Source organism: Bufo gargarizans, chromosome 1 (genome assembly GCF_014858855.1).
Source record: "Bufo gargarizans isolate SCDJY-AF-19 chromosome 1, ASM1485885v1, whole genome shotgun sequence".
Classification (NCBI taxonomy): Eukaryota; Metazoa; Chordata; class Amphibia; order Anura; family Bufonidae; genus Bufo; species Bufo gargarizans.
Window position 1 is genome coordinate 139,310,245 of NC_058080.1, and position 144,179 is coordinate 139,454,423.

Sequence of the window (144,179 nt, forward strand, 5' to 3'; positions counted from 1 at the left end):
TTTGTGTGTTATTAGTTTAAGCAGACTGTGATTGTCTATTGTTTTGACTTAGATGAAGACCAGATCACATTTTATGACCAATTTGTACAGAAATCCATATAATTCCAAAGGGTTCACATACTTTTTCTTGCAACTGTAGCTCCCCCTATAGCTTCTCTTCTCTGTGGTGCTGTGTTTCTTTTTCCTTTTAATTACAGTGTAGAAATCAGAGACAGGATTGTGTGGAGACACAGGTCTAGAGGAGGGCACAAAAATTTCTGCTGCACTGAAAGTTACTAAGAGCACAGTGGCCTCCATGCCATCCAGGGGCATCGGCCTTGTGAACTTCATGCTGCTCTGTGGACCCAATGGACTTCACACGGCCAGTGCCCGTGCATTGCGGACCCACTGTTTGCGGTCTGCAATACGGGCACAACGGCCATAAAGTGGAGGGAATGAGCCGTTAGTTTGGAATGACCAGGACTTTTCCTAGAGCTGGGTGCACCTCCAAACTAAGTAATCAGGAGAAAAAGGCTTTGGTAACCATGGTCACACTGGCTGAGCTCCAAAGATCCTGTGTGCAGAAGGGAGAAACTTCCAGAAGGTCAACCATCACGGCAGCACTCCACCAATCTGGGCTTTATGGCAGAGGAGCCATAAAGAAGCCTCTCCTCAGTAAAAGACACATGAAATTTAGCAAAAAAAGCACCTAAAGGACTCTAAGATTGTGGGAAACAAGATTCTCTGGTCTGATGAAACCAAGATTAAACGTTTTGTCCTCAATTCTAATCATCATGTTTAGAGGAAACCAGGCACTGCTCATCACATGGCCAATACCATCATACCATCCCTACAGTGAAGCATGGTGGTGGCAGTCATAATGTGGGAGTGTTTTTCAGTGGCTGGGGCAGGAATACTGGTCAGCATGGAAGAAAAGCTGAAGGGAGCAAAGTAAAGAGATATCCGTAATAAAAACATGATCCAGAGTGCTCTGGACCTCAGACTGGGACAAAAGTCTACTTTACTACAAGACAATAACCCTAAGCACAAAGCCAAAACAACACAGGAGTGGCTTAGGGACATCTCTGTGAATGTCCTTTAGTGACCCAGCCAGAGCCCTGACTTGAAGCCAATTGAACATATCTGGAGAGACCTGAAAATGGTCGTGACTCCTTCGGGTTGTTGTGTCATCCGCAGCTGGAGGCATTTTGCTGTTTGCCTCAGGTGCGGTTGCCGCGGACAACAGTTATGTGTGCGGTTCCCTTGGAGTTGTGTGCGCGTTTGTATGCACTTTGGTATGTCTATGTGCACTCTGTGTTTTGTGTGGTGTGCACTTACATCTTCCCCTCACTGTGGCTGTCCGTGGCAACGTTTGGCTATTGGTGTACATGTGGTGGCAGTGTTCCGGCCTTCGGGCTGACTCCCAGGACACGGTTGCCACCCATGTCGTTGCCTGCGAGTAACAGCCACAGTGTGTTCGTTGTTTGGACACTTCCCCTTTAAGTTGTGTTTTCCCTTCCCTGGTGCTGGAAGGGTTAACTCCCTTCCCAGTGTGTGTGTCACTGGGTGTGTCCGACTGTGGGGTGTGGCTTCTTGGCCTATAAAGCCTCACTGTTAGCACAGGTCTGAGGGTTGCTTCAGCCATGCTTAGCTGGAGCAGCCTCCTGTGTTTTCTACCTGCCAGTGAGAGCCACCCCTGTGGTTATAAAGATATTGTCACATTATGTTTATGTCTTGTTGTGTGTGATGTTGTATGTGATGTTCTGTTGGGACCTTCCTTTGTGATTTGGTGCAGCTTACGGTTCTGGATTCCTGTGTGCACAGGGATCCAGTCAGCAAGGCTGTGGCAGGTTGGTGGAACTACTAAGTTCGCCTGCCATACCCGTAAGTCTGTTTGTGTTCCCCTTTTCCCAGCAGCTTGGCCATTGAGACTCCTGCTCCTCCATGCCTAGGAGGAGTAGGTCGTCTTACCCTGACTCCTAGCCCAGGGACCGGACGGAGGGTGAGTTAGGGATCCGAGGTTCCTGAGAATGGGTCCTCCTACCTTAAAGGTCGGCCCATGCAGCTAGGAGTTAGGATCAGGTTAGGGACGCGTTAGGAGGTGACCTGCTCCCTAATCCTGTTTTCCTGGCCGAGCAGCCTAACATCATCGGGCATCGCACAGCTGAGGGTTTTCCCCATCCTCAGCCGTGACAATGGCTGTCCACCGACGATCCCCATCCAACCCAACAGAGCTTGAAAGGATCTGCAAAGAAGAATGGTAGAAAATCTCCAAATCCAGGTGTGCAGAATCTCACCCTAGATGACTGGAGGTTGTAATCACTTCCAAAGATACTTCAACTTTTCAATGAATTAGCAAAGATTTCCAACATTCTGTTTTCACTCTGTCATTTTGGGGTATTGAGTGCAGTATGATGGGGAAAACTGGAATTTATTTTAGTTTAGCACAAGGCTGTAACATAAAAACATGTAAAAGGTGAAAGGGTCTGAAGACTTTCCGAACGCACTGTATTCTTTGCAAAACATATAAAGATTTGCCTGGAGTTGTGCCACATACAGTGTGACCTATTTTCCTTGATCAGTTCTAGTTCTTCTCTCCATTGTGTTTGTGTCATTTGCTGTCCTCTCCCCCTTGCTCTGTTATGTTCCTGTGTACATTTCACATGTACGTGCCCACGAAGAGATTAAAGAGGACCTGTCACCACTCCTGACAGGCCTGTTTTAATAGCTTCATGCATTCCCCATGTGATAACAATTCTGTAGCATCTATTCTTATGTCTCTATGTTGTGCCCTTCCTTTATTATTTGCACTATAAGTTATGAATGAATTGCTATAAGCCTTCAGTAAGGGTACGGGGGGGGGGGGGGGGTACCTGCACAGTCTAATTGGATAGAGTTAGACTGTACAGGTACACACCCCCAACTGGTAACACCCCTTGTACCATTACTGCAGACTGCTAGCAATTCATTAATATCTTCTAGTAGAAATAATAAAGGAATGACACAACATACAGACATAAGAATAGATGTTCCAGAATTGTTAGTACATGGTGGATGTATGTAGCTGTTTCAACAGACATGTCAGAAGTTGTGAAAGGTCCTCTTTAACATGCACTCTCTTTTAGAAAACAACATGTATCCTTCATGTTGTGGTCATGGGTTACCATTGACCCTGTTGCAGTAGCCATTCTACCTAGTTGAACTGTTATCCGTACCACTCAGGGCCAAAAAGATTCGGTTTGTAAGGACTGACGACCTTACATGTCTGTATGACATGTGAGAGGCTACTTAGCGCAGGGTCAGGTGGTGTGCAAGACTGCCTTAGCATCCAGCAACATTTCATTGATGGATGGTTGCAAGATGGGGGGCTCTGTATGGCACAAACAACAAAGGAAAAAGTTTAGGATATTTTGTCAATGTTGTCCACCAATACTGTGCCTGCTACCCACCAATAATATCCCTGCTGCACCTCGATAAAGTGTCTACTGTCCCCAACAGAGTTTCATGGATATTCATGTCTACACATTCGCACACGCATTGGCAGCAAACTCTCCGGAGCAGAGTCATAGCTTTCATGATGGTTTGGGCCAGATGGAAAAACAGGACAAGATGTTGATTGTGATCATTGCTCATTGCAAGAGATGTCATAGGGCCCCAGAGCAAAACTTGGTTAGGGCCCCCAGTGAGATTTTTGATGAATGTACAAGTTTTGTATAGAGGAGTTTCTTAATAAAAGAAAAACATTGTTTTCTGCTTCATTGACTTTACCCGACTCTTATGTGGACCAGGTGCTTCACAAATATGCCACTAAACCTGAACCCTTATATTTCTTAGTGTATTTAAATCAGACAACTGACATAAATACATTGATACATCTCCTCCATACTGCTCTAAATCTACTGCTTCCCCTCACACAATATATGATAAAACTGGCTGCTTTCAGCCACCACTAGGGGGCAGTTCAGTGCCATTGAATTCAATAGCAGCGGTAAAATCTCGCTACACTTAGCTCACCCTAGCGGCAGTAGCGGGAAAATTAAGTGGATTTATATCAGGAAACAGGAGATAGTGTTCAGTGCGTGATTGCAGTATTTTTGGCAAGGCAAAGTATTTGGAGTAGGGATTATGGTACATGGCACAGAAAATCTGTGCCCCGAGCATCTTGAGCAGTGCCCCTCTTGTTGTCCCTAGTTATCAGAAGTTTAAAGGCATAGCCACAGTGTTCGGTAAAGGTTTTCTGTATGATTCCCAGGATCAAGCAGGCTGCATGTCTCAGTACATAGTAAGGCCAGTGGGCCACCCAAGTCCTCCTCACAGCCGCTGGCCAGGTAGATAACAATCTGAGGCTCTCATTATTAATTAATGCCAGGAGTATCAGGTACTCATACACCTGGCCAATATCCGCAGGTGCCCTCCTGAATTCAACTGTATCTCTGGTGATAGGGAAGTATTTTATGCTGTACTGTGGTATTGGGTTTTGCTGGGGTGATATTTTATGGTGTACTATGGTATTTCTTGTCCTACCTACTTTGGTTGTCCCTGCCTACTTATGGCTTGTGTTGGCCCTGCCTACTTATATTGCTCCGCATTCTGTCAATTTGGACTCGCCTACAACTTGGAGCCACTTTTTTTTTTTTTTTTTAGGGCCACTTTAATTTCCCAGTCCGCCCCTGTTGGTACCTTAGGTAGGCCCTAGGGGTTACAAGAAACAGGTCAGGGGTTACACAAGAGTGCCCTGGCATCCAGCAGTATTGTATTGCTGGTTGTTAGAGCACTGATGTGGGGCTGCTCCACATTTCATTGTAGTTCTGCCCTTAGGACGTTGGTGCACTTTAATACTGCCGATGGCTCACTACCCCACTGCATTCACCCTTACTGGCTACATGCCACAAGATCTGAAGCCTATGAGAGGATGGTGGAGGAACCCTATCACAGATGGGGGCATGAAACAACATAGAAGGTCATTATTATTACTACTGGGAGAACTATGGTAGGCTTTATTACTGCTGGGAGCACTATAGGAGGGAATTATTTCTACTGGGGGAGGAGGGGGGAACATTTTTATTGCTATGGGCACTATGGGGACATTTTTACAACTGGGAGCACTATTACTTTGTATGTGAGAATGCCAAGGTCCGATTTACTTCACTCACTCAATCTTGCGAGCCCCTCCACACAGGCCACAAGTTAAGCATAAATCACGCCCCAACACAACCTTCTAGGTACCACAAAACACACTGCCACCACCTACTGCATTCAAATGAATAATTTAATTAGGGGACAATAGGAACACTGACAATGTCACACTCACAAGCAGGTGCACAACAACACAACCGTACTTATTCTCAAACTGAGCTTTGGTTTGTTTTTGGCACAAGGCAGACCATTTAAGTTTTAGACTTTAACCCGTAGAGGACCCGCGCCATACATGTACAGCGCTGGTGCATGTGACTGCACCCGTCCGATCAGCAGCACGGAGCTGGCAGTCACTGACAGCCGGACCCCTACTGCATACGCCAACATCGGTGAAAACACAGATGTCGGCGTATTAACCCCTTGTATGCCGCGGTCAAAGCTGACCGCGGCATGCAGAGGATTTGCAGAGGGTACGCGTGCCCTTCGCATCTCCATCAGGTGGCGAAGACCAGATGGCAGAGAAGTCAACCCTTCCATAGGCATCGGGGCTTGCCTTCTACGGAAGCCTGTGAGAACTAACCCCTTAGGCTGGGTCTCACAGGCAGGCTGTCAGCATAAAAGCTAACAGCCAAAGCATTACAATACAGGTTGTATTGTTATGCATTGCAGAGGGGATCAGACCCCAGAAGTTGAAGTCCCAGAGTGGGACAAAAAAAAAAGTTTAAAAATTGTGTTTTTCATAAAAAAAAATAAAGTTAAAAGTAAAAAAAAATTATTGTGCTAAAACAGCCATTTTTTTGTTCACTTTACATCACAAAAAGTGCAACATCAAGTGATCAAAAAGGCGTATGCACCCCAAAAATAGTACCAATCAAACTGTCACCTCATCCCGCAAAAAATGAGCAAAAAATAAAAATAAATATGGCTCTCAGAATATAGAGACACTAAGGGCTGTTTCACACAAGCGGATGCCGTGTGTGACATCCGCTGTGTGAATGACAGCCAAGACCCGATGCGGACTGCAGAAGCATGGAGCATTAACATGATTGATAATGCTCCGTGCCTCTCTGTGATCTCTTTACTACAAAATCACAGTGAGATAAAGTTGTCACTGTGATTTCGAAGTAACGCTATCACAGAGAGGCACGGAGCATTATCAATCATGTTAATGCTCCGTGCTTCTGCTGTCCGCATCGGGTCTTGGCTGTCATTCTCTCAGCGGATGTCACGCACGGCATCCGCTCGTGTGAAACAGCCCTAAAACCATGATTTTAGTTTTGTTTAAAAAAAATTTGTTGTGTAAAACTTAAACAAAAAAAAGTATACATATTAGGTATCGCCGCGCCGTAATGACCTGCTGTATAAAAATAACACATTACCTAACCCCTCAGGTGAACACAGTAAAAAAAATTAATAAAAACTGTGTCAAGTCATTTTTTGTCACCTTACATCACAAAAAGTGTAATACAAAGCAATTAAAAAATCATAAGCACTCTAAAATAGTACCAATCAAACCGTCATCTCATTCCGCAAAACATGAGACCCTACATAAGACAGTCGCCCAAAAAAAAAAAAAACTATGGCTATGGAAACACAAAAAATATCATTTAAAAAAAATGCTTTATTATGTAAAACTGAAACAAACAACCCCAAAAAGTTGTCATATTTGGTATTGTCGCATCCGTAACAACCTGCTCTATAAAAATAGCACATGATCTAACTAGTGATGAGCGGCAGGTGCCATATTCGATTTCGACGAAATTTGTAAATATTCAATAGAATATTCGTTTTATATTAGTCAAAATCGAATATTCGTCATTATTCTAGTTATCGCGATTAATATGCGATTTAAATAATTGCGTATTGCGATTTTAACTTAAAGGCTATTATCCTATTGAAATAGCAATGCGATTAATTCAAGTTATAATAATCGATTTTCGATTTCATCTTAGCACTGCTATATTCCATATTCATTAATTCCAGCCTAATATGGAATAAAGCAGGTCCAAGTTGAAATCGCAATTCGATTATTATAACTTGAATTAATCGAATTGCGATTTCAACTTGGACCTGGTATACTATGGTTGGCTTGGTAGAATTCGCGAATATGACAAATATATTCGTTATATTCCACAAAACGAAGATAACGAAATATTCTGCATCTTCGTTTTAGCTACCTATTCGTCAACTTCGCTAATTCTAGCAATCATATAGGAAAGTTTACTATAGAGACAGCTAAGTTTAATTCTCTATGCGATTATATTACTTTGCTTTTTTTTAAAATAAATAGAATAATTATAATACCTGCTAATTATTATAATTATTCTATTTATAAAAAAAAACCAAAGTAATATAATCGCATAGAGAATTAAACTTAGCTGTCTCTATAGTAAACTTTCCTATATGATTGTTAGAATTAGCGAAGTTGATGAATAGGTAGCTAAAACGAAGATGCAGAATACTTCGTTATCTTCGTTTTGTGGAATATAATGAATACATTCGCCATATTTGTTTTGTGGAATATGACGAATACATTCGTCATATTCGCTAATTCTACCAAGCCAACCATAGTAAACGAGGTCCAAGTTAAAATCGCAATGCGATTATTATAACTTGAATTAATCGAATTGCGATTTCAGCTTAGCGCTGCTATATTCCATATTAGGCTAGAATTAACGAATATGGAATATAGCAGTGTTAAGTTGAAATCGCAATTCGATTATTATAACTTGAAATAATCAAATTGCGATTTCAACATAATTCTCAAATCCGACAGTACATTCTAGTATATGGAGAGGTTCCCATGGTGATGGGGACGCTCCGTGAGCACGGAAGTCGGCAGAAGCGGCAACAGGCACTGACTGGAGCAGCCAGGAATCCAAAGGACAGTTAAGAACAACTTTAGGGAAGTGGGAAAGAAAAAAATATAACAATGAAAAAAAAAAAAAAGAATATTCGAAATATCGAATTTATAGCACTATATTCGAAATATTCGCGAATTAGCAAAGTGACGATATTCGCAAAAAAAAAAAAAACAATATTTGAATATTCGTGCTCAACACTAGATCTAACCTGTCAGAAAACTTGTAGAAAACTAAAACTAAAAACGGTGCCAAAACAGCTATTTTTTTGTTACCTCGCCTCACAAAAAGTGTAATATAGAGCAACCCAAAATCATATGTACCCTAAAATAGTACCAACAAAACTGCCACCTTATCCCGTAGTTTCCAAAATGGGGTCTTTTTTTTGGAGTTTCTACTCTAGGGGTGCATCAAATGTGACATGGCAACTTAAAATTATCCCAGTGAAATGTGCTCTCCAAAAACCACATGGCGCTCCTTTCCTTTTGCGCCCGTACAGCAGTTTACGATCACAAATGGGGTAATAAATATTTGTTAAAGTTTTGTTTGGCTGTTAACTCTTGATTTGTTAGCGGAATTTTTTTTATTAAAACGGAAAATTTCATCTACATTTTCCTTTACTTCTTGTGGAACACCTAAAAGGTTAACAAAGTTTTTAAAATCAGTTTTGAATACCTTGAGGGGTTTAGTTTCTAAAATGGAGCAATTTTTGGGTGGTTTCTTTTCTGTTAGCCCCACAGTGACTTCATAACTGAACTGGTCCTTTTAGAAATTTTCAGAAAAATTTCAAGATTTGCTTCTAAACTTATAAGCCTTCTAACATCCCCAAAAAATAAAATGACATTCACAAAATGATCCAAATATAAAGTAGACATATAGGGAATTTAAAGTAATAACTATTATATGAGGTATCACTGTCTGTTTTAAAAGCAGAGAAATTGAAATTTGGAAAGTAAATCTGTGACTTTAAAAAAAATTAAAATTATTGACTGAAATTTACCACTGTCATGAAGTACAATGTGTCACAAGAAAACAATCTCAGAATAGCTTGGACAAGTAAAAGTTATTACCACATAAAGTGACACATGTAAAATTTCCCAAAAACTGCCTTAAGGTCCTTAAGGTGAAATATGGCAGGGCCCTGAAAGGGTTAATATATAAAATATATAAAAATGTACAGTACTTAGTTACAAAACCCCCCCAAAGAAATGAACAGAAATACACATAGGTGCACAAAAGTTTTGAAATTAAAAAGGAGAAAAACAGAAAAGTCAATTCTTGACTGGGTATTACCATCTTTAAGGTTGAGTTCACATCAGCGTTCAGCCTTTCCATTCTCCTGCTCCATTATAGGAGCAGGAGAACAGAAAGGACGGATTTGGCACATAAGTGAGCCGAACGGAGTCTACAGACCCCATAGACTATAATGGGGCCCGTTAGGTTTCCGCTCAGAAGATGATTTTGGAGCGGAGACAAAAGTTGTGCACGCAGGACTTTTGTCTCCACTCCAAAATCATCTTCTGAGCGGAAACCTAACGGACCCCATTATAGTCTATAGAGGCACACCACACAAGCGAGGCCACTGCTCCATTCACTTCTATGGGGCTTATGGAAATAGCTGAACCAGCGCTCAGCTATTGTTAGCACTCCCTTAGGAATGAATGGAGGGGGCCGCACATGCTTGGGGGACTTTGTGGGCTCTGTTCTAAGTATAGGTGTGGGTCTAAGAGGTGGGACATGCACCTATCAGATGTTGGCAGATTGACTGGGTCACTTAAAGAAAGTGACCCAGCATTTTGCTAAGAGAATCAGTCACTTATTTATGTTGCCCTTAGTTAGGGCACCATAAAACTGGTGACAGGTTCCCTTTAACAATTGCTTGGTAAATCCTTTTGCTGGTGCCGGGGATAGGGAGAGAAAGCTGAACACAACCCTATTCGTTCACATCCCCAAATTGTGACAACTAGGGTTTTCACTGTCCCAGATTGTTATACCCCTCAGCAGAAGGGGTGGGCTGAGGGGAAACTATTTTTCATTTTGGCCAAGCCTGCAGATATAAAAGATTGTATCACCGGAATATTTGGATGGGTTGCGAAAATTTCATAACAATCACTATCACAGAATTACTGAATTCTCTTAAAACATAACTTTTACTAGCATTAATTTAGAAAATAGCCCCATAACAAAAATAGGCTTGTCGTCAATAGACCCCCAGGATTATATTCTGGGGGAGATACATTGACGACATTTTTATCTTGTGGGACGGTACCGGGGACTCTTTCTGAATTTGTGGCTTAACTTAATGTTAACATAATAGGTTTATGTTTTACTTATGAGATTGATAAAGACAATATTGCATTCCTGGATGTATGTATTACCAAGCATCAAGAGGAATTGCACACTAAAATCTACAGGAAACTTATGGCAACAAATAGCCTTTTACAATGGGACAGCCATCGCCCTCTGAGTTTAAAACGTGGCATCGCTAAAAGTCAGTACCTTCAGATCGAAGAAACTGCTCCTCCTCTGAGTCATTTTATACACAAGCCAGGGACTTACAACATAGATTTGAACAACGAGGATATCCCCCTGAAGTACTTAGAGACTCGTTCCATCATTCCACCAGAGTGGATAGACATTCCCTCTTAACTAACTTTACTCAGAGACAACGAGATAAAGACACAGAAAGAATCATTAGTGTTATTGGAACATTTGATTGTGAGAATAATAGAGTAAGGAATATCTTTAGAAGATATTGGGACATTCTCCTTACTGATTTGGATTTGCGTGATGTTCTATCCCCCTCACCTGCCATAACTTATAGAAGTGGTAGGTCATTGAAGGATAGGCTTGTACATAGCCATTATCAAGAAAGCAGAAAGTGCAAAACATGGCTTAATAAACCAATGGGTACTTATAAATGTGGAGGCGATTGCATCTGCTGCCCTTTCATTCTTAAGTCCAAAAATGTCTCCAGTGTAAGCACAGGTTTAACGTATGTAATGTGCGACTTTTCCAACTGTCATTTATCTGTGCACCTGTGCATGCCCACTTAAATATGTGGGAAAGACCAAACGTGAACTCAGAAGACGAGTAGGCGAACACCTGGGCGATGTTAGAAATCAGAGCGATAAACCCATTGTCTTAGAAGTACATAATGGTGACTTTAATACCTTGTAATTCCAGGTAATTGAGGTGATACGACAGTCACCAAGAAGTGGAGGTTGGGACAACAGAATCCTAAGCAAGGGGCCCAGTGGATATACCGCCTCAAAATGGTGCATCCATTTGGCCTTAATGAGCAAATTTAATTTAGTTGCTTTATTTAACCAGGCCGTAGTTGCAATTTTTTATGTTAATTTGATATATGAGATCATTATGTTTATTGTTAAGCCTGCACTCCTGCCAGGTATCGAACCAGGATTGGTTCCTACAGGCATTATCTTTTGCCTCCAGTGACTCTATTACCATGCCTCAGCCCCAATAGAGGTATTATTTGAGTGTCAGTATTGTTTAGGGCTCTTTCACACTTGCGTTCTTTTCTTCCGGCATAGAGTTCCATTGTCGGGGCTGTATGCCGGAAGAATCCTGATCAGTTTTATCCTAATGCATTCTGAATGGAGAGAAATCCGTTCAGGATGCATCAGGATGTCTTCAGTTCAGGACCGGAACGTTTTTTGGCTGGAGAAAATACCGCAGCATGCTGCGCTTTTTGCTCCGGCCAAAAATCCTGAACACTTGCCACAAGGCCGGATCCGGAATTAATGCCCATTAAAAGGCATTAATCCGGATCCGGTCTTAAGCTAAACGTCGTTTCGGCGCATTGCCGGATCCGACGTTTAGCTTTTTCTGAATGGTTACCATGGCTGCCGGGACGCTAAAGTCCTGGCAGCCATGGTAAAGTGTAGTGGGGAGCGGGGGAGCAGTATACTTACCGTCCGTGCGGCTCCCGGGGCGCTTCAGAGTGACGTCAGGGCGCCCCACGCGCATGGATGACGTGGTCACATGGCACGTCATCCATGTGCATGGGGCGCTCTGACGTCATTCTGGAGTGCCCCGGGAGCCGCACGGACTGTAAGTATACTGCTCCCCCGCTCCCCACTACTACTATGGCACCCAGGACTTTAATAGCGTCCTGGCTGCCATAGTAACACTGAACGCATTTTGAAGACGGATCCGTCTTCAAATGCTTTCAGTTCACTTGTGTTTTTCCGGATCCGGCGTGTAATTCCGGCAAATGGAGTACACGCCGGATCCGGACAACGCAAGTGTGAAAGAGCCCTTAGTTTGTTTTCAGATAGCTCACAACAGACAATATATTTATATTCCTATCTTAGCTTTTATTCACACTAAGTTCTGCTCCTTCTTAAAGATTGGATAGCTTCATACTACCTGTAATGTGTTCTGCTTATCGTAGATCACATGGGGACCACATTCACGTCACTTCCGGTTTCGGACGCACGTGTGCGTTCCACACAGCGGGTGTGCGTTCCAAATACCGGAAATGGCGCGATTAGGAAGCCAGCAGCACTTATTGCACTTATTGGCTCAGCAAGAGGGCGGACTCGCCTTTTGGCACCCATCGTGAGTTATTTAAGATCTGGTTTTTAGTCTAACAGTGTGATGTACTTTGTCTTGACACCAATACCGGACAATAATACTCTCCCCTTCACCAGATGTTTTGTTCCGCGCGGTGGGGAGATGCAGCGGTGGGGTGTGGGGAGCAGGAGCGACGCGGGGTAAGTATAACCTGTATGAGGTGCCTAGACATTTTGGGGGCATTATAGTTGTTGGATAACCCCTTAACTCATATATTGATATGCCAGATGAGAGCCAAGCTATGACTGTAGTAGGGGTGGGCGATATGGCCTAAAATCTATATTGCGATATAATTTTAAGCATGTGCGATATGCGATATATATCACGATATATTGTTTTCTATATTTGGGGGGGGGGGTTGAAACTTTTTTTTTTGCTTTTTATTTAATAACTATTAGCCCCCATAAGGGCTAGAACCCTTGTCATATTCACCCTAATAGAGCTCTATTAGGGTGAATAGGACTTTATACTCTCCCTGCTGCCCTGTGCTTTGTGCACAAAACAGCAGAGAGCTGACCATGGCAGCCAGCCTCTGATCCGTCCCCCAGCCTCTGATCCGCCTCCCAGCCTCATATGCCCCCAGCCTCTGATCCGCCCTCCAGCCTCTGATGTGCCCCCCCAGCCTCTGATCAGCCCCCCAGCCTCTGATGTGCCCCCCAGTCTCTGATCAGCCCCAGCCTCTCATGTGCCCCCCAGCCTCTCCCTCTTATCAGCCCCCTCTGGTAACTCAAACCCACCCCCCTTCCCTCCCCAGTATTAATTATTGGTGGAAGTGGTCACAGGGTCCCCCCCATCATTGGTGGCAGTGCGCCCCCCTCCCCAGTATTGATCATTGGTGGCAGGGGCCCCCTTCCCCCCCACATCATTGGTGGCAGCATCAGTTCCGATCGGAGTCCCAGCAGTGTAATGCTGGGGCTCCGATCGGTTACCATGGCAGCCAGGACGCTACTGAAGTCCTGACTGCCATGGTATGTCAGTGAGCAGCATTATACTCACGTGCGCCGTGGCCGCCGGGCGCTCCTTCTTCTGCTTATAGCATTAGCAATGCGCTGCACAGACAGAAGAAGGAGCGCCCGGCGGCCACGGCGCACGTGAGTATAATGCTGCTCATTGACATACCATGGCAGCCAGGACTTCAGTAGCGTCCTGGCTGCCATGGCAACCAATCGGAGCCCCAGCATTACACTGCTGGGACTCCGATCGGAACTGCCGCTCCGTGGTCATATCGCAGTCCGGCGATATAGGCGATATGCCGCCCACCCCTAGACTGGAGCCACCCAGTCTAAGGCTTTATGCATTATTTTCTATAGGCTTTTGGGATAATATACACTATAGGACTGGCCATCTATCACAGGGACATACTCCTAAATCACTCAACAGATATTTGCTACTACGTGCTCAAATTGGTAATTCAGGTTCCTACCTGATTCCTGGTATCACTACCCGCTGTCACATCTCACAGTCCTTACACGAGAGGCGAGCGGCGCCGATTGCTTCGGCGTCTCGCGTTGCACGTCTCAGGTTGATGACATCACACTATCGCGGGACCAAGCAAGCAAGGATAATACCTTGTAGGTGGCGTCCGTAGCTCTGTACTGGAGCGGTACTTGTAACTGATGATGTTCTTATTGGAGATGTTCTTATTGTTATCGCATGGCCATGCAATGTCTTTAGTAGAAATCCAGTAGGTTAGGTGGGCGCTTTTCTTCCTGTCACCAGGCGCGTTTCGGGGCGTCTACACCCCTTCCTCAGTGGTTAAAGTGTTTTTGAGCGGTCATATTTACAATTGGAAAATAACTGCAGAGAAATCTATTATGCTGCAGCATTAAACACATTTTGCCTGCAAGTATCAGAAGACTAAATATCACTCGGAGTGACTCGTTATAGGTACCCTCGGGACGCTTTCATTTGTGGTCTGCGGTACCTTAAGTATTAAAAAAGTGGTCTCTTCATTGTAAGTGTTCCATTGGCAGGAATTAGGTGTTTCCAGAGAGACACTTCGTAACACCAACCGTCTAAGGATTGTGACATCAAGGTTTTTATCCCTATCAGTATATATTTTTATGTATGGGTACCATAATTTTTATTCTATTTTAGTGTGGAATTTTATGTAATTGTTATTGTTTTATTGGACTTGGCAGGTCCGAATAAATATTACATTTATCCCCATATCCTATGGTCCACGTGTTGTGAGTGCTCACTCCCTTTTTATCTCCATTTTCTATACCATTTTGGGGTCGGGCACCCAAGTTGAGCTAGTAGCACCCGTCATAGCCACTAGGTGAGAGCCAACCACCTATCTATTTCTATTACTGTTTGTATGGTGCCAGTATTCTCAGGGGGCACTGTCTGTATGGTGCCAGTATTCTCAGGGGGCACTGTCTGTATGGTGCCAGTAATCTCAGGGCGCACTATCTGTATGGTGCCAGTATTCTCAGGGGGCACTGTTTCTGCAGTAAAATATTTGTGGGCACTACAGGACACAAGGGGCACAATATTGGAGGTAGCAGCAGGATGACAGTGAGAGAGCACCAGGATGGGTAGATTTTGTTGAGTAGGTGGGGGAGGGTCAGTGGTGTAACTAGAAGCCCCACAGCAAATTTTTGAATGGGCCCCCCCTCCACCAACTTCTTTGCAACCCCCAATCCTGTGGCTAGTGAAGACAGCTCTCTCAGACTAGGCCAGGCAGCAGCTCTGTATGTTTCTTACACGTATATATTGTCACTGTATATTACATCTGTTCTGCCAAGCAGTATTAGGGAAAATGATTACAGATCACGTCTGCCAGAGTTTGGTATTTCTGTAGCGATTAATGTGGTTATAGCACCATCTAGCGGTGTTAAATTGTATTACACTTTGTTTTTCTTGTTACAAAGACTACTGCATTGTGGGTAGTGCATTGCATTGTGGGTTATTGCAAGGCATCCTGGGAAAGAGAAATCTCCAGGACACAGTACAGAGCTGTCCTATGCATATCTCCTTCTCAAACTCCACCATCCTTGTAAAATCATATCTGGTGAGAGATCTACCTTTGTTTCAGGATGTTATGCAGCGCTGTTTAGTTAGTTGTAATTGTTACTCATGGAGTTACTTCTGTTAGCTAGACATGCAGTCTTATGTACAGGCAGCCATTTTACCATTTGCTTCAGTGTTAATGTAATGTTACAGTACATGCAATTCTATAATTCTATGTTTAATACTTATACATTCTATTTGTATTCTTATAGTTTTACCAGTCAAATACTCCTGTTTTACCAATAAACAAAGAACAGTCCTCCTATTTGGAAGTCAGAGATGGTTTATGCTGAATGTCAGACTGAACACTTTGTGAACATGTATGAAGACAGAACAGTAAAACAAATACTAGTCACCAGCGATAGTAGATCTGACTATAAGGAGCTGCCATTACACACGCGGTCCTGCATACAATATTTCAGCCGCTGCCATACAGTCACATGAAGTAAAAGTGCAGCCCCCAGCAAGTGCAGCACAATCCAGACCACGCTGAAGTCCGTTTCTACATAGAATGAGTCCGCACAGAGACATTAAGAAGCCAGCAAAAGGCACACAATGTCAGCGAGCCAGGCATCATCATTCAGGACCAGGTCACGAGCAAACTGCTCTAGCAAGTACTCAATAAAAGAAATAGCTTCTCTCGCTCGTGCAGAAGCTAAGGCTGCAAAAGTAAGGTCTTCCTTTGCTGCACAAGAGATCCTACTAAAGAAAGAGAGCATTAAAAGGAAAAAGAGAAAGCGTTACCGGAAGAAGAGACAGCATGCCTGCAAGCGTCACTGGAGAAACGCGCCGCAGAAAAAGAAACGGCAGCCGCAGTAACCAAAGCAGAGTTCCTAGAAGCCATGGAGTCCTCCAGATCTGAGAAACACAGCAAAGTACTTGGGCCAGACCTAGATCAACAAGATCGAACACAGCGTGTCTCACAATACATCCATCAGCATCCCAAGAGAGATGACGAATATGATCCAGTATATCAGCCAGCTTATACAGAGTGCCAAAGATCCTACATTGAACCGCAGTACCTCAAGCAGGATATGCGACAAAACAATGCTGACCACAACTACTGCCCTACAGAACAGAAGCTACAACCTTCGCTTCGACTTAAAGGGACAACCTTTGCGTCAGAACGGTATTATACAGACTACTCTAAGCCAGAATCCCCCAAAAGTTATAGTGATACACAACACACGCAGCATAACAACAACACACCGGGTAGTATTGGTGCTAATTATGCCGCCATGGACTTCGCTAAGTTCTTTGCTAAACAGGAGCTGGTTACCAAATGACATATAAAGTTCACCGATCGTCCCAAGAACTACAGGGCATGGCAAGCCTCCTTCCAGAACGCCATAAGGGACTTAGATCTTTCCTGTAGTGAGGAATTAGATCTCTTGGTAAAGTGGCTTGAAAGCAAGTCTACTGAACACGCCAAAAGAATCAGAGACATTAACATAAACTATCCTGGCAAAGGCCTAAAGATGGTGTGGGAAAGACTTGATGAGTGTTATGGGTCAATAGAAGCTATAGAAAATGCTTTATATAAGAGAATTGATAATTTTCCCAGAATAGTGGGTAGGGGTTACCAGAAGCTCAGGGAACTCAGCGACTTGTTAATAGAGGTACAGGTTGCTCAGGCAGAAGGAGATCTGCCAGGGTTAACATTCCTGGTCACCGCCAGAGGTCTCAATCCGATTGTCCAAAAACTCCCTTAAAATCTGGACCACGAAGTGGACCACGAAAGGTTCCCATTATAAACAGTTTCATAATGTACCATTCGCCTCCTTCGTAATGTTTGTAGGCTTTGTTACTCAACAGATGAGGATTAGAAATGATCCCAGTTTTGACTTTATATTGTCATGTTCCACTACCCCTGGTGTCAAACCTCATAAAACACTGGTGGCAGTCCACAAAACTAACGTTGCCTCCACAGGTTCTCCTTACAATCCGTTTAAGTCTTCTCAAGAAGAGAACAAACTCAGAGATCTTACCAAAGAATGCCCCCTGCACAAGAAACCACATCCTCTACTAAAATGCAGAGCCTTTAGGGAGAAGTCTTTAGAGGACTGCAAAGAATTCCTCAAAGAAAACAACATCTGTTTCAGGTGCTGCACTACAAAATCGCACTTCACCAAGAACTGTGTAGTCAGTGTGACATGCACAGAATGTGGTAGCACAGAACACAACACGGCTTTACACCCTGGACCACCCTCTCAGGTATCATCCCAGGCAGAGGAGCATGACAGAAAGCAGATAGACACTGACATAGATACCCAAGTAGTCACTTCTGTAAAGGACTTGCAGGAGGGAAGTCCTGCTCAAAAATCTGCCTTGTCAGAGTTTATCCAGGCGGTCACCGAGATAAGGCGATCAAGGTATATGCAATCTTAGATGATCAAAGCAACCGGTATTTAGCTAAATCCACCTTCTTCAACACCTTCAACATCTTAGGGCCCAGTTCTCCCTACTCCTTAAGGACATGTGCTGGTAGCGTTGAGACAGCGGGTAGGAAAGCAACTCGGTACAAGGTAGAGTCCATGGATGGTAAGACCTGGTTGTCCCTGCCAACCATACTGGAGTGCAATCACTTTCCTGACAACCAGTCTGAGATACCTACACCAGAGGTATCGGCATACCACCCCCACCTGAAGAGTATAGCTCACCTAATACCGGAACTGGATACAAAAGCTAATAGTCTTATTCCTTGAAAGAGACATACTACGGGTTCATAAGGCTAGAGGAAAGATTAATGGTCCCCAAAACGCTCCATACGCCCAGAGACTTGACTTAGGATGGAAAAAAGAATGGAGGGCCACAGCAGCGTCTCGCCAGAAAACTTCTTTATTCAGGAACACTCCTCACAACAAGGCATATAAAAAGTAGTTTGCAGCAACGTTTCGGCTAGGAGTAGCCTTTGTCAAGCATGTTAACAAGTTAAAATCACAGCCTATAAGTAGCACATGACAGGCCCACCCACACCGCTAAGCAGCCAATAAGATTAAAATTTATGTATAACACACCTGTGTATGAAATCAATGGGGACCGACATGCTGAAATAGATTGGCCAGCTGTAGCAAAACGTACCTATGTGAGGCCATCATATACAGAGCTCCTCCGTCCCTCCAGCGTCCCATGATCGGCAGTGCGCATGTCTACATACGTCATCGCATGCGCCACCACGCGGCGGCGCGCGTATGGCGTGCCCAAGTGAATCCGAATGCATAGTCCACGCCGGACAACTTACATCATCAGGCGGCGGCCGACTGACGTCACAAGGCCACTCCCACCTGGCGTTACGGATTGGAATATGCATGAGGACTCAAATGGGGCTGTACATGGAGGGCGATCGCACCACTGTAGCACATGAACAGTGTGCAAAAACGCTCGCCAAGGATAACAACAATACATGTTCATGTGCTACAGTGGTGCGATCGCCCTCCATGTACAGCCCCATTTGAGTCCTCATGCATATTCCAATCCGTAACGCCAGGTGGGAGTGGCCTTGTGACGTCAGTCGGCCGCCGCCTGATGATGTAAGTTGTCCGGCGTGGACTATGCATTCGGATTCACTTGGGCACGTCATACGCGCGCCGCCGCGTGGTGGCGCATGCGATGACGTATGTAGACATGCGCACTGCCGATCATGGGACGCTGGAGGGACGGAGGAGCTCTGTATATGATGGCCTCACATAGGTACGTTTTGCTACAGCTGGCCAATCTATTTCAGCATGTCGGTCCCCACTGATTTCATACACAGGTGTGTTATACATAAATTTGAATCTTATTGGCTGCTTAGCGGTGTGGGTGGGCCTGTCATGTGCTACTTATAGGCTGTGATTTTAACTTGTTAACATGCTTGACAAAGGCTACTCCTAGCCGAAACGTTGCTGCAAACTACTTTTTATATGCCTTGTTGTGAGGAGTGTTCCTGAATAAAGAAGTTTTCTGGCGAGACGCTGCTGTGGCCCTCCATTCTTTTTTACATGCCATTGGACCGCTTTGGATCTGCGTTCCCCTGCCCAGCTGCTGCGTATTCACCATTTCTGCTCTTCATAAGCCGTTTGTGTTGCTGCTCCTGAACCAATCTATTTTCTTGACTTAGGATGGGTCATCATAGGAGATGTCTGTCTAGGAGGAGCACACAAGCCGACCTCAGTCAACAGTATGCTCACCAACATACTTGAAAATGGACGTCCTTCCCTATTCCAGCCATGTCAGAGCAGTTTCCTGATAAAATAATTGCCACACAGAGCTCCTGTGCCTTGTCCTTTCACAGATCCCTCCTGTGAAGACCATGCCTGCGATGGTGAGGGAGATCCCTTAGGGTGCACAGTCTTCCACAGGACAAGAGAAGACAGCAGGGTCGCAATGTCAATAGAAGACAGGCTGTTCTTGGATATCATGGATAAAGGAATAGTAAAAGAAAAGTCAAAAAGCTGGGTCCCTCCTTTACCATTTAAACCCCGGAGACAACGGTTACTTAACAACAAAGAACTTGTCCACAGTTGATTTATCTAAAAAGTATAAGGATATTTTAATCCCGCACTTTGTGGATGGCCATCAGACCCTACTGGGAAGGTATTGAGGCTGCTATTAATGAAATCTGCACAATAACTCTGAAACTCTCAGCCCAGCTGATATTGCTGTGGTTACCTACTACAGGCTTTCGCCCGGGGAAAAACAACTTAGCCACACAGTTGCTCATGGCCGCAAAACTTTTGATTCCAGTGAAATGGAGATCAACCGACCCACCATCACTGGGGATGTGGCGCGAAAGGGTCCACCAGATGTGCCAAATGGAGGAATTGATAGGTTGGACATATCACAGCAGAGATAGATTCTTGCAGCTATGGCAACCTTGGTTGAAATATAGATCAGACCTCCTCAATACCCAGCAATGGGAATCAGAATGAGATTGGTGTTGACACATACCCAATATGTATGTTTATACCATAATATCATATAATATCATTGTTTTAGATAATAAGAACAGTCTGGCATCCATTACTGAAATGAGCGGTATACACTTGATACTTAGGAGTGACACAATGTTTGGGCCTTGTTTTTTCCCCCTCCCATTATTGACATGTAACTGCTGTTATATTGTGTTTATTTGCACTGTAAGACTGATCGCTTTCAGGGCCATTTAGCCCTAGATTAGCGGGGGTCACATCCTAGCTTGTATTGTTAGGCATTGCCTTTGATGCTTTTGAAATGTGAACGTGATGTGATACACGTTAAAATATGCTTGCACTATGCGACGATCTTTGCATGCTGATCAATAAAAAAGAGATTTCAAACAGTTGATTTATCTCCCTCAAACATAAACTTCAGAGGACACCAGAGACAAGAGAACATTTCTTTACCTTCATGGAAAGAATATTCCAGAACAACCATGCAGAAATGGCACCCGTGCTCCAAGACTCTGAGGAGTGTAGGTACTTACCCATTTTCTGCATTTATCATCCTAAAAAAAACAGGGTAGATAAAAGTAGTATTCGACTCAAGCGCCAGGTGCAAAGGTGTATCGCTAAACAATGTTTTACTGTCTGGTCCAGACCTCAACAACAGACTTCTAGAGGGATTTCTACTCTTCCGCAGAGATTTCGTAGCATATAACAGATGTTCCACTGCTTCCTCATCAAGGAAGAACACAGAAACTACTTGAGGTTCTTCTGGTACCGCAACAAGGACCCCAATGAAGAAATTGTAGAGTACCGAATGAGGCTACTTTCACACTTGCGCTTGATCGGATCCGTTCTGAACGGATCCGATCATATTAATGCAGACGGAGGCTCCGTTCAGTACGGATCCGTCTGCATTAATAACTTAGAAAAATTTCTAAGTCTGAAAGTAGCCTGAGCGGATCCGTTCAGACTTTCAATGTAAAGTCAATAGGGGAAGGATCCGCTTGATGATTGAGCCATATGGTGTCATCTTCAAGCGGATCCGTTCCCATTGACTTACATTGTAAGTCTGAACGGATCCGCTCGCCTCCGCACGGCCAGGCGGACAGCTGAACGCTGTCCGCCTGGCCGTGCGGAGGCGGGCGGAGCGGAGGCTGAACGCCGCCAGACTGATGCAGTCTGAGCGGATCCGCTCCATTCAGACTGCATCAGGGCTGGACGGAGGCGTTCGGGTCCGCTCGTGAGCTCCTTCAAACGGAGCTCACGAGCGGACCGACGAACGCAAGTGTAAAAGTAGCCTGAGATTGCACATCTTTGGAAATAATTTTTCCCCTGCAGTCGATATCTACGGTCTCAGACATACAGCCCGAGAGGGTGAAGCAAACTATGGGTCAGATGTCAGATCCTTTGTGGAAAAAGATTTCTACGTAGACGACAGCTTGAAATCCACACTCACAAACAAGACCGCAATCAGTTTCCTGAAAAGGACCCAAGAAATGCTCGCTCTATCTATTTTGAGGTTGCACAAAATTGCCTCCAACAGCCATGAGTTAATGGAGGCCTTCTCACCCCAAGACCATTCAAGTAATCTAAAAGACTTGGATCTTAGCACCGACTCCCTTCCTATGCAGCGGAGCCTTGGTTTGCTTTGGGATTTAAAGGCAGACACGTTCGCCTTCCAAATCAGCAAGGAAGAAAAGCCCTTCACACGTAGAGGAGTTCTGTCCACCATAAACAGCTTATATGATCCTCTGGGATTCACAGCGCCTGTTACTATCCAAGGCAAAATGATGTTAAGAGACATCACTACAGAGACGTCTGATTGGGATAACCCGCTTCCCGCGGAGAAAAGGGACCTGTGGACAGGTTGGAAGAAGTCTCTCGAAGCTTTGTCCAGCCTTCATGTGGCACAAACATATGCTTCCGTGCCATCTACTGAAGTCAAGATGCAAAGACTGTATATCTTCTGCAATGCTTCAGTCAAGGTGGTTGCAGCCGTAGCATACCTAAAGACCATTGATGTCAAAGAACAATGCCATATAGGGTTTGTCATGAGCCAGACCAAACTGGCGCCACTCCGCGAACACACAATACCCAGGCTGGAACTCTGTGCTGCTGTGCTGGCAGTGGAGTTGGCTGAACTTATAACAACAGGAATGAACCTGGAAATCTAGGAAGTCAAGTTTTACACAGACTGCAAGGTAGTCCTAGGATATATTTCCAACGAAACCAGACACTTTTACGTCTTTGTCAGCAATTGGGTGCTAAGGATCAGGAGATCCACTTGTCCTAAACAGTGGCACTACATGCCTATGCAGCATAATCCTGTGGACCACGCAACTAGATCCATCGCACCAAGCCACCTTAAGGAAACTACATGGTTTACCGGTCCTGCATTCCTGTACCGTTCAACGTCTTGCAGCATCGGATCCAACATATTTGAATTTGTAGACCCAGATGCCGATGAAGAAATCTGACCTGAATTATCTTTTCTACCTATGGTGACTTCTGACCACCAACTCAAATCCAATTGTTTCAACAGGTTCTCCACCTGGATGTTGTTTGTTCGTGCTATAGCCTGTCTAGTTCATATAGCTCAGTCTTACAAATCGACATTACCTGTGAGCCAGAAGCCCTGCAAAGTTCGGCATCACAGCAAATACGCCTTTACCGCTGCTAATCTGGAAAAGTCTAAAAACATAATTCACACTATACAACATGAATGTTATGCTAAGGAAATAGACCTCAGCAAAGGTCAAACAGTATCCAAGGATAGCGCTTTGAAGAAACTTGATCCCATCATTGACCAAAATGGGTTGATAAGAATAAGAGGCCGTCTTCAAGAAGCCAAAGTAGAATTTGTGGAGAAACATCCTGTAATAATTCCCGGACATCATCACATCACGACTCTGCTCGTGCGACATCACCACGTTCAAGTGAAACACCAGGGCGGATTTGTTTACCGAAGGGAATCTACAAGCTGCCGGACTATGGATAGTTGGAGCAAAGAGGTGCGTGAGCAAGCTGATCTTCATCTGCGTTACCTTTTGCAAACTTCATGGCATGTTCCAGAACCCAAAGATGGCCAGTCTCCCAACTGAGAGACTCAGTACAGATCCTCCTTTCACCAACGTTGGTCGGGATCTATTTGATCCTTGGTCAGTGGCTACACGGCACACTAGAGGTATTCATGCCAGTGCAAAGCGCTGGGCAGTCATGTTCACTTGTATGTCCAGCAGAGCCGTCCCTATAGAAGTAATCGAATCCATGGACACTTCAAGCTTCATAAACGCACTTTGACGGTTTATTGCCATTAGAGGCCCGTGAAGCATATTGGTTCAGACAGAGCCACGAATTTTGTTGGAGCAGTGAAAGAACTTCAAATTCCTTCCAACTTGGACATTGCCAACGTGGAAAGATACTTATATGAGCAAGGATGCACCTGGACCTTTAATCCGCCTCATTCTTCTCACATGGGCAGATTCTGGGAAAGGATGATAGGGATAGCAAGGAAAATCTTGGATTCAATCTTCTTGCAAGTAGGGAGTACGAGACTCACACATAAAAGTTTGACCACATTCTTGGCGGAAGACTCAGCCATCATGAATGCAAGACCGTTGACTACCCTTTCCAGTGACCCTGAAGATTTGACTTCCTCACTCTTTACATGTTACTCACACAGAAGACCAACACCCCGAAGTGGCAAACTAACAAGCCGAACATCAGACCTGGGGATGTCGTGCTCGTGAATGAGTGGAATAGAGTCCAGCCGGCACTCGCTATGTTACCTGCCGTTGCAACGGAAAGGAGCGTCACTCCACGTGAACCAGTGAAATATTCCAGCAAGCCGTCTATTGACAAAGGCTATATGCCGAAACACTTTATTATTAAACCATGAATTGAGTTATAAAATAATGAAGAATAATATTTTTGCAACATATTGGCGACTTGCTGAAATATTTCACTGGCATCAGAATGAGTGGTCAATGGGCCGCATCACCAACACATTCCCAAGCAAGGAAGGGAGCGTACGCAAAGCCGAATTCAAGATTTGGAAGTTTGCCAAATGTAAGCTATTCCTCAGGCCAATAACTGAGTTTGTTCTATTGTTTTCACCTGAGGGACCTAGTGGTGGAGTCTGTTGATGCCAGACAGGGAGTGTTCTGCCCAGAAGGGTTAGGGAAAATGATTACAGATCATGTCTGCCAGAGTTTGGTATTTCTGTAGTGATTAATGTGGTTATAGCACCATCTAGCGGTGTTAAATTGTATTACACTTTGTTTTTCTATAGTGCGATATAATTTTAAGCATGTGAGATATATCGCGATATATTGTTTTCTATATTTGGGGGGGCGTGTTTAAACTTTTTTTTTTGTTTTACTAACTTTTAACCCCCTTAGGGACTAGAACCCTTGTCCTATTCACCCTGATAGATCTCTATCAGGGTGAATAGGAGCTCACACTGTCCCTGCTGCTCTGTGCTTTGTGCACACAGCAGCATGGAGCTCACCATGGCAGCCAGGGCTTCAGTAGCGTCCTGGCTGCCATGGTAACCGATCAGAGCCCCGCGATTACACTGCTGGGGCTCCGATCGGAGGAGCAGGGGAGAGGGGATCCTGTGGCCACTGCCACCAATGATTAATAATGGGGGGGGGGCGCACTGCGCCACTAATGTTTTTAATACTGGGGTGGGGGGCGCACTGCGCCACCAATGATCAATACTGGGGGCTTGGGGGGATAAATTTCTCAATAATTTATATACAGGAGGCGGGAGCTGGCTGCAGAATCACATAGCCGGCTCCCGACCTCTATGAGTGGTAGCTGCGATCCGCGGCACCTGAGGGGTTAACTACCGCGGATCACAGCTATTGCTCATAGAGGTCGGGAGCCGGCTATGTGATTCTGCAGCCAGCTCCCGCCTCCTGTATATGAATTAATGAGATTTCTCTTCATTGGTGGCGCAGTGGCCATAGCCCCGCCCCTTCTCTTGTCCTCCTTCCCCTCATTGGCGGCAGCGGCAGCACAGGGGGAGGAGACACTGCTTCCTTCTCCCCTGTGCTGCAGAGGGAACGCGGAGAGCGCTGAGAGCAGCGCGATCTGTGTTCCCAATAAGTTATCAGAATATTGGCAAAATACATGCCGATACCGATAATGGTTAAAATACTGAATATCCGCTGATAATATAGGTAAAACCGATAATCGGTCGATCCCTACTAAGAAGGGATATTTTATACTTGCAAATTATGGGGGACACTGAGGGAATCTACTGAAGCATTTTATACTGGTACATTATGGGAGGCACTAGGAGGAAGGAGGGTGTGGAGCACTATGGGGGCATTTACTAGGGGCACTATATAGGGGTATTTTATACTGGCACATTATGGGGGCACTATAGGGACATTAGCTCAACTAAGGGCATTACAAGGGGGTATTTTTTGCACTGTCACATTATAAGGATAATTATTTCTACTGGGGGGGACATTATGGTGGGCTTTATTACTCCCCCATGGTATGACCCCCTAGTAGCAGCACCAGCCTCTCCCTGCTCTGCTATCCCTCTGCCCCTTCTCCAAATCCTTATTATGAAATCTTTCTCATTAGGATAAAACAAGTGTTGAAGTGGTGTCCGAGATCCCCAAGGGCCAAGCCAAGTTATTGTAAGTTTTCATGTGAAATGTGTTTGTTATACACATATAGCCTACACTGTGCCACACAATATACAGTATACCGCTACACTGTGTAGTCTGTTCTATAAGCACCATTGTTTTGTGGTGGCAGACAGAAAATAATCTGAAAGTGCCCCTCCCGAGACCAGGCTCTGGATCCGCCACTGCCTAGACATGCAGTCTTATGTACAGGCAGCCATTTTACCATGTGCTTCAATGGTAATGTAATGTTACAGTACATGCAATTCTATGCTTAATACTTATACATGCTATTTGTATTCTTATAGTTTTACCAATCAAATACTCCTGTTTTACCAATAAACAAGTCAGACTACAAAAAAACAGTCCTCTTATTTGGAAGACAGAGATGGTTTATGCTGAATGGCAGACTGCACACTCTGTGAACGTGTATGAAGACAGAACAATATCATTATATAATACTGTTGAGGGGACCCTGACAATAAAATATTTTAGTCCTTCTCCTGGCCGGGCACTTTCTGAGTTAGGGCCCCAAAGCATCCAGTTCCCCTATAGCTATGCCCCTGGAAAGGGTGAGGGAAAAGTGAGGAACCCAAGTTTGCTGTGTGGGAAACTCTGCAAAGAAGGAACCTGGCTGAAAGAAGTCATCATGGCGGTCTGGCCAAATGGAAAAGATAAGGAAAGAGCATGTCTACGGGTGCGTTGTCTGCATCTTTTGGGGCACTACTGAGTTGAATGGATCCGCATCTGATCCGTGGCTACGGCTGTGTGCATGAGCCTTTAATGTGACATGTCAGTTAACAGAAATATAAACCTGTTGGATCCCAGCGCACCCGTATTTACTATGATTAGTTGCAATTTTAGCAGCAGGACATTACAGCTTTATGTGGCATTGCCACATGTCGCCATGTAGACCTGGAATTACTGGTAAGATAGCTCAGAAACTGAAAATAAATGGTAAAAATAATAGTTACCTGCCATCAGGCTTCTCCAATGTATGTGACAAGCCCTACAATGAGCCTTCCTAGCCTCACATCAAACTCTCCCTACAAGCTCATGACGTCACGGGCAGGCAGCCCTCGGGACACAAACAATTGTGAGGTACATAAACGCCTGTCTACTTATGGGCGTGGTCTAGGAAACCGGTTGGGTATGACGTCATCAACTAGCCACCTCCCAAAACCAATAAAACCCGCCCCAAAGCACCCGCAACCTCCAGTCCCCGCCCACTGCCTTGCCGATCCAATCATTGAGATGCAGGGGTGGGACCTCAGGCGATTTCGTTCCAATCTGTGTTGTTGTGGGCGTGGTTGAGCACAGTGCGTGTGCCCTGAGAAGTGAGTGCGGGTCGAGTAGCTGAAACGGGGGGACCGGGCTTCTAGTGCCTGTCTGTCTGCGTCACACGAAAATGCACTCGGATGCTGTCAGTAAGTACAGGCCGCGGCGGACTCTGCTCCACCTGTTATCGCCCTGGAATGTGCCCGGAAAAGGCGGGGGCTGCTGTGGCTGAAGAGGGTCTGTGTACGTCATATGTCATGGAGGTGGCGCCCCCTAGCTGGGGCAATAGGGGCATTGTGCAAGACTAGCGGCTGCTGCGTAATAATAGCGGCCGCCATCATCGTCTGGCGCTCCATCCCCCTCTCCGAGACAGACCTCCTTCTCCCCCCACCCCTGTGGGATATAAAGCTCGGCCTGTCAGCCTTCGGGGTACACAGTGGCTGGAGGGGGAGGTAGTGTGTGCGAGGCTCAGTGCTGCCATCTAGTGGCAGGGCAGTGACGGCTTGGATTTCTCAGCTGGTCCATGTCTGCCTTTGTGCGTAGGCACCTCAGACATCAGTGGTAGTGTCAGGGTGCAGTTTTCTGACAGGTTATACACACAGGTAGCAGTGTTACTACCCTCCAGTGAACGCACATGCCAGTCTTGTAGCCATCCATTGGAGTAGGACTATCACTTGTGTCTCTGGACCCTGCCTGTGAGCGGTGTGTTGCATGCGGAGTAACGCGTCGGGGAGCGTGGTGGGCAGCGGTGTAACGCGTCGGGGAGCATGGCGGGCAGCGGTGTAACGCGTCGGGGAGCTTGGCGGGCAGCGGTGTAACGCGTCGGGGAGCTTGGCGGGCAGCGGTGTAACGCGTCGGGGAGCTTGGCGGGCAGCGTGTAACGCGTCGGGGAGCTTGGCGGGCAGCGGTGTAACGCGTCGGGGAGCTTGGCGGGCAACGGTGTAACGCGTCGGGGAGCTTGGCGGGCAGCGGTGTAACGCGTCGGGGAGCTTGGCGGGCAGCGGTGTAACGCGTCGGGGAGCTTGGCGGGCAGCGGTGTAACGCGTCGGGGAGCTTGGCGGGCAGCGGTGTAACGCGTCGGGAAGCGTGGCGGGCAGCGGTGTAGCGCGGCGGGCAGCAGTGTAGCGCGTCGGGGAGCGCGTCGGGCAGCGGTGTAACGCGTCGGGGAGCGTGGCGGGCAGCGGTGTAACGCGTCGGGGAGCGCGACGGGCAGCTGTGTAACGCGTCGGGGAGCGGAGTAACGCGTCGGGCAGCAGTATAAGGCGTCGGGAAACGCGTCGGGCAGGGGAGTAAAGCGTCGGGGAGCTTGGCGGGCAGCAGAGTGTCGGGGAGCGCGGCGGGAATCGTGGCGGGCAGCGGAGTAACGCGGCGGGAATCGCGGCGGGCAGCGGTGTAACGCGGCGGGAAGCGCAGCGGTGTAACGTGTCGGGGAGCGCGGCTGGCAGCGGTGTAACGCGGCGGGCAGTGGTGTAGCGTGTCGGGGAGCGCGGCGGGCAGCGGTGTAACGCGGCGGGCAGTGGTGTAGCGTGTCGGGGAGCGCGGCGGGCAGCGGTGTAGCGTGTCGGGGAGCGCGGCGGGCAGCGGTGTAGCGCGTCGGGCAGCAGTGTAATGCGTCGGGGAGCGTGGCGGGCAGCGGTGTAACGCGATGGGCAGCGGAGTAACGCGTCGGGCAGCGGAGTAACGCGTCGGGCAGCGGAGTAACGCAGCGGAGTAACGCGTCGGGGAGCGCGGCGGGCAGCGGAGTAACGCGTCGGGCAGCAGTATAAGGCGTCGGGAAACGCGTCGGGCAGGGGAGTAACGCGTCGGGCAGCGTGGCGGGCAGCGGAGTAACGTGTCGGGCAGGGGAGTAACGCGCCGGGAAGCGTGGCGGGCAGCGGAGTAACTCGGCGGGAAGCGTGGCGGGCAGCGGAGTAACTCGGCGGGAAGCGTGGCGGGCAGCGGAGTAACTCGGCGGGAAGCGTGGCGGGCAGCGGTATAGCTCAGCTAAAAGTTCAATTTTTCTAGAATATTTTTGCAGTTTTCAGGCATGTGACACATTTATACAGTAGCCACGGGATGAAGGTGCCAAGTGCTGTCTACTCAGAGCTGCCCGCTATGTGGCTTCATCTTTGGCCCTTCCGCCTGTATAGAATCCTATAGGGACACCCATGTATCTAATGACTGCCTATGGTGAACCGTCATGGTGGGGAGGGACATCTGAAGTGGTGTTAGACGTAAAAAAAAAAGCCCTGAATGTTCCTCGTTCTGTTTTTAACCCCTTCTACCCTGTTTTCCCCTTCCTGCCCAGGCTTATTTTTGCAAATCTGACGTCATTTTATGTAGTAATAACTATGCAATGGTTTTACTTATCTAACCAATTCTGAGATGGTTTTCTAGGTGACACCTTGTACTTCATGTTAGCGGTTAATTTGGGTGAATAATTTTTTTCCTTTTATTGATAAAAAAAAATTCCAAAATGTACAGAACATTTTTGGGGAAAAAACACATTTTCTAAATTAGAATCTCTCTACTTTTAAGACATTCCCCATACATCTACTTTATATTGGCATCATTTTAAATGTCCTTTTATTGTTTAGGACATTAGAAGGCTTAGAATATTAGAATTAGAAGCATTTTTTTTTTTCAAGAAAATTTCCAAAACCATTTTCTTGAGCACTAAGGCTACTTTCACACTTGCGGCAGAGGAATGCGGCAGGCAGACGGAACTGCCTGCTGGAATCCTCTGCCGCAAGAGTGAAAGCAAGAAATACCAAGAATAAACCAGGCACTCAAATATGGAGTAATTGGTCCAGCTATTTAATAAGGGAATAATTCCCACGATAGCAATAAAATATATCGATATAAAACAATATATAATATAAAATCACATAAATCAAACACCGTGTTGATAGCAGCAATATATGATTCACGTATTGTAGCAGCAATATAAGCGGCTTGAATCACGATCATGAAAAAAACCCGCAATACTTGTCAAAATTCAAGACACCGCAATTCTTATTTAAGTCTGAAAAAAAAACGCTGTTCCAATGGATAATATTCTTTCAAATAAAGTCCCATATGAAATGTAAAGTCTTCTAGCCCACTTTATCGACAAAGCGTGGGTAAATGTTGCCGGTCTTTAGTCGGTAGTCACAAAGACATAGTGCAATCGTACACCAAGGTGGCGTCCCACCTATTAATGCAACTATGTTAGTTTGTTTTTACCTGGCCGGTATATCCTTATCCTTTGTCTGGACCTGAAAGGATCCGCTGTGAACACGACGTCACCTGGATATCCGCTCACAAAACTCTGTGGCTACTTGTGCAGGGATTCCTCAGGTGTTCGTCGCTCTCAATCACAGCCGTTTGGTTCCAAAATCCAGGGGAACTACTGTCCCAGCATGCCGGTACAAGGTATTAACCATACGCGTTTCGGGTTGTCTGGATGACCCCTTCCTCAGTGGTAACCTTGAAGTGTTTCCCCACATCCTTTTATATGAGATGGTGGTAAAAATCAAAGTCCGGACAAGGATCTCAGAGAAACAGGTATAAGAGAAAAAAGATGTAGAGGGTTAATCACAAGACTTACTTGGATCTAAATCCAAGGAGTCTATATAATTAGTTGCAGGGCGCCAAAGGAGGTAAGAGTAGGATGAAGTAGGTCAAAGAGTGAAGTTAGGTATTTGATAGGCAGCCGGATGTGGTCAATGGTGTGAACAAGTTCAACACATACATAAAATCTTGAAGAAAAAAAAAAAGGGAGGCTGAAAAAACCACAATGTTCGGCGCCAGTCAAAAGGGAAAGGAGACAATACCTATATTTGTAAGGAATATATATTTTCTCAACACGTGCGAATCAGTGATAGAAAGTCGCACTGGAAGTCTAGAGGTATTAAGACCAGCTGGATCGTGGTCATAGCAGCAAGTGAGGTAGATAGTAGAATCGCACCCGGAATACTCTGATCCTGAGTGGATATCTAGTACATAAATTAGAAGGTGCAGGTATAAACTGGTACTACCAGGTTTTGGACCACTGGGGGCCTATACATATAAGTGAATAAAACAATATAATTAGTAAAATTTTATATACTTGGTAAAATCAATAATAGTATTTTCCACTCACTTCACAGGGAGGAAATTTTGAGGGATAAAGCTCAAGACACCCAAAAAAGTTTCCTCCCAATACTGGATCGCTTCAATGGTCTTAGGAAGAGGCAGCAGTTCCAGACTCGGTACTTCTCCTTTTATTTATAAAACAGCAGGAACAAAGAGCTCTATGCGTTTCGGGGCATAGAATAGGTCCCCTTCATCAGGAGCAGCATGTTATCACATAAAGCAAACAAACATTTTATACCTACAATATGGGGTCAAGCAGTATGGTGTCCTGAGTGATGTCACTTCCGGGTCAAACCAAACTTGGGTCATCAATTTAAAAACTCTTTCCGTGAGACAAGTAATGATATTGGGTGCCAACATATATTTCCTATACCTGGTTCTATGATCCCTATCCTCCAGGGTCGGTATATTACCTTAAATACCTTTTAGAATCGGCGGTCCGGGTGATGGAGTGTGCCGGGGAACTATTTCCGGTCCATGGAACGCATAGATATATATATATATATATATATATATATATATATATATATATATATATATATATATATATATATATATATATATATATATACATATATACATACACACACATATAGTACATGGAGAAATCAAATGGGTATGAGATTTAGACGTGTGTATATGTGTGTATATATATATATATATATATATATATATATATATATATATATACACACACACATGTCTCAAGACTAGGTGCTAAGTTTAAAAAAATATATAAAAAAATATATATAAAAAAATTAATATAAATATATATATATATATATATATATATATATATATATATTAAATAAACAATACTAAATGAAGTAATAAAAAGGACAAAATGAAAATAATAATCTAGTAAAATACATAGTAAAATAAATTTCTGCTATGTCTTTCCTACCGAATACAATGGAATATACATCATAAAAATTGTCATAAATAAGTATAAAAAGTTATATTCAAGGGTAATACTTCGTGGCTAGATTCAAGATTCAATGGTCAATAGTTGGTATACTCCAGGGTTTCATAAAGGCCAAAAGGGGACAATGTGTTCAGGCGATAAATCCAATACATCTCTTTCCGTGATAAACATTGATATGATTGGGGTACCCATTCGAGGGGTGTAACTTTTAGCAGTGTTGCGTCACTATTGTGGGACTCCTGAAAGTGCTTGGGAACACTATGTGTAAAGATCTGTCTTTTTATGTTCGAGCGGTGCTCGTTCATACATTCTCTTAGAGTTTGCGTTGTTCTTCCAACATAGAGGAGCTTGCAAGGGCATTCTAGTAGGTAAATGACAGATCTTGTCCCGCAGTTCATGTTATGTCTAAAGGTATAAGTGTCAGGAGTGCCTGGGATTAGGATATCTTTTAGCCCATGGGTTATCATCTGGCAACATTTGCACCTCTTTGTACCACATTTAAATACCCCTTTCGTAATGTCCCCATGGTTAGTTTTTTATTTTTTATAAAGTTCGGGCAGGACGGGGCCAGAATATTTTTAAGGGTGGGGGCCCTTCTGAACGTGAGGATTGGAGTGGCAGATAGGATATCCTTCAAAATGGGGTCTTTTAGGAGAATATTCCAGTGTTTGTTTATTATTTTTTTGATTTCTGTATGTTTATTGTTGTATTGGGTAATGAGATTGAATTGTGGTACTTTACTTGGAATCGACATGGTTTTCTTAGGTAACAAAGCTTCAGTTTGGCTCGGTTTGAGTGTTCTTTTCACAGAGTCCTGGACTAGGGATCTGGGATAGCCTTTCTCTTTAAAACGGGTCTGAAGGATAGAGAGTTGTTCACGAGGACCCAAGTTTGGTTTGACCCGGAAGTGACATCACTCAGGACACCATACTGCTTGACCCCATATTGTAGGTATAAAATGTTTGTTTGCTTTATGTGATAACATGCTGCTCCTGATGAATGGGACCTATTCTATGCCCCGAAACGCGTAGAGCTCTTTGTTCCTGCTGTTTTATAAATAAAAGGAATTTGCAAGAAGTACCGAGTTTGGAACTGCTGCCTCTTCATAAGACCATTGAAGCGATCCAGGATTGGGAGGAAACTTTTTTTGGGTGTCTTGAGCTTTATCCCTCAAAATTTCCTCCCTGTGAAGTGAGTGGAAAATACTATTATTGATTTTACCAAGTATATAAAATTTTACTAATTATATTGTTTTATTCACTTATATGTATAGGCCCCCAGGGGTCCAAAACCTGGTAGTACCAGTTTATACCTGCACCTTCTAATTTATGTACTAGATATCCACTCAGGATCCGAGTATTCCGGGTGTTATTCTGCTATCTATCCTACTTGCTGCTATGACCACAATCCAGCTGGTCTTAATACCTCTAGACTTCCAGTGCGACTTTCTATCACTGATTCGCACGTGTTGAGAAAATATATATTCCTTACAAATATAGGTATTGTCTCCTTTCCCTTTTGACTGGCGCCGAACATTGTCGTTTTTTCAGCCTCCCTTTTTTTTCTTCTTCAATCATCCCAGAGAGACATGGAAAACTCGGATTACCCAGTATAATCCTTGTATGCGGTTTTTCCTATGCGGTTTTAAGAATGTGTTTTTTTTTATTGCATTTTATACGCCATTGCTGCTTAAATATAAATTAAATAACATGTAATATAAAATTTATTCCAAAATGATTTTAAAAAAGGTTAAAAACACAATTGTATGGCAAAACCCAGTAATATCTATGGCATTTTATGTTCCTATTCATCCACATCGGCCTCACTTCACTAATTGTATTACAACCTGGAATATCAGACTTGACTGATATACAGGGCTTGTTCACACAAAAAGGGGGGGGGGGGGAGGGGAGGGGAAGGTGAAGAGTCACAGGGTTACAGTAAGCCAAAAAGTTCCCAGTCAACATTTAGTCCATTTGGGACTACGGAACCAAAATTAAATATAAATTTGGATTCCACCCTTGACATCTTTTTTATTAAGTCACCCCCCCCCCCTCCACTCTGGTGTCACCGTTGTCAGAGCTGTGTAAACAAGACCTGTTGGGTCCTTGTTGTGGCATAACTTAAAATGCCTTGAAACAGTATGATTTTCGTAACCTTTACGTATATGCGCTACATGCTCTGAGATCCTCGTCTTAAGGCACCTCTTGGTACGACCAATATACTGTTTCCTACAAGGACACGTTAATAGGTAGATGACATTCTTACTATTACATGTCAAAAAAGTTTTTATTTCATATGAATATTCATTACTGGTCGAAGAGGCTTTCATTGTCTTCCTAGGAAAATTCGTTATTTTACAGTTCAAACATGTTCTGCACCTAAAGAAGCCCTGAAAACACAACCAGTGTTTTTTTTTTTATATATATATATTTTTTTTATTGTTTTGGGATATTTTTGTCGTAGGTGCTATTTTTAGACCCAAATTATTTGCACGAGTGTATATTATTTTTGGTTTTGCTGGTATCAGTGGTCCTATAATTTTATCTTTCTGCAGAAAAGACCAGTGTCTGCAATTCAAATCCCGTGCCTGCACCTTACGTGTCTTCATTCGGCACAGGCGCTCTGAGAGGATGCTCGCTTCCTCAGCACTCCCTCAGTGCACCTGCGCCGATGACGTCACCTCTGAACCCGAAAGAGAAGACATCATCGGTGCAGGCGCACTGAGGGAGTGCTGAGGAAGCGAGCGCCCTTCTCTGAGCGCCTGCGCCGAATGAGGTGCAGGCGCGGGATTTGAATTGCAGACAGGGCCAGCCGGAGGAGAGCACTCGCTGGCCATATCAATCAGCAGGAGGAGGGGGCGTTTTTTTGAAAGGAGGATGCGGCGGCTACCAGCAAGTAACCGCCCTACTTGCTGGTAGAGAGGTAATTTACATATTTATAAAAGTGCCGTTTTTAAAGAAACTAGCCAACAGAAAAGGGTAAGAGCCCTATTTATTGAAAAATCGCAGTATAAAGATTTTAATTAGCCTAAAAAAATAAATAAATAAAAAAGACTTTTGGGGGGTGACAGAAGCCCTTTAATGACTCTTTCTCCACAAAACTATGCTATCTGCTCAGCTTCTCCTGCTCTACAACATGGCGCTGTCAGATTGTGTTGCATTTTGTGGTGACAGGACCTCTTTAACCACCTCAGGACCGCCGTACGCAGGATTGCGTCCTGGCGGCGGTCCTGCTCTTCTGGGTGGACGCATATACGCGTCCTCCCGCGAGAGCCGAGATTTCCTGTGAACGCGCGCGCACAGGCGCGCGCGCTCACAGGAACGGAAGGTAAGCGAGTGGATCTCCAGCATGCCAGCGGCGATCGTTCGCTGGCAGGCTGGAGATCCGAATTTTTTAACCCCTAACAGGTATATTAGACGCTGTTTTCATAACAGCGTCTAATATACCTCCTACCTGGTCCTCTGGTGGTCCCTTTTGTTAGGATCGACCACCAGAGGACTCAGGTAGGTCAGTACAGTCGCACCCAACACCACACTACACTACACCCCCCCCCCCCGTCACTTATTAACCCCTTATAAACCCCCGATCACCCATGATCACCCCATATAAACTCCCTGATCACCCCCCTGTCATTGATCACCGCCCTGTCATTGATCACCCCCCTGTCAGGCTCCGTTCAGACGTCCGTATGATTTTTACGGATCCACGGATACATGGATCGGATCCGCAAAAAGCATACGGACGTCTGAATGAAGCCTTACAGGGGGGTGATCAATGACAGGCGGGTGATCACCCATATACACTCCCTGATCACCCCCTGTCATTGATCACCCCCCTGTCACTGATCACCCCCCCTGTAAGGCTCCATTCAGACATCCGCATGATTTTTACGGATCCATGGATACATGGATCGGATCCGCAAAACACATGCGGACGTCTGAATGGAGGGTGATCAATGACAGGCGGGTGATCACCCATATACACTCCCTGATCACCCCCTGTCATTGATAACCCCCCTGTAAGGCTCCATTCAGACGTCCGCATGCGTTCTGTGGATCCGATCCATGGATCCGTAAAAAATCATGCGGATGTCTGAATGGAGCCTTACAGGGGGGGTGATCAGTGACAGGGGGGTGATCACCCTGATTACCCTGATCACCCCCTGTCATTGATAACCCCCCTGTAAGGCTCCATTCAGACGTCCGCATGCGTTCTGTGGATCCGATCCATGTATCCATGGATCCGTAAAAAATCATGCGGATGTCTGAATGGAGCCTTACAGGGGGGGTGATCAGTGACAGGGGGGTGATCACCCTGATTACCCTGATCACCCCCTGTCATTGATAACCCCCCTGTAAGGCTCCATTCAGACGTCCGCATGCGTTCTGTGGATCCGATCCATGGATCCGTAAAAAATCATGCGGATGTCTGAATGGAGCCTTACAGGGGGGGTGATCAGTGACAGGGGGGTGATCACCTTGATTACCCTGATCACCCCCTGTCTTTGATAACCCCCCTGTAAGGCTCCATTCAGACGTCCGCATGCGTTCTGTGGATCCGATCCATGTATCCATGGATCCGTAAAAAATCATGCGGATGTCTGAATGGAGCCTTACAGGGGGGGTGAGCAGTGACAGGGGGGTGATCACCCCGATTACCCTGATCACCCCCTGTCATTGATAACCCCCCTGTAAGGCTCCATTCAGACGTCCGCATGCGTTCTGTGGATCCGATCCATGGATCCGTAAAAAATCATGCGGATGTCTGAATGGAGCCTTACAGGGGGGTGATCAGTGACAGGGGGGTGATCACCCCGATTACCCTGATCACCCCCTGTCATTGATAACCCCCCTGTAAGGCTCCATTCAGACGTCCGCATGCGTTCTGTGGATCCGATCCATGTATCCATGGATCCGTAAAAAATCATGCGGATGTCTGAATGGAGCCTTACAGGGGGGTGATCAGTGACAGGGGGGTGATCACCCCGATTACCCTGATCACCCCCTGTCATTGATAACCCCCCTGTAAGGCTCCATTCAGACGTCCGCATGCGTTCTGTGGATCCGATCCATGTATCCATGGATCCGTAAAAAATCATGCAGATGTCTGAATGGAGCCTTACAGGGGGGGTGATCAGTGACTGGGGGGTGATCACCTTGATTACCCTGATCACCCCCTGTCTTTGATAACCCCCCTGTAAGGCTCCATTCAGACGTCCGCATGCGTTCTGTGGATCCGATCCATGTATCCATGGATCCGTAAAAAATCATGCGGATGTCTGAATGGAGCCTTACAGGGGGGGTGATCAGTGACAGGGGGGTGATCACCCTGATTACCCTGATCACCCCCTGTCATTGATAACCCCCCTGTAAGGCTCCATTCAGACGTCCGCGTGCGTTCTGTGGATCCGATCCATGGATCCGTAAAAAATCATGCGGATGTCTGAATGGAGCCTTACAGGGGGGGTGATCAATGACAGGGGGGTGATCAGGGAGTCTATATGGGTGATCACCCCCCTGTCATTGATCACCCCCCCCCCCCTGGTAAGGCTCCATTCAGACATTTTTTTTTGGCACAAGTTAGCGGAAATTTTTTGTTTGTTTTTGTTTTTTCTTACAAAGTCTCATATTCTACTAACTTGTGTCAAAAAATAAAATCTCACATGGACGCACCATACCCCTCACGGAATCCAAATTCGTAAACATTTTTAGACATTTATATTCCAGACTTCTTCTCACGCTTTAGGGCCCCTAAAAAGCCAGGGCAGTATAAATACCCCACATGTGACCCCATTTCGGAAAGAAGACACCCCAAGGTATTCCGTGAGGGGCATATTGAGTCCATGAAAGATTGAAATTTTTGTCCTAAGTTAGCGGAAAGTGAGACTTTGTGAGAAAAAAACAACAAAAAAAATCAATATCCGCTAACTTATGCAAAAAAAAAAAATTCTAGGAACTCGCCATGCCCCTCATTGAATACCTTGGGGTGTCTTCTTTCCAAAGTGGGGTCACATGTGGGGTATTTATACTGCCCTGGCTTTTTAGGGGCCCGAAAGTGTGAGAAGAAGTCTGGGATCCAAATGTCTAAAAATGCCCTCCTAAAAGGAATTTGGGCCCCTTTGCGCATCTAGGCTGCAAAAAAGTGTGACACATGTGGTATCGCCGTACTCAGGAGAAGTTGGGGAATGTGTTTTGGGGTGTCATTTTACATATACCCATGCTGGGTGAGAAAAATATCTTGGTCAAATGCCAACTTTGTATAAAAAAATGGGAAAAGTTGTCTTTTGCCAAGATATTTCTCTCACCCAGCATGGGTATATGTAAAATGACCCCCCAAAACACATTACCCAACTTCTCCTGAGTACGGCGATACCAGATGTGTGACACTTTTTTGCAGCCAAGGTGGGCAAAGGGGCACCTTTCGGATTTCGCAGGCCATTTTTTACACATTTTGATTGCAAGGTACTTCTTACACATTTGGGCCCCTAAATTGCCAGGGCAGTATAACTACGCCACAAGTGACCCCATTTTGGAAAGAAGACACCCCAAGGTATTCCGTGAGGGGCACGGCGAGTTCCTAGAATTTTTTATTTTTTGTCACAAGTTAGCGGAAAATGATGATTTTTCTTTTTTTTTCTTTTTTCCTTACAAAGTCTCATATTCCACTAACTTGCGACAAAAAATAAAAAATTCTAGGAACTCGCCATGCCCCTCACGGAATACCTTGGGGTGTCTTCTTTCCAAAATGGGGTCACTTGTGGGGTAGTTATACTGCCCTGGCAATTTAGGGGCCCAAATGTGTGAGAAGAACTTTGCAATCAAAATGTGTAAAAAATGACCGGTGAAATCCAAAAGGTGCACTTTGGAATATGTGCCCCTTTGCCCACCTTGGCAGCAAAAAAGTGTGACACATCTGGTATCGCCGTACTCAGGAGAAGTTGGGCAATGTGTTTTGGGGTGTCATTTTACATATACCCATGCTGGGTGAGAAAAATATCTTGGTCAAATGCCAACTTTGTATAAAAAAATGGGAAAAGTTGTCTTTTGCCAAGATATTTCTCTCACCCAGCATGGGTATATGTAAAATGACACCCCAAAACACATTCCCCAACTTCTCCTGAGTACGGCGATACCAGATGTGTGACACTTTTATGCTGCCAAGGTGGGCAAAGGGGCACATATTCCAAAGTGCACCTTTCGGATTTCACCGGTAATTTTTTACAGATTTTGATTGCAAAGTACTTCTCACACATATGGGCCCCTAAATTGCCAGGGCAGTATAACTACGCCACAAGTGACCCCATTTTGGAAAGAAGACACCCCAAGGTATTCCGTGAGGGGCATGGCGAGTTCCTAGAATTTTTTATTTTTTGTCGCAAGTTAGTGGAATATGAGACTTTGTAAGGAAAAAAGAGAAAAAAATAAAAATCATCATTTTCCGCTAACTTGTGACAAAAAATAAAAAATTCTAGGAACTCGCCAGTGCCCCTCACGGAATACCTTGGGGTGTCTTCTTTCCAAAATGGGGTCACTTGTGGCGTAGTTATACTGCCCATGGCAATTTAGGGGCCCAAATGTGTGAGAAGTACCTTGCAATCAAAATGTGTAAAAAATGGCCTGCAAAATCTGAAAGGTGCACTTTGGAATATGTGCCCCTTTGCCCACCTTGGCAGCAAAAAAGTGTGACACATCTGGTATCGCCGTACTCAGGAGAAGTTGGGGAATGTGTTTTGGGGTGTCATTTTACATATACCCATGCTGGGTGAGAGAAATATCTTGGCAAAAGACAACTTTTCCCATTTTTTTATACAAAGTTGGCATTTGACCAAGATATTTTTCTCACCCAGCATGGGTATATGTAAAATGACACCCCAAAACACATTCCCCAACTTCTCCTGAGTACGGCGATACCAGATGTGTCACACTTTTTTGCTGCCAAGGTGGGCAAAGGGGCACATATTCCAAAGTGCACCTTTTGGATTTCACCGGTCATTTTTTACACATTTTGATTGCAAAGTTCTTCTCACACATTTGGGCCCCTAAATTGCCAGGGCAGTATAACTACCCCACAAGTGACCCCATTTTGGAAAGAAGACACCCCAAGGTATTCTGTGAGGGGCATGGTGAGTTCCTAGAATTTTTTATTTTTTGTCGCAAGTTAGTGGAATATGAGACTTTGTAAGAAAAAATAAAAAAATAAAATCATCATCATTTTCCGCTAACTTGTGACAAAAAATAAAAAGTTCTATGAACTCACTATGCCCATCAGCGAATACCTTAGGGTGTCTACTTTCCGAAATGGGGTCATTTGTGGGGGTTTTCTACTGTTTGGGCATTGTAGAACCTCAGGAATCATGACAGGTGCTCAGAAAGTCAGAGCTGTTTCAAAAAGCGGAAATTCACATTTTTGTACCATAGTTTGTAAATGCTATAACTTTTACCCAAACCATTTTTTTTTTTGCCCAAACATTTTTTTTTTATCAAAGACATGTAGAACAATAAATTTGGCGAAAAATTTATATATGGATGTCGTTTTTTTTGCAAAATTTTACAGCTGAAAGTGAAAAATGTCATTTTTTTGCAAAAAAATCGTTACATTTTGATTAATAACAAAAAAAGTAAAAATGCCAGCAGCAATAAATACCACCCAATGAAAGCTCTATTAGTGAGAAGAAAAGGAGGTAAAATTCATTTGGGTGGTAAGTTGCATGACCGAGCAATAAACGGTGAAAGTAGTGTAGTGCCGAAGTGTAAAAAGTGGCCTGGTCATGAAGGGGGTTTCACCTAGCGGGGCTGAAGTGGTTAATGCAGTTCCATAATAAGTGTCTGTAGGTCCAGGTCTGCACCCTTCAAAATTTTGCCTTTTAATAATCAGTGATTGCCAATTAGGGGTGGGCGATATGGCCTAAAATCTATATTGCGATATAATTTTAAGCATGTGCGATATGCGATATACAGACGTGGACAAAATTGTTGGTACCCTTTGGTCAATGAAAGAAAAAGTCACAATGGTCACAGAAATAACTTTAATCTGACAAAAGTAATAATAAATTAAAATTCTATAAATGTTAACCAATGAAAGTCAGACATTGTTTTTCAACCATGCTTCAACAGAATTATGTAAAAAAATAAACTCATGAAACAGGCATGGACAAAAATGATGGTACCCCTAGAAAACACAGAACATAATGTGACCAAAGGGACATGTTAATTCAAGGTGTGTCCACTAATTAGCATCACAGGTGTCTACAACCTTGTAATCAGCCATTGGGCCTATATATATGGCTCCAGGTAATCACTGTGTTGTTTGGTGATATGGTGTGTACCACACTCGACATGGACCAGAGGAAGCAAAGGAAAGAGCTGTCTCAAGAGATCAGAAAGAAAATTATAGACAAGCATGTTAAAGGTAAAGGCTATAAGACCATCTCCAAGCAACTAGATGTTCCTGTGAGTACAGTTGCACATATTATTCATAAGTTTAAGATCCATGGGACTGTAGCCAACCTCCCTGGACGTGGCCGCAGGAGGAAAATTGATGACAAATCTAAGAGACGGATAATCCGAATGGTAACAAAAGAGCCTAGAAAGACTTCTAAAGAGATTCAAGGTGAACTTCATGCTCAAGGAACATCAGTGTCAGATCGCACCATCCGTCGTTGTTTGAGCCAAAGTGGACTACATGGGAGACGACCAAGGAGGACACCATTGTTGAAAACGAATCATAAAAAAGCAAGACTGGAATATGCCAAACTACATGTTGACAAGCCACAAAGCTTCTGGGAGAATGTCCTGTGGACAGATGAGACAAAAATCGAAGTTTTTGCCAAGGCACATCAGCTGTATGTTCACAGACGAAAAAATGAAGCATATCAAGAAAAGAACACTGTCCCTACTGTGAAACATGGAGGAGGCTCTGTTATGTTCTGGGGCTGCTTTGCTGCGTCTGGCACAGGGTGTCTTGAATCTGTGCAGGGTACAATGAAATCTCAAGACTATCAAGGAATTCTAGAGAGAAATGTACTAGCCAGTGTCAGAAAGCTTGGTCTCAGTCGCAGGTCATGGGTCTTGCAACAGGACAATGACCCAAAACACACCGCTAAAAACACCCAAGAATGGCTAAGAGGAAAAAATTGGACTATTCTAAAGTGGCCTTCTATGAGCCCTGACCTCAATCCTATTGAGCATCTTTGGAAGGAGCTGAAACATGCAGTCTGGAAAAGGCACCCTTCAAACCGGACACAACTGGAGCAGTTTGCTCATGAGGAGTGGGCCAAAATACCTGCTGAGAGGTGCAGATGTCTCATTGACAGTTACAGGAAGCGTTTGATTGCAGTGATTGCCTCAAAAGGTTGCGCAACAAAATATTAAGTTAGGGGTACCATCATTTTTGTCCATGCCTGTTTCATGAGTTTATTTTTTTACATAATTCTGTTGAAGCATGGTTGAAAAACAATGTCTGACTTTCATTGGTTAACATTTATAGAATTTTAATTTATTATTACTTTTGTCAGATTAAAGTTATTTCTGTGACCATTGTGACTTTTTCTTTCATTGACCAAAGGGTACCAACAATTTTGTCCACGTCTGTATATCGCAATATATTGTTTTCAAATTTTTGGGGCGGGTGTTTTTTTTTTTATTTTTTTTTAAATTTTTTTACTTTTTATTTATTAACCTCCTGCTCTATCAGGACGAATAGGACTTTACACTCTCCCTGCTGCTCTGTGCATAGTGCACACAACAGCAGGGAGCTGATCCCCCTCCCCTAATCAGTGCCACCCACAGATCCCCCTCCCCTAATCAGTGCCACCCACAGATCCCCCTCCCCTAATCAGTGCCACCCACAGATCCCCCTCCCCTAATCAGTGCCACCCACAGATCCCCCTCCCCTAATCAGTGCCACCCACAGATCCCCCTCCCCTAATCAGTGCCACCCACAGATCCCCCTCCCCGACGCTCACAGGAGCACATTTATAAACTAAACAGTAACTTTAATCAGCGACTCTTTACTTGTATACCGTACTCTGTCTTAGCTCCGGTAACAGCAGGAAGTGCGGGCGGCGCTCACTCACTGACGTCACACGCCTGCGCCGCCTAGTGGGAGGAGCAGACGCGTAACGTCAGTGAGTGAGCGCCGCACTGCCTGCTGTTACCGGAGCTAAGACAGAGTACAGTATACAAGTAAAGAGTCGCTGATTTAAAGTTAAAGTTACTGAGCGGCGTGGCCCTGTATAGTCTAACCCCCAGGCACCATGGGAACGCCTGGGGGTTAAAATATACCATCGGATTTGAGTTTCTCACGCGCTCACTGAGATCGTAAAAACTCAATGATTTACTGTCAGTTCCTCCCCTCCTCCTCCTCTTTTGTCATTGGTGGTCACTGGCAGCCGCGCACAGTGGGGAGGGACTCCCTCCTTCCCCACTCTGTGCTGGCTCAGGAGAACATGGTGCGCGCAGAGAGCGCGATCATATCGCGGTCCGGCGATATGCTCAAAATCCATATCGTGGCACAAATTTATATCGTATATCGCCCACCCCTATTGCCAATGTGATTGCCAATAAATTGCAGCACTGCGTCGGTCAGACTGTTGCAGTCATCCGCAGAATACAGGCTACGGTTTATGGATTTGTGCAAAAATAAGGAAAATTTGCTGCGATTTGTGCTGAAGTGTGTTGTTTCTGGGACAATTCTGTGTAAACCAGAGTGTTTTTGACTGAGGCTAAACGGTTTCGAATGGTCCGATGTGACATTTGGGTGCCTCTCACCCAGAGTGGGCTTGATTTAAATCATAGTTTTCTACATAAAGACTAATTCTTGCTGGTATAACTTATAATATGCAAGTAGATGAAGATTTTTGGAATAACAACTTTTCATATTTGATTAGATTGATTCTACATTCATAGGTTTGTAAGAAGTTAGGATTAAGGTCTTTTTCTCAACCTCTGGAAGAGCATGACATTGTAAATGGATTAATGGAATTTATTTACCAAAAAAATTACACATATAGAAACATAGAATGTGTCGGCAGATAAGAACCATTTGGCCCATCTAGCCTGCCCAATATACTGAATACTATGAGTAGCCCCTGGCCCTATCTTATATGAAGGAAGGCCTTATGCCTATCCCATGCATGCTTAAAGGGCTTCTACCACGAGAAATACTGTTATGTAGCTGGCTGACATTAGCGATGCGATAATGTCAGTACTACATAACAGTATGTTTCTAACATTTGTCCCTGCAGCAGTTTTTGTAAAAAAAAAATAAAATAAAAAAAATTGTGCTAATGAGCCTCTAGGTGCTATGTGGGCGTAAAATCGGCACCTAGAGGCTCCGTCCACTCACGCTTTATCCCGCCCAGGTCCCCTGTTCTGCCCAACCAGCTCCTCTTGATTGATGTCACGGTCCACCGCATCGTTGACGAAATCCTGCACCGTTCACTTCTGTCTTCGGCGCAGTGAGTGAAGGCCGCTCTCCTGATGCCGGCTTCCTCACTGTGACATGGCGCAGTGAGTAATCCGGCACCAGGAGTGCATCATTCACTCCCTGCGCCGAAGACAGAAGTGAACGACGCGGGATTTCGTCAACAATGCGGTGGCCCGTGGCATCAATCAAGAGGAGCTGGGCGGGGCTCATTAGCATATAATAAAAGTGCTTTTTTAAAAAATTTTTTTTTTTTTTTTTTTTTTTACAAAAACGTCTCTTAGCGCATATTATTGATCAAAAGTATGTCGGGCCCACCTACCAGACGACAAGGTAGCTTCTTATCAGGTGGGACCTACTCTAACATGGAGGGTCTAGCTCCATTTTCACTCTGATTAAAAACACCAAGGTGTGGGGGATTGGCAGGGAGTGCTAAGTTCCAAAGAGGATGCCTGGTCCTCTATAATATACATATAAGCAAAAAACGGAACAGCACCTCCTGAGACAAATCGCAGGTGCAAGCTACCCGGCAATAATACAGCAAACAAATAAAGTAGCAGCACACCACTAAATGCACTAAGGCTGGGTTCACACCTGAGCATTTTACAGCGCGTTCCTACCAGTGTTCCCTCTAAGCTGCGCGGGTGGGCGGCCGCGCAGCAATTATTGTGGCCCCGCTCACAATTTTATAATGCCCGCTCACTCAGCCTAGTTCGCTAACACTGCTGGCAAAATGCCAGCTCTTGTCGTCACTCGTCAGACTTGTGCGTGACGGCGCCGACGTCCTCCTCGTAGTCTTATGCGGCTCAGCACAGCGGGGCGCCGCCTACATAACGTCAGTCGTCACTGTGTTCTTTAACGTCAGACGTCACACACACACCGCTGTTCGCGCACTTATTGGCGCTGCAGGATTCGTGGGAGAAGGAAGGGAACTCTGAGGAGCGCGGGCACAGAGTTCGCTGAGGTAGTGGCCGTGTCTGGTCTGAAAGAAATTGATAGACTGTGCTGGGCTGGCGGCGCTGCTGTTGCTGTGGGCTGTAGCCGGGCCAGCGTGAAAAGGGGAGAAAAATACGTTATAAAAAAGTCTGATAAATACCAGTGTGAATGAAGGACTGTTAAAAGGGGTTAATAACTACTGAAGGCCCTTCACAGTAGTTATTAACCACTTCAGCAGTCCCCCATTCACAGTATTTATTAACCACTTCAGCAGTCCCCCATTCAAAGTATTTATTAACCCCTTTCACTAGTCCCCTCTTCAGTGAAGGGGGGACTGCTGAAGTGGTTAATAAATACTGTGAATGGGGGACTGCTGAAGTGGTTAATAACTACTGTGAAGGGCCTTCAGTAGTTATTAACCCCTTTTAACAGTCCTTCATTCACACTGGTATTTATCAGACTTTTTTATAACGTATTTTTCTCCCCTTTTCACCCCGGCCCGGCTACAGCCCACAGCAACAGCAGCGCCGCCAGCCCAGCACAGTCTTTCTTTTTTCCCCCTTTAGGTGTTTAGGTGTTACAGCAATCTAATTAAAGTTCTATTTTAACACCTAAAGAGAAAGGAAAAAAATAAAAGCTGCTGTTTCTCTAGATGACCTTATGTTGATAGTAGTGTTAATAGAGTCTCAATGATTTGTAAAAATAGTGTAGATGCTTTTATAGACCCTTGAGACTCTATTACCACTACTCTCAACATAAGGTCATCTAGAGAAACAGCAGCTTTTTTAAATTATTTTTTTCCTTTAGGTGTTTAGGTATTAGAGCAATAAAATGAAAGTTATGTTTTAACATAAGGGTCAGAAACTGGGTTTTGTTTAGCCTCTTGGTTATTAGTTTTTCTATGTAAGTTCTCTGGATCAAAATTTTTTTTTCCCTGTATGGTTTTTATACGGAGACCAATGTCCAGTGATCACAGAGAGGACTATACTGTATATTGTACGGGATGGTGCAGGGGTTATACTGTATATTGTACGGGATGGTGCAGGGGTTATACTGTATATTGTACGGGATGGTGCAGGGGTTATACTGTATATTGTACGGGATGGTGCAGGGGGTTATACTGTATATTGTACGGGATGGTGCAGGGGTTATACTGTATATTGTACGGGATGGTGCAGGGGTTATACTGTATATTGTACGGGATGGTGCAGGGATTATACTGTATATTGTACGGGATGGCGCTAAGGTTTGTATGCTCTTTGAAGTGACAATTATCTTAGGTTTTCCTATCGCCCACCTTTGATGGCGCTGTGCCCAGCTCTGAGCCGACCCCGCTCAGCAGCTGCCAAGGCTTAGAGGGAACACTGGTTCCTACGCGCTGTAAAACGCTCAACAAGGAGAAACCAATGATTCCCTATGGGAATGGTTCTCACCTGGGCGTTTTACAGCGCGTACGATCGCGCTGTAAAACGCCCGACGCCCCAAGAAGTACATGAGCTTCTTTGGGGCGTCTTGTCGCGCGCTCCCGTACATAGACTTTTGGGAACGCGCGACAATGGGCGTTCGCTTGTCTCTGTATGCGCGATTGCAAACACCGGTACAATCGCGCATACAGAGCGCTCCTTTCAGAACACTCAGGTCTGAACCCAGCGTAAGACTGAGTGAACAGGTGAATGTGTGAACAGGGTCAAATACATGACAGGTACAGGGAAAGGAGAGAAACCGCACAGTGTGAACAACATAATCCATACAACAGATAAAAACATACATTTCAAAACCAAACATGGCCTAATACCTCCCAGTGGATTACAGATTAGAGAAAAAGCATATATACTTTAATTACAGATCGATACTAGAGCAAAAGGAACCGCAGTAGTTATTTTTGTAACAATTTACATTGCTGTTAACTGAACATCAGTAAGTTACAAATATGGTATATTTCACACCACGCAGGAGCTCTAATTCAATCCCCAGCAATCGTGTTACCATGCTCCTACGGATACAAGGAAAGAAAAGAAAACCGCACAGTGTGAACAATACACTTAATACAGCCGGTGAAAACATGGATAAGAACCGATGTATCCCAAAGTCCTCCGATTGATTGCAGAATTGGAAATATTCCATACTTATAGATTTCAGGATCATACTGCAGCCAAGGAAAAACAGTGGTTATGTTTATTTTGATATTTATTTTTATTACTGCTAGATATACATCAGTTCTTTTTTCAGATTCAAACCAGTTGGAATTCTGGTATTGAGTCTGAAAATCCAGAACGCCTCCCGTAGGAGGAGTTTTTTGCGATGATCACCCCCCCTCCTAGGTGCAAAGACTCTCTCAATGGCATAAGCTTTGAAGGTTTTGACCTGACGAGCATGCATTTGTATAAAGTGTCTCGCCGCATTGGAGATGTTCAGAGCATTCGGGTTGTTAATGTAATTTAAATGCTCCAGGAGTCGATTCTTAAATTTACGGATCGTGCTCCCGATATACATTAAATCCCAGTCAGTGCATCGGATGACATAGACTACGCCTGCAGTGTTACAATTGATGTAACTTCGGATGGGAAAACTGCAGGAATGGTCAGACTTGTCAAATGACTGTACGGGGATCACATAATTACAGGTTTTACATGGATTGCCCCAACATCTTGAGAAACCCTTATAGTTGAGCCAGCTTGATTTAAAATTAGCTCCCATTCTGTTGGAAGTGAAGAGAGATGGAGACAGTGAGCAGGACAATGTAGTAGCTTTCCTAGGAACAATTTTACAACCTGATTGGTATGTAACGGGTGGTGACTCCTGGCATTCAAGATTGAGTTTCCAGCCACATCCTTCCTATAAGTTCGAGTGTGAACCACCTCTCCTGGACTGCCATGGAGGGTCAAGTCGAGAAAATTAATATGGGATTCACTTACTGTACATGTAAAGCGCAAGTTGTAATCATTGGCATTTTCTCTAATCTGTAATCCACTGGGAGGTATTAGGCCATGTTTGGTTTTGAAATGTATGTTTTTATCTGTTGTATGGATTATGTTGTTCACACTGTGCGGTTTCTCTCCTTTCCCTGTACCTGTTTTGCAAGAAGGGATCATGGCACCCCAAGGGTTAAATGTGATTGAGAGCTCCAGCACAGTGTGCAACCAATATAACATGTGATTAGTGTGTGAAAAGAAGGGTGTGATGCACAACGTGTTAACCAATGGTGTTAGTGGCTCCCCCCCTAGAATTTTGGAGGGAGGGGCACCGAACTCCTTTAAATTAGTGGGGTTACACTGTGCAACTCTGTTACGAATAAGGGTCCTAAACCCGAAACGCGTCAACGTCTGTATTCCGTGTACCAAGTGGCTGCGTCCGCTATTTATTCATGACCAATAAAGATGAAGTTTTAGAGGATCTCCATTGCATCCGAGACCTTTTCTTTCTAAAGTTACCTGCAGCCTGCAACGGGGACACACCCCTAGGGTTTCTGGAGTCGGGACTATTTTACAACCAGGAAGGTGAGCTGGATTAAAGTCTTTCTGTATTTCAAATACATGACGCCAATACTTACTGCAAAGCAGTGAAGAAGCTCTTAGCGCATATTATTGATCAAAAATATGTCGGGCCCACCTACAAGACGAGAAGGTAGCTTCTTATCAGGTGGGACCTATGCGCTAAGAGCTTCTTCACTTTGCAGTAAGTATTGGCGTCATGTATTTGACCCTGTTCACACATTCACCTGTTCACTCAGTCTAAGTGCATTTAGTGGTGTGCTGCTACTTTATTTGTTTGCTGTATTATTGCCGGGTAGCTTGCACCTGCGATTTGTCTCAGGAGGTGCTGTTCCGTTTTTTGCATATATATATATATATATATATATATATATATATATATATATATGCATTTATATTTTCTAGGATCGCATGGAATGTGCCCCTCTCCGTTTTGATGTGCACACTTGATCGTCCTGCTGCTCCGCCCTCGATTTATTTTAGATGCACTAGACGCAATCATCGATGGTTTATTTCTGCTTGATCGATCGATATGTCCCTTCACTCATTTTATGTATGCAAATGCCATATATATTTGACAATGCCATTTGCCTGATTATGCATTTTTCTGATTGTATTTCAATTATGTATCTGTTGTTTTCACTTTTTGTAACACGCCCACTGGGTGGGACTTGGTCCCATGATTTTGCCACATGATTTTCTTTCACTAATTGACTTGCCTATATATTGGTTTTCATTTACTATGCATCTCTGCTTGAAAAAGGCTCATTTTGTGGAGCCGAAACGTTGCACCGTATGGTTGAATAAAGGAACTCTTCACTATCATCTTGTCGGAGTGCCGTCCGTTTTCTGGTTATATTGAGTGGGGTAAGAGGTCGATTCCCCTGGAGCGTGCACCCACTTTTTCCTGTTTGCAGTTAGTGCCGCCATTTTTCCGCTTTTTTTATATATATCTCTATCTCCTGTAAAACTGTGGCAAAATTGTGTTTTTTTTCCACCACCTTTAGAATGTACTGGGAAAAAAAATTCCATTTAATATTAAATGGTGGCATTGGGAAGTACAACTTGTTCCTCAAAAAATAAGCCCTCATACCACTATGTGAACAGAAAAATAAAAAAGCTATGGCACTGGAAAGGGGGGGGGGGGGGGGTGACGAAAAACGAAAACACAGTTTAAAAAAAATCCTCCTGGGTAGAAAGGATTAAGGGAGGTGAGAGTAGGGTAGATAAAAATCTATGATTTAAAAAAAAAAATAATTAAATCAGATTTTTTTTTTTAATATATATAAAATGCTTTTTGAGGAAAATATATTACCATCCAAAGTTTATTCCATCATGAAATAGATTTTTTTTTTTTTATTAATGCTAAGAGTGTGCAAAGCAGTAATCAAAGCAAAAGGTGGCTACTTTGAAGAACCTAGAATATGACATATTTTCAGTTGTTTCACACTTTTTTGTTATGTATATAACTCCACATGTGTTAATTCATAGTTTTGATACCTTCAGTGTGAATCTACAATTTTCCACCTCATCACCACAACGGCTATGAGGAGATTGACCCCTGACCTCTTTAGGGGCAGGAACAGAGAGAGGGTTTAAATACCTCCCCTCCCACCACCAACACCAGTGTTTTCCTGTCCCTACAGAGGACAGGGGCAGAGAGAGTCTCCCTGTGGGGAGATGAAGTCGGATCTTTTCCTGACACCTACCGGTGTTCCCCCTGCCCTCCTGCGGTCGGCGTACTAATGCTGGGCAGGGGTGAAGGAGGGAGGCCTCGCTCCATTACTATATAAGAGCCTGCTCCCGGTCGCGATCTCCTGCCGAGCCTCCTGGGCATTCGCCGGGTGCGCACCGAAGCGCTTCTAAAGGCGGCTGACGTCACTTCCGGTGGACGAGGGGAAGTGATGTCATCCAGGAAGCGTCTCCAGATTGAAATTTCGGCGACAGCAAATGCCGAATGTCTCCTGTACTGGCGTACTTCGGAGTCTGTGTGCGGTCATTTTGGCTGAACTCCGCTCCTCTGGAGACCCTTCTGTGCCGCCTACCGTAAGTCCCCTGTGGGCTTTCTGCTCTGTTACTTGTTCTCTAATACACTGTACCAGGTTGCTTATTCCTCCTCCTCCACTTCTCAGGCTTGGGGCTATTATCTCCATGCATTTATTCATGGCTGATAGGGGTTATTTTCCCCAGGTTCCTAAGGAGGCCCAGAAAAAAATCAGGAAACAGGCTAAGTGCGTGTCCTGCTTCCGGACGACTACCGCAAGAAACTTTGCAAGGACTGCATTTCTAGCGTCATTGCGGAAGAATAGCCTTCCTTCCTTGATGAATTGAGGTCCATGATCCATGACGAAGTAAAGACCTCCTTATCCCAAATTTCCCCCTCACTCAGGGACCCGCCTCCACCTAAAAAGCAAAGGGAACCCTCTCCTTCCTTATCAGACCCGGAGGTAATAGAGGAAGATGCTTCTTCATCTAGAGCCAGGGAGGACGAGGAGGCTTTCTCTGATATTGACACTACTGAGTCAGAGAGGAAATTTTGTTTTTCGCTGGATGAGATGCCAGACCTTCTAAGGGCTGTCCGGGCCATGATGGGGGTAGAAGGCACCCCAAGAGCCCACTCAATTCAAGACGAAATATTTGGGAGACTCCGGGTTAAGAAAACCCGTGTGTTTCCGATTAACGAAAATATTCGAGACATGGTACTCGACGAATGGTCCAACCCAGAGAAACGGTTGGGGGTGTCCAGATCCTTTAAGAACCGTCTGTTATTTGACTCTAACGAGGGGAAGATTTTCAATGAGACACCCAAAGTTGACATTCAGGTTGCCAAAGTCAATAAAAAGACTGCCTTGCCCTTTGAAGACACCTCCCAGTTGCGTGACCCCATGGATAGGAAGGCAGATATTCTTTTAAAAAAATCATGGGAAGCGGCCATGTTTAATCTAAAAGCAAACATCGCGGCCACCTCGTTAGCTAGGTTGTGGCTAGATGAGTTAGAAACTCACATCAGAGATAATACTCCCAGGGAAGAGATCTTAAGGTCCCTCCCCTTATTGAAGTCCGTCACAGCCTTTATGGCAGACGCCTCAGCAGAATCTGTTAGATTTGCCGCGAAGGATGCTGGGCTTTCCAACGCAGCCCGCCGCGCCCTGTGGATGAAGAGCTGGTCGGGCGACAACACATCGAAAATGAAACTATGCTCCATCCCGTTTTCAGAGGAATATGTCTTTGGCCCGGTCTTGGACCGTATCCTTGAAAAGGCTGTGGACAAGAAAAAGGGCTTCCCAGAGGAAAAACCCTATAAGAGGAAATATCCCTTTCGGGCCCCTACTAGCCAGAATAAACCCTTTAGGGATAAGGGGAAGTCAGGACGCTGGAGCTATCCAAAAGGGGGCAGGGGTAGAAGTAACCCCTCTTCCTCCCAAAGTAAGTCCTCGGACAAACAATGACGCCAGTGTGGGGGGGAGATTGAGGAATTTTCTGACTCCCTGGGAGTCCATTACCCCAAGTCCTTGGGTCCGGGACATCATAAAATGAACTTTCCTCATCTCCCCCAAACCGCTTCATCGTTACAAATCCAAGCTCCTCCAATATACGCATAAAAATTCTGCAAGGAATTCGGAGCCTTCTGGCAATGGACGCTATAGTACGGGTCCCATCTTCACAGCTAAGACAGGGGTTCTATTCAAATCTTTTTCTGGTAGAGAAGAAAGAAGGGTCTTTCCGTACAATTTTATAAACCTAAAAGCCTTGAACAGATTCATAATTTATCGGAAGTTCAGGATGGAATCCCTAAAGTCCCTGATCCCCTTAATAGGGAGGAATTCCCTGATGTGCTCAGTGGATCTTCAGGACGCTTACTACCACGTCCCAATTCATCCAGAATCTCAAAGGTTCCTAAGATTTGCCATCCAAGACCACATGGGGGTAACCAGCCACTTCCAGTTTACGGCCCTCCCCTTTGGGATATCATCTGCGCCCAGAGTCTTTACGAAACTGGTAGTCGAGATGGTAGCCTTCCTGAGACACAAGGGATTGTTTATTATTCCATACCTGGACGACTTACTCTTGATTGGGAATTCAATGGACAAACTCAGATCAGACTTGCTAACCTTCCCATCTCTCATCCAGGATCTAGGGTGGTTGGTGAACCAGAAAAAGTGAAATCTTGTACCTTCCAGCACTATCCAGTTTTTAGGTGTCATCCTGGATTCCCGGGCTCAACGTACCTTTCTGACACCAGACAAGATCAAAAGCCTCCAATTGAAGGTTTGTCGGTTTCAGAACAGGAGGTCTTGTCCCATAAGGGAAGCCATGAGTCTCCTGGGCCTTTTCTCGTCCTGCATCCCGTCCGTTCCCTGGAGCCAGTCCCACTTCCGATCTCTACAGTCATGGATCCTCAGATCTTGGAACAAGCAACAGTCCTCCCTGAATCACAAGGTTCTGATCCCTCCTGCGGTGAAGGCCTCCCTGGACTGGTGGAAAAGCACAGCCAACCTGTCCTTGGGAGTCGCCTGGGAGAAGACTCCCTACATCCAAGTGCTTACAGACGCAAGCGAAAAAGGATGGGGAGCGAAAGTGGGAGATCATTTCTTTCAGGGTTCCTGGATTCCGACAACCCGCTCTCAATCTTCCAACTTCAGAGAGCTGGAAGCCGTCCGAAAAGCTCTGAAAGCTGCAGAAGTCCTTCTTGTGGGTCACCACATAAAAATACTTTCAGACAACACAACGACGGTAGCATACCTCTCTCACCAGGGAGGCACAAGATCGGAGAAGCTGATGTCTATCGCAAGAAAGATCTTCGCTTGGGCAGAGTCCCGCGTGAGGTCCATCTCCGCAATTAATTTGAAAGGGATACTGAACGTGGAGGCAGACTATCTCAGTCGCCAGTTGATAGACCATACCGAATGGTCTTTAAATCAGGATGTGTTTCAGACTCTGGTGGAAAGGTGGGGCACTCCACAGGTGGACCTGTTCGCCTCCAAGAAGAACGCAAAGGTACTGTCATTTTGTTCATTGAACCCACGGGGCAATCCTTGGGCTCTAGATGCACTCACGATTCCTTGGGACTGGGATCTCTGTTATGCGTTTCCACCCTTGCCTCTGCTTCCAAGGATAATTCAAAAGCTCAACCTAGAGGACTCTACTCTGATCCTAATAGCTCCCTATTGGCTGGAAAGGAGCTGGTTCCCTTCCTAAGGCTACTTTCACACTTGCGGCAGTGTGATCCGGCGGGCAGTTCCGTCGTCGGAACTGGCCGCCGGATCCGTCTCACAAATGCTTTCAGTCAGCAGCAGATCGGCGGATCCGGCGGCCAGTTCCGACGACGGAACTGCCCGCCGGATCACACTGCCGCAAGGATTGCAAGGACGGATCCGTCTCTCCGCTTGTCATGCGGACCGACGGATCTGTCTTGTACATTTTTCTCATTTTTACCGATCTGCGCATGCGCATGCCGGAACGACGGATACGGCATTCCGGTTATTCTGAATGCCGGATCCGGCGCTAATACATTCCTATGGGAAAAAATGACGGATCAGGCGTTCAGGCATGTCTTCAGTTTTTTTCGCCAGAGAGAAAACCGTATGCTACGGTTTTCTCTTTTGCCTGATCAGTCAAAACGACTGAACTGAAGACATTCTGATGCAAACTGAACGGATTACTCTCCATTCAGAATGCATGGGGATAAAACTGATCAGTTCTTCTCCGGTATAGAGCCCCTGTGATGGAACTCTATGCCGGAAAAGAAAAACGCAAGTGTGAAAATAGCGTTAAAGAACCTATCGATAGAGGACCCATGGCCTCTTCCCTCCAGGAGGTACCTTCTTCATCAAGGGCCAATCCTTCACCCAAACTCGAGTTTCCTCAAGTTATCTGCTTGGATTCTGAGGTCCAGAGGTTGAAGTCTCAAGGGCTTTCTGACCAAGTGATATCTACCCTGAAAGCAAGTAGGAAGAAAGTTACCTTCTCGATAAATTTGAAGATCTGGAAGCGATTCTGTTCCTGGATTGGTAATCCTGCCCCAAATCTAGAGCCGCCCAATTTTCAGAAGATCTTGGACTTCCTCCAGCAGGGGCTTGAATTGGGTCTTAGACCTTCCACCTTGAAGGTACAAGTCTCGGCCCTAGCTTGTTTTTTTTTTTTTTTTTATCAGGATCTAGCCAATCATCGCTGGATCAGAAGATTTATGAAAGCTGCTTCTCGACTACGCCCCTCTCTAAAATCCAGAATCCCCAACTGGGACCTCAATACGGTGCTCACAGGCTTGACCCTTGCCCCGTTCGAGCCCCTAGCTAGTTGTTCCACCAAACATCTTTTTCTGAAAACCGCTTTTTTGGTGGCCATCACGTCCGCAAGAAGGCGGAGATTCAAGCTCCATATCGATTCAAGAACCCTATCTCCGTATCACTGATGATAGAATTGTCCTTAAATTAGATCCAGGGTTTTTACCTAAAGTAGTATCGGATTTCCACCGTAACCAGGAGATAGTATTACCCTTATTTTGCAGTAATCCCTCTAATGATAGGGAGTCTAGCTTCCATTCACTTGACGTAAGACGCTCAGTCCTGCGATATCTCGAGGTGTCTAAAGATTTTCTTAAATCCAATAACCTATTTGTCCTATTCTCAGGTAAGAATAAGGGTCTAAAAGCCTCCAGGTCTTCCTTAGCTCGGTGGATTAGGGATTCCATTTCCATTTCCTACGAGTCTCAAGGCCTTCCTTGCCCCTCAAATCTGAGAGCTCACTCTACCCGTGCTATGTCCTCCTCCCAAGCCGAGCGGGTCGGAGCTTCTCTTGAGGATATCTGTAAAGCTGCTACTTGGTCTAACATTCACACCTTCACTAAGCACTACAGGTTAGACCTATCTAGTTCAGACTTTATATCTCCTCGTAGCCGCCATGGTGATGTGGTGGAAAGCCCGAATTAGATTTACCGGTAATTCAGTTTCCACAAGATCACCACGACGGCACGTATATTCCCTACCCTTTATTAGGTTTTCTTGGGAGGTTATGAAGTAATACCCTCTCGACTTGTTATGTTTTTGTTCTCACCACTTATTTCTGTCTCTGTAATTTTGGACACACTGGTGGTGGGAGGGGGGGATTTAAACCCTCTCTCTGTTCCTGCCCCTACAGAGGTCAGGGGTCAATCTCCTCGTAGCCGTCGTGGTGATCTTGTGGAAACTGAATTACCGGGAAGTCTAATTCCGGCTTTCATAGTCATGAAAATAAAGAAAACTCTTTGAATGAGAAGGTGTGTCTAAACTTTTGGTCTGTACTATATATAATGTATATATTTTTTTTTTTTACTCCGTTCATTATGTGGTAAAACTGACTTGTGATCTTCATTCTCCAGGTCAGTACGAATCCGGCGATGCCACATATGTATACTGTTGCTTGCATTTTGATGCTGAAAATATTTTTTTTTTTTTAAACTTGAAAATCATTTATGTACTTTTTATTATTATTTTCTAACCCCTATAACTTTTTTGTAGTTGTGTGCGGAGCTGTGTGAGGGCTCATTTTTTGCGGGACTTTTAATTGATACCATTCTGGGGTGTGTATGACTTTTTGATCACTATTTTTTTGGGGAGGAGAAGCGACCAAAAAAAGGGCAAATTAGCCATTTTGACCCTTTTTTTTTTTTTTTTTTTTTTGCTTCACCTTTTTCCATATGGGATTAATACTTTTTATATTTTGGGCATTTATGCGATACCCATGATGTGTATTTTTTTATTTATTTTTTGTAAATACTTTTATTCATTTTTTTTTTTTTTTTTTTTTTTTTTTTTTTTTTACATTTTGTTCTAGTTCCCATAGGAAACTAGAACAAGCAATCATTTGATTGCTATTATCATAGACTCCAATGGACTTGCATTGGAATCTATGATGATTTTACTACTTTTCTATGGATCCCTATTACAGGCAAGGGCTCCATAGAAAATACTATACAGCAGCCTCCTGTCATTCACAAAAACAGGGGCTGCTGCACACACGCTCCGGCTCCTCCGATCGCCGTATGGGGGAGCCAGAGCATAACCGGAAGCGTGCGCTTTCAGTTTCTAGTGTGCTCAGATGCTGTTGTCAGGTTTGACCATGGCATCTGAAGGGTTAAATGTCTGGATCAGCAGACCTTATCCGTGGGTGTCTGCTGTAAGAAACGGCAGGCACCTGATTGCTATGGCGCCTGCTCCACTCAGACTCATGATTCAAAGAATGGGGGCACATCAAGGTTAAGAAAAGAGTGCTGGCGCACGGTATGTAATACACAATGTGATTCAAGGAAAGGGAAAGAATACTGAGATAAAAGCCGCACATCTAAAAAATTTATCAAATTTATTTAAAGCAACAGGAAACAAGTTAAAATTATTGTATACAATATATCGGGGCCATGTAAACCCATTACACATGCCACACTGACTCACCACAAAAGCATGAACATACCCCCACATAAATGGATGTATAACAGTTTAAAGTGCATGAAATCCATCAACAAAATAGAAAGCTGTAATACTTATCATTCAAAGTAGCATAGTGGGGCTGTGCGTGGTGGTCAGGAAAGAAGCCCAACGCGTATCGCTAGGCTCTGCTGGCTTCCTCAGGGGTGCTCCACTCAGACTCAAGACTCCGACATGTGACATACTATTACGTCACATGTCGGAAAGGGGTTAAATGTGCCTGGAGTTGTGTGGCATTCATCATCTGGTTCTGCAGGGCATTGTTTACAGTGAAGTGGTCATCAGTGTGAGATGTGGCCATAGGACGTACACTACTATTGCCTTTCTGTGACTCCTCCAGTCTCTGTATCTCTGCTGATGACACTGTAAGCTCAGTGGCCACATACGTCTGAGAACATCCTGCTTCAAGCCTCGCCATGGCGAGGATACTGTTGATCAATTGTTAGGTGTCTTTTTGGTCTCATGATGTCAAAATGTGAACAGAATGATGAGGAGGACTGTATAAATACCAATACTAATTGAACTAGGAAATTTATTGGGCGATTCATGGATCAAACACATGTTGTGAATTTTGCCGTTAAGGCTACTTTCACACTAGCCTAACAAGGAGCTTAGGGTACTTTCACACTAGCGGCAGCCTTCTCTGGCAGGCTGTTCCGGCGGGTGAACAGCCTGCCGGATCCCTGCTGACGCTAGTGCATGTGTGCTGCCGGAGGTCTGCTCTGGCCCCATTGACTTTAATGGGGGCAGCCCGGGCAAACATGTGGAGCTACATAAATCTGTCTACCCCTGATGGCAACTCTGATACCCCTGGTTCATAAAATTGGTAAGCATCACTTGTGCCAATTTTACCAGGGCATATGCATTCATTTATATGAATGGTTGGCATGACACGTTTTATCTGTACAGGCCAGTGTGGGGAAATATATAGCTAGACTTCCAGAGATTAAAAAAGTTGTTCCAGCAATGTGCCATCCCTGATGCAGCATCACTTTGTGATTGGCTGGGGAGTGTGGATCAAAAAAGTGACGTCTGAACCTACAGCTTCTCCCAAGATCTTAACTGGTCACTGCAGGGGTTAGCAGGTAGACTGGCGGCCATTAGCAGATCAACTAGTGCGCTTCATTTTGGAAGGCAGTTATCCAGTTGAACACCCCCTTTTAAAGGGCTTCTGTCACCCCACTAAAGTGATTTTTTTTTTTGGGCTAGTGAAATTAGTTATATTGCGATATATGACAATATAATTGTGTTACTTACTTTGATCCAGCAGTTTCTGCAAAAAACGAAGTTTTATAATATGTAAATTCGGTCTCTACCAGCAAGTAGGGCGGCTACTTGCTGGTAGCTGCTGCAGAAATCCGCCCCCTCGTCGTGTTGATTGACAGGGCCAGCCGGGATCTCCTCCTCTGGCCAGCCCTGTCGGCATTTCAAAAATCGCGCGCCTGTGTTGATTCGGCGCAGGCGCTCTGAGATGAGGAGGCTCGTCTCCTCAGAACTCCCTCAGTGCGCCTGCGCCGATGACATCACCGAAATAGAAGACGTCATCGGCGCAGGCGCACTGAGGGAGTTCTGAGGAGACGAGCCTCCTCATCTCAGAGCGCCTGCGCCGAATCAACACAGGCGCGCGATTTTTGAAATGCCGACAGGGCTGGCCGGAGGAGGAGATCCCGGCTGGCCCTGTCAATCAACACGACGAGGGGGCGGATTTCTGCAGCAGCTACCAGCAAGTAGACGCCCTACTTGCTGGTAGAGACCGAATTTACATATTATAAAACTTCGTTTTTTGCAGAAACTGCTGGATCAAAGTAAGTAACACAATTATATTGTCATATATCGCAATATAACTAATTTCACTAGCCCAAAAAAAAAAAAATCACTTTAGTGGGGTGACAGAAGCCCTTTAATTAGGATTGTGCACCCTTGGGACAGTTATATAGTCTAAACAAGTAACTTCATGAGTAAGGACATCTGTACTTTGTAATGACTAAAGTCTTATGGCTGATAAAAAATAAAATAAAAAAATATGTCCATGAGGTTCAACCAAGGGATGCGAAAGTATGGATAAACGTTAGAAGATAGTTTCAATCTCATGGATTCCGCTGTTTGGGAACCCATTTTGCGAAACAGGTGCAGACCTATTCATTTTCAATGGTGCCTGAATGTGTTGTCCGGACCCGCACAAAAATTAGAGCATGTCCTATTCTTGTCCGCAATTGCGGGCGATAAAAGGCATTTTCTATGAGTGCCGGCAATGAATGGTCCGCAAAATGCGGAACGCACATTGCTGGTGTCCGTGTTTTGCGGATCCGCAAAACATACGGCCGTGTGAATGGATTCTTAGGGCTCATGCACACGACTGTATATCTGATCTGTGTGCTATTGGCATTTTTATTTTTTTATTATTTTTATTTTTTTGGGATAGCGCACTGACCAATTTGTTTCTATGTAGCCATGCAAATCTCTTTATTTTTTGCTGATCCATGTGGCCGTTCTGCTAATTTTAGAGCCTGACCTATTCTGGCCTGCATTGCGGAGAAGAGAAGCCATTTCTATTGGTGAGAGTGAGAAAAATGCGGAAGGCACATGAAAGGTATCTGCGGTTTGCAGATGAATATGCAGACACTGTCATGTGCTTGAAGCCTTAGGGTACATGCACACGTTCAGGATTCATGTGCGGAGAATCCGCACTGAAATCCGCAGGTGTTCGCAGGCAAATCTGTGCGGTCAATCCGCATTAATTGGTGCGGATTCGGTGCGGATTTTCCGCATGCGGATTTCACTAAGTGAATGAAGAAAATCCGGTCAGGAAAAAAAAAATTAATTGACATGTCGCGGATTTTAAAATCCGCAGCGCAGGTCAAAATCTGCGCGGAAAAAATCTGCATCGTGTGCATTGAGAATTTCAAATTCTCATAGAATACAATGTACATGACCTATGGTGCGGATTTTCTGCACGCAAATCCGCGTGCAAAATCCGCACGCAATCCTGATCGTGTGCAGGGGGGCCTAACAGGGAATCTGTTACCAGTTTTATAGTGTCCTAACTAAAGGTAACATAGACGGATGACAGATCCTATTAGCAAAATGCTGGGTCACTTCCTGTAATTGACTCAGCCATTTTGCTAAAATCTTGTATTGAACAGCTCGAGTGCATGCTAATGAGGGGGGGTGGCAGGTGGTCAGTGTTGCATCCGTGAAGCTGTCCTTGTTGGGTCCGTGTGTCCATTTTTTGCTGTCTGTGTTGCATTTGTGTTTCACTGACCTTTCACTGCTGAAAAATCATTTTCAAAGAATGTCTTCTTAATGATCCGTGAAACATGGATGCAACACGGATGGCATCCGTGGTTTTCACTGACCCTTAGACTGTAACGGGCGTGATGGATCCGTGAGCAATGCACAAAATAGAGTATGCATCCGTGCTAAAAACACTGACCAACGGATCGTGCTAAAACACTGGTGTCTGAGTACACACATTAAAATGGATAGAGACTAGAGATGAGCGAACTTCTGTTTTAAGTTCGGCGTCTAAAGTTCGGGTTTGGATTAGCGGAGAATCCCGATCTGGTACCGGATATGGATTCCGACTTCCGTTGTGGTCCGTGGTAGCGGAATCAATAATGGCCGATTATTGATTCCGCTACCACGGACCACAACGGAAGTCGGAATCCATATCCGGTTCCAGATCGGGATTCTCCGCTAATCCAAACCCGAACTTTAGACGCCGAACTTAAAACAGAAGTTCGCTCATCTCTAATAGAGACGTGTGCTGTCCGTGGAGAACACATACAGCACACGTCCATGAAACACTGACGTGTGAATGAGGCTTTACTTGTGGATTTTCATGCGGACTTGACCAATTCTCACTCTTTGCATTACAAATGGTGAAATCCGCACAAACGATTGACGTGCTGTAGATTACAAAATCTGCACCGCAGGTCAATCTCTGTGCAGCAAATGTTTGCACCGTGTACAAGAGATTTTGGAAATCCTATGGATTAGGCTGGCACTACATTACACTGTGGACTTTCTGCATGAAAAGCCATGAGAAAAATCTGCAGGTAAGGCTACTTTCACCCCATCGTTATAAAATTCGCTATTGAGATCCAGCATAGGAGCTCAATACCGGAGGAAAATGCCTCACTTTTGTTCCCATTCATTGTCAATGGGGACAAAACTGAACTGAACACAATGGAGAGCACCAGAATGCATTCCGTTCCATTTGGTTGTGTGCTGCAAACAGCGTTTTTGAGTGCGTCCTGGGATGCTAAGCAAGATCTGTCATGACTCACAATGCAAGTCAATGGAGACGGATCTGTTTTCTTGGACACAATAGAAAACAGATCCGTCCCCTATTGACTCTCAATGGGATTCGTGACTGATCCGTCTTGGCAATGTTACAGATAATACAACCGGATCCGTTCATAACTGATGCAGATGGTTGTATTATCAGTAACTGATGCGTTTTTCCTGAACCCTGCCGGATTCAGTAAAAACGCTAGTGTGAAAGTAGCCTAATATGCACAGTGTGCCTATATCCTAAATGCGCCCGATTGTGTATATGAAGCCTTACTCTATATTTTTCAAAATTACGCCACAGCCGATAAATGAACACAGCTCGGAGGAGTTATGACTGTTACTTTACGCTCTTCACAGTGGAATGGAAAAAGGGGTTAGGCCGAATGCACACTGACGTGAGCGGTCCGTGGTATACCGGCCTGGCATCCTGCTGACAGCAGGAGCGCACGTCGTCATTGGTTGTTATGGCGCCGTGCGCTTCATGCCGCCGCTGCACTACAGTAATACACTCGTATAGATCCTACCAGTGTACTACTTTAGTGCAGCGGCGGTATAAAGCGCACGGCGTCATAGCAACCAATGACGCCGTGCGCTCCTGCTGTCAGCAGGATGTTAGGCCGGGATACCACGGACCGCTCACGGCCATGTGCATTCGGCCTAAGGCTCAATTCACACGTCTGCAATTTCGTTCCGCATTTTGCGGAACGGAATTGCAAACCCATTCATTTCTACTACCCGCACTTCCGGGTCCGCACTTCCGTTCTGCAAAAAAATAGAACACGTCCTATTCTTGTCTGCAATTGCAGACAAGAACAGGCATATTCTATTAGTGCCGGCAATGTGCGGTCCGCAAAATGCGGAACGCACATCGCTGCTGTCCGTGTTTTGCGGATCCGCAAAACACGTTTTTGGACGTGTGAATGGAGCCTCTGAAGAGCAGACTCCCTTAGCAGGACCATCTCAGTCTGTGCCTGTGCTTTGAAAGATGTACAGATGTGCCGACAGTGCCGCAGTTCATTTCTGTTTCCTGCTTCCTTTAGGCTTGATTCACATGACTGCGCTTGGCCCGGTAAGCGCTGCCCGTGTGTCCAGGGGTGCACCTAGCCTTTCTGCTGCCTGAGGCGAAAACTGAAACTGCGCCTCCCTCCCCAATGCCAATTTCCTAACGTAACCCCGTTGCCACAATGAAAGCGCTTACAATGGTTTCAACACACAATGGTCGTCCTGGAGCCAGTTAATATTGTAACTTCAGGGACCACTATATAACTACTTCTCTGATTTTTATCAAACAGATTTTCAACTGAACTCTCATCTATCAACACTGGCAAATATTCACAAGATATACCACACACTCAACCGGCTGGTAAGTGCAGGATATTGGCGTGACGAGATGTTGGAATAGTGACATGCAGTTTATTAATGAAAATCTGCCGATCTATAATGTGCATAGTCTTGTGGTTAAACACCTATTCATTGGAGCATATTACATAAGCCGGCTAAATATTACATTTCATATCCCATGTACAGAATTTGACAGAAGACGTGGGTCAAGACGATCACCAGACAGGTAGACAATTGCATTCTAATGTCCTTACTTGTATTTCGGCCTTATAGCTGAAGACGTTTTTATTCTAATATATTGATAAGTGGGAAGATAATCTTGTATAATAATGTTGGGCTCTGTTCACACTAGTGTAATGGTTTCTGATGGTAATGAATCTATTACAATTAGGATGTATCTATTGTGCAACAGATCCCATTGACGCTATTTTTGCCATCATAAAGAAATAGAATCTTAAAGTAGTGTATATGTGAATGGGCACTCATACATCAGGAATCACATAAGAACAATAAAAATACAATTTATTTGATGCTGAATACAATAATCAATACTAGATAACATGTAATAAAAAAATATATTCAATGATCGTTAAGCTTGTACCAATAGATTGATGGTGATCTGATACACTGCCCTTGAATTAGCTTGTATACCCTAGTATTGGGCAACCTCGGATGGTACAGTGTGACGGTATCAATAAACTATTTGGGCAGTGTACGGGATCAGCCAGTTAGCTAGCATATACTGAACAATATATCAGAAGTCTATGAATCGACAATATATAAAAATTAAGGGTAACGTCGCTATGCTCTGTAGGAACCAACCGCTATGGTATTCGGGTAATTGGGATTGCCAATTATTCTAGGATGATCATGTTATGTCCATCATACAGTGAAAAATAATATGGCAATTACTTATCACCCATAGTACAATAGAGAGGAGGTGATAGAATATTCCAAAAAATTGTGAATTCATATAATGATGTATTCCAAAAGCGTCTCTATTGTAATTGTATCAGTTTTGCTTATTTATTAATCCAAATGTTCTATTGTGACAGTTTTGCTTAAAGGGGTTCTACAGTTTGTTTTAACTGATGATCTATCCTCTGGATAAATCATCACCATCTGTGTCGGACCCCGCCGATCAGCTGTTTGAGAAGGCAGCAGCGCTCCAGGAGCGCCGCAGCCTTCTCACTGTTTACCGCTGGCGCAGTGACGTCACAAATAGTATCAACTCGCCTGGGCGCGGCTAAGCCCCATTCAAGGAAACAGAGTTTAGCCGCGCCCAGGTCAGTTGATACTAGACATGACGTTACTGGGCCAGCGGTAAACAGTGAGAATGCCACGGCACTGCTGAAGCGCCGCTGCCTTCTCAAACATCTAATCGGCGGGGTCCCGGGTGTCTGACCCCCGCCGGTCAGATGCTGATCTATCCAGAGGATTGATTATCAGTTAAAACAAAGTGCAGCACCCCTTTTAATCACTTGTTCAAATGTTCTCAATGAGACTCTATAACAATTACAGGGGTTATTCCTAATGCTCTATTCTTTTGTATATGTTGTACTCACTGTTGTGAGATCTACATCCATCTGTGGCGTCCCACGTGGTGATTAGGCTGGTAAGCTTACCTCCATTGGTGTGGTGTAGAAATACGAGAAGAGGTTAGTAATTTCTTACGTAGATTAGTTGCTGTGAGAGTTCCACATCTCGTATCTCCCAATCTGTTGTGAATTAGTATGCCGCTCTGATTGTATGCGGCATCCCCGATATCTCCGCTGACTGTTCTATGGATTGCCGAGTATAGTCTGCGTGCACTCGGCGTCCCACGTGTCCCGGATTTTTCAGACACTTGTAGTGAGGATCAGCTGGCTATCGGCTCCTTCAAGATCTAGTTGTGTCGCCCGGGCTTGTATACCTCTATCTCCTCTGTTTTTCAGTGAAGCGCTTCACAAATTTTTCATTATAGGGTTATGTACCACATCAATGGATATTCCCCATAATGTTCACGGCTTCTATGTCTGATTTGCAAGTGTATAAAGCACGCCAAAACGCGTTTCGGAGTATCTGCTTACTTAATCAGTGGTTACACTTGCTATGAAAAGACAGCTGGGTTTTATACCGATGCATCTCAAGATATATAGAAAAGTTGGACCGGATTTTGAAGTGTAAGAGTCACAAATCGTGGTTTTTATGCGATTTTTATTTTATTTTATTTTTTTCTCGATACTCATGCGTTTTTTTCTATGTAGTATGTATACCAGCTGTAATATACTTTCAATAGCTTATATTGAGCCACACATGTTGCTTTGCTGTTATAATTGACTTTCAACATCACATATAAATAAAGAAATTGATAAAGCGACCATATAGATATAAAATCTCTAAAATACTGGAAACAATTAATAACACAAGACATTGTATTTCACATTATTCTAAGTACATCAAACCGAAGGGTACTCCAATACAGCTTATTCTAAAGTATGGCATATATGTGATAGAGAAGTATACAGGCCCTCGACCAAGGAGGGGTCGCAGTGTGCTGATAAGCAGCCGGACTGCGATCCCTCGTCGGCAGGGGGCACCCACCCTTTCAAAGGAAACCGAAGATCTCCAATTCAGCATTCAGACCCTCTGGTAAGAGGCTGCCAAAAAATCCATCTGGATTCCGCTCTTGACATTCTTGCAATATGGTCACCCCCCTCCAGTGACGTTCTACTTGTACTAGTGCCGCAAAAGTAAGGCCCTTTGGGTCTTTATTATGGACTACTTTGAAAGGTTTGGTCAGGGAGTGCTTCTTATATCCATTCTTGATATTTTTTATTATGTTCTGCTACTCTGACCTTCAGGGGTCTTTTTGACCTGCCAATGTATTGTTTGGAACATGGGCATTGGATAATATATAGAACATTGGAGGCATTACACGTTAAAAAATCTTTGATTTCAAAAGGAATTCTGTGTCTAACTAATTCTGGTTGTCTTTTTAGCAAATTATGCATTTCTACAATTAACTGTATACAGCTTTCACATCTGTGGAAGCCACTCATTTTTAACCACTTTTGTATAGATTGATTATTCTTTTTAGGGTGTCTGATAGAAGGGGCTATTTTTAAACCCATTTTTGGGGCCGTTGTATATACCATCTGCGGCAGCACAGGTATTATAGGTCCTATTACCTTATCTTTTTGAATGTAGTGCCAATGCTTTTTTATAATCTTTTCAATTGTCTTGAATTGTGCATTATAGGGCAAAATTATGCGACAAGTTTCTTCTTGTTTTTTTATCAATTCTATCTGGGTTTGTTGCCTTTTTTTGTTGCAAAGAAGGCTTTTCTGTCCATTTCTAAAACTTTTTGTAATGCATTGTCTATCACTTTCTGAATAATTTTTGATCTGGAATTGTTCCCTCATTTGGATAGCTTCTTCTATCTATTGGTACAGTTTATTTTAATTCTGCGGAACTGTCCAAGAGGAATGTTGAGCAGCCATCTTGGGTAGGTGGCAGCTTGAGAACAGAATGGAGCTATTCCTTGCAACGGATTTCTGATATTTATTTATTGATCCTCATTTGTAAATCTATAAATTCTGTATGTTTGTTGTTATTGGATGAGAAGAGAAGGTTGTATTGGTTCTTATTGATCTCATCCCAAATTTTTTTGTCATTTTGATTCCCCATTTTGCCAAAAATAGATAATATCGTCTATGTACCTGTTCCAGAGCACCAGATCCGTCCCCAGCCTGGGCGCGCTTTTGGAATACATAATTATATGAATTCACAATTTTTTGGACTATACTATCACCTCCTATCTATTGTACTATGGATAATAAGTAATTGCCATATTATTTTTCACTGTATGATGGACATAAAATGATCATTCTAGAATAATTGGCAATTCCAATTACCCGGATACCATATCGGTTGGCTCCTACAGAGCATAGCGACGTTATATCATTAATTTTTATATTTTAATATATTGTCGATTCATGATTCATGACTTCTGATATATTGTTCAGTATATGCTAGCTAACTTGCTGATCCCGTACACTGCCCAAATAGTTTATTGATACCGTCACACTGTACCATCCGAGGTTGCCCAATACTAGGGTATACAAGCTAATTCAAGGGCAGTGTATCAGATCACCATCAATCTATTGTTACAAGCTTAACGATCATTGAATATATTTTTTTTATTACATGTTATCCAGTATTGATTATTGTATTCAGCATCAAATAAATTGTATTTTTATTGTTCTAATGTGATTCCTAATGTATGAGTGCCCATTCTCATATACACTACTTTAGGAATCTATTCAATGTGACTAGGGTGCATCATTAGTTTGGAGCACCATTACATCATCAGGAAAAGGAGAGACGTCCTTTAAAATCTATATATTTGATAAATAAATAGAAACCTGATGGAACTTTCCCTAAAGGTAGTTTGGACAGAGTGTTATCCTAAGGCCTCATGCACACTCGCGTATTGTGGTCCACAAACCACAGATCTGCAAGATACGGACACCATCTGTGTGCTTGCCACATTTTCTCACACCCATTACTAGAAATGGCTATTCTCTTCTGCAATACGGACAAGAATAGTACATGTTCTAATGGACATACGGATGCGAACAACACATGCATGACATCTGTGTGCGGTCCGTTGTTTTTTTAAATTTTTTGCGGACCCCTAGAAATGAATGGAGCAACACTGGAAAATGCCGCGCTCTTCCACAGGAAGCCAGGAGCCCTAAAACTAGGACTAAGGATCCGCATCTACAGTGATCCGAAACCGGTCGATTTTCTGCATTGCTGTATGTTGGTTTTTATCTGCACGGGATTGAATAAAGCCTCAAGTATTTTTCAGTGAAGCTGGACCATCTTTCTTTCTTTTGGGATCCTAGAAATGAATGGATCCATGTGCCAGGGAAAATACCATTGTGTGCATGAATCCTTACAGTAAGAATAAATATCTATTAGCTTTAGATAGGAATCATTATATCGGATTTGTTGCAGACTTTATTAGAAATGTAATGGTCATATGACTCCATTTGCTGAAGGAGCCTAAAAGCCTTTTAATAATGTCTGACAATGGGGACCTGGCTTATTTTATTGTTGTTAGGATATATAGTGCTATAAGTGGGTAGTACGCAACAGTCATATAGAGAAATTAATAAATCTGAATGTTCTCTATTTTATTTTTCCAGGAAGTCTGCGTTCCTGCAGCACCTCAGACTGCTTTACTAAAACTATGCCCCCACGAAAAAAGAGGAGACCTGCTGCTGGTGATGACCTGTTGGCTAAGAAAAGTAGACATGACGGGTAGGAGAATAACAGCCATATAAATGATGAGAACATTTCTAGCTCTTAGTTCTGTTACTTAAGAACTATCATAAATTCCATCATCCGTATCATATACCAAACTATTACGGCTCATGCCTGTACTTTACCGCCTCTCGGGCTGGTTTCAGATGGTGTCACCCCAATTTTCACTATTAAACAGGCTGACATTATAGATGTGAAAATGTCACCTGAATATCTTTTATTTGAGTATGCCCCCGTTTTCGTGTAATTTTAACTTTTTATTATATGCAAATGAGCCTCTAGGAGCAGGTGGGGGCGTTGCACCTGCTCCTAGAGGCTGCGGTCGCCAACCTCATTTCCATGCCCTTCTGTCTTGATTGACAGGGCCAGGCCAGCGTTGGTTGTCCTGCTGGCCCCTTTTGCCGTGTAAATCTCTCGCCTGCGCCGTCCTGTTCAGTATTCGGCGCCACCCAACTATCAGATGGGTGGCGGTCCCAGTGCAGGGACCCCCACTGATCACAAGAACAGGGGTCCTATATACCCTGTGGAGCCCCCTGAAATGGACCAAGCTGCTGGTCGGAAAAGCTTGCTGCCGACAGAGGCTTATCTATCACGAGGCAAACAAGGCATTTGCCTAGGGCGGCACTTGCCAATGGGGCAGGCAAAATGCCTTGTTTGCCTAGTGATAGTAAAATGTGCCAAACTTTTTTTCCCCCTTTTTGTCCGATGCTTGACGATCAGAATCCGATCCTTCACTATGAGCGTCGAATGACCCTCCTCCTGACCTCAGGTGTTCCGGAATTTTCACCTACCAGATATTTTTTGCTACACACGTCACTTCCGGTAGTGACGTGGGAGGTGTGTCTCTCACCTCGGCTCCTGATTGGATCTGCCGGGGGTTTGTCGGCGCTGGCGCGGAGGATTCCCCCGTAGCGTGAACGCGCCGAAGGTAGAAGAATATTTCGGCCCACTGCGTATGCGCGAAGCCACGATTTTCTGCTACCTTCGGCTCCTACTGCGCCTGCGCTGAGCCGTCTTTTTTTTCGCGCATGCACAGTGGCCCGGAATAATCGCAACACAAGCGGCAGCCACGGGAAAAGTCTCTACAGACCTCCCTCCTCACACAGTCACAGAACAGAGTTGGCTACTTCGCCTGACTCCTGGCCTGCCCTGCGAGGAATGTCCAGGTCCAGTCCAGGCAGAGGATCAGGAGTGAGTGAGACGAGAGTTAAAAAGCAAATAGTGCACTGTGAGAGTGAGACTCATAAATAAAGGTGGTATGTCAGACTGTCTATGGTGGCCCTGGCCTCTCCTTGAGGCTGCCCCTATACAGACTGTATGGGGCAGCCTCAAGGAGAGGCCAGGGCCACCATAGACAGTCTGACACACATGCCACCCTTATTTATGACACAGTGCAGAGTGCACTATTTGCTTGTGGCAGCCCCCATACAGTTTAGTGTCTCCTTGTGGCTGCCCCTGGCCCCCGCCCCCCCCATACAGTATAACATCTCCTTGAGGCTGCCCCCATACAGTATAACATCTCCTTGAGGCTGCCCCCATACAGTATAACGTCTCCTTGTGGTTTTTTTTCTTTAAAACTGTTATTTATCGCGATACTTTTCTTAATATCGTTATGCAAAACCGGAAAGGGTGGAGCCTAAATAGGAAGGGGTGGGGTTTACAGAGGAAGGGGTTGGGTTTACAGGGGAAGGGGTTTTGCCATGACAGGAAGGGGTGGGTCAAATTTATATTAGTGGGGTGTCCGAGTTTAGTCTCGCCTAGGGCAGCACAAAACCAAGATACACCACTGGCTGCTGCTGCATTTATTTCTGTAGGAGCACCAGAGATATCCGAGCGCTGTACTCGGCTATCACCGCAGCATAACAAGCACAGGCCGATTTACATGAGTAGGACTTAGGAGCACATAGCCATATGACCAATGAACATTACGTTACTGGCCCAGGTAAGGCCACAGCATTCAAATAGCAGATCAGCAATTTCATATGGAAAGGGAAAAGATAATTTCTATTGCTGCATCTGTAATGACCCGATCTATTAAATTATCTCACACGGTGAACATCATTAAACAATCCCCAGTAACAGAATTTATTTTTTGCCACGTCACCTCCCAGAAAAAATTATCTAAAGGTCCCCCCAAATTATTATTTTTTTTAAAGTCATACAATACATTAGAAGTACTCTAACTCTTAAAAATGCAACTCTTCCTTTTCCTTTTAATGACTTGTAATCAGTTACCTTTAACATGAGGCAGAAAAAGCTTGTTTTACTTGTCAGGCTGTGTTCACACCAGTGCTACAGATTCAGGTGATCTGCTCCTCTAACGGAGCAGAACATTGAAGTTACCGGGGGCACCGGAGCCATCATATATTTGTAACAAACATCACGTGCCCAACTGACTAGTGGGATCCGTCAGGTTTCTGTCAGAAAATGAAAGATTTTACTGCATATAACATTACAGTATGCGTTCCCATATATATATTTTTTTACACTCTGAGATGGAGGCCCTTATTTGACCAGAGCCTTAGTTCAGCATTTACAGTAGACTAGGCTTTGCTAAAACTGAACATAATCTTCCTCCTACGTTTCACCTTTCAGAATGTATAAGAAATACGACTCTTCCAGAATAAGAGCAGAGGACGAAGCTTTTTCAAGCAAGAGGTGCCTGGAGTGGTTTTATGAATATGCAGGTATGGTCCCAGCAGTTAATGCTGTTTTATATATGAAGTGGAAATGATTTTCTGATGTGTCATGTAAGACAGATTGCAGAGCTGAAAAGTAGCAGCGCCTCCTGCTCTGGCAGACCTGGCCCATTCAGTTCTTGTACCGCCATATGATGTGTGACTAGACACACAGCGGTCGGCCAGCTTCTTTTAATAAGGAAGTTGCTTTTATGAGAAGACATTGACGTTTGCTGCAGAGTAGTTTTCAATGCTAACCCTGCTTCAACTAAAGGTCAGATGACTGCGCTCAGTACTTCTAACTGTAACACCAAGTGTGCGGGTCTGGCAGTGTGCATATATGTATGCTTATATATTTAACCCCTTCCCGACATATAACGTAATAGTACGTCATGGCGACAGTTGCGTTCCTGCATTTTGACATACTATGACGTTATGGTGGTCAGGCGAGCACCGAAGCGGTGCGCGCCTGATCCCTGCAGGGGCCCGGCAGTCTTTAGCCGGGCCCCTGCTGTATCCGCTGGCATCGCTGTACATGCCGATGCCGGTGGATTAACCCTTTCTATGCCGCGATCAGCGCTGACCGCGGCATAGAAGGGATTTGCGGCGGGTGAGGGAGCCCATCGGGTTACCCGATGGGTGGCAAGAAGGCAGCCCAATGCCGTGGAGATCCAGGCCTGGTCTTCTAGGCAACCTTTTAGTGTATGACTCAGTGTAATACACTAACAGGCAATGCATTACAATACAGATGTACTGTAATGCATTGCAGAGGAAATCAGACCCCCAAAAGTAAAGTCCCATAGTGGGACAGAAATAAAGTTTTTAATAAAATAAAAAAAATGACGTTTCAAGTAAAAGAAAAAAATGCCCCTTTCCCCTGATTTTATCTTAAAAAAATAGAAAAAAAAACCACACATATTGGGTATCGCCGCATCAATAATGACCGGCTCTATAAATATAACATGATTCACCCCATCCGATAAACACCTCTAAAAAAATTTAAATTGTGCAAAAAAAAAGCAATTTTTTTGTCCCCTTACATCACAAACTCCAAGTGATCAAAAAGGCGTATGCCCTCCAAACTGGTACCAATAAAACAAAACCTCATCCCGCAAGAAAAGAGCCCCTATCTAAGACAGTCGCCCAAAAAAAAAAATATATATATCTGTCAGAACATGGAGACACTGTCTAAAACATCATTTTTTGGGGTTTCAAAAATGCAATTATTGTGTTAAAGTAAAATAAATTAAAAAAAGTATACATATTCGGTATCGCCGCGTCCGTAAAAACCAGCTCTATAAAAATATCACATGACCTAACTCCTCAGGTAAACACTGTAAAAAAAAAAGAAAATAAAAACAGTGCTAAAAAAGCAAATTTTTTTTTGTCGCCTAACATAATTTAAAGTGCAACACCAAGCGATCGAAAAGGCGTATGCCCCCCAAAATAGAACCAATCAGTCATCTCATCCCGCAAAAAATGTCTTGGGTAGGGGCTCAGTCGGTCAAAAAAAAAAAAACTATGCCGCTCAGACTATGGAGACACTAAAACATCATTTTTTATTTTTTTTTGTTTCAAAAATGCTATTATTGTTTAAAACTTTAAATAAATAAAAGTATGCATATTAGGTATTGCCACGTCCGTAACAACCTGCTCTATAAAAATATCACGTGACCTAACCCCTCAGGTGAATGCTGTAAAAATAAAGTGTGCCAAAATAACCAATTGTTTTGGTCATCTTGCCTCATAAAGTGTAATAATGAGTAATCAAAAAATCATATGTACCCAAAAAGGGTACCAATAAAAAAAAGTCAACTCTTCCTGCAAAAAATGAGCCCCTGCACAAGACGATTGGCAGAAAAATAAAAAATGGCGTTCAGAAAATGGAGGCACAAAAATATATATATTTTTTTTTCAAAAATGCTTTATTATGTAAAACTGAAACAAAGAAAGTAGACATATTTGAAATCACCGCGTGCGTAACAACCTGCTTTACAAAAATAGCGCATGGTCTAACCTTTCAGATGAACGTTGTAAAAAATATAAAATCTGTGCCAAAACAGACATTTTTTCTTGCTTCACAAAAAAATATAATATAGAGCGATTTTAAAAATCATATGTACCCCAAAATAGTACCAATAAAACTGTCACCTTATCACCTAGTTTCCAAAATGGGGTCACTTTTGGGAGTTTCTACTGTAGGGGTGCATCGGGGGGCTTCAAATGGGACATGGTGTCTAAAAACCAGTCCAGCAAAATCTGCCTTCCAGAAACCATGCGGCGTAAACCGCAGAATCAAGGTAATAAGTTTTTTGTTTAGCTGTTAACCCTCGATGTGTTAAAGAAAAAATGTATTAAAATTTTTGAGTACCTTGAGGGGTGTAGTTTCTACAATGGGGTAATTTATGTTTTTTTTTTATTATGTAATCCCTACAAAGTTACTTCAGACCTGAACTGGTCCTTAAAAAGTGGGTTTAGAAAATTTTCTTTAAAATGTTCTTAGAATTCTAAACCTTCTAATGACGCCAACATAAAGTAGACATATGGGGAATGTTTAGTAATAAATATTTTATAAGGTATCACTTTCTGTTTTAAAAGCAGAGAAATAGAAATTTAGAAAAATTTGGGTCAATTTGGGATTTTTTCATTAAAAAAAGGTGAAATATATTGACTCAAATTTTGTGACTGTCATGAAGTACAATGTGTCACGAGAAAACGATCTCAGAATGGCTTGGATAAATAAAAGCGTTCGAAAGTTATTACCACATAAAATGACACATGTCAGATTTGCAAAAAATGGCTTGGGCAGGAAGGTGAAAACTGGCCCGGGGTAGAAGGGGTTAAAAATGGTAAAAGCCATACTCCCTCTCACTGATCCCCTGCCACTGCTGTTCTGATGCTGCTCTGGTTCTTACTGTCCTCCGCTACCTGGTCCTGGCTCAACATGTCATAATTGCTAGGAGATACCTGCTCAGCAAATCACTAGAGTGGATCTTAGGCATCTCCTGACATTTCCTACGAGCCAAGTGAAGGAAGTGGAGGGCAGCTGGGAGAGGAGCAGAGGCGGAATGGCTTTTGACTTGAGATCAGTAGGGGGTGGGGTGGGTGTGGCTTTTTTTTTTTTTTTTTTTCACCCGCTGCAAGGTATGTAAACAAAATTTTCTGGAAACCCCCTTTAACCCCTTAAGGACCGGGCTCATTTTCACCTTAAGGACCAGGCCATTTTTTGCAAATCTGACCAGTGTCACTTTAAGTGGTGATAACTTTAAAACGCTTTGACTTATCCAGGCCATTCTGAGATTGTTTTTTCGTCACATATTGTACTTCATGATACTAGTAAAAAAAAGTCAAAAAAATTAATTTTTTTGCATAATAAAATACCTAATTTACCAAAAATTTGGAAAAATTAGCAAATTTCAAAGTTTCAGTTTCTCTACTTCTGTAATACATAGTAATACCCCAAAAAATTGTGATGACTTAACATTCCCCATATGTCTACTTCATGTTTGAATTATTTTGGGAATGATATTTTATTTTTTGGGGATGTTACAAGGCTTAGAAGTTTAGAAGCAAACCTTGAAATTTTTCAGAAATTTACAAAAACCCAATTTTTAGGGACCACTACAGCTCTGAAGTCACTTTGCGAGGCTTACATAATAGAAACCGCCCAAAAATGACCCCATTCTATAAACTACACCCCTCAAGGTATTCAAAACTGATTTTACAAACTCCGTTAACCCTTTAGGTGTTGCACAAGAGTTATTGGCAAATGGGGATGAAATTTGAGAGTTTCATTTTTTTGCCTAATTTTCCATTTTAACCCATTTTTTCCACTAACAAAGCAAGGGTTAACAGCCAAACAAGACTGTATCTTTATTGCCCTGACTCTGCTGTTTACAGAAACACCCCATATGTGGCCATAAACTACTGTACGGCCACACAGCGGGGCGTAGAGTGAAAGGTGCGCCGTATGGTTTTTGGAAGCCAGATTTTGCTGGACAGTTTTTTTGACACCATGTCCCATTTGAAGCCCCCTGATGCACCCCTAGAGTAGAAACTCCATAAAAGTGACCCCATCTAAGAAACTACACCCCTCAAGGTATTCAAAACTGATTTTACAAACTCCGTTAACCCTTTAGGTGTTGCACAAGAGTTATTGGCAAATGGGGATGAAATTTGAGAATTTCATTTTTTTGCCTAATTTTCCATTTTAACCCATTTTTTCCACTAACAAAGCAAGGGTTAACAGCCAAACAAGACTGTATCTTTATTGCCCTGACTCTACTGTTTACAGAAACACCCCATATGTGGCCATAAACTACTGTACGGCCACACAGCGGGGCGTAGAGTGAAAGGTGCGCCGTATGGTTTTTGGAAGCCAGATTGTGCTGGACAGTTTTTTTGACACCATGTCCCATTTGAAGCCCCCCTGATGCACCCCTAGAGTAGAAACTCCATAAAAGTGACCCCATCTAAGAAACTACACCCCTCAAGGTATTCAAAACTGATTTTACAAACTTTGTTAACCCTTTAGGTGTTGCACAAGATTCAATGGAAAATAGAGATACAATTTCAAAATTTCACTTTTTTGGCAGATTTTCCATTTTAATATTTTTTTTCCAGTAACAAAGCAAGGGTTAACAGCCAAACAAAACTCATTATTTATGGCCCTGATTCTGTAGTTTACAGAAACACCCCATATGTGGTCGTAAACTACTGTACGGGCACACGGCAGGGCGCAGAAGGAAAGGAATGCCATACGGTTTTTGGAAGGCAGATTTTGCTGGACTGGTTTTTTGACACCATGTCCCATTTGGAGCCCCCCTGATGCCCCCCTAGAGTAGAAACTCCATAAAAGTGACCCCATCTAAGAAACTACACCCCTCAAGGTATTCAAAACTGATTTTACAAACTTTGTTAACCCTTTAGGTGTTGCACAAGATTCAATGGAAAATAGAGATACAATTTCAAAATTTCACTTTTTTGGCAGATTTTCCATTTTAATATTTTTTTTCCTGTAACAAAGCAAGGGTTAACAGCCAAACAAAACTCATTATTTATGGCCCTGATTCTGTAGTTTACAGAAACACCCCATATGTGGTCCTAAACTACTGTACGGGCACACGGCAGGGTGCAGAAGAAAAGGAATGCCATACGGTTTTTGGAAGGCAGATTTTGCTGGACTGGTTTTTTGACACCATGTCCCATTTGAAGCCCCCCTGATGCACCCCTAGAGTAGAAACTCCAAAAAAAGTGACCCCATTTTAGAAAGTACGGAATAGGGTGGCAGTATTGTTGGTACTAGTTTAGGGTACATATGATTTTTGGTTGCTCTATATTACACTTTTTGTGCGGCAAGGTAACAAGAAATAGCTTTTTTGGCATGTTTTTTTTTTTTGTTATTTACAACATTCATCTGACAGGTTAGATCACGTGGTAATTTTATAGAGCAGGTTGTCACGGACGCGGCGATACCTAATATGTATACAATTTTTTTTATTTATGTAAGTTTTATACAATAACTTCATTTTGAAAACCAAAAAATTGTTTAGTGTCTCCATAGTCTAAGAGCCATAGTTTTTTCAGTTTTTGGGTGATTATCTTGAGTAGGGTCTAATTTTTTGCGGGGTGAGATGACAGTTTGATTGGCACTATTTTGGGGTGCATATGACTTTTTGATCGCTTGCCATTACACTTTTTGTGACGTAAGATGGCAAAAAATTGCTTTTTTTACACAGTTTTTTTTTTTTTTTTTTACGGTGGTCACCTGAGGGGTTAGGTCATGTGATATTTATATAGAGCCGGTCGATACGGACGCGGCGATACCTAATATGTATACTTTATTTTTATTTATGTACATTTTACACAATGATTTTATTTTTGAAACCAAAAAAAATCATGTTTTAGTGTTTCCATAGTCTAAGAGCCATAGTTTTTTCAGTTTTTGGGCGATTATCTTGAGTAGGGTCTCATTTTTTGCGGGATGAGATGACGGTTTGATTGGTACTATTTTGGCGTACATGCGACTTTTTTGATCACTTTTATTACCTTTTTTGGGAAGTAAGGTGGGCAAAATTTCAATTTTCTCATAGTTTTTATTTTTTTATTTTTATGGCGTTCACTGTGCGGGGAAAGTAACATGACCATTTTATAGATCAGGTCGTTACGGACGCGGCGATACCTAATATGTGTAGTGTATTTTATTTTTTTAATTTTTATTCAGTGATAAATGTTTTTTTTTTTTATCTTAACTTTTTTCACTTTTTATTTGATTTTTTTGACCCAGACCCACTTGGTTCTTGAAGATCCAGTGGGTCTTATGTCTGTAAAATACAGAACAGAACCTATATTGGTTTCTGCACTGTATTTTACTTACACTGAACAGGTCTATGCTTTCAGCACAGATCTGTTCAGCACCATGGACAGCAGGACGCCTGATCAGGCGTCCTGTTGCCATGGGAACCTTCCCCGTCTGCTCAGTTATGGTCAGAACTTCGCAGACGGGGAAGGGTAAGGACGGGGTTCTGGGGGGGCTGTCTGGGGGCTCTCTCCCTCTTACTGTTAACCTTTTCCATACAGCGGTCCGTACGGACCGCTGTATGGAAAGGGTTAAACGGCTGACATCGCATCAACGATGTCAGCCGTTTATACCAGGGTGCCAGCAATGTGCTGGCACCCTGGTATACCCACTGTACACCAACGATTATGCAATGGGAGGCGGGCGGGGGATCGCGATCCCGCCTGCCGCACCGCCCGCCTCCCGCAACGCCCCCACTGCATGCGACACCCCCCCTGCACCACCCGCCGCCATCAAATCGTGCAGGGGTGCAGGGGGGGGTTAACAATATTGATTTCGGGCACTCTGAAGTTTCTGATCCCCGCGGTCAGGGACCGCGGGGATCAGAAACGGCAAAAAGCGCAGCAAACCGCAGGTCTGAATTGACCTGCGGTTTTCTGCGATCGCCGATACGGGGGGGTCAAATGACCCCCCCTGCGTTGTTACGGGATGCCGGCTGAATGATTTCAGCCGAAATCCCGTTCCGATTAACCCCAGCGGCGCCGGAATTAAGATTTTAAGTTAGGACGTACCGGTACGCCCTTGGTCCTTAAGGACTCGGGAAATAGGGCGTACCGGTACGCCCTATGTCCTTAAGGGGTTAAATAGCCCCTTAAAGGAATTCTGTCACCAGATTTAACGCTATTAAGCTAGCTGACATTAGCGATGTGCTAATGTCAGCTAAACCTAACTAGCCTATTCCTACTTTTATCTATGCCCCCATTACGCCAGAAATCTAAGGCCCCCTTCACACGGTGAGTTTTCCGCACGGGTGCAATGCATGAGGTGAACGAATTGCACCCGCACTGAATCCAGACCCAATCATTTCTATGGGGCTGTGCACATGAGCGGTGATTTTTCATGCATCACTTGTGCGTTGCGTGAAAATCGCAGCATGTTCTATATTGTGTGTTTTTCACGCAAAGCAGGCCCAATAGAAGTGAATGGGGCTGCATGAAAATCGCAAGCAAGTGTGGATGCGGTGCGATTTTCACGCATGGTTGCTAGGCGATGATCGGGATGGGGACCCGATCTTTATTATTTTCCCTTATAGCATGGTTATAAGGGAAAATAATAGCGTTCTTAATACAGCGTTCGTAAATTAGGGATGAAGGGGTTAAAAAAGAAAAATGTAACTTGCCTCATCCACTTGTTCGCGCAGCCCAGCGTGTCTTCTTTCTTCTTCTTTGAGGACCTAGGAGAAAAGGACCTTTGGTGACGTCACTGCACTCATCACATGGTCCATCACCAGGTCCTCAAAGAGGAATGAAGACGAGCCGGGCTTCGCAAACAAGTGGATGAGGTGAGTTAAATTTTTTATTTTAACCTCTCCATCCCTTATTTACTTAGCATTCTGTATTAAGAATGCTATTATTTTTCCCTTAAGGGAAAATTAATAAAATCTACACAACACCGCTCCCAAACCCGAACTTCTGTCCACTTCCCGCGTCCTATCCGGCCCTCACACGCGACGCCCGTGTAAAAGAGGCCTAATTTTTATATAATGCTAATTAGCCTCTAGGAGCAGGTGGGGGGTTGTTCCTGCTCCTAGAGGCTCCGTTCTCCCACCTTTGTCGCCTCCCTCCAAGTCCTGATTGACAGGGCCAGGCAGCGCTCGCATCTGTCTGCCAGCCCTGTGCTGCGGTGAAATCTTGTGCCTTTCACCATTTTGCGCAGGTGCGGTGAGGAAGCTGGCAGCCTGCGAGGTTCTTTCCCTCACCGCGCCTGCCTGCGCTGAATACTAAACGGCGTGAGATTTCACCAGAGCACAGGGCTGGCAGACGGATGTGAGCGCTGCCTGGCCGTGTCAATCAGGACTTGGAGGGAGGCGACAAAGTTGGGAGAACGGAGTCTCTAGGAACAGGAACAAGTCCCCCCCCCCCCCCCATTGCTCCTAGAGGCTTATAGGCTAATTAGCACATTATAAAAGTTAGATTTCTGGCATAACAGGGGCATAGATAAAAGTAGGACTAGGCTAGTTGGGTTTAGATGACATTAGCAATGTGTTAATGTCAGCTAGCTTAATGGGGTTAAATCTGGTGACAGAAACCTTTTAAACTGAGTTTCTTATTATGGAAACAGTCATGGGAAATACCTATTTAAAGGGAATCCGTCACCTGTAAAATCGAAATCGGTCTAGGCACAATGCCTTAGCTAATCATTCCCCGCTCCGTCGCTTCAATTCCAAGAAAATGCAAATTATGACTTCAGTGCACAGAGGGCAGGTCTGAGCTACTCGGGGCACCTCGGCTCCTCTGCTCTACTTTGCTGGCCAGCCCCCTTCCACTTGATTGAAAGCGCCAGATGAGATGATGATTCAGACGCCTGACCTGTAAGTGTCGAGGAGAATGGTAAGTGGCTCAGGCCTGCCCACGGTGCACTTAAGACATCATTTGCATATGGATTAAATAGTATTTTCTTGGAATTGTGGCACCAGATTGGGGAGAGAGAAGCATAGATGTAATTAGCTGAGACAGCTCTACCAGGCATTGCACCTAGTCTGATATAGATTATACAGGTGACAAATTCCTTTTTAATAAAAGCATTTGTGACACCAGAATTTCTAATAAAAATGGCTTGTTTCTCTCTACAGGAACTGACGACATAGTAGGTCCAGAAGGCATGGAGAAATTTTGTGAAGATATTGGTGTTGAGCCTGAAAATGTAAGGCTTCCTTTTTCCTGTAATTTACCAACAGACATTCATGTATACAAATGAGTGCAAATAAGCTTTTATTGTAGAGGCTATCAAATGGAAACCAATTTAGACATGATGGGCAGGAAAATATGCTCTTTTATAATAATAATAATTGAATAATTCTAACCCAATGGGTAAAGGGATGTTGCTTTAATTATGGCAGCTCTGATCAATGTGGCCTTCTAGGGCTTGCGGATGTTGTAAGTATGAGGGTTCCCAACCTAGGACTCTTCTGTGGTCCACATTCACGCAACAGTATTCTGCAAACACCAGACGTGGAACCTACAGAGTGAGGAAATAGTTCTTCCGGTCGGCCCGGTTCTGCGGCCTAGTAGGCTGCATCTTCCAGAGTGTTTGGGGAACTGTGCTCTGAGCGCGAAACTTTGCGCCTGTAGCTTTGCTCCACCAGCTACCCACCGAACTCCACCCCCAACCTTCTACTTAACCCCTTCCTTGCCTCAGCACTTCTGTTGCTGGGGAAAATAATTATTTATATACGGGTTGATAGCATTGGGGCTGTGTGTCAATTTAACAACTATTATTATTAACCCTTCAGTCTTATTTTGGGCAAAGTTCCACCGCCCATCGGTAGGCAGAGGTTTTGTCACTACAGCTGGATACATACGTCCTATAGCACTCTTTCCAAGGCGGTATACTTCCACTACCGCTGGATACTACACTCCCTGTAGCCACTACTGCCGGATACTGTACATCCTGTAGCATTGCCCCTTTCCATAGGCGGATTAAATGCACTTCCACTGGATATTGTACATCTTATAGCATTACCCCCTTCCATAGGCGGGTTAATTGCACTTCCTCTGGATACTGTACAGCCTTTAGCATTTCCCTCCTTTCATTGGCGGAGTACTTGCACTACCGCTGGATGCTGTACAGCCTGCAGCATTACCCTCCTTCCATGGGTGGAGTAATTGCGCTTTCACTGGATACTGTACAGCCTGTGGCATTACCCCCCTTCATAGGCGGAGTCCTTGCGCTACCACTGAATACCGTACAACCAGTAGTATTACTCTCCTTCCATATGCAGAGTCATTCTACTTCTACTGTACAGCTTGTAGTATTACCCTCCTTAGGCGGAGTGTTTGCACTACCACTGGATACTGTACAGCCTGTACCATTACCCTCCTTCCATAGGCGGAGTACTAGCACTACCACTCGATCCTATACTTCTGGTAGCATTGCCCTCCTTCCATAGTGGGTGTATTTGCACTTCCACTGGGTACTGTACATTTTGTGGTATTACCCTCATTCCATAATGGGACTTCCACTGGATCCTATACAGACTGTTGCATTACCCTCCTCCTTTAGGCAGAGTAATTGCACTTCCACTGGATACCATATGTCCTGTCGCATTACCCCCTCCGCAGGCGGAGTAATTGCACTAATTTTGGATATCGGCGTTCCTGTCGGATTTCCCACTTCTATAGGTGGAATAGGGCACCACAACTGCATACTGTAGATCCTGAAGTGATTACCCTCCTTCCATTGGAGGAGTAGTTGCACAACCAGTAGTACTTGCACTACCAGTGGATACTGTACCACTACCACTGGAAACTTCCACCCTATCCCATCTCCGTCTTTCTTAGGTGGAGTAATCGCTTGAACAGTGACTACTCTTACTTCTTCCTTGTTGCATTGCATCCCATTCCAGGGGTGGTCTATTTGCTAGACACCGTTCCGACAATCGCCTTATCCCCCGTCATAGGTGGTCTTTTGGCACTACCACTGGATGCCGTGACTAGTTTCACACTATATACCCTTCCTCGGGTAGTCATTGTACGGATTGATTTTGGGTGCCTACGTGGCAGCCTCTGTCTTCCCAGGGTGTTGATCCACGACATGCCTTTCCTCGTGCCTCTAATTTTGTTGACTTTTTTTATTTATTTATTTTCCTTGGCACGCTCGGCGTCCCTACTCGTTCAGTAGGTGGAGCGTCTGCATTGGTTGCCAGTTTTCTTCCTTCTCAGGTGAAGTATTGCGCTAGCAACAATTCATGTTGGCTACTGCTGTTTGACATAATTTGCAGACGGAGTCTCTTCTCTAGAGAGGCTATGGGTGCTGGTATGGCCTCCCCCTATGAGGCAGTCCTTGCGGTGGCTGTAGATTTTTTGAGCTACTCCTGTTCTGTGGCTACTACTGTGTGAACCCTTCCCAGGGGGAGTGTTTGCGTTCTTCCTTCAAATGGTTACAGTTACTGCATTCTGGCTTTCATGACGCATTGTCAGTGGGCGCAGCACCGGTGGTTCTCACCACATCCCCCTTCTTCCACGTGGAGTATTGACCCTGGCGCTTTGTGCGGTTTATACAAAACATGTCTCCTTCTAGGGTTAGAACTTTGTCGCTAATTGTAGCTGGGCTTGGGTCTACATTTCCTTCCCCCACTGTGCTCATGTTCTGCCATCCCTGGGTGCGGTGGATCCGCCAGGCATGGTATGTATGGTGTTCCTGAGGCAGTGGCTGATGGGTACACTTATTCTTCATGGCGCTGGTCTGGCTGTTTTGTACATTCCACATTCTTTTCCTCTTTAGGCGGGGTTGTTCCGCAGTGGCAGTCGATGTCTGATGGGTTTATACATCCTTCATGTTTTCAGATATCTCCGTTGCTTTTACCTGTCCCCTTGGCCTAGGTGTTTTTTTTTCTTTAGCTTCTGGTTAGGTCTGCCAGTTCAGGCAGCCTTCCTTAGGTATCAGACTGCTTCTCTACTCTCTTGTTGTGGAGCTTACGGTCCTCTACATGACTCTGCTTATCACATTGTCCTTCTCCCTTGAAGAACATTCTTATGAGGCAAACCCCTTGGCCGTAGGTCTGAAGGGGAAGTTTTTTTGTTCCCAGAGGACACTTTTCCTACCAGGTTACTCCCCAACTTTTTTGTGGCTTTTGGGTCTGTTCCACTGCCCTGTTCCACATCCAGGTTCTCTAACCCTGACTTGTTCGTCATGTTCCTGCTGGAGTGTTCTTCTCTTCTGGCAGCCTGCACCCCTACTTTTTCCCCCATGGGGGGGGGGGGGGCAAGATTTGTCACATCTGCAGTTCTGGCCCTTTGTATCCAGACACCATTTTTTGTTTTTTTTCTTCTTATGCCATGTCGTAACTGTTGATCTCTCTAGGGTGTTTTTTTTTCGGGGGGGTCGAATCCTTGGGTGTCACTTCCTTAGAAGTCTCCTGGGTCCAGGCTCTGTTTTCTATCTCCGGTATATTCTGCAGTCTCTCTGTTTGTTCTGGCGACTAATTTGTTTTTATTCTTGTCCATCTGTGTATATTCTGTGTACTCTCCACTTCTTCCGAAGTCTCCTAGGCCGTGGCTTCTGTCCCCTGTGCTGTTCTTTCTTCTGCCCAGCCGGGGCCTCTGTGTATTCAGCCGCTCTGTGGCTGGCCTTCCTGGGAATGGTACTTCCTGACCCTTTTTTTCAGGGTTCCTGGTGTGTCCTCCCCCCACCCCCCGTGTTCTGCAGGAATGTTATTTTTCTAGTTGGGTATATATTTATTTTTTTGGCTTACATTTATCAATAAATTGGGGGACATTTATCAAAACTGGTGCAAAGGAGAATTGACTTAGTTGCCCATAGCAACCAAACAGATTGATCCTTTCATTTTCCAGAGGAGCTCTGAAAAATAAAAGGTGGAATCTGGTTGCCCTGGGCAACTAAATCCATTTAGCCTTGCACCAGTTTTGATAAATACCCCTCATTGAGTGTGTTCATGCTTATGATGAATTGGTTCCTTGTATGTTTATGGAGCTTCTATTCTATGGGCAGCCAGTGACTGCGATCTTTTACTCTCCCACAGGTAGTAATGCTTGTTCTAGCTTGGAAACTGGACGCACAGAATATGGGCTACTTTACATTACAAGAATGGTTAAAAGGAATGACTTCCCTACAGTAGGTGCATGTTTCTTCATGTCAGATTTCTCTGCCACTCTGCATTTACTGAGCACCATGGCCGTGCTACTTGTACATAGCTTTTAGGTTTTTTAAGAACGTTATAAAGCCTTTAAAATGAGGAACATGTTTCCACCCCAGCGCCATCAGCGCTCCGCTATCCCCCAGCGCCATCAGCGCTCCGCTATCCATCAGCGCTCCGCTATCCATCAGCGCTCCGCTATCCCCCAGCGCCATCAGCCCCTTCAAATCACCAACATTACAAACCCCGCCCCCCCACACCAGATTCGGGCCCCTGCTAGTGCTAACTTTATACTTGCCTTTCCTGGCACCGCGTCTTCTTCCCAGCATGCATTGGGAGGACCTGACGTCACACACGGCGTCAGCCAGCACGGCCCTGCAGCATGGTTAGGGTTGAGCGATATCAAAAATATTCCCACGATAACGATATTAAGAAATTTATCGTGATAGCGATATATATCGCGATAAATGCCCATTTATAAAAATAAATAAAAACACTCAAAACATGTACTCGTGTTTCCTTGTTGTCCCCATACATTATAATGTCTCCTTGATGCCCCCATGCAGTAATATCTTAGTTGCCCACCAAGAACTAGGTCACCGTTTCCCCGAAATCTGATGGAGCAGCCGTGCCTCCTGCTGCTCCATTCATTCTCTATGGGAGTACTGGAGATAGCAACGATCAGCCATCTTTACCGCTCCCACAGAAAATGAGACATCCTAGCGGAAAACCCTGATGGGTTGTTCAGAGTGTGCCAATCATAGGTACACATTGTCAGGAAGGGCACCTTGGAATCATAAAGATGCCTTTCAGTCAAATTAAACATTAGGGGTCATATACTAAAGACTGGCGCTTCCCATATGGGTCTTAGTCCCTACACACTACAGCCATATTACCGCAGCCCCCCAGAGCACAGTGACTGTTTTCAGCCCCTGCCTCTCTGTGCAGCAGCCCCCAGAGTGCAGCGATTGTTATCCAACGCCGGTCTCCTGGTTCTGGGGGTTTACAGCCACTAGATGCCATTTTCTTTGTGACCTAAAGAACTTAAACCCTGTGACTAGGGTTGTCACAATACCCAAATTTTGGTCCCATAAAAAAATAATGCAATAGTCGATACCACGCAAAAGAAAAATTAAATGCCCAAAAAAATGTGCATTCCGCAATTTATGGAACGTGCGGCCCATAATAGAACAGTCCCATCCTATTTTTTTTAGGGGAGAAGGAGACTCAAAAAATGGAGAATTGTGTGTTACGGCGTTCACCACATAAGAGATTTTTTTCAATACATTAATAGTTTGGACTTTGGACTTTTTCGGACGTGGCGACTAATACCGGTTTATTGCCCAACCCTAAGCGCGGTGCAGACGGGAGGCCACGGAGCAGTGAGTAAAAGGCTTCACTGAACTCGCGTTCCGTGGTCATGTGATTTAAACGAATCCTCAATACAGGGAAACTGCATCGATGAATTGTCCTAATTTCAAGGTAGCATGTGCCCTTTCATCTTCTGTGATATTTTTCTCTTAGGATGTAAAATGTTAAAGGGGTTATCCAAACCTTAAAAACCCACCCACAGTGCCCGGCCCCCTCATACAGAGAATACTTGGCTGGTCCCTGACTCCTGTGTCCTTCGGATCCCTCCATTTTCGCTGCTGCATCTCCTCAGGGTGCAGATCACAACATCTGTGTCGGGGACCAGCTAAGTATTCTGTGGGTGGGTTTTCCAGGTTAGGATAGGCCATTTAAATGCCGTAAAGAATCAGTGCATGCAAAATTTAAGAGACTACTTGTAGTGGCCTAGTGGATATTTCATAGATGTGCATTAATTATATGGAGGCAGTTTATTTTTTATTTTTATTATTTTATTTTTTTATTGCAGTAGTAGTGAGGCTCTTAAAGCTGTTTGTAGCAGCAGGACCTAGTAGTAGTCATGTGGTTAAAGGGGTTGACCATGCAATTAACCATATTGACTAACATGTGGGCAAAGAGGATGCATCCAACTTACTAATATACCTTCATCAGCAGTTCTGTGGGGTTTATTCTCACTGTAACCCTCCCCCCCCCCCCCCCCCCCCCCCCAGTTATCCAATTGTTCTTCTTTGACAGTGCTGCCAATTAAGGCCTAGTTCACACTTCAGTGTTTGGTCAGTGATTTGCATCAGTGATTGTGAGCCAAAACCAGGAGTGGAGGCTACAAAGAGAGAATCTGCACCTGTTCAGTGTTTTTGACCCACTCCTGGTTTTGGCTCACAATCTCTGATGGTAATAACTGACCAGAACATTCAAGTATGAACTAGGCCTCGGTTAATAAGATGGCTGCAGCAGCATGGTCACTGGACATGACCCATATGTCAGTAATCGTAAGCAACTTCCATAGGAACACAGTTTCCTAGATGCTATGTAGTATGCACTGATCTACTTGTGTCTGGGACCTGTACAGATGAAAACATACTACAAAGCATCCCAAAAACAAGCATGTTGAAGCATTTCTGAGCTTTAGTGTTAGGACCCGTCTTATAGAGGTCGCCTTGGCGTTCGGCAGACGGGCTCAAATGATTTTGTACAAAATGTATTTGCCAAGCATCTCTAAGTTATTAGCATAGCATTTGCAATGTAATATACCTTTGTACTCTACTTTTGGTTTGTAGAGTGCTGTTGCACCATGTGTTTGTCAGATGTATATTTGCAGCCACAAGCAACGTGCACCTGCGCATTGGGATGTGCTGACCCCCCCCCCCCCCCTTTTTGTGTTTCTAGTATTATGTATAGGAGGCTGATTTTAATTAGATTGAGTGCATAGTCTGCTCAGCATGCATGCTGGTACTTGTAGCCCCTGGATTCAATGAAGGCCATTTTGGCTCTATATAGACATAAATCAAGGGGGGCCAGCATGCATGTGGGACCTGCACTTCCTGGATTCATGGTCGCTGTTATGGCACCCAACAGGTGAGCTTTAGTGTTAGGACCCGTCATATAGAGGTCGCCTTGGCGTTCGGCAGACGGGCTCAAAAGATTTTGTACAAAATGTATTTGCCAAGCCTCTCTAAGTTATTAGCATAGCATTTGCAATGTAATATACCTTTGTACTCTACTTTTGGTTTGTAGAGTGCTGTTGCACCATGTGTTTGTCAGAAGCATTTCTTGAGATTACTGACGTACAGATCATGATCCTCCAGCTGCAGCCATTCTATGGACGTGTAGTGTGCTGTTAGGCCCCTTTCAGACGAGTGAGTGTTGCGCTCCGGACTCGCAGCGTGAGTATGCAACAGTAGCCGTCCTGCCCTTCCAGCACTGCTGTGTGTCAAATGCGTGGGACTTGGTTGTGTGAAAGGGGCCGTAGTGTGAATAAACCGCGCAGAACTCCTGATGAACATATATTAGTAGGTTGGCTGTATCTTCTTTGCCTACACATTACTCAATATATTATATAGATTGGCCAAACCCATTTAACTGCATCACACTTATACAATATAAAATTATATGAGCCTAGTATGTTTTTTTTGGCCAAAAATGCCTTAAAAATGACTGTCTTTACCAGAATGTTTTAGCTGTTTTTCAGGCATTTCTTTGCTTGTATAGCTCCACTTTATAGGAAAGTACTCCCTTGTAATGGCACTTCCTTTGTAGAGCAGTATGGGGGGAAATGAAATGCATTGGTTTAAAAAACACACCACACACTGGCCCTTCGGTTAAAAAAAAACTATTTATGCTGCATTGAATGTTTCCCATACATTTCCATTAAAATCTATTGTTGGAGTTTTCTTGAATAAAAACTAGCAGCATAAAAACGCACACAAAACAGCAAAGTCCCTCAAAAATGCCAAAGAAAAAAACCTGTGTGTGACACTGGCCTTAGGGTCCATTCACACATCCGTTGTTTCTTTCCTGATCTGTTCCGTTTTTTGCGGAACAGATCTGGACCTATTCATTTTTAATGGGTCCTGAAAAAAATCGGACAGCACATTGTCCGATTTTTTTTTTTATTATTTTTTTTTTTTTTTTTTTCAGGACCCATTGAAAATGAATGGGTACAGAACTGGTCCAGATCTGTTCCGCAAAAAACGGAACAGATCAGGAAAGAAACAACGGACGTGTGAATGGACCCTTACAGTGTAACTGCTCATGACACTGGTGTCTGAACAGACAGCTCAGATTGTGCTTTCTCTTTCAGATGTGACGCCACTGAGAAACTTAGGAATACTTTGGATTATTTGAGATCTTTATTAAATGAGCCAGCCAATTTTAAACTTATTTATAGATATGCTTTTGATTTTGCACGGGTAAGTAAAATTTTTTAGACCGTTCATATCATCGAGGCCTGTGTAGAAGTGCAATATATTGTAGAATTTCATAAGAACAGAATCAGTTAAGAGAATATGTGATAAAAAAGTACTTTACGTACTTTTCTTCGACTTGGTGATAATCTCGCCCCAGGGTCCAATGGACCTGGATATATTTTAACAGTGTAGATATAATTGTCACTCTTTAATATTTTGCACATACAATAGAAGTCCAGGTGTTAGGACGCTGCCAATGCCCGAGATGGGTAGATTGTTAATGTTCACTCTCGTTAAAGGGGTTTTCCTGGAGTAAAATATTGATTGCTGAGTCTCGGAATAGGTCACAAGTACCTGATTGGGGGGGGTGCTGGATGTCAGACCCCCCCCCCCCCCCCAGACATCCAGCACCCCCACCAATCAGCTGTTTGAGGAAGCCACTGCAATCACCACCTCCTTCGTTGTATAGCAGCCCAGGCCCATTAATTTGAATAGGACTGAGCTGCGCCTAGGCTGTGTGACCGATGAACATGATGTCACTGGCCTAGAAAGAGACCGTGGTACACACTGGAGAGCTGCAGCCTCTTCAAACATCTGCCAAGAGTCAGATCTTCCACCGGAGGTTTGGCCATCAATACAAAACCCCTGGAAAACCCCTTTAAAGGGGAACCCATCATCAACTTTATGCTGACTTCACTGAGGGCAGCATAAAATAGTGATCTCAGCAGTGTGTCACTCATGAGCTAAAAGTGAGGCTGGGTTCAGACCTGAGCGTTCGGGATGGAGAGCTCTTTATGCGCGATTGTATGCGCGTTTACAATCGCGGCTCCGGAACAAGCGAACGCCCATTGTTGCGCGTTCCCGCTGAAGTCTATGTACGGGAACGCGCGACAAGACGCCCCAAAGAAGCTCCTGTACTTCTTGGGGCGTCGGGCATTTTACAGCGCGATCGTACGCGCTGTAAAACGCTCAGGTGAGAACCATTCCCATAGGGAATCATTGGTTCTTGCCTGTTGAGCGTTTTACAGCGCGTAGGAACGTGCTGTAAAATGCTCAGGTCTGACTCCAGCCTAAGTGGTTGCCGAGAACCATCATCATAACCATTGCAGCACAGGCCTTGTAAAGAGTCAAATCTACCTGAGAAGAGTCCTGGTTATTCATAATCTCCCGCACTGTCACCCATCTGCTGATGATTGGAAGTTCTCTTCTAGAGAGAAAGGGAGAAAACCAGGTAGAAGACTGTCAGCCATCAGCAGGTGGGTAGGAGAGCAGGACTTCATGAATAACCAGGACTCTTCTCAGGTGGCCGGGACTCTTTCTCGCTAGTATCATTGGGGGACACAGACCGTGGGTATAGCTGCTTGCTGCCACTAGGAGGCGACACTAGGCTAAGAAGTGATAACTCCTCCCCTGCAGGCTATACCCCCTCCAGCCTGGAGAGAGCATATCAGTTTTTAGCTTAGTGTCGTAGGAGGCAGACCTCCCTGCTTTTGCAGGGCGGCTTACTTTTATTATTTTATCTTTTTCCTTTTTTAGGTTTGGGGAAACAGAGTCGCCTAGCCACTCTGTCTACCCCGGGAGCAAGGCCGGTGTCGGAATCCCTCACCGCTCGCCCTCCCCAAGAAACTAAAGTGGACCAGGGCAGCCCAGCTCCCCTGCTTCCCGCCAGCCAAGGGGTCACCTGAATCCGGCGAGACCCTCCGCCATCCCAGTCTCCTGCCACTTCGTGTGCCAGCGGCTGAGGAGGTGGCCCTGCTGGTACTCTGAGAAAGGGTGAAGAGAAGGGGATGAAGATGGGGTGAGTAGTCCGCATTGGGTAAGTACCTCGGCCCTTCCCCTTCCCCCCGGTCACCTCAGCATAAGATGGAGGACCTTTTTTCCTCAGGTGAGCCATTCCTGGTGAGGGCCCCACATTACCTCAGGCCCCAATGTAAGTTTGGGCTTCTGTCCAGACGGGGGGGCCTGGGTTCTCCTCAGATTCCGTCCAGCAGCCGGCACTGGTCCAGTTGTACGGCCTGCGGGGTGAGCTCCCGCGGCCGGTGTTCGGCCAGGGCGCTTGCAGTGCGCCGCTCCGGTCACTCCACTTCCCGGCCGGCTATTCGTTCGGCCGGCGCTAAAAATTTAGGCCCCGGCTCCTCTTCGGGCCTACCGGGACTCAGCCCGTGCAGCTTTTAGCGGCACGGGATGGGTTCCCGCAGCGAGAGGGGACTCACCCCCTCCAGATCAGTGGGCAGACATCGGCGCTGCTCTTCAGGCCCGCTGTGGTAACCGGCCGGCAGTACCGCCCGGTCGGCTGTGCGCCAAACTTTATGTCCCGGCCTTGCGGCCTACTAGGCCGCAACTTTCATCCCAGTTATGGAGGGGGCGGGTTCGTCCTTTAGGCGCGGATTCTCCCCGACTAGCTGTCGCTCCTCCCCCAGGTGCCCGCTGAGCTCCGCTCCCGGTCCTCTGAGCTGGGTTAACCCTTTGTGGCAAGTCGTTTGTTTGCAGCTGGCTCTGCATTATTCGGTGTCCCCTTCTGCAGGCCAATTACCTTAGATTAGGAAGTTAACCCTAACCCCTGCCTGCCGGCATGTCCACCCTGGTGGTAGGGTATGGGGCTGGGCCCATGTCCTATGGACAGGGGAGGATTGCTCACAGTTTCCTAATCCGCCCTCCGGGGCTGTTTGGTTGAGAATGCACACAGGAAGAATTCTCAGACCACCCTTCTGGGTCGTCTGGTGTATAGGCCACCACATGTGAAACCCAGGGGAACACATCTTCCCAATCCGCCATAAGGGCCGTTTGGTTTATAATGCTCCACCTGCACAAATACAGGGGAGCACATCTGAAGGATTCCCAATCCGCCCGCTGGGCCGTTGGTTGATGATACTCCACCTGCACAACTACAGGGGAGCACACCTGAAGGATTCCCAATCTGCCCGCTGAGGCCGTTTTGGTTTATAATGCTCCACCTGCAAAAATACAGGGGAGCACATCTGAAGGATTCCCAATCCGCCCGCTGGGCCGTTTGGTTGATAATACTCCACCTGCACAAATACAGGGGAGCACATCTGCAGGATTCCCAATCCGCCCGCTGGGCCGTTTGGTTGATAATACTCCACCTACACAACTACAGGGGAGCACATCTGAAGGATTCCCAATCCGCCCGCTGGGCCGTTTGGTTGATAATACTCCACCTGCACAAATCCAGGGGAGCACATCTGAGGATTCCCAATCCGCCCGCTGAGGCAGTTTGGTTGATAATACTCCACCTGCACGGATCCGGGGGAGCACATCTGAAGGATTCCCAATCCGCCCTACGGGGCTGTTTGGTTGATAATGCTCCACCTGCACGGATCCGGGGGAGCACATTTGCAGGATTCCCAATCCACCCTATGGGGCCGTTTGGTTGATGATGCTCCACCTGCACAAAGCCAGGGGAGCACAGCTGCTGGATTCCCAATCCACCCCTCTTGGGTCATTTGGTTGTTAATCCACATGCGCAATCCAATGGAGGACCTCTGGCAGTTCCCAATCCACCCTCCTGGATTGTGGGTGGGTTGGTTGAGTGCCGCCCACACAATCCTGTGAGCGGTCAGATAGGGATGCTGATTCCACCTCCTGGGTGTTTTGATGGTTATTACACTACCGTTGGATGCGGTTCTGATCATCTCCCTACCTCCCTTCCTTGACGGAGGATCGCGCTACCACTGAATACTATTCAACAGTCGTGGCATTACCCCCTTCTACATCTAACAGGAAATCACTGAGCATCTGTGCATGCGTTAATTCAACTAAGCCTGCGCACTAGATGCCTTGGCTTCCTTCACGGGTGGGCCGCGGCAACAGTCGTTGCCATTGGTGCCTGGTACTCTTCATCTAGAGGTATATGGATACTGGGACTGCTCCCATACTGTATCCTTCCGTCTCTTCTGGTGCTGGTTGTTGGTGCAGATAGGTCGTTCTTTGTTCTCTTAGGGGAGTCGCTCAGCAACTCTTCAGGTGCCCTAGATTCCCATCCCTATGGGCCTCCACCGTTCAGGTCGGTCAGAAATTGGTCCTCTACAGCGTGCGGGTGCACGCCATTGTACAAATGTTGGGATTACGACCCAGCGAGGCCAAGGTTGCACTGACTCTGTATTCTGGGCCACCACTATTCCTCATTAGGTGAGGGTGTTTTGCTGGCGTTCTGCATGGACTACTACAGCGTGTTCTCTAAGTCAGGATGGCCGAGTGGTCTAATGTGCCGGACTCCAGAGTTAATATCTTCCGTGTGTGGGGTGTTCGGGTCTCCAAATGGAGGCGTGGGTTCAGATCCCACTTCGGACAAAACAGCAAGGGTAGTTTTCACAAGGGCCGGAGATCGAACACATGGCAGTGGGTCAGCCCCCTCAGATAGGGGTTCTACCCTGACACTGCTTCGGCGGTTGCTCTGGTTTTGCCCCCTTTTTAGATGGAGTGCCTCATGATGGCTCTGGTTGACTGAGATACCTTGGTTCCATGCTACTTCTGGGTGTCCTTAGGCCTCTTCCTCAGTTTTACGCTGGGAGGGGCAGGCTGTAGCTATTAACTGTACAAGGGGTATTTACATCTCCACTACATGCTAGGGTTCCTACTGAAATTCCTATTGCACGGTTCCTTCGTCAGACGGCGGTTTCTTCTGACTTTGGGATTGGTATCCTGTACGGGGTAGCCTCCTCCTCAGCTGGAGTGTGGCCTTTGCGTTACTCTGGCAGGCTTCCTTTGTATGGGCTCCTCCTCAGGGGTGTATTTCATTACCAAGAGATCTGTACAGTGCCAGTCCCTGATGGCAATGGGCTTCGCCCTGACCTCTTAATGGTCTTCGTTACTGTTAACTGTCCGTTGCTCTGACAACTATTGTTCTTGTGTCGTCAACTTGGGTTTGGCACTGGCGTCAATGCCATAGCTATCAGCACCTTACTTGGGCGCGCTCGACTGGATAGCTTAGTCCCTGTGGCACTCGTCTACCACTACGGGGGTACCTTCCTTCAGATATGTTTAATTAGTCCCTGTGGCACTCGTCTACCACTACAGTGATTCCTGCCTTCAGTTAGGATTACTTCTGTGTCACATCAAGCGATGGTGGTCATTCCTTTCTCTGCTCCTTCCGGGGGCGGACTACGGTCCCCCCAAGCCAGGCTGAGCGGGTGACCGTCACACCTTGTCACCTCTGGTAGGGATTTCGTTCCTTGAACGGAACACCCCTATTTTTCTTTCCTGTCCTTCCTCTAGCTGGATTGCCGACCACCTTTCCCTTCGGTCTCCTCGACCGGTGGCAATGGGTTGTATAGCTAATGGAATCCGGGACCTATTATTTTTTTTTCCATGGAGAGTATTCTCTTATCTTGGTCCCTGCCCGGAAGTCCATATATGTCAATTATGGGGTTTTTCCATTACCGGTTCCCTTTAACCAGAGGAGGATCCTGCGAACCTGGATTTTGGTTCCGCTTCCACAGTTGTGGTCAACAACCGGCTTCGCCCCGACGATCGGTAGATCGCTGGAGGCGTTTCAGGAACAAACAAGCCCCCCCTCTGGGACTTCTTCTTATTGTACGTCCATTTGTCCTTTGTCATTTGCATCAGGCAGTGCTCTGCCAGAATTTTCTTCTGGCGGAAGGTCGCCGCTTTCCGGGTCATCTCGGACATGGTTTTCTCTTCTTTCTCCCTCGTATTTTGAGGGCGGACTCTCCATCTGCCATCCATTTTGGCCTCGGAGATTTGCTGGTCCATATCTGGCGCGTTCCGCTGTATGGGTTTTCTGCCTGTTTTTCTTGGAGGTCCTTGTCATAGCTGGCGTCTTCCAACGGGATGCTTTTTTTCCTGGGATGTCTGGCGGTCGGTTGCTTCGTAGCGGAGTGATGGCCTGGCCGACCAGCGGTCGTCATTTCTAGGGTTCATCTACTCCAGACATCGCTTCTAGAGGGCAGCGTCTTGGTCTTCCGGCAAGTTCGCCGAGTTTTCGGGGGGCTTTTCTAGACATCAACTGTTGCTGCTCCAGGCAGCAAGATCTTGCAGACTGCAGCGGATGACGCATCCTTGAGGGCGTTTTTTCCCCAGGGGCGTGTGATTTGTTTCCCTCCCCGTGGACTGCTTTAGGACGTCCCACGGTCTGTGTCCCCCAATGATACTAGCGAGAAAACGAGATTTTTGTGAACTCACCTGTAAAATCTCTTTCTCGCGTAGTTCATTGGGGGACACAGCTCCCACCCAGTGTTCTGTTTGCCGCACATATTGGCGGTTGGTGGGCCAGTATGGTCCTCAGTTCTGGTTCATCCGACTGATGTTGTCACTTACTGGTTGTTTACTGTATTTTCCTTATTGATTTTTTTCTCCTACTCCTATTGCTTGGGCACAAACTGATATGCTCTCTCCAGGCTGGAGGGGGTATAGCCTGCAGGGGAGGAGTTATCACTTCTTAGCCTAGTGTCGCCTCCTAGTGGCAGCAAGCAGCTATACCCACGGTCTGTGTCCCCCAATGAACTACGCGAGAAAGAGATTTTACAGGTGAGTTCACAAAAATCTCGTTTTTCCAGGCCCAGTCTGCAAAGATTGTGATGTTGGTTCTCGGGCAAACACTTACTTTTAACTTATCAATGACAGACCTCTGAAATCAACTCGCCTGTCTCTACTTTAGGGCTCATGCACACGACCGTATGCCCTCCAAGACATGCGGTCCGTGAGCTGGCTATATGTCCCTGAGCGGCATACATCGTGCACACGGGAGTACACAGCATCATAGATTACTATAATACTGTGTGCATCAGGCCAACCGCAGGGCTATTGTCCTGCACTCATATGATCTTATGAGTGCAGGACAATAGTCCCACGGGCGGCCCGATGTGCACAGCATCATAGTAACCTAAGATGCTGTGCGCTCCCGTATGCACGATGTATGCCGCTCTGGGACATATGGCCCACTCACGGACCGTATGTCTTGGAGGGCAGACGGTTGTGTGCATGAGCCCTTATTCTGCTGTTAGTATGGGCTGCAAAAAGCTGATGACAGGTTCCCTCTAAGGCATCATGCACACGACCGTAGTTCTTGTCTGCACCCGAGCCGACTTTTTTGCGGCTCTGATGCGGACCCATTCTCTGCAATGGGGCCTCAAAAGATGCGGACAGCATACCGTGTGCTGTTCGCATCCGTTGCTCTGTTCTGTGACCCTGCAAAAAAAAATATAACCTGTCCTATTATTTTCCGTTTTACGGACAAGAATAAGCATTTCTACCATGGGCCTTCCGTTCCGCAAATTGCGGAAGGCGCACGGGCTGCTTCCGGTTTTTGTTGATATACTGTTTGCGGACAACAAAAACGGAACGGCCGTGTGCATGAGGCCTAAGGAATACATTTTTGTTCAGGTTGTTGGCCCAATCTCCATATAGATGGAACTCCTTAGGAGAACTTGTTTGCCTTTTTGTGGGTGGGCTGACCAAGCATCTGTATCTCCCAGGATGCATGCAATTGCAATCTTGTTAACCCCTGCCTCCCCCTGCATAGAAGTCAGTCTCTCACGTGTAGCCCCAGAGATACATATGGTATGTAATGCCTCACAATTTCCTTCTAACCTGTCAAGAGATGTAGCTATATATAAATTTAGAAGTCGGAATGAATGCAAGTTGTCTGTGGTGCCTCACTATAAGATCAGTATGACTACAGGGAAGCTGACCTCCGCCGAACATATACCACTTCGAACAGCAGAAACCCGGGGCGGATGAATGCGATCAGCCCTATGGCTGATCGCATACAGTTAACCCCTCAGATGCTGTGGTCAAATGTGACCCCAGCATCTGAGCTGTACGGATGCGGGAGCTAATGCTGGAATACACTGATATAACCAATACAGGTCAGCAGGTGGCAGCACTGTATTATATAGTGAATAAATTAAATGGTATCATTGAAAAGTACAGATGACCCTGCAAAAAAATGAGCCCTCACACAGCTCTGTACACATAACTATAAAACAGGGGTCAGAATATGGCCATGAAAAGGAAAAAAAATAGATATTTTTTTTTTCCAAGGTTTATTTTTTTTCCAGTATTAAAATGCAAGGAAAACTTTGTAAGTGTGGTATCGTTGTAATTGTACTGAGCTGGAGAATGAAGGTAACAGGTCGATTTTGCCGCACAGAGAATGCCATAAAAATAAATAAACCCATAACATTGAATTATTATTTTTTCCCCCCAATTTCACCCCATTTGGATTTTTTTTTTCCCAGCTCATCACTACATCATATGCAATATTAAATGGTGCCATTTAGATGGTACAACTTGTCCTGCAAAAAATAAGCCCTCATAGGGCTATGTGAACGAAAAAAAAAATATATAATAATTTATGGCTCTTGGAAAAACGGAAAAGGTTTTAACATACACAGGAGTTATTCTAATATGTTCAGTCTGTGTAATATGATAACTGGCCATTATTGGTACCCTTTATTTACTAGAAAGTCACTTCTGGTGAAAATGATGCCCGTGCTTTATTAGGGGCAGCTGCTGTTACATGTCCAGGTGTGTAAGAGGATTGGAAGTTTAGTTTTGGACTTGAGGTTGTGTCTTTATCTCTGATATTTTTTTTCTTTTTATGTAATTGTCTAGGAGAAAGATCAGCGAAGCCTAGATATGAATACTGCAAAATGTATGTTAGGACTTTTATTAGGAAAAACGTGGCCTCTGTTTCCAGTGTTCCATCAGTTTCTAGAGGTAGGATGTCGTGTCTACTCTCACTTACAAAATCTTGTGAAAATTTCCACAAAAATGTGTGTGCTCAATGCGTTGTGTATTCTACATCCACAAATTGTGAACTTATTTGGGTTCTAGAGTCCACACTTCCTTTCCTCAGGATCAGCTCTAACATTTCACCGTAAACACAGTTTTAATTTTTTTTTTTTTTTGTCTCTTTATGCCAAAGCCTATATGAAATGATGATAAGTAAAGCAGTGGAAAGTCAATTTTTTTTAATGATTGCATTAAACTTATTTTTGTCTAAAAATCATATTTCTAATTGGCCTTTATTAAAAATATTGAGCTGTTCAGTCACAAAGGGTTAACTGTTTTTCTAACTGGGTGACTGGTACTTTCACTTGGTCATCTAATAACCCTTATTTCTAAACTACTGAGAGTGATAAACACTTATTTAAGCCACATGATCAGTAAGATAAGGATTGAGCTTTAATGAGTGTTTTTAATGTGAGAGAGCAGAGATAAGAAGTCTGTCTGCTCCTCAGATGACGGAAGAGACAAATCTACAGGCAGCTAGTAGAGCATGTCAGCACTGTACAGAAAAAAGGATTCCACATTGTTAATCAAGACCAGTTGAATTATTTTTTTCAGCTCAAAAAAAGTATAATGCAATAATAAAAAAAAATTGCTCCAAAAGGCGTACATAGCCTTTAAGCACAAAACTAATCAACTAGTCACCTAGCTGCAGCAGTGAAGTCACGTCCACAGCACATGACTGCTGCAGCCAATCACTGGCCTCTATGGTTCACCAACAAGGCCAGTGATTGGCTGCAGCGGTCATGTGGGGTTGAAGTGACGTCACCGCTGCAGCTGGTTAAATAGAGCTTTGCAGGGAGAACTGGAGTGATGGTGGCGATTTGTCAGGTAAGTAATTGGTATCCCCTTAAAATAACTTAACCACCTCAGCTCCCCTAGCTTAAACCCCCTTAATGACCAGACCACTTTTTACAATTCTGCACTACACTACTTTCACCGTTTATTGCTCGGTCATAGCACTTACCACCCAAATGAATTTTCCCTCCTTTTCTTCTCACTAATAGAGCTTTCATTTGGTGGTATTTCATTGCTGCTGCCATTTTTACTTTTTTTTGTTATTAATCAAAATTTACCCAAATTTTTTTTTAAAAAATGACATTTTTCACTTTTAGTTGTAACATTTTTCAAATAAAATTACATTTCTATATAAATTTTTCTCTAAATTTATTGTTCGACATGTCTTTGATAAAAAAAAATGCAATAAGTGTATATTTATTAGTTTGCGCAAAAGTTATAGCGTTTACAAACTATGGTACAAAAATGTGAATTTTCGCATTTTGAAGCAGCTCTGACTTTCTGAGCACCTGTCATGTTTCCTGAGGTTCTACAATGCCCAGACAGTAGAAACACCCCACAAATGACCCCATTTCGGAAAGTAGACACCCTTAAGGTATTCGCTGATGGGCATAGTGAGTTCATAGAAGTTTTTATTTTTTGTCACAGGTTAGTGGAAAATGATGGGGTTTTTTTGTTTTTGTTTTTTTCTTACAAAGTCTCATATTCCACTAACTTGTGACAAAAAATAAAAACTTCCATGAACTCACTATGCCCATCATGAAATACCTTGGGGTGTCTTCTTTCCAAAATTGGGTCACTTGTGGGGTATTTATACTGCCCTGGCATTTTAGGGGACATAAAGCATGAGAAGTAGTTTGAAATCCAAATGTGTAAAAAATGCCCTGTGAAATCCTAAAGGTGCTCTTTAGAATTTGGGCCCCTTTTCCCACCTGGGCTGCAAAAAAGTGTCACACATGTGGTATCGCCGTACTCAGGAGAAGTAGGGCATTGTGTTTTGGGGTGTCTTTTTACATATACCCATGCTGGGTGAGAGAAATATCTCTGTAAAATGACAACTTTTCCCATATTTTCTGAGATTTCTCTCACCCAGCATGGGTATATGTAAAAAGACACCCCAAAACACATTGCCCTATATCTCCTGAGTACGGCGATTCCACATGTGTGACACTTTTTTGCAGCCTAGGTGCGCAAAGGGGCCCAAATTCCTTTTAGGAGGGCATTTTTAGACATTTGGATTCCAGACTTCTTCTCGCGCTTTAGGGCCCCTAAAATGCCAGGGCAGTATGTGACCCCATTTTGGAAAGAAGACACCCCAAGGTATTCCATGAGGGGCATAGCGAGTTCATAGATTTTATTTTTTGGCACAAGTTAGTGGAAATTTTTTAATTTTTTTTTTGTGTTTTCTCAAAGTCTCCTTTTCCGCTAACTTGGGACAAAAAAGTTCAATCTTTCATGGACTCAATATGCCCCTCAGCGAATACCTTGGGGTGTCTTCTTTCCAAAATGGTGTCATTTGTGCGGTGTTTCTACTGCCCTGGCATTTGAGGGTCTCCACAATCATTACATGTATGGCCAGCATTAGGAGTTTCTGCTATTCTCCTTATATTGAGCATATGGGTAATGAGATTTTTTTTTTTTTCCGTTCAGCCTCTGGGCTGGAAGAAAAAATTAACGGCACAGATTTCTTCATTCGCATCGATCAATGTGGATGAAAAAATCTCTGCCCAAAAAAAAAGGAGGGGAAAGGCGTCTGCCAGGACATAGGAGCTCCGCCCAACATCCAAACCCACTCAGCTCGTATGCCCTGGCAAACCCGATTCTCCATTCACATCAATCGATGTGGATGAATAAATCATTGCCGGGATTTTTTTATTTTTTTTATATGCAAAGTGTTTGCCAAAGCATATGAACACCGCCCCTCAGCTCATAAGCCTCGGCAAACGTATCTTTTTACTGCAGAGGAGAAATCTCGTCTTGCAGCGCCGCATACACCGACTTTTGTGTAATCTGACAGCAGCGCAATGCTTCTGTCAGAATGCACATCAGTGCTGCAGCTGGTTCATCGGTTGGTCCACCTAGAAGGTAAAAAAAAACAAAAAAAACAGGCCAACGCAATACATTTATTAACATTAACTTTATATAACATTTGAACACAACATTAACTTTTATAAACTTTATTGAACTTTTGGAGCAGAACATTAACTTTTTTGCTTACCGGTGATTTTTATTTATTTTTTTACCTTTTTTATAGGACAAACCTCTCCTTCCCCATGGGACAATGTGCAAAGCGCAAATCGCCCAGAGATGTGGCGAAGTACATTATGCACTTTGTCCCGGGTGAAAGGAGAGGTTTGCAGCAGCTGTGAGTGAAAGGGCCCTAAGAGCCCTGTGTGCCTGTCCTGTGTCACACAATCCCTATGCTAATAGTGTACCTGTGTGTGGTACTTCCGGAAACACTCCCCTAAGCATAGGGCAGGGTGGTCAGGGCAGTCAGGACAGAAATAGCGTGTGTCACGCCTTATTCCACTCCTGCTACAGACACAACATCTTTTTCGGGGTGGCGCTTCGGTTGAGGTACCAGCAACGACATTGGGGAAATGTCGCTCGTGTAGACGGCTCACTACACTGGTGGATGGGGCCACGGAACCTCCTGGATACGGGAGATTCTCGATGATCTCTTCCTGAAATTTGAGGAAGGATCCTGTTCTCCCAGCCTTACTGTAGAGAACAAAACTATTGTACATAGCCAATTAAATTAAATATACAGACACCTTCTTATACCAGCGTCTGGTGCGGCGGGACACTAAATACGGAGACAACATCTGGTCATTGAAGTCCACCCCTCCCATGAGCAAATTATAGTCGTGGACCGAGAGGGGCTTTTCAATGACACTGGTTGCTCGTTCTATTTGGATTATCGTGTCTGCATGAATGGAGGAGAGCATGTAAACGTCACGCTTGTCTCTCCATTTCACCGCGAGCAGTTCTTCGTTACACAAAGCAGCCCTCTCCCCCCTTGCAAAACGGGTGGTAACGAGCCGTTGGGGGAAGCCCCGGCGATTAGGTCGCGCGGTGCCACAGCAGCCAATCTGTTCTAGGAACAAATGCCTGAAGAGGGGCACACTTGTGTAGAAATTGTCCACATAAAGATGGTACCCCTTGCCAAATAAGGGTGACACCAAGTCCCAGACTGTCTTCCCACTGCTCCCCAGGTAGTCAGGGCAACCGACCGGCTCCAGGGTCTGATCTTTCCCTCATAGACTCAACATTTGTGCGTATAGCCTGTGGCCCTTTCATAGAGCTTATACAATTTGACCCCATACCGGGCGCGTTTGCTTGGGATGTATTGTTTGAAGCCAAGGCACCCGGTAACATGTATCGGGGACTCGTCTATGCAGATGTTTTGCTCAGGGGTATACAAATCTGCAAATTCGGTGTTAAGGTGGTCTATGAGGGGCCGAATTTTGTGGAGCCGGTCAAAAGCTGGGTGGCCTCTGGGACGAGAGGTGCTGTTGTCACTAAAGTGCAGGAAACGCACGATGGTCTCAAATCGTGTCCTGGACATGGCAGCAGAGAACATGGGCATGTGATGAATTAGGTTCGTGGACCAATATGACCCCAATTCATGCTTTTTTGTCAGGCCCATGTTGAGGAGAAGGCCCAGAAAAGTTTTAAATTCGGAAACTTGGACGGGTTTCCACCGGAAAGACTGGGCATAAAAGCTTCCCGGATTGGCGGCTTTAAATTGAGTGGCATACCGATTTGTTTCTGCCACGACTAAGTCCAAGAGCTCCGCAGTCAAGAACAGCTCAAAAAACCCCAGTGCCGATCCGATCTGAGCTGTCTCAACCCGAACTCCAGACTGGGTGGTGAAAGGGGGAACTACTGGTGCGGCTGAGGTTGGGGGCTGCCAATCAGGGTTTTCCAGCACCTCAGGGACTCTAGGGGCTCTACGGGCCTGTCTGTGCGGTGGCTGCGACGGGGGAACTAATGCACATGCCACTGTACCAGCTTCAACTGCGCTGCTGGTGTATGCCTCACCACGTAATCCGACAGCGCCAGCCCCACTCTGCTGCCCTTGACGCGGATCCTGCGCAACCTGTGGTCTAGCGACACGGGGCCGGGTACGCCTGGTGGTATCGGGGACCTCAACCTCATCGTCCGAACTTTGGGTCAGACTGCCACTGCTTTCTACAGGTTTGTATTCTGACCCGCTGGATTCGTCAGATGAGGGTTCCCATTCCTCATCCGACTGGGTCAGAAGCCTGTAGGCCTCTTCAGAAGAATACCCCTTACTTGCCATTTGGTCAACTAAATTTAGGGGGTATTCCCTGAGACTACCCAAGAAAAAAAGCAAGCCTATCTTACAAATGGGAGGCTAGCGAAGTACAGGAAGCCGCTGCAATTGATAAAAAATATCAAAACTGATTATTTTTCTTTATCGCCGCAGTGCTTGTGAAGTGATTGTGCAGTGATAAAAAAAAATTAAAATGTTGTCACTGCGGCGGGGCGGGCGTGGGAGAACACACGTGTGGGCGACCGATCGGGCAAACACTGCGTTTTGGGTGGAGGGCGAACTAAGGTGACACTAATACTATTATAGATCTGACTGTGATCAGTTCTGATCACTTACAGATACTATAAAAGTACCAGTGACTGCGGTGCGGTGGGCTGGGCGCTAACTGACGCTAACTACCTACCAAAGGGGCCTAAACTAACCTAAAACCTAACCGTCAATACTGGTGAAAAAAAATTTGACAGTTTACACTGATCACTTTTTTTTCCTTTCACTAGTGATTGACAGGGGTGATCAAGGGGTTAATTGGGGTGATGGGGGGGGGGGGGTGATCTGGGGCTAAATGTGTTGTGTCTTGTGTACTTACAGTGATCTGTGCTCCTCTGCTGGGACCAACCGACGAAAAGGACCAGCAGAGGAGCACAGAAGCCATTTAACACATTATATTTATAAATATAATGTGTTAACTGGCTTGTGATTCGATTTTTTGAAAATCACCAGCCTGCCAGCGATGATCATTGGCTGGCAGGCTGGTGACGAACTCCTCCTTTAACTTTTGCCGGCCCGCAATGCGCATGCGCGGGCCGACTATGCGCGTAGTCTCGCGAGATGACATGCCGAAGCGTCCAGGAGGAATGAATCGACCGCCTCCGGAACGCAATCCTGCGTTAGGCGGTTAATTTGCATAGGATATGCCCCCATTATTTGATAGGTGCAGGTCCTGACATATCTCCTAAACTGAGCCCTGCAAAGTGGTGGCTGGAGGATTCCGGTCCGGCCACCACCAAACTCTCTCACCATAGAAGTGAATGGGAGTGTACCCCACATGACCAACCGCCGCTCCCATTCACTTCTATGCCAAGCCAGTGCTCGGCTATTTTCTGAGGCCCATAAAAATGAATGGCGGTTAGCTGTGCACCTAATCCTAGTGATATGCCCCCATTGTCTGAGATGAGACTATATAGATTTCAATTTAAAAAGTAGCTGTTGTTGCTGGATTCAAATCTATATTGCGTAGTTTGGCTGTATAATGTCCTCCATTACTGCTGCTGCTTATGCATTTGTACTGCAAAAAGATATGGAGCAGGATTTCCTGTCTTCCTTCCCCCATGTATAATCTGTGAAAGACATCATAACAGCTAGCCTCCACCCACCATCTCAGAGAAAACTAGGAATTGGAGATGGAGTCTGCAGAGACGTATACTGCTAAACAATATAGATACAGTTCATATAGTGGCCAAATATAATTACTTTTCACATATGCACACAACAGCTTGATCTGAAAAATCACCTAAGACAGGTACACTTTAAACTTATCACTGTCAAACACAAAGCTCTCCATAGATCTGCACTGCCCTATATCTGCACCCTTATCTCTCTACCACCCTACCTATTTTAAAAGCGTTCTCCAGGAATTAAGAAAATGAAAATACTTAAATATTACTTTATAATAAATATATTCCCAAATACCTTTCATTATTTATAATGGCTTATGTTGTCTAGGGAACAAAATGGCCGCCGTCCTGTTAGTACACACAGAACCTGTCCTAATCACACAGCAGAAAAACCTATATGTAGCCCTAACAAAATTACGGCTCACCCCTAATGAGAATATATATAACCGATTAGAAGGAGTGAGATAAGTAAGGTACAATTAGTTCAAAAAAATATACTACAATGGTCCAAAAATAACATAATTTATTTGAAAATCACAAAGAAGACACATGATCAGCACTGGTCACAAATAGAACAATAAACACAGGTTACAATACACATTAAAAACCAAGGGGACCGATGGTGAGCTGCCGATATATATATCTGGATATAAAGTGCAAGTGCATGACTATAACCAATTGGTCATCAATTGAAGGACATATAATATCCACAAGCTGTAGCTAGTAGATACCACAATAATATCCACATGCATATATATCAAAATTTGCCACAAAGTTGGTGTAAGATATACACCACATTTGTCAAAATTAAGGCAGTAAAGATAATTGAGATTAAATTCAGCACATGATAGAAAAAATACTGACCCCTTGAAAAAGCTGTACGCGAAACGTGCGTTGGGGAGTGGACCGGTGGTGTTGCTACATGATATATTCATATCAATTGGTCAGTATTTTTTCTATCATGTGCTTTGGGGCAAATTTGGATATATATGCATGTGGATATTATTGTGGTATCTACTAGCTACAGCTTGTGGATATTATATGTCCTTCAATTGATGACCAATTGGTTATAGTCATGCACTTGCACTTTATATCCAGATATATATATCGGCAGCTCACCATCGGTCCCCTTGGTTTTTAATGTGTATTGTAACCTGTGTTTATTGTTCTATTTGTGACCAGTGCTGATCATGTGTCTTCTTTGTGATTTTCAAATAAATGATGTTATTTTTGGACCATTGTAGTATATTTTTTGAACTAATTGTACCTTACTAATCACACAGCAGGACAAGTTACTTCACAACACTGAGCTAAAGAGCTGCCCCATCTCTGCTTTACCTGTCGGGGATTATGATCCTGAATACAGATAAGATCTTCAGCTAATTCTCTGTAGGAATGGAGTTCATGAGTAGACCTGAAGTACATAGAGGACGGACAGGACAGACTGTGGTAATGTATGGCTGTGGTAATGGAGACTGCATATAATAGGTGCTGCTCATTATTCACCCCCCCCCCCCCTGTACTTTGTCTCCTCATGAACTCCAATCTTACAGAGATTAAGCTGAAGATCTTATCAGCTGTATTCAGGATCATCCCTGAAAAGTAGAGCAGAGAGGAGGCTGTGGCAGCTCTTTACCTCAGTGTTGTGAAGTAACTTGTCCTCCTGTGTGATTAGGACAGGTTTTGTGTGTACTAGTAGGACGGCGGCCATTTTATTTCTCCTAATGATTGCTCCCTAGACAAAATAATGAAGGGTATTTCTGAATATATTTATCATAAATTTAATATTTAGGTATTTTCATTTTCTTAATTCCCAGAGAACCCCTTTAAGTTCTGCCGGCAATCTAAAACTTAAAGCGGTTGTCTGCTTTTGTAATATTGATGACCTATCCTCAGGATAGGTCATCAATATTAGATCGCTGGGAGACAATTACAACTCTGCGGTCCCCATTAACTTCAATGGGGCAGCTCCATCCTATTCACTTGAATAAGAAGGAGCCATCCCATTGAAGTGGGTGGGACGGAGGAGCTGTAATTACTGCTTGCCACTGCAGTGTCGACGGCGATGAGGTAAACGGAGAAGACAACACAGTGATTGTATAAGTGCTGCATTCTCTTCAAACAGCTGATGATGCCGGGTGTCGGGCCCCCTGCCAATCTGATATTGGTACATCATCCGTATTACAAAAGCGGAGCACCTCTTTAACAAAGTCCCATCTCCAAGAATTTACTTGTGCTGCACCAGTTCTCTTCAAAAATTTTATCCAGAACAATGCGATTAATTCCCAGTATCTGCAGTTCTAAGCGTGCGCCTCATTAGGAAGGCCTATGACATCTCATAAACTGACTCGTATATATCACATTATTCCTCAGAACCTCATCCTTTTGTTCGGCACCATAACATGGAGTTTGTATGTTCTCCCCGTGTTTGCGTGGGTTTCCTCCGGGTTCTCCGGTTTCTTCCCACACGCCAAAGACATACTGATAGGGACCTTAGATTGTGAGCCCCATTGGGGACAGTTGGATGCTAATGTCTGTAAAGCGCTGCGGAATATAGTAGCGCTATATAAGTGCATGAAACAAATAAATAACGTGCTTGATTTCTGTGAACCCCCTATTTCCTTAATAGACTGTAAGTTCATGTGACCTGGGCCCTCGCTCTTCTTTCAGTTGTTGATTTCGTTTTTTTTCTCTGTGATGTCTACAGTAAGAGGATACACGTGCTGCGGAATAAGTTGACGCTATAGAAATAAAGGTTTTTATGCAAACAGCTCAACATCTCCGCTGTCTGAATTGGGCCTTGCAGTTTGGGGTAACTGCAGTCATATTGGCAGTTTCAGTTTTTCAAAGCAGTTAAGGTTCGAGAATTCAAACTTCATAGACTCCAGAACATAACGACATAAGCAGCAGACCTCCTCCATGTAGCTGTAAATGCCGTCACTGGTTTATGGGCTTGTGAAAGGCGAGCAGTGAGGGAATGAATGGTCACTTTGTTTTATAATGACAAGACTGCTGCGTCTGTAGCCTACATTCATACACTGTCTATTGGCCTTAGATTTCAGGACATCTTTGCAAAGCGCTGTGCCCAGCTCCGTCTCTGGAAGGCGGACACTTCATACAAATGGTAGCAGTACTCCTGTAGATAACCAAAATCATTGCTCGTGACCTGTGTCATTTGAAAGCCAATGTTCTGCAGTACAAAGCCAAAACTATATAGGTTGTCACCATTCTAAATGCTTCCAGCAGTGCACGGTAGAATGTGATTTATATTGCGCAGGACACGAGATGGGAAATGGGTGGTTAGAAATTTCAGCTCTTTTTTTCTATTAAAATGCAGTAAATCTGTAACACCATAAGAAAAGCATTTATATCCACTCCTGTAATAACTGATAATACCGATAACGAAGCCTGTAGTTTGGAGCTACCGCTTCCAAATTTCAATGGACCGTGTCGCCAGCACTAGGTAGTTTTCTATGTGCATTTTGCTCCTTGTAGTTCATAGTACCCTTACAGGGCCATTGGCTAAATGATTAATGTTTATTTGCAGCAATCAAAATACAAAGTAATTAACAAGGACCAATGGTGCAATGTTCTAGAGTTCAGCCGCACAATTAACCTCGACCTCAGCAATTATGACGAGGATGGGGCTTGTAAGTACTTGCATACCTTACCATTGTGATAAGTCGTAGTTGTGGTAGTACCGCCGTAAGTTCACCTATATATCAATTACGCAAAATGTATCTTTTTAAAGTGATGGCAAGAATAGGGGTCCCCTGTGTGAATGGAGCAGTAGCATGCATGCAGGACCACTGCTCTGTTCAGTCTCTGGGACTACCAAGAACAGCGCTCGGCTCAGTCGGTCACATTAAAGCTAACGGAGAGGTGGTCACACATGTCCGCTCCTGCTCCAGTCATACAGAGGACTTGGGGGGTATCCATTCTCATGATGAATAGATGATCAATGCTGATTGTCCTTGCGCCCATTTTTTGGGGGAAGGGGGTTGTTGATTAGGTTCAGATTTCTGCAGGACATCACTTTTTTTTTTTTTACAAGATCCCCTTCCACACGGGAAGTTTGGTTGGCTATACGGTTGATTTTATGATGTGAGGTGGAAAGAGATCTGCTCAGTTGCGAGCTTCAGTCAGATAGTCCACCATTCAACTTGTTGCCTGCTGGAAAGGATGGGGCGCTGGTTAACATTTTTGGATGTATATGCTTTAATCTACTGTTCTTTTCTCCCTAGGGCCAGTATTGTTGGATGAGTTTGTGGAGTGGTATAAAGAAAAGCAGACTGCATAACAGATCCCCTATGCATTGCAGCAGAAGAGTCATTGTCAACACACTTGCGTCAACCATTAGCCATAAATTGCTGTTTGTATGAAATGCATGTTGCTTATTTGCACAGTATATCCCTCCAGCCGGGTCACCCCCCGTTGTGTTAGCTGTTAACAGGCCTGGCTTTATGTGTAGCACTGTTCTCTTTACAGGCTGCTTTGCATTTCGTATTTACACTACAGATTGGTGAACTATGCCAACGTCCTCACTGTGATACTGTGTATATTGCTGTTCATTTTTTTTTTTTTTTTTGTATATGCCTGTACATAAATGCTATTTTTGGTTGCTCACATGCGTTCTCCCATCTTGGTTACAGTTTTAGTTCCTTAAGTTTCCTTTAATTAACAAAATTGTTAAAACAAACAAATGGTAGTTTAGTTGTCAGGAATACCTGCTCAGCCTTTTCAGTTAGAAACCACTTCCACTAATAATTCACGGTATGTAGAAGTCCTTGAATTCTTTTTTTTTTTTTTTTTTTTTTTCCCCCCCGTGTTTTAAGCAAATATACCTATACGTGTTTTAAACCTATAGAACTGTAAAGAAGTGGCTGAATGGAATAAGCAGGCTGGATGTTGCACAGCTACATGAGGCAGGGAATGTCCCGCTGCTTAATTGGCCACATTTTGTGAGAAAGCGGTGTGACGGCGCCTGTAGGGCAAGTCCACATGGAACTTTTGCTGGGCGTCTGATACACAACTACATTGTGGCCTAAAACTGTCTGACGGGCATTTTTGCAACTAAAACCGTTAACCACAAAATTGTGCGGCCATTAAAAAGTGTACAATTTGCAGTAAAACTGCAGTTGTTGTATACATTGCAGCTGCTATGTGTGGTCTTATCCTTGTAGACTCCATATTGTCGCTGAGCTCTGACAGTATGTCTCATAAGTAGGGTCACTTTTTGAGTCTTACTTTTGAAACCCCTGGGGAGCAAAATTATTGCTAAGGGAAGATGCAGTTGGCCATACATGACCACTGCAGAAGAATTGTAGTGGTGCGTGCTGGCCGTTCACGTGGTTGACTATATAATACTATGAACAGGCTGGGTTCGCCAGAGCAGTAGTTTCTCTTGCTTAATTTTCTCTGGCTCGTAGGAAAATGACCACCCTCTATGATGTCCATATGCCTTTGTTTCCATTTTGTAAGACTAGATGATTTAAAGAATCTTTTACAGCTTGACAGGTGGGAATAAATTAATGATCTATATTTTCTTGTACTTGATTTTTTGCAGAAATGCTCTGCAAGTCACTAAAGCTTGTGTTCAAACTCAATAGATTTTTGCGCAGTGTATTTGTAGAACATAGTAATACAATCTGTAGACCTTTTGGACAGGGTTGTATCAAAAGTTCTCATGTTGCTTACATATAGTTAAAGAGGTTGGACCTAGAGTTAAACATATCACCTGATCGGTGGGGGTCTGATCTCTGGTATCTGTACTGATATAAGGACAAGGCTACTTTGTGCCCCCCTATGTGACAGGAGCAGCAGATGAGCATGTGTGCTTCCACTTCATTCAACTGGAGATAGCTGAATACTGTACTTGTCCCATAGAGGTAAATGGAGCTGCAGTCACACCCATCATGTGTATAGGTGATACCATACATTAAAATCTTGGGCTCTTTTAAGGCATCCATTTTATGAGCAGTGAAAACTATGTAGCCAGCCAAACATGTAAAAACAAAAAGTTGCCAGACTAAATAAATATGTAGTTGCAGTTTGAGTATCAACTGATAACACATTTCACTTATAGAAAGAAAATGGAAGATTAGTTGAGGAATATGAAGCATGACCAGCCCTCATTTTGAGAAAGAACAACCAGAGGAACCCAACATAAATCCAATATCTAGTGTTATAAAAATTATGATTTCATATTTGAAGGGGTTGTGCAGTGGTTTAATATTGATGACATATCCTCATGAATATATAGGTCATTAATATTAGATTGGCGGGGGTCCAACTCCCAGGAACCCTCACAATCAGGTGTTTGAAGAGGTAGCATTACTCGCAGGAGTGTTGCTTTGGCTTTGAGAATACATGCGTGTCGTCTCCTTTGTAGATACGGCCCGAGCAGATGTAATTGCAGTGCGTGAACACTGCAAAGGAGACAACGCACAGGTAATTTTGAAGCTCCACTACCTCTTCAAACAGCTGTTCGTTGGGGTGCTGGGAGTCAGACCTCTGCCAACCTGATAATAATGACCTATCCTGAGGACAGGTCATCAATATTAATCCAGTGCACAAACCCTTAAGGCTAGGTTCACACCTGAGAAAGGAGAAACCAATGCTTCCCTATGGGCATGGTTCTCACCTGTAAAATGCCCTACGCCCCAAGAAGTACAGGAGCTTCTTTGGGGCGTATTGTCGCGCGTAACACCTCTGAGCAAGAACGCGCGTTTCCCAAATAAAAAAAACGCCCCAAAATGCGCCTCAAAAACACCTGTAAACAGCGCTTATCGAATATGCTCAGTTGTGAACCCAGCCTAAGAATGTACCTTTTGGCCAGATTACCAGAAAAGGGTTGTCTAGACTGAGCAAATTACCTTCTTCTGGTTGGGCTTGTACAGTCCACTTGTTCTCCATTTAATGCTCCTGTCGAGTGTAGCAGTAAAATTCTGTTAATCTGTAGGCATGAACAAAAAGCCCTTTTTACCTAGCTGTGAATGCATTGATGAGCACAATCTATTGGTTTTTTGGGACCCTGTAAATCCTGCCCAGCGTAATGTTCAGGCACGTGTTTCTGTTTGATGAAAGTGACCATCTGGCCCGTCGTATCTATCCTATAATACCTAGGAATTTTTTTGTCCCCAAAAAGGATGCTATATACACTTACTACTAGAATTGTCCGAATCTGGGTGCTAGCTTAAAGCTGGGGCTACACGATGATAGAAAATCACAAGTGATCAAGATTTTTACTGTGATTTTCTGTCATCGTGCAGCCCCATTTTAAAGGAATGTTACTTCGTTGTTTTAATGAACAAGCTGAAATTTACAGCTCCAAAACTATGCAACAGTCATTACGGTAATTTTGCAACTGTAGATGAATTTAGTCAAAATGGAAAGGGTACTCCTGTCCTACCATTTGCCCATTTAACATCGCCCCTGCATGTTAAATGGCATTTATATTGAAGGCTGTCCATGCCGTTCCACAAATTGCTGAACGCACACAGAGCCCATCCGTGTCTTGCGGACAGCAAAACACACCACGGTCGTGTGCATGCGGCCTAATGATAATGCAGAAGTATCACCCAAAACTACTCAACAGGTAGTATATTTTTCAAAAGTACATAAACTAATTCTAGGATTACGGTGTAGTCTTCATCACAAAATTAACTTCATGCATTTATGGTGCTTGCTGTAACACACAGTATTCATATTTCTTTCTTGAAGTGCCTCTGACAGATGACAATATAGGATTAAAGGCTATGGACATCTTTGGAGACAGCTTTTTTAAATTACTGATTTAGATGCAATTTGGGTCAAACATTTTTATAATGGTGTTTTTATAAAAATTTGCTCTGTTTTGGATTCTTCAGCTAATATGTTTCACAGTATTTTGCAGGCAGTAGTAAAGTCTTCTGTGGTAAATTTTGGCTGCAGATGTCTCGTTTTCCTCCTCTTGTCTCACTTGAATGTGTCCGCCATCTGGAAGATACAGTGCAGCACTACAGAATGCTTCCGTGGGTTTTCTGTCCATGCCTCAGCACAGCAAAAAAGTTGTGCATTCACTACTTTTTGGCAGTGCAGACCATCAGATGTGGACCCCATTCAAGTGAATGGGTCCGCAGACGACGGGCACATGGTTAGCGCCCGTGCATTTCAACAACAATTTGTGGTCTGGCACACGGTCATGTGCATGAGATCTTAGAAGATCTTTAGGAAAGGGTCCAGACACACTGCTGTCAGACGGATGTATCACAGAACAAATGCCTGCTAAGTACTGTGAAACATAGAAGCTGCAGAAGCCAAATGAAACAAAACCATTACAAAAACTAAACGCATCCAACTCGATTAAAGAAAAAAAACTAGCTCCAATGGTGTCCATAGCCTTTAAGGCTGCCTTTACAGTTGTAATATGGCAGCTGAGTTCACTCCCACTTTATTTTAACGGAACCGCAGTTAGGTCACTATAGGGTTCTTTGGCATGGATCTGGAGAATGTGAGAGGTCCAGTGTGCACCTGTATTATAGCCTTGTGAATGCAGCCTACCTTGGGAGTTCGTATATGCACACAATATACAGCTTGTTAATTATTGCTTCCTTAGGCTAACTGAACTTTTGTAGTAACACAGAATGAGGGGAGCTCTCTAGTGGCTCTCAGCAAATCTGCACCCAAAGGGGTTATTCCATAATTAATGTAAAAAATGAAAATCGGACATAATCTAGTACATGACCGTTTCTTTCTAACAAATTGAGAACCAGCCCTGTACCTCAAGTGGATCTGGAGATATTCCTATTCATTTAACGCTGTCGACTTAGGGGGTGTGCACTTTCTCAGAGGGCACATCCTTTCTACTGCATCTGGTGGCAGTTGAAGGATGGAACTGAGCATGTGCTTCCATCTCGGTAAGCAGGACAGAGAAATGAGAGCGTAAACAGCAGGTGGCGCTATATAGATGGTTTGGTTATTAAAAGGGTTTTTCCAATACTTTGATATTGATGACCTGTCCTCAGGATAGGTCATTAATATCAGATTAGTGGGGGGCCTGACACTCGCCACCTCCCCCGTTTAGCTGTTTTCGGCTGGCATTGGAAACTATACAGTTGACGGAGGGCTCCACCATACTACAGCTCAACTCCTATTCACTTGAAAAGGAGCTGTGCTGCAGTAAGGGTGGGTTCACATCATGTTTTTGCCATCGGTTTGACATACACCTTGGGGGGGGGGGGGGGGATACAAAAGCGTAGCACACCATGCTTTTGTATACTGGCTGGGGAAAAGGAATAAAACTTTTGGTCAAAATGTGACTCAAACGTTCCTACACTATAGTTCTAGAGCAAAAATGCCTTCTGTGGCTGTTAACCATGTGCTATCACTTGATAAAATATATATGGTTTCTGTTAATAATTGATGGTCCTGTCCAGGATAGGTCATCAATATCAAATCGGTGGGGGTTCAGAACCTCTACTGATCAAATGCTGTGACTGTGTCAGATTAGGGGGTTCACATCACGTTTTTTTGCCATCTGTTTAACATATACAAAAAAAACTTGTGTTAACAGATACTTAGGCATCTGTTCACCATAGACTTCCATTGTTAAAAAACCCCCAAAAAGTATAATTTTTTTTTTACTGGACTCCGCAGGATAGAAAAATGTGGTATACTGCGTATTTGTATTTCTTTCCCCTCCATCCCTGTCATATGTGTCAAACGGATGGGAAGAATGTGATGTGAACCCACCCTTCCAGGGTATATTCATAGTCATGGGATGTTGTGTAGTTGGCACTGATTGCATGGTATTTTCCAGGATGTCCAATAGCAGAAATTTAGAGTAGTTTTAGTGATAGCGGGAGATGCAAGTGGACCACTTGTCTGCAGGAGAGGCATCTAGCAGTGTATGTGACTGAACTTCCAACTTACACCATCACTGTGGATGGGAATGTGTCGCTGAAGTTAAATTTTTTTCTGATTGCAGATTTTTTTATTCTATTTATTGAACAATTATGGGGGCCGTCATCTTCCCTGGGCTGTTCTTAACAACAGTTAGAGAATTTCTTTACAGCAGCCACGTGGGCCTCTAAAGTCAGGAAGGAGTAGATAAGCTCTGACAATAACCTGTTGTGTAATAACTGTGTTATCTGTCATTCTAATCCTGCCAGTAATGATAAGCAGATAACTACAGTAAAGTGATCTAAACAGACTAACAAGTGGTGCCCATTATTTTGTTTTTTGTTTAAATGTAGAGACTGACATTGAAAATTAAAAATAACATCACAAAGAAATTCTTTAAAAATATGGTTAACCTAAATGTCAAGAGACGTGAAAAATGGAAGGCACTATACGATTTGGAGTCATACAGATAAATCAGACCATTGAATATATATCTATCATGATTTATTAAAAGTCATATAAAGGAATAAAAAGAAAACATACAAAATATATAAAATCATAAAGGATCAAGTGAAGGTTCTTCGCTTGTTGGATATTCCTGCAGGATTAGTAACACAATGGATATCCTACATCTTTGTATACAAATGACCAAATTTAGTATGTTATTTGGATATCAAGAAAAGGCTATCAGCATTGCCATCATTCAACTTGATGCAAAGATTTCCACTCATTAGGATATAAAGATTTCCATCTATCTATTCTGCTACAGTGTCTACACCAAGTATCAACCCCCCCCTGTCCACGTCCACGTGAGACGCTGAGATAATTCACCTCACTTACACAGCGAGCGGCCACAGCACGGAGTTTGTATACTCCGAATACCAGAGCAACTTACATTGGCTGTGTTTATGATAAGGAACTGAGGAGACATCGGCAAACTAGTAATGTGACTAAATTTTCAGAGTGATAAAGTCACTTTGTTATAACAGGTTACAAGTGCCTAACCGTTGAATGAACTATCGTTCCACAAGCTATAAGCACCTAGTTGTTGGATGAACTGTTGCTTGCAACAGACGCCTTTATGTGTCTACCATGTCTGACTAACTAAATTATTGACTAACCATTATTATTCTTGATTTTTTTTTATTACCCTGGAGCTGCATATACAGTGAGGAACAGAAGTATTTGAACACCCTGCGATTTTGCAAGTTCTCCCACTTAGAAATCATGGAGGGGTCTGAAATTCACATTGTAGGTGCATTCTCACTCTGAGAGACAGAATAAAAAAAAAACAATTCAGGAAATCGCATTGTATGATTTTTAAAGAATTTATTTGTCTTGCACTGCTGAACATAAGTATTTAAACACCTGAGAAACTCAGTATTATTATTTGGTACAGAAGCCTTTGTTTGCAGAGGTCAAAGGTTTCCTGTAGCTCTTGACCAGGTTTGCACACACTGCAACAGAGATTTTGGCCCACTCCTCCACACAGATCTCCTAGATCTGTCAGGTTCCAGGGCTGTCACTGAGCAACATGAAGTTTCAGCTCCCTCCAAAGATGTTCTATTGGATTTAGGTCTGGAGACTGGCTAGGCCACTCCAGAACCTTGATATGCTTCTTACGGAGCCACTTCTTGGTTATCCTGGCTGTGTGCTTCGGGTCATTGTCATGTTAGAAGACCCAGCCACGACCCATCTTCAATGCTCTGACAGAGAGAAGGAGGTTGTTACTCCAAATCTCACAATAAATGGCCCCATTCATCCTCTCCTTAATACAGTGCAGTCGTCCTGTCCCTTTTGCAGAAAAGCACCCCCAAAGCATGATGTTACCACCCCCATGCTTCACAGTAGGGATGGTGTTCTTCGGATGCAACTCATCCTTTTTCCTCCAAACACGATGAGTGAAGTTTAGACCGAAAAGTTCTACTTTGGTCTCATCTGACCACATGACTTTCTCCCATGCCTCCTTGGGATCATCCAGATGGTCATTGGTAAACTTCAGATGGGCCTGGACATGTGATGACTTGAGCAGGGAAACCTTCCGTGCGATGCATGTCATTGACCAGCTCCTCCCTTGTACTTCTGGGCTGATTCTTCACCTTTCTTATCATCAGTGATACCCCACGAGGTGAGATCTTGCATGGAGCCCCAGTCGATTTTCTAACAATTGCTCCAACAGTTGATCTATTTTCACCAAGCTGCTTGGCAATTGCCCCGTAGCCCTTTTCAGCCTTGTGGAGATTCACAATTTTGACTCTGGTGTCTTTTGACAGCTCTTTGGTCTTGCCCATTGTAGTAGTTGGTGTCTGTCTTAGATTAATGAGTGGAGTAGAGGTGGACTTTTTAAAGGCACAGTAACAGGTCTTTGAGAGCCAGAATTCTTGCCGTTTTTCAGGTGTTCAAATACTTATGTTCAGCAGTGCAAGACAAATAAATTATTTAAAAATCATACAATGTAATTTCCTGAATTGTTTTTTTTTTTTTAATTCTGTCTCTGAGTGTGAATGCACCTACAATATGAATTTCAGACCCCTACATGATTTCTAAGTGGGAGAACTTGCAAAATATCAGGGTGTGTGTGTGTATGTATGTATGTGTATATATAATTTTTTTTTTTTTTTTTTTTTTTTTAACGGTCTCTTTTTAGCATCTCCTTATTTTTTTTTTGTGTATGTTATGTATGAACTTAACATTATTTAATATTTTTTTTAAATCTTTATTTAAAATAAAAAGTAATTAATATAGATAAAGGATATCCATTGTGTTACTAATCCTGCAGGAATATCCAACAAATTTTATAATTTTATGTTTTTTTATTTTTTTTATTCCTTTATATGACTTTTAATAAATCATGTTACTGTGTAAATATATATATATATATATATATATATATATATATATATATTCAATGGTCTGATTTATCTGTATGACTCCTGCCATTATTCACGTCTCTTGATATTTCTGTGCGGCAGTGAGTGAGCTGCAGGCAGTGCACCCATATATGCACATACCTTAAAGTGTGAGCACCTGCATTACTATACTATAACATTAAAATGTGATTTAAACAATAGGTAATTTTCTGATGACACTTTCCCTTTAAACTTGATTGGCCATTGGAAGTACCCATTAGGTTGGTTTCACACCTGAGCGTTTTACAGTGCTTTCCTACGCGCTGTAAAACGCTCAACAGGCAAAAACCAATGTTTCCCTATGGGCATGGTTCTCACCTGAGCGTTTTACAGCGTGTACGAACGCGCTGTAAAACGCCCTACGCCCCGAGAAGTACAGGAGCTTCTTTGGGGCGTATTGTGGCAGTTTTTCATTGGATGCCTCTGTGGTTAATCACACAAATGCGCATACTACGCGCGTTTCCAAAATACAAAAACGCCCCAAAATCCACCTAAAAAATGCCAGATAAAAATGCCTGTAAAAAGCGCTTATCGAATACGCTCAGGTGTGAATCCAGCCTTAAGTACGTGATTCGTGCTGTCAGCAGGGATCACACTGTGATATAAAGACCAGGACAGATAAATCCTCCAGTCTTGATGTCTTATTCAGATACTTTTCCCTTGTAGTTCCTCTGGTACATCCCTTATTTGAATGTCAGTCCCTAGTCAGGATTCTATAAGGGTCCCCATACACATGTTGACCAAAGCCACCAATTTCAGCAGGATAGGCCAACAATTTAATGTATATGATATTTGGGAAGAGAAGTATTGAGCAAATTGAATGTTTTCACCTGATTCTTATTCTCTTGGAAGATAAGCTGCTGCCATGGGTATCTGGCAGCAGCTTTCTATTTTTCCCTTTGAAAACACACTAGACCGGATTTACTAATCCTATGGATGGTCTAAGCTTAGACAGTCTGTCTAGATCTGTTGGTTGGCTTACTTTGAGACAGATTTTTATGCCAGAACTGTGGCACAATTTTGAGGCAAAATTACACATCTTTGCCCCATTCTCTTTCTGCTAAGCCCCACCCCATTGGTGAACATGTTGAGCCTCCTCCGGCACTCCAGCTATTGTAAAACTACAACTTCCAGCATGTTCCATTCACTTCTATGGGAGTTCTTAGAACAGCCAAGCAAGTGTGCTTGCTGGGAGTCGTAGTTTAACACCTGGAGTGCCGAAGGTTGCTGATCCCTGTCCTAGATGCACCAAACTGGGCTACCTTTTGGGCTGATTGTTGGCATAGACAAGTTAGTAGTTCTGAGCCATTCTGTATAGGAAATTGGGGGAGATAGGCCATTGGCTGAACAAGCATTTGGTCGACACCTATAGAAGGTGTATGAGCACTATAAATGTTTGCTCCATTGTTTCTTCTTTACTCTTTCTTTTGTCAGTCTTGTTATTTGCATACATTAACAGCGAGCATCATTGATGCTGAACCTGGAAAAACATTGTTATAGCAATAATTTAAATATATTGATGCAGGGTCTTTAAGACTCTGAGACGAACAGATTTCCATCTGATATAAATAAATGAATTTAACATCAACATGTTAGAAGGTGGAAATTCACTTTAAGCCCTTGATTTTGTGTGGCAGCTCATTTGCCGGACCTGAATGTCAGCAATTTTAGCAGATTCCTAGTGAGTTAGTATCCAATAATATACCTCTCATTTCTGTGACACTTATCAGGTTCAATGAAAACTGAATGAATTTGTGTGCGAAGAGCTCCCCTAGTGGTGGCTGCAGGTATTAATAATCTTAATGTTTTTGTAGATGATTGGTGCATTGTATGTGGTATTCCCCAGTATTAACAGTAGTGCTTTCAATGCAGTTCGTGTGTATATTTAGCCATAATTTATTTGATATCTGTGGTTTGATGAATCTGAAGTGCGGTGTGGACAAGAACCCCAGTCACCTAGCCAATTAATAAATCCAGGATATATAAAATTATTTTTTTAAAGCGCAAGACTTATAATATCACCTTATTAAAAGGAATCTGTTAGCAATTTTGACCGTGCTACACTGGTGAAACAATAGGTAGGGTTTGGGAGAGCAGTACAAACCTACCAACAGAAGTAATGTGAATATAATACACTTTAAGACTCAATTTTTATTTATTTTTTATTCCAATTACTTAATGCTGATTATTGTTTATATCATTCTGTCTTTACAGCAATGGGAAAATCATCTTTCAGGTAGCCAAATGCGCTTTAAAAAAACACTGTTCCCATTCAGCAGGTCCAGTGTTGCTAGGAAGGGTGTGGTGAGTACTTGTGGTGTCCCAGGTGACATTTTTTACCATTAGTCTCGCTAGAAGTCGAGTTGACTACTTGATTCATTTCTGTACTACCACCACTAGGCCATTGCACAGAACTGTGACACAATTTTCCCTGAACATTCAGCAATTGCATCTGTTTGGGGAGCGTTCTGGATAGGAAACGTTCAGAAACCTTATTGCAATTGTTGATCTTACAGTACAGTATAGTTGTCGAAGTTATAGATTTTAAGCACTTTCTAATTTGCCTAGCGCTGCACTCTATATCTAGAAATGGCCAACCGGTGGCTCTCCAGCTTTTGTAAAACTACATTTCCCACCATGCCCTGCTGTAGACTGATATCTGTAGGCAGTCTGGGCATTCTGGGAGTTGTAGTTTTGCAACATCTGCAGGTTGGCCATCCCTGCTCTAAGGCTTGATTCACATCACAGATTCTGGCTAAGATAAAGGATGAAATATCGCTGCATTCAATACCTGCAAAATGCTGGTGCTCACATTGGAATTCGATGGACCCCATTATAGTGAATGGGATCCGGCAGCGACGCATACCGTTTCTGGTATTCTGCTCCTATGCGGGACAGAATTCCAGAATCTAGGCACAAGTGTGCAGCTAGCCTAAGCTGGCCATATACATAATAGAAAAGTCACTAGGATCAGATAATTTAGCTGTGATTGGCTCTGACCTGTTAGTAAGGTGCATGATGTAAACTGTAGTGAAGGTAATTTTCTTACCAGTGACTGTGTTTGTGAATTATAACTTCCCTTCTGATCCTCAGCTGTGTCATGTGACCAGCACTCTGATCTCCAACTGATCCAGGACAGAAGGTCAGTTACTTCTCTATTCATTCCTATGAGACTTTGAGGCTCCCATACACAGAGAAACAGACTTCTTGTTGACACATAAAATGCTGTGTTATTTGGAGAGTCAGAGTGCTGGTCACATGATGCAGCTGAGGATCAGAAGTGAGGTTATACAGCCAGCCTTAAGAAGATTACATTCACTACATTTTACATCATGTACCTTTCTAAGGTTACTTTCACACTAGCGTTTTTGCTGGATCCAGCAGTACTCAGCAAAAACGCTTCCGTTACTGATAATACAACCATCTGCATCCGTTATGAACGAATCCGGTTATCTTTAACATGGCCAAGACTGATCCGTCATGAACTCCATTAAAAGGCAATGGGGGACAGATCCGTTTTCTTTTGTGTCAGATAGTGTCAGAGTTAAACTGATCCATCCCCATTGACTTGCATTGTGGGTCATGCCAGAACAGTCTTGCTCAGCATCCCATGACGGAAAGAAAACCGCAGCATGCTGCGGTTTTCTCTCCGGCATGAGAGCGCAACCATACGGAACGGAATGCATTTCGTTCTGTTCAGTTACTTTTTGTCCCTATTGACAATGAATGGGGACAAAACAGAAGCATTTTTGTCTGATATTGAGATCCTATGACGGATCTAAATATCGTAAAATAGAAACGCTAGTGTGAAAGTAGCCTAACGGGTCAGAGAATAAAAAAATTTTGGGAGTGCTTTTTTTAATGTGTTTGCAACTGCTACTGACCGACTTCATTTGTGAGCAGCAGCATTCTGGATGCAGTTCTGTCCTGAATTCAACATAGAGGTTTCCCATCATGATGACCTCTGGCCATGTGCCCTATTGGAGCATGTAGATTCTGTGCCAGAATGGAGTGCAACACTGCAGGTGCACCTAGCCGATCCATGAATTATATGGAGAAACCTTCATCCGAGTGAAGGATGTAATGCTGCATATCTCCTGCTGATATCCCCGGTGATATTCAATATCCCATGTAACTTCCCCCTCCGCTGCTTACATACATGTAGGAAGCAGTTAGACCAGTGGCAGCAGTGCATTGTATTGACTACTGAATCGACTCCCGTATTTACTTATGTACACAGTAATTATGTTAGAAGCTTATAGCTTGGGTACATCTGTAGTCCTGGAAACAGTTAACACATCCCCGCAGACTATCACTTCCTTTCACATGGGGGTAGTGAGGTTAGTCTGAATACCAGTAGTTGTTAGTGCCTAATACATCAGTATACCATAGTCTAGGAAACGGAGGCCACACGTAGCGGGAAATCCATCACTTCGAAAACCGGCCCAAAGGGTCTGCCTTTTGCAGCATTGCTTTGGGGGTCACAAGGCGCCTGCCACTGCTTTCCACTTTTTAAAGCCGTGCAAGTCAGTTTACGCCGCAGGTTTTCTGTGCAATGTGGGGATAAGATTTCTGAAACATTTTCCGCACAGAATTCTGCTTGGGAGAATCTGCAGCATTTACGCCACGTGTGGCCATGCCCTTATTAAGTAGTTTTTGGATTTAGGATTGTCTTTTATAAAATGCAGGACAAAGCGGATCCCGAGTCCAATACTGGAGATCTGCAAAGAGTTCTGGAAGTATCTGAAAGAACTGTAACCATGACTAAAGGCTCTGAAATATCTATTGATGTGAGTGGAAAGTCTATTCTAATACAGTCTAGTTTGAAGGAACGATGTCTATTTTTATACAGTTTTTACTCCTTCGGCAGAACCATCAAAGCGATGTGACTTTGTATTCCACTGCCATGTACCTATGGTTATTACTCTAGGTTGTTGTATACGCTTATTATTCAGCACACACATCTACAACACTTTTTCAGTAATGATATCTTTATACACTACATTTAGTGCATCTCTGTATTGTGTGTCCGTACACGTTTTAGGATGAGGCCCAGGTAGTGTTCAGCGTTCTTCTGAAAAAGCCAAGTAGTGGCAAATCCATCAGATCCGTACGTAAATGGTTGGCAGGTTGGATTTGCATGCAGAAAATCCGCACCGTAGATCATGCACATTGTATTCTTTGAGAATTTGAAATTCTCATGCACACGATGCATATTTTTTTCCGTGCAGATTTTGACCTACATTTCGGATTTTAAAATCCTCAGCATGTCAATTTATTTTATTGTTCCTGTCTGGATTGTTTCCATTCACTTCAATGGGGACAGTAAAATCTGCATCAAATCCACACCAATTGATGCGGATTGTCCGCACGGATTTCTCTGCGAACACCTGCAGATTTCAGTGTGGATTTTCCACGCACGAATCCTGAACATGTGCATTTACCCATAAAGGGAGAATTTTTTGTTGTGTTTTCTGAAGGTATATGATAGAAATGATAACAGCTCTAACTAGTTTTCGGAGTATAGTGACATTTACTTCCATAGGGATTACTTATAATTTTTAATATTATAACTAATAATATGTGGGGTCATTTATCAAACTGGTGTAAAGTAGAACTGGCTTAGTTGCCCATAGCAACCAATCAGATTCCACCTTTCATTTTCCAAAGGAGCTGTAAAAAATGAAAGGTGGAATCTGATTGGCTGCTACTTTACACCAGTATGATAAATCATTCCCACGGTTTCTATCCTGTATTCCTAAAGTTAATTTTCGGATAAAATATACCTGGTAATTTCTGTATTCTGATGTTGCTGAATGTATGCATTATTGAAGATTTAATGTCATTATATGTCTTTGCAGACACTTCCCATCGAGCCGAGTATGCTAAGCAACGTCTTTTGTACTTTCATGTCCTTGTGATGGGAATATCCTAATATTATTATTAGTGTTGAGCGAAACGAGCTTCGGATCAAACTTCAATCTGTCTCCATACAGCAATCAAGTATATGGGCTCTGACTAGGTGAAATCCGTTATCTCCGCATGAGACTTCGTTGAATAACTTGAATAGCTGGCTTCGGATTAAAGTTTTACTGTGGTTTTCAAGTAAAAAAATCGATGGCAGAAGTTATTCGCCAAAGTCTTGCAAGACTTTGGAGATAACGAATTTCACCTCGCCAGAGCCCATACATGCTGTACGGAGACGGATCTCCGTACAGGATTGAAATTAAGTTTTGACCGAAGCGACTTCGGCTCTATGATCTGAAGCTCACTTTGCTCAACACTAATTATTATCTAGCCCTGACTGAAGAGGTTACTTACAAGTTTAGGACTGCCGAACACTACTTTCACACCATTCAGAGTATTGATGACCTATCATCAGGATAGGTCATTAATATCTGATCGGTGGGGGTCTGATTACCAGAGCACTGCGCCCTCTTCACCTAAATGGTGTCAGGAGTCGGACCCCCACTGTTTCGATATGGATGACCTACCCTGTCGTCAATATTATACTCTTGGAAAACCCCTTTAACTTTTTCTTTTCCTAGCATATACCTACAGGTGAAACTCGAAAAATTAATTACTGTTCAAAAGTTCATTTATTTCAATAATGCAACTTAAAATTTGAATATTGTGAAAAGGTTCAATATTCTAGGCTCAAAATGTCACACTCTAGTCAGCTAATTAATCCATACCCCCTGGGCAAAAGGTACCTGAGATTGTGACTTTGGGGGTTTCATAAGCGGTAAGCCATAATCATCCAAATTATACCAAATAAAGGCTTGAAATATCTCGCTTTGCATGTAACGAGTCTATCTCAGGCTACTTTCACACTAGCGCTTGATCGGATCCGTTCTGAACGGATCCGATCATATTAATGCAGACGGAGGCTCCGTTCAGTACGGATCCGTCTGCATTAATAACTTAGAAAATTTTCTAAGTGCGCAAGATGCCTGAGCGGATCCGTTCAGACTTTCAATGTAAAGTCAATGGGGGACGGATCCGCTTGAAGATTGAGCCATATGGTGACCTCTTCAAGCGGATCCGTTCCCATTGACTTACATTGTAAGTCTGAACGGATCCGCTCGCCTCCGCACGGCCAGGCGGACAGCTGACCGCTGCACGCAGCGTTCAGCTGTCCGCCTGTCCGTGCGGAGGCTGAACGCCGCCAGACTGATGCAGTCTGAGCGGATCCGCTCCATTCAGACTGCATCAGGGCTGGACGGAGGCGTTCGGGTCCGCTCGTGAGCTCCTTCAAACGGAGCTCACGAGCGGACCGACGAACGCTAGTGTGAAACTAGCTTCATATGTTAGTTTCACCTTTTAAGTTGCATTACTGAAATAAAATAAGTTTGCATGATATTCTAATTTTTTGAGTTTCACCTGTATGAAACAACATTACAATAACTGTCTCCACAGGGAGATGGGAAGAACGGATTGCGCAATCCAACATGCCAGATCATTATTTTGTCTGCCATCAGGGGACACATCAGACATTAGATTATCAACTGAAACTCATTACAATCGGATTGCATTTATCTAGTTTGTGTGGCCAGCTTTAGGGTATTAAAAAGAATTGTGTGGTTGGCATCAGTGATGGCCAGTTCGCCTGCCAACAGATGCAAGCTGCCATCTTAACTGACAAGTCCGGCGATGCACAGGTAAGTCCTTACCTGTGCCTGTGCGCGAGCCAGTCTGAAATAAAATGCGGTCTCTGGGTGCAGGCAGTTCTGAACAGCCCGATGAAGGCCCCTGGTGGCTGTTCTCGGAACTGCCGGTGACCGCATTTCACACAGCGAACTGGCCATCACTGGTTGGCATTATTATTTATTTTACTCACTTATATAGCGCTGACATATTCCGCAGCACCTTACATACATCATCATAACTCTGTGTTGCCAGGGGAGCTCACAATCTAAGGTCCCTATCAGTATGTCTTTGGAGAGGGAGGAAACTGGAGTACCCGGAGGAAACCCACAGGGAGACCATACAAACTCCATCCAGATGCTGTCCTTGTTCGATTTCAAACCTAGGATACCCTAACCACTGTGTTGCCTACTCTGAGCATCTGTTCTTATGACACTGTTGTGTCATTCTTTTGTTATTCCTATTAGAAATGTATGAAGAAGCTGGGGGTGTGTCGGTCTGACACTGTCCAAACAGTACTTGGCAGTGGCAGACTGCGCAGGGACGCACCTCTTTAACAAAAAGGTTGATAATAACCATCTATTAAAAAACTTCTAATAGGAATATTAGATGAACAATTCCACATTACAGTTATAAGAAAAAATGCTTCAGAATTGTTACTACATGGGTAATACAAGCACTTGCTAAACAGACATGTCAGGAGAGGTGACAGGCTCTCTTTAAAGAGGACCTTTCCTTACAATAAAAAATCTAAACTAAGTATGCTGACATGGAGAGTGGTGCCCAGGGATCTCCCTGCACTTACTATTATCCCTGGGCGCCGCTCCGGTATCTTCAGATTTTTGGCTCAACTGGGAGGAGCCTGCTCTTGTTCTCCTGGGCGTCTCCTTCTCTGGCCAATCGCAGCACTCAGCTCATAGCCTGGGAGAAAAAAAAACTCTCAGGCTATAAGCTGAGTGCTGCGATTGACCAGCGCTACTGCCTGGGAGAAGAAGACGCCCAGGAGAACAAGAGCAGGGCCGAAAATCTGAAGATACCGGAGTCTATACCGGGAGAACGGAGCGGCACCCAGGGATAATAGTAAGTGCAGGGAGATCCCTGGCCACCGCTCTCCATGTCTGTATACTTAGTTTAGATTTTTAATCGTAATGAAAGGTCCTCTTTAAAGGGCATCTGTCAGTAGATTTGTACCTATGACACTGGCTGACCTGAAGACATCTGTGTTGGTCCCATGTTCATATATGCCTGCATTGCTGAGAAAGAATATGTTGTAATATATGTAAATGAGCCTCTAGGAGCAACGGGGGTGTTGTCATTACTCCTAGAGACTCCTCTCTATCTGCAGACACTGCACCCTCTACACTTTGATTGACAGGACCAGGCAGTGTATAAGTGATCACGCCTGGTCCCGATTTCTCCTAAAGTCAATCAAAGTGCAAAGGACACAGCAGTTGCAGAGAAAGCTGAGCCTCTAGGTGTAATGACATAGCCCCTGTTGCTCCTAGAGGCTAATTTACATATTTTTAAGCTTCATTATTCTCAGTAATGCAGGCACATATGAACATGGAACCAACACAGATGCCTTCAGCTGCCAAGTGCACATGTAACAGGTCAGCCAGTGTCATAGGTACAAATCTGCTGCCAGGTGCCCTTAAAAGGCCCTCATGAGTGATGTCCTCTGATCCCACAGATTTTTAGTAGGATTGACTTGAGACTATCTTATGTGTATGGGAACTTGGCAACTGTCCCCTGACTAAAGATATGGCATGCTGAATTTTCCCAGTTATTTTGTTCTTAAGGGAGGTAGACCATCGCCAGAAGTCTCCCCACTGTGTTGAGCCATGGATTTGTATGGGGGAGTAGGGAAGAATACCTGTGGGGGACCGTTAATAAAAGTGTATGGGAAACTTAATGCTCACAAAGTGTCTCCTCATTTAGGCATCATACACACGACCTTATTTCATATCCATATCCGATCCATATTTTTTTGTGTATTGCACACACACCCATTAATTTCTATGGGTCTGCAAAAATAAAAAACGTATGTCTGTTTCACAAATTATAGAACGTGCTATTCTTGTCCACATTGCAGATGAGAATGGAATTAGAAAAAAAATAAAAAATTGCACATGGAAGGTGTCCATATTTTGCAGACTCGTGGTTTACAGGCCGCAATATAGACAAGGTCGTGTGCATGAGGTCTTAATCTGTACAGTAAAAAGAACAAACCTTCTAACTGGGGCGGCTCTGGTCACTGGCCCTGATCCAGATCTCAAGCACCCTATATATTAGACTTTGGCTGTTTGTTTGTTCCGATGTTCCTGCAAAGCCTGGAGCAAATATGTGATCTCTTACAGGACTGATGTAAGAACTTGGTCATTGTCATATCTGAAGCTACCTCAACACCTTCTGTATCAAGTGTAAAACCAGTAACTACTGTATCTATTTTAAGGAGTGTGCTTTCCTAGTGTCATCGCAAGTCTAGTGGGTTTTTCCCACTAGATTCGTGGTAAATGATAGACCAGTGGCACCCCTGACTATCATTAGGTCAGGACGTCTCAGCCAGCTTGTTGTGATCAGTTGCGTGGAGAAGTAGTTCAGAATATGTGCACTTCTGTTCCATATAATTATGTGGAAGAAATGAAAGTGGACTAGTGGAATTCGTTATTTCATTTAATATAAGAGTTGAGTTTTACGTTTTTGTATCTCTTTGAGTTATCTTGGTCTATCGTAGCTAGCAGACAATAGGCAGCCATTGATAAGGCTTCTTTCATATTTGCGTTACCAGACTCTGACAGGCTGTTCTGGCAGAGAAAAGACGGCCGGAGCGCTCTGGATCCGGCGTAGCCAGATGTTACCACAATGTCCACCAGCTCCATTGACCATAATGGGATCCAGTGGAGTTCCAGCCACTTCCCAGCAAATATGGCAGGATTCCGCTGGACAAAAAAGGCTGCGTGCAGTAGTTTTTGTCCAGCTGAATCCCAGCATATTTGTATCTGACAGGGAACAGCTTGGCAGAAACCATTAAAGGGGTATTCCCATCTCAAACAATGGGGGCATATTGCTAGGATATTCCCCCCTCTGGGACCCACACCTACACTGAGAACCGAGCGGAGAAGGTGGTGGCCAAAGGACCCCGGGTCTAGCCCACCACCAAGCTCTCTCCCCGTAGTAGTGAAGCCAGTGCTCGGCTATTTTCGGCGGCCCTATAGAAATGAATGGAGGGCAGCTGCGCATGCGCAGTGCACCCTCCACAACTTTCTGGGTTCCGTTTTCGGTGTAGGTGCGGGTCCCAATGGTAGGACTTGTACCTATCAGACAACGGGGCATATCCTAGCGGTATGCCCCCATTGTCTGAGATGGGAAAACCCCTTTAATGCTAGTGTGAAACTGGCCTAAGGAAGTCACCCAGATTTCCAGATCGTCAGTGGCATATTTTCGGAACATTTAAATTTTCTTCAGGTCTTTTTACAGGTCGTATGTGTTAATTAATACAGCAGTAATTCTTGCAAGCTCTACTTTGCTGTGTAACTTGGATGGAGGAATTTTACTTCTTTGAAGATGACCCTGTAATCCTTTTGTCTCTATTCCCGCTCCCTGTGACCCTATAATCCTCTCTATGGAGTTTCTATTCCCGATCCCTGTTCTCCTGTTATTCCAATAGCTGCTACAATGCTCCCACACGCCTTAGAAGAACTTTAGCCTTATAACAGAATGTGTTGCCAGTGTAAATATGGGATTTTTTTTTCTTACCTACAAAGATGTCTGAAATTGAACCAAAATGCTGATTGATTTTTATAACTCTATATAACCAATTCTTCCAAAGCTGCTACATTGTTGCTGTGAAACTCCGTCTCATGCTTCTGTGTTGAGTACCCTTCCCCGAGTCCACATGATGGACCAAAGTCATATGTCTCCAAAATTGTTCGTCCATCTGACATGATATTGCCAGCATTAGTTTTGTTTCCAAAACTGTTTCATTGTACCCACAAATAAACTATATTTGTGAATTCTGCTCTTGTGTGGTTTGTACTTGCAGTGTTGTGAGGTCATCAGCCTGTAACTGATACAAGCCTAGCAGGCTGGGATTTAGGGCTCATACACATGACCGTGTGAATAGTTCCGCATCCGTTCTGCAATTTTGCGGGAAAGGGTGCAGACCTATTGATTTCAATGGGGCAGCAAAAGATGCAGACCGCAAATCGTGTGCTGTCCGCATCCATTGCTCTGTTCTGTGGCCCTGCCAAAAAAGATAGAACATGGCCTATTCTTGCCCGTTTTGCGGAGAATAGGTATTTCTATAATGGGCCACCCATTCCTTTACGCAAATTGCAGAACACACGGACGGCATCCTTTTTTATGCAGATCTGCAATTTGCAGATGGCAAGACATGGTACGGTCATCTGAATGAGCCTTTATACTGTCATCATGGCTGCAGAGATACATGCTAGCTCAGAAATGAATGGTTCACAGTTCATTATTAGGGATGAGTGAATCGACTTCGGATGAAACATCTGAAGTCGATTCGCATAAAACTTTGTTCTAATACTGTACGGAGCAGGACCTCCGTACAGTATTGGATCCAATGAGCCAAAGTTATTGCTTCATTAATTTGTACTGTAAAAAACAATCTCCCGGACTCTGATTCGGTTCCAAGGTACCACTTGGAACTGAACCAGAGTTCGGGAAATACATTTTTACAGTACAAATTAATTTATGAAGTTATTGCGCGAAGTCTGGAACCAATACATTCTAATACTATACAGAGCTCCTGCTCCGTACAGTATTAGAACAACGTTTTATGTGAATCGACTTTGGATGTTTCATCTGAAATCGATTCGCTCATCCCTATTTATTATGCATGGGTTCTTTATCCTTAGCCAGATTCAGCCCATTTCTGCAGTACAGCACTCTGAAGGGGTTGTCTGGAAAATGTACTTTTTCACTTACAGATTTTTTAGTTAGTTGGAAAGTAGATCTTGTTTTGTAGGGTACAGCACATCCATGCATTATGCCAAGAGCCCATTAATTTTAATGGTTACTGTGTAATGCTTATTTTACCTTTTGGTGGCGCTGCAAGGAAATTTAACGTTTACTTTTTCTACAGATTACAGCTGATCACTGGGGGTTTAAGTGCCTTATCATCAGCCAGTCCATAGAACACATCTAACAAAGAGAGATTGCTGAAAAAAGACTACCCCTTCATATTTGGCCTTTGGTTATTTAGTACATAGAGGATGTCATACGGTCACTCCTAACTATAATGTTAGTGCCAAAGAGGATTTGGTGTAATACATACAGATATTTCTCTTATACATTTGGGTTTTCCATTCACTTGAGAGGACACGTTTAGATTATATGAGTGTTGTTTGTTTTTTCCATAGAAATGTTATGTGGAACCTTTATTACAAAAATCTAGTTTGAGTAATAAGAACAACAATTATTTTGTAGGTTTTCACCCTCATTATGGTGCTGGGTTTTGTCACCAAGGAAAGAAGGGTTAGGTATTTGTTTCCCCTCCTCCATGTCTTGTCGATGACCTTTAGGCTAATCTCCCACTGCAGTTCCTGTAAGTGGAGTTCTACAGTCAGGTCCATAAATATTGGGACATCGACACGATTCTAACATTTTTGGCTCTATACACAACCACAATGGATTTAAAATGAAACGAACAAGATGTGCTTTAATTACAGACTGTCAGCTTTAATTTGAGGGTATTTACATCCAAATCAGGTGAACGGTGTAGGAATTACTAACAGTTTGCATATGTGCCTCCCACTTGTTAAGAAACCAAAAGTAATGGGACAATTGGGTTCTCAGCTGTTCCATGGCTAGGTGTGTGTTATTTCCTCATTATCCCAATTACAATGAGCAGATAAAAGGTCCAGAGTTCATTTCAAGTGTGCTATTTGCATTTGAAATCTGTTGCTGTCAACTCTCAAGATGAGATCCAAAGAGCTGTCACTATCAGTGAAGCAAACCATCATTAGGCTGAAAAAACACAACAAACCCATTAGCAAAAACATTAGGCGTGGCTGAAACAACTGAAGAAGGAACGCAGCGGTGAGCTCAGCAACACCAAAAGACCCGGAAGACCACAGAAAACAACTGTGGTGGATGAACGAAGAATTCTTTCCCTGGTGAAGAAAACACTCTTCACAACAGTTGGCCAGATCAAGAACAATCTCCAAGAGGTAGGTGTATGTGTGTCAAAGTCAACAATCAAGAGAAGACTTCACCAGAGTGAATACAGAGGGTTTACCACAAGATGTAAACCATTGGTGAGCCTCAAAAACAGGAATGCCAGATTAGAGTTTGTCAAACGACATCTAAAAAAGCCTTCACAGTTCTGGAACAACATCCTAATGACAGATGAGACCAAGATCAACTTGTACCAGAGTGATGGGAAGAGAAGAGGATGGAGAAGGAAAGGAACTGCTCATGATCCTAAGCACACCACCTCATCAGTGAAGCATGGTGGTGGTAGTGTCATGGCGTGGGCATGTATGGCTGCCAATGGAACTGGTTCTCTTGTATTTATTGATGATGTGACTGCTGACAAAAGCAGCAGGATGAATTCTGAAGTGTTTCGGGCAATATTATCTGCTCATATTCAGCCAAATGCTTCAGAACTCATTGGACGGCGCTTCACAGTGCAGATGGACAATGACCCAAAGCATACTGCAAAAGCAACCAAAGAGTTTTTTAAGGGAAAGAAGTGGAATGTTATGCAATGGCCAAGTCAATCACCTGACCTGAATCCGATTGAGCATGCATTTCACTTGCTGAAGACAAAACTAAAGGGAAAATGCCCCAAGAACAAGCAAGAACTGAAGACAGTTGCAGTAGAGGCCTGGCAGAGCATCACCAGGGATAAAACCCAACGTCTGGTGATGTCTATGCGTTCCAGACTGCAGGCTGTAATTGACTGCAAAGAATTGGCAACCAAGTATTAGGAAGTGAAAGTTTGATTTATGATTATTATTCTGTCCCATTACTTTTGGTCCCTTTAACAAGTGAGAGGCACATATGCAAACTGTTGTAATTCCTACACCGTTCACCTGATTTGGATGTAAATAGCCTCAAATTAAAGCTAACAGTCTGCCGTTAAAGCACATCTTGTTAGTTTCATTTCAAATATATTTTGGTGGTGTATAGAGCGAAAAAATTTAAAATTGGGTCGATATCCCAATATTTATGGACCTGATTGTATATACATTTTTTCCAACCACTAGCAAAGAATATGGAAGCAACCAGGTTGGGTCCCATCAGTCGAAAGGCCCAGCTTGTCCTGCTGCCTCAATGGGATGTACCATATACCCTTGCTCATGCATATATTTATTTGGATATGGTTTACTTTTGAACTCCTAATTACCTTATTTTTGTGCTATATAACTATGTGACTGGTAAATATGAAGACTGAAAACATTAAAAGTTTTTGTGGACACAGACCATCACACACATATTTCCACTTTTATTTAGAATTTCTGATGAAAGTTCATCAACCAGCATGTGTTTTTTACTGAATGACTGTATTGTAGGTTAAATCTGTACTTTATAGATAAATCCTATAACCACAGCAAGAAATAATAGAACCGGTACATGGCATCTAGAGTACTTTATAATGGAGGGAACTGGTACCTATCATAAGTATTGGAGACACCAAATTATTATTTTATTTATATGATCTGGTTCCTTTAAAGTAATTTTAATTTGCAGTGCAATCTCCTGTCTAAGCAGCCATTTCAATTGTGTTCAATGAGTAAAATAAGAAAAATATCCACCCTCCTCCCGATTCGCATCCCTTTATTCAACATTTTTGCAGCTCTGAGAATCTTCAGAAATATCTACAAACAAGGGGACACATTTTGTACAAAGTGCTCTTATTATAGCTATGCGCCGAAAAGAACACTAATTTGCGACATTCTCGGCATATGTATAGAAAATTATCATGAGCCTGATTTATTAATGGTGTGTACCAGTTTTTTGGTGCAAAATTACTGGTCTAAAGTAAACCACCCAAGGGGTGACGTAAAAAAAAGAGAAGCATGCATGGCATGCGCCAAAGGTGCACCTGAGAGATTGATATTGCATTATTGTGTACATTAATATACAGAATATCACATGATTTACAATGTATTTACATATAGCATAGTATGAGATCTGCTTCATATTAAATTTGTTCCTCTTTCAAAGATTCAGAAAATGCATCAAAAACCTTTCTCTTACTTGCAAAGTAACTCTCATGATGCTTTGGCATAGGCACTGTTGGTGAAACCACCTTCTGTATATTTACATCAAATTGATGTAATGAGTCTTTGCTGTTAAAATCCAGTAAATTTGCATCAGTGCTTGTCTCTCCAAAATCTGGTATGAAATGAGCTTTGTTCCGAGGCATTTGAGATTCATATGTGGACTTGGTCAAGGGATCTTCTCTAACAGTAGCCCTTGTTGTCCATTCTTGTGTGTTTAGATCAAACACAAGTTCTTGCTGAGATGTCTGTGTAGAATGGGTTTCACTGGTTGGAAATGTACTATTTGGTTCATCATTTGTATTAGTGTTTAGCCAATGAAGAACATACTTGCCATTATTTGGTTCATGTCCTTCACCTGCAAAGTCCTTAAGTCTTGTATCCCTTTTGGCTATGTTTTTGGTATTACTTGATTGCATACCTTTGAGTCTACTCACCTCATCTCTGGTAATATCTATGTTCTCAGAGTCACCTGATAATGAGTTGGATTGACTGAAGCTAAAAAATGAACCACCCTCTGATGAACTATCATTGATGGTGTCTGTATAGTATTCAGAAATAGTATTATGGGACAATTGTTCTCCTACTAATGCTTTCGTAGGACTCCCTCCTGTATCATTGGATCTAGTATCTGCAGCTACAATTTTAATAGGTTTTAACAGAGATATTATATGCTTAAGGTGTAGTTTGGGGCTTGTGTTGACACTGCTTAGTGGAGTTACCTGCCCTGGCGTAGGATGAGCAGAAATTTTTATATCGCCCTTGGATGAGATGTGACTTGACTCATCCTTAGAAGACCTGCTGTAGAAAGTATTGGTATCTGAATTTAAACTATTGAGTCCTTTATGTAGCGGTTTTCTAGAATTACCTCTATGAAATCTGATATCTTGATCCTGGTGATGGTGGGATGTGTCTGCGTTTTCCATTCTATCTCCTGGTTGACGTATGTTAAAAATATATTTTTGTTCAGGGCTCGTCATTGTTGCTGTGGAACTGGACTCTGGAACTATGATATTAATGGGTTTCAAAAGAGACATTGTATGTTTTAGGTTAATTTTGGGGTTTGAATTTTCACTATATTCCCACATTAACAGCTGTGAATTTACTTTACTGACATCTGAATCTTGACCAATCTCATAATCAACATGCTCAGATTCATCATCTCTAATTGTCTTGGGACTATTGAGCTTATCTACAGAAAGATCTTTAAATGCTGAATTTTGTGACTGGTTTACCGTTTGTTGTGCACATACTTGGGTATTATATTTGTCCTTAAAACGTCTTAGTGCTTCAGTCACTGTGCTGTCTGGAGCTTTAATGTTGATTGGTTTCACCAGAGACGCTGGAGATTCGAGTTTCACTTTTGGGCTGACATTCTCTGTGCTTGCCCATGTACCCTTACTTGTTAGAAGTAAATCATAATTAAACCCATCACCCTCTTCTGAACTGTTTTCCTCTTCCTTTTTTGAACCATCATCAGATGAACTGCTGTCGTAAGGTTTCTCTTTATTTCCTTCATGTTTTATGGGTCTGCTTAGAATTTTATAGTTTTGATCTTGTGATTGATTTTCAGCTCCTTCATACGGTTCCATATGACCATGAGGATGGTATATCTTGAGATCAGTCACTGACTCTGACACTGGAGATACAATACTAAGAGGATTCACATGTTTAAGGTTAACGGAAGGCCTAACACTGTCTTTGTCCATGTTCTTTGTTGATGCTGCTGGATTTGTTGGCAAATATATTACACCATCTGGAACTATAATACCGATAGGTCTGTGGTGAGCATGCTTTTTTTACAGTATGTCTTACATTTTCATTAGGTTCCCACGTTGCCTGCTCTGTTCGGAATGAATCAAAACTTTTGATACTTTCTACATCTGAACTGTGATCCTCGTTCTTCTTTGATTCCTCTTCTGATGAACTGCTATCATAAAAAGTTTGCTCACCTTTATTATCATTTGTGAGTATAGCAGATGATATAGAGTCTCTGGCTTCGTAGGTTATAGGACCAGTTGGAAAAAGCTTTCCAGCTGGTTCAGTTACTGAAGAGTCTGGAGCTATGATAGTAATAGGTTTTAATAGAGAAATGACTTGTTGAAGATTTACTTTGGGGCTTTCATTTAGTTTTTCATTCCATGATTGTTGCTTTGTTATAAGTAAGTCATAATTTTTGATACTATCTTCATCCAAGCTATGATCCTTGTCATCATTTGATTCATCTTCTGATGTACTGCTATCATAAAATGTTTGCTTACCTTTACTATCATTTGTGGGTAAAGCAGATGGTATAGTGTCCCTGGCGTCGTAGGTTATATGACCAGTTGGGAAAAACTCTGTTTGTAATGGACTTCCAACTGGTTCAGTTACTGAAGAGTCTGAAGCTATGATAGTAATAGGTTTTAACAGAGAAACGACTTTTTGAAGATTAAACTTCGGGCTTTCATTTTGTTTTCTATTCCAAGATTGTTGCGTTGTTATAAGTAAGTCATAATTCTTGATACTATCTTCATCCGAGCTGTGATCCTCTTCCTCCTTTGATTCATCTTCTGATGAACTGCTGTCATAAAAAGTTTGCTTACCTTTACTATCATTTGTTGGTATAGCAGATGATATAGAGTCCCTGGCTTCATAGGTTGTATGACCAGTTGGGAAAAGCGGTGTTTGTGAAGTATTTCCAACTGGGACAGTTACTGAAGAGTCTGGAGCTATGATAGTAATAGGTTTTAATAGAGAAATGACTTGTTGAAGATTTACCTTGGGGCTTTCATTTAGTTTTTCATTCCATGATTGTTGCTTTGTTATAAGTAAGTCATAATTTTTTATACTATCTTCATCCGAGCTGTGATCCTCATCCTCCTTTGATTCATCTTCTGATGAACTGCTGTCATAAAAAGTTTGCTTACCTTTACTATCATTTGTTAATATAGCAGATGACATAGAGTCCTTGGCTTCGTAGGTTGCATGACCAGTTGGTAAAAGCGGTGTTTGTGAAGTATTTTCAACTGGGACAGTTACTGAAGAGTCTGGAGCTATGATAGTAATAGGTTTTAATAGAGAAATGACTTGTTGAAGATTTACTTTGGGGCTTTCATTTAGTTTTTTATTCCATGATTGTTGCTTTGTTATAAGTAAGTCATAATTTTTTATACTATCTTCATCCGAGCTATGATCCTTGTCATCATTTGATTCATCTTCTGATGTACTGCTATCATAAAATGTTTGCTTACCTTTACTATCATTTGTGGGTATAGCAGATGATATAGAGTCCCTGGTTTCGTAGGTTATATGACCAATTGGGAAAAACTCTGTTTGTAATGGACTTCCAACTGGTTCAGTTACTGAAGAGTCTGGAGCTATGATTGTAATAGGTTTTAAAAGAGAAATTACTTGCTGAAGATTTACCTTATGACTATCATTTCCTTTTCCTATCCATGATGGGTGCTTTGTCAAAAGCAAACCAGAATTCATTGTAACCTCCTCATCTGAACTATTTTGTTTGCTATCATCTGATGAGCTGCTTTCATAAAATTTCTTGTTTCCTTCCCTATCACTTATTGGGAGAGTAGGACTTTTATTGTAGCTCTCATTTTTATTGTATGCCTTATTTTCTGGTTCTCGGGATAGTTTCATGTCTTGATAATCATTTTGATTTTGTATATCTTCCATTCTATACTCTGGATATCTAGGTATACTGCCTGAGAACAACTGTATTTCTGAAGGACTCTTTACCAGATCAGTCTTTGGAGACTCTGGAATTGTGATATTAATAGGTTTTATAAGAGATATTACATGCTTAAGGTTTACTGTAGGGCTAACTTTTTGTTGCGTAGCCCAACTCGCTTGTTTTGTAAGTGAAACGGAAGGAATTATACTCCCATAATCAGAACTGTGACCCTGCTTTGATTCATCATCCGATGAAGTGCTTTCTGAAGATGTTTGTATATCTTCCATATCATTTGTTGGTCTTGTGGATAATACAAAACTATTTTCATATGTCAGGTTGGGTGACTGATTTCCAGGTTCTTGAGGCTGCTTGAGAAGACTTTCTTTTTCATTTGTTCTGTTTTCAAACTCTGGACCTATGATGCTAATAGGCTTGAGAAGAGATATTAATTGTTGAAGGTTCACTGTAGGCCTAGTATCAGTCTTGCTTGTCCATGATGGTTGATTTGTTAGAGGCAAGCCAGGATTCAGTTTAATCTCCTCATCTGAACTGTCATCATAATCAAAATCTGAGCCACCATCCGATGAACTGCTGTCATAAAACTTTTCTCCCTCTTTATCAAGTATGGGGAGAGTTGGAGTTTTATTGTAGCTCAAGGATTTATTGTAAAGTTCATTTTCTGGTTGTAGTTTGATATCTTGATAAGAATACAGGTTATCTATATCTTCCATTCTGTTACCTGGATATCTAGTTACACTGGTTGGGAAGAACTGTATTTGTGAAGGCCTTTTCACTAAATCAGTAGTGGTAGGAATTATGATATTAATAGGTTTTACAAGAGACATTAAATGTTTAAGGTTCACTGTAGGAGTAGTATTTTCTTCTCTTTCCCTTATTGTAGGTTTTGTAAGCATAACATGAGGAACTTTATCTGACTGGTGACCCTCATCATCCTCATTTGATTCATCCTCTGATGAACTGCTGTCAGAGAATGTTTTCTTACCTTCTATATAATTTATTGGTGTAATGGAGAATTGTTTATCATCTTGATACTGATTGTGAGGACTGTCTCTCCATTCCATTCTGTCATCTGATGGTCTTAATATACCAGCTGGATAAAACTTATTTTGTGAAAGATTTCTGTCTAGCTCACTCACTGGAGAATTTGGAGCTATTATTTTAATAGGTTTCAGCAGAGCAATTGCTTGTTGAAGGTTCACTGTAGGTCTGGTATCAATGTTGGTTTTCCATGATGCTTGCTTCCTTGGGAACACAACAGAATTCAATGTAACAGTCTCGTCTGAACTGTAATCAAAATCAATGGACCCATCATCAGATGAACTGCTATGATAAGATATCTCCATAGTTTGCAACTCATCTTCTCTTCCTCCAACTGGTATGTTATCTTGATGATGCAAATTATTTATCTCTTCCATTCTGTACTCTGGATAACCAGATATAGTGCTTGGTTTTTGTGCAGGACCTTTTACTAGATCACTCATTGTAGGTCCTGGAATTATGATGTTTATAGGTTTTATTAATGTCATTACATGTTTGAGGTTCACCGTAGAGCTATCATTTTTCTTGGTCCTCCATGTTTCTGGTTTTGTCGTAAGTAAAACAGAATTCGTTATAGTTCTCCCATCTGCTGATCCATCCTCTGAAGAACTGCTGTCATAACGTGTCTGTTTAACTTCTGTAATGGTTTTGGGTCTAATGAAGGATTTAGAATAATCATTTGTCTCACCATCAGATGAACTGCTGTCATCAAATACATTTTTATCTATGGTATCCAACGTAGGTTGATTTTCAGGAGCTCCATCTTGATTTTGATTGTAATTTGTTTTATATTTGGAATATCTTGGTAAAGGAATAGGAAACATTTGCTTCCTTGTAGGACTCTTTACTATGTCACACACTTCTAATTCTGGAACAATTATATTAATAGGTTTTACCAAAGACATTACATGTTTTAGATTGATGTTAAAGCTGTCATTTTCTTTGGTTGCATTTGTATTAATTATAGTTTCCTCTTCTGAGCTGTGATCTCCAACAGAACTAGTTGACCCATCATCAGAAAAACTTCTATCATATATGCCATGGTTAATGTCTTTAAATTGACTAGAACTATTTGAGAGATGGTTTTTAGCCTCTTCAGAAACAATAAAGTTAATAGGTTTTAATAAAGACATGATGTGTTGGAGGTTCACTGTGGGAATTATATGCCCCTCACTTGCAGATCCTACCTGCTGTGTCGTAACATAATTTACTATAATATCTTGATCTGAAAGCATGTCCTCCGCATCCCAAAATTCTGATTCATCAGAAGTGCTGTCTGAAAAACTCACTCTCTTTTTCTTGGGGGTGATACTTTCTGAATAGTTGTCTTCAGGTTTCCTTCTAGAGAGTATGATGCTTTGATCACGATTATCTGTATTCTCCATTTGAGTTGCTGGTACTATGAAATGAATAGGCTTTAGCAATAATATTACTTTTTTGAGGTTGACTGTAGGATTACTCTCTTCATTGATTGCCCATTTTACTCTCTTTGAATTGGTCAATTTTGAATTATCGGTCATATTTATATCTTCATACATGTCACTTCTCCTCTCCTGAAGTTCACTACGTGTGGGGACCTGCTCATCTTTATAGTAGATTTCTCTTTCATTATATGTGGTGTTCACATAGTTAGTACTGTCTTGGTCTTCAGAACTGGTCTCACTTCCAGAAGATTTGTCTCTGGACACAAGCACTGGTAAACTGCTAACTGGAGTATTCGAAGAGTGTCTCCCTGATACATTTTCTTCCGAAAATCCTTCATTGTCATACGACTCAGCTGAGGTTTTCTTTAAGACTTTAGCTTTGCACAGCTTTCTCCACAACCTTTCCAAACAAGGTCTAAGGAACAAACCCAGTATAAAGGCAAATATAAATGAGATGACTACAGAAAGGGCAACTGCTCGAGCGAAGTCTTCCTCTGTTCGTATTGTGGTATTCAGTGGTTGCACATCACGTAGTCTCCTTATTAATGTTTTTCCTGCATTTGTCTGTAAATGTATCTGGTACACAATCCTCTCCATGTCAGCAATGCAGATATAAAGGCCTTCATGAGAACGGTCAGGCTCTGTTAGTATGAAGTTATTCATTCCGTCAATGTAGTGGTTTGTTACTGAGGGTTCTCCTGAGATGATACCGTGAGGTGTCCACCAAAATCCTTTTTTTCCTGCAAAACACAAACGCAAAACACCTTAAAGAAATTTCCTATCAATTACCATGTGGTATGCTTGACTAGTACCACAATAAAATATACTGCGCCTTGAATCTGAATTAAACAAAAATTTGGACTAGCTTAACCCTCTTACTGCCAAGGATTCTTGGACATTTTGCACCTCAGGGAGCTGGGGGTCATGGTGGCAGTCCACACCCACTGCTGCTCCTCTCCTGCTGGGAAGCACTCATTCACCTCATAAACGTAGTTGTTGAGATTAAGGTCTGGAAGGACTGAAACGCCCTACAGTAGCACGTACAAGTTGCACACACTTATGTAGATTTACCATTAAATTACCACATATGATTTTGCACTAATACATATTTTTTTTTCTTGGCATACTACTTGGGGAGTGATGGACTATTTCTTCTTATTCCTCTCCTGCTGGTAGGTATAGCTGCTGCATTCATGCAGCCACCACTAGGGGGAGCTCATTGCAAAAACATTATTATAGCTTCCGTTGCACTGTACAAATTCCTATGCACTGACCCCCCCCCCAGTGGTAGTTGCAGCCAGACCACTCTGTAATAAGTGAAGTGAAGCTGGGGAACTTATCAATGTATTTATGCCCGTTGACTGTTGTAAATACATTGAATGCCATTACCGCTCTTAGCTATCTCTGGAACTTCCATAGAAATAAATGGAGTGACCACGTGCATGTGCGACTGGCCACTCCATTTATTTCAGGGGGGATACGGTGCCCCTGTTCTTGTGATCCTTGGGGGTCCCAGCAGTAGGACCCCCACAGATCTAATACGACCCTTGTCTACATGCCCCATTATGACCTCTTAGAGGAGGGTCTCTGCTCAGGGCTTCCTAATTGAATCTAAAACATAGAGAGACAATCTGTACGAGCAGCTCCCAATCTTCCAGACTTGAGCTGTCCTTGTATTAAAGGGGTTATCCAATCCCTAAAATGTCTCCTCATACAAGTTGTACTTACGTTGCTCCCCAGCACCCGCAATGCTTCTGACACCCGCATGGCCACCGCTGCGGTGGTTGGTGCAGCCAATAGCAGGCCTGTGACGGGGATGAGCCTACCTAGCATCACCTGCAATGCGAGGGAGTCTTGTCCCCGTCGTGGCCTGCTATTGGCTGCCCCATCCCCCCCAACACGGGTGCTGGGGAGCCAGGTAAGTACAACCTCTGTGAGGGGCCCGGGTGTATCGGGAGGCATTATAGGGGTTGGATAACCCCTTTAACTACACGGCCATTCATCTGAATTGGCCCCAGTTTATACTATATTTAGAGATGAGCGAGTTTAATATTTTGAAATTCGTTTGCGGTTCTTTTTGTGGTATTTAGTGAATTGCTAAGTCCTCTCTTGCATAACGGAAACGGGACAGATCCGTTATGCAGGCCATAGACTTTTATTATGACGGAATAAATAACGGAATGCCTCTAAAGGCATTCCGTCATGGAATTGCGTTATGGTCCGTGGTAACGGAACCCATAACGCAATTCACTAAATACCACAAAACGAACCGCAAATGAATTTCAAAATATGAAATTTGCTCATCTCTAACTATATTTTACTGCAGTATTATTGTTTTATGTTATGAAATATAATATTATACCAACATAATGTATTAAATACATACCAGCATTGTCTGTGATTTTACAGGGCAAATACGTCTTTTGCCTTTTTTGAACTACAATTTTTTTAGCGTAGGTATATTTGTCCACTGGTGATTGGCAGGATCCATTAGCAAGGTCTATGGAAAGAAGATGATTTCCTGATCTTGAGGGCGGTGTATTGCATGTGACATTCCATTCTTTCTTTATTGCCACATGTCCAGAGGTCACTAAATGCTTCAAAGGCAGAATCCTACAGTCACAAGCCCAGGGATTGTATGATAAATCAATGTCTGCCCTCAAAACGTGACTGTACAGGAAGACTAGCGGTGTAATGCTGACCAGCACATTGTTACTGAGCCTTAAAACCTAAAAATACAAATAAATGCTATGTATTACCGACATAAGGCACATTAACTCCATTTACTATAGGTTTCCACAAGTTTTATATCATGAACATGCTTTTGCGCGTGACAAGCATCTAGTAAAAATTAAATTAATAATATTTTTGAAATTTTTGTCCTTTCTTAAATCAATGGTAAATTTCAAAAGAAACGTAGTTCATGAATCTCCCTAAGGCCTCACACGTGTGGCCGTGCCTGTATTGTGGCCCGCAAACAGGAGGTCTGCAATACATGGGCTGCAAATTGTGGTCCCCAATGCCCGGAATGGCCGTGTGGTTGAGTCCTGACTCTATGCAGGTGCTAGCCGTAATATGGACTGTGAAATTAAAGGGCTTGTTTCAGAATGACAGCTTATCACCCAGCCAGAAGATAGGCAGTAAGTGTCTGATCAGTTGGGGTTTGACCATTGGGACCTCTGTAACCACCAAAACGGGCATGCTGTGTCCCCTATTTGGATAGAGCAGCAGTCAAGCATGCAGACGGACACTCGATTCAAACTCTATAGGACTGCCAGAAATAGCTGAGCTCTGTACTTGGCTATTTTCAACAGTTTTATCTACTTTAAATGGTTATTATCCCCATTAACCTGTGTATAGCATGTCTAAGCCTTCATTGCACTGTGCGATTGGTCAAGGAATAATGCATTGCAAAATTTACCGAAAGTGTCTATTTATACTACATTATATGTCTCCCCCATACCATATTCAAACTATTTTCGCCTTACATCATTATTCACCTTTCTGTCTTAGGCATCATTCAGTCACTATGTTGGAGCAGTATTGTATGTGTTAGCCAAAATCAGAAGTGGGTCCAAAACACAGAAGAGGTGTATTTTTCCATTATATTTTTTTACTGCAGGTTCCTCTCCTGATTATGACTTACAAATACTGATGAAAAATCATGACTGTGTGAAAGTGACCTTAGTATGACAGTTTTCTTAGCTTCCTGAGCAGAATCAGTGTCAAGACAACTCTTATATTGTCCATTCTATATAAGACCAGATTAATCACCTGAAGATTCCTTAAGTCTCTAAACGAATCCGGGTCTATTTTGTGAATTCTGTTGTCTCCCAGATCTAAATTCTGAAGTTTAGTGCAGTTGGCAAAGTCATCCCTCTGTATCCGGACAATGCTGTTAGCAGATAAATTTAGAGTCTGTAAAGATCTCAGTTTCCCAAGGCCTTGAAAAGAAGACATAACAGGTTAGTAAAGAATATACACAGTGTATATTACATTAATCCAGTATAAGCAGGATCCCACAGGCTCTAGATTACCAAATATTCCTTCCATGTTATAAAAATAATAGGTAAATGACCGTAGATTAGGACTATATAGAAGTTTATATCCAGCATATCTATAGTGTAGAAATGCTGATAAAATGGCATGCTAAAATAGCGGCACAGATTTTAAAAAATGCATTATTACCACTAGTTGGGATTAGGGTTGCACCGGATATCAAATTTTTTATACCCAATCAACACTTTTGTACCCGGATTGCTAGTTTGCGATACGAGGCTGTGCTTCTGCGCAGCCTAGCATCTGTTAAAGAACATGGCACGCACCTCCCTCGGTGCATGCCATGTTCTCCTGAGCCGGCACAGTAGAGAAGGCGAGAGCCTCCCTCCCCACTGTGATGCGTCTGCCGCTGGCCACCAATAAGAAGATAATACTGAGGAGGAGGGGAGGGACTTTGTCCACTGAGCCACCAATGCATACAATTAACCCCTAAATACAAATGTGGGTGGCGGGTGCCAGCCGTATCACACAGTTGGCACCCAGCCTCAATGACGGTGCGGCGATCCGCCGAACTGTGTCAATTAACCTGTCAGGTGCAGCACCAGATACGGTCGGGTGTGATATGGCCGGCACCCGATGCCCACATTTGTATGCATCTCCCCTCCTCCTCCTCCTCCTCCTCAGTATTATAATAAATGTTAATTACATTCATTGGTTGAGCAGTCCCCCCCCGCTCAGTATTATCTTCATTGGTGGTGCAGTGGCCTCAGGCTCCCCCCACTCCTCAGTATATTAATTGGTGGCAGTGGCAGCTTTTAATGGAGCCCCAGCAGTGAAATCACGGGGCTCCGATCAATTACCATGGCAGCCAGGACGCTTTTGAAGCCTTCCATGGCTGCCAAGGTAAGCTCCCTGCTGCTGTGTGCACAAAGCACAGGGCAGCAGGGAGAGTATGAAGTCCTATTCACCCTAATAGAGCTCTATTAGGGTGAACAGGACAAGGGATTTAAAGATCCCAGGTTATAGCCCCTAAGGGGCTAATACTTATTAAATAAAAAGTAAAAAAAAAAATATATATATTAAAAGTTTAAATCGCCTCCTTTCACAATTTTACATATAAAATATATAAACAATAAAAAAATTAACATATTAGGTATCGCCAAGTCTGAAAAAGTCTGTACTATTAAGGCTACTTTCACACTAGCGTTCTGCTGTCCGCTCGTGAGCTCCGTTTGAAGGAGCTCACG

At 43.7% G+C, this 144,179-nt stretch overlaps 1 protein-coding gene across 2 annotated transcripts; it reads left to right on the forward strand.

Annotated features, from left to right (window-relative positions):
* The first annotated feature begins 27,444 nt into the window (after positions 1 to 27,444).
* Positions 27,445 to 109,628, forward strand: DCUN1D4 (defective in cullin neddylation 1 domain containing 4). 2 transcript variants are annotated; one of them, XM_044299024.1, is made up of 11 exons: positions 27,445 to 27,566; positions 63,338 to 63,408; positions 63,573 to 63,612; positions 68,582 to 68,696; positions 71,295 to 71,386; positions 80,527 to 80,597; positions 84,436 to 84,527; positions 88,718 to 88,826; positions 97,419 to 97,523; positions 107,635 to 107,737; positions 108,332 to 109,628. In XM_044299024.1, exons 1-11 carry the CDS (start codon positions 27,548 to 27,550, stop codon positions 108,385 to 108,387), a joined length of 873 nt encoding a protein of 290 aa, XP_044154959.1. In that variant the 5' UTR covers positions 27,445 to 27,547; the 3' UTR covers positions 108,388 to 109,628. The 2 variants fall into 2 exon arrangements, with proteins under 2 accessions (XP_044154959.1, XP_044154968.1); XM_044299033.1 differs by lacking the exon at positions 107,635 to 107,737.
* The last annotated feature ends 34,551 nt before the right edge of the window (positions 109,629 to 144,179 follow it).

Coding starts and splice junctions, on each gene's coding strand:
- DCUN1D4 (XM_044299024.1), top strand. Junction 63,613..68,581: donor TCAAGACGATCACCAGACAG/GTAGACAATTGC, acceptor TTATTTTTCCAG/GAAGTCTGCGTTCCTGCAGC. Junction 84,528..88,717: donor AAAGGAATGACTTCCCTACA/GTAGGTGCATGT, acceptor TTTCTCTTTCAG/ATGTGACGCCACTGAGAAAC.